The sequence below is a fragment of the Siphateles boraxobius genome, unplaced genomic scaffold (assembly GCF_051911475.1).
Source record: "Siphateles boraxobius isolate OS27281-9 unplaced genomic scaffold, OSU_SipBor_1 35, whole genome shotgun sequence".
Lineage (NCBI taxonomy): Eukaryota > Metazoa > Chordata > Actinopteri > Cypriniformes > Leuciscidae > Siphateles > Siphateles boraxobius.
This window is the reverse complement of record NW_027508975.1, coordinates 14,186,885-14,306,158: the sequence shown is the minus strand read 5'-3', so window position 1 is coordinate 14,306,158 and position 119,274 is coordinate 14,186,885. Positions and strand designations below refer to the sequence as shown.

The 119,274-nt window shown below is 38.6% G+C and overlaps 3 protein-coding genes across 4 annotated transcripts; all 3 read right to left on the bottom strand.

The window, feature by feature from the left end:
- Nucleotides 1-11,033: 11,033 nt before the first annotated feature.
- LOC143702646 (XK-related protein 8-like) lies at nt 11,034-16,326 on the bottom strand. Its single transcript, XM_077196697.1, has 3 exons — nt 15,860-16,326; nt 14,121-14,314; nt 11,034-11,952 (listed from the first exon to the last, which is right to left on the bottom strand). Exons 1-3 carry the CDS (start codon nt 16,168-16,170, stop codon nt 11,219-11,221), a joined length of 1,239 nt encoding a protein of 412 aa, XP_077052812.1. The 5' UTR covers nt 16,171-16,326; the 3' UTR covers nt 11,034-11,218.
- A 4,563-nt stretch (nt 16,327-20,889) lies between these two features.
- xkr8.3 (XK related 8, tandem duplicate 3) lies at nt 20,890-28,130 on the bottom strand. The gene is made up of 3 exons (XM_077196472.1): nt 27,529-28,130; nt 23,750-23,937; nt 20,890-21,879 (listed from the first exon to the last, which is right to left on the bottom strand). The coding sequence occupies exons 1-3, from the start codon at nt 27,864-27,866 to the stop codon at nt 21,095-21,097; spliced, it is 1,311 nt and encodes a 436-aa protein (XP_077052587.1). The 5' UTR covers nt 27,867-28,130; the 3' UTR covers nt 20,890-21,094.
- A 5,418-nt stretch (nt 28,131-33,548) lies between these two features.
- ptp4a3a (protein tyrosine phosphatase 4A3a) lies at nt 33,549-103,593 on the bottom strand. Of its 2 annotated transcripts, none has more exons than XM_077196489.1 (6): nt 103,474-103,593; nt 42,899-43,387; nt 42,328-42,420; nt 37,438-37,568; nt 34,952-35,026; nt 33,549-34,577 (listed from the first exon to the last, which is right to left on the bottom strand). In XM_077196489.1, the coding sequence occupies exons 2-6, from the start codon at nt 43,001-43,003 to the stop codon at nt 34,460-34,462; spliced, it is 522 nt and encodes a 173-aa protein (XP_077052604.1). In that variant the 5' UTR covers nt 43,004-43,387; nt 103,474-103,593; the 3' UTR covers nt 33,549-34,459. The 2 variants fall into 2 exon arrangements, with proteins under 2 accessions (XP_077052604.1, XP_077052605.1); XM_077196490.1 differs by lacking the exon at nt 103,474-103,593 and adding an exon at nt 43,976-44,120.
- Between the last annotated feature and the right edge of the window lie 15,681 nt (nt 103,594-119,274).

Here is a 119,274-nt window from a genome sequence, read left to right as displayed (position 1 = left end):
AATGATCATACATGACATTCTTTTTTACCAAGAAGCAACCGTCTAGATCTGTAATGTTATTTTCCTTATGAGTTTGTCTTAACATTATTGTCTTAACAAAATTATATTGTTAGGGTGTTCTGAGTGGTTTACAGTGTGTTTCTAGTTCTGGGTGGTTTACAGTGCTTTTTTTAAGTTGTTATGAGTTGTTTACAGTGTGTTTCTAGGGTGTCCTGTGTGGTTTACAGTGCTTACATAAGTAACAGTGACCCTTGCCTCAGATAACACCACTAATAATAAAAAGGCACATGCTTACTTTACAGAGAGTTAAAGGGATACCAGAAGTTCCAGCCATAATTTTAATTATTTTAACCACTGCATAAGATTCAAGCCTACAGTAGCTGGAAAATGTCATTATCAGCTGTGCTTCCCATCAAGCTTAATTGGTAAACAAAGTATGTTGTCAAGCAACCTAATAGGCAGTGCAAGGCAATAGTTACTCAGAAACAACAAACAGTAAATAAACAGATAAAGATGCACAATAGAAGACACTGAATGAATACTAGTCTGGCTGAGTTAGACCAAACATTCAATGCAGACCTTTCAAAAAGACCCTGAACAGAACTGTGACAATATAATAACCCATGATGTATTAGATGGCATTCCACATGGCATGACAAGAGGACACATGTTTGAAAGACCTAACCAATATCTAATCCACCAGGTTTGTGATGCCATGCATATGACATCCAATTCTAATGAAACTGCAACCACCAACACCAAGTAGCCCGAAGGAACTTACAGTAGGGGATATTCACTATTGGGAAATGTTACGATACTATTCTATTCTACATCAAGTGAAAATAAATAAATAAATAAATAAAACACTTCAATTAGGGTCTGTTTTGTTGTTTTGTCCTTTTTGGCGCTTGTCATCCCACCCATCATCTTTTGTGTTCAATGGAAGAAACAAAAAAGTAATGCGGATGTGGAAAGTCATGAGGGTGAGTAAATGATGACAGTCATTTTTGCATGATCATTCCTTTTAAGAATCAACGAGTAGGCCTATGGTTTCATTTTCAGTTTATTTTTCTACAGTAGTCTTGTTGCCAAACTAATAAATACATAAATAAATATACGACAAAATGTAAAAAGAAAAATATATAGCCTAAATATGTAAATAAATATACAAAGAAATAAAAAATAAATGCGTATTTATACTTTTATTCCATATTTATTTTTTCATTTATTTATTCATACATTTATTTTTTCCACTTTTATTTATGTATACACATATTTATGTCTACATTTATTTCCAAATTTATTTATTTATACATTTATTTCTTTTCACATGTCTTTATTACTACATTTATTTGTCTGCATGGTAATGAAGGGGTTGTGTTTAAACTCATAGCAATCAAGCTAAGAGTGGCAGTGGTGAACTAAACAAGAGGTTTTTGGACATCCATCGCGTCACATGGGGAATGAATGACTTAGAGATGGGCAATATTGCCAAAATCTTATATAATTTAATATCACCCTAACTGTATATTGGGTGACCATGCCTTATCCTGGACCCGGCCATAAGAAATCTTCTGGTTGGGATTTTTAAAATGTCTTGCCACACATGAACAGAGACTGCTTCTTCATCAGATCCGATAACAGACACTTTGACGTGAAAGTGTGCGAAATTATCCAATATTAAATTATGTTTTATTAAAAAATGTTCGGGGGGAGCACGTTCAAATGATCTACCCAATCAGCATTAGAGGAGGTCAATAAATACGTAGCCGATTCACCTGTATTTTCTTCTACAGTTTTTTTCTGCATCTGGCCCCGCCCTACATTCCCATTCTCCAACCTGTCCAAAAATCGAGCTCTTTTCAACCTGTCCGATGAAGAATCTTTCGTTCTAAAGGAATCTTTGCCACAATCCTCTGACCTAAGGCGCAATTTTCCTCCGCCTAACACCGCCGCCGATCCCTCGACGTTATCTCGCGGGTGTCAGCCCAAACAAACTGGTCCCCACACAAACCGAGGCCTACGCGGGCGAAACATCCGCGAGAGAAATGGCCAAACCTGTTAACATGGGAGCCGAAATAAAAACGGACACGCCACGCAGCTGAGACGCTTACGCCACGCAGCCAGTGTGTCATGGGCCTAAGGCCTTTCAAGTACCAAGCTTGCGTCTCGCGTCACGTGAAGGAACGGGCCTTCCTCTAGCATCGGGCCGGCGCAGCAGGCCCTCAGTAAGCCAGTCCCGGACCGGTCAGCATCCACTCTTCATCCCCGTCATTTCAAACCTGTAAGAACACAGCTCAAATCCCTCTCGTTTCCTGTCCCTGGTTCATTTTCGCAACGCTTTCAGTCGCTAAACCACGAGGACAGTTTATGCTATCTGGATACTCAATTTTGATAAGGGGAATACACGTTTTTAATTGTTTTTGCACAAGGGATTTGCCGTTCTAAACTAACGTGCTGCTTCCTTGTAGCTTAAACATACTCACATTAGCTTGCAAACAGTAGCTTGCACATACGTTCCTGATCGCATGCACAGTCACTGTCCTGTGATTTATCAACAAAATCGCCTTCAAATCTGAAAGTTATAGCATATTTCGGTTTTGAAGTATTTTAATCCCACTTCCCTATTGGTAAAGAGACGCCACAAAGACTGGTAGGATCAATTCTTACACGCAATAGTTCTCACTAATGCATTCAAATACTGTAGATGTAATCTTGCCGTTTCACTTCATCTGTATCTGATTTAGAGTGAACAGAAAATGACATGTAATGACCCATAGACAGATAACTGATGAAAATCAACTGTTATCTTGAAGGTTCCTAGAATTGAGTAATTTTTCCATGTCGGTATAAGTATGGAAAAAAGAAACCTAAAATCAAGACGAATAAAAGGGAAAAAGGTAAATGAATTTATCATAAACTGTCTTTTCATGACAAAAGTTTAGTGATCCTTTAGTGGTTGTCGTACACAATTGAATAAATTCAAGTTGCTAATTTTTACTATGCAAAGCTCTGTCTTTTACCATAAGTGAGTCTCTTTTGTACACTGAATGCGCGTGTGCCACTCAAACCAGCGACAGATAAAGGAACAAACGGTAGGCTACTTTGTTTGATCATCCAACATCAAACAACAATTACAGTATCAAACCGATGTGTCAGAGGTGAATATACGCAGGTTATAAAGCTTCTCGTCATGCAAGCGCATGTTATCACTTAGAGAAAAACAATGAAAAAAACAAACAAAACTGAGAAAAACAATGAAACAAACAAAACAGAGAAAATATGAACATTTAGAAAAATGTCTAATAATATTTCATTACATTTATGTAGCGCTTTTCTCTGCACTCAAAGCGCTTAATAATCGATCTCTCAGCCCCGCATGGTTTCCGCTGAGCTTGGGATTCCAATCGCCCAGGATAAAACCACGGGTCCAGCCACGTACATTGAATTCTTGTCAGGTCCAGGGGCAGAACTCAAACGCAGACCAGAGTTTCAGTTCAATTAATGGTGAATTTATTGAACAAGTGCAAACAGAGATGTGAACTGAGCAGTAATGTTCTGGTAGGGAAGATGGTTTGTGGTACTGGTGAAAGATCTGAGTCCGAGTTTCAGGCTGAAACTTCTATGATCAAGACAGGGGAAAAAAACAAGTTAGCTCTCAATTCCTCAAAAAACAAACAAAGTGCAGTGCAAAACGAAGGCTGGCATGTACTCGTACTGCTTGATACAATGATCCGGCAGGGACTGAAAAGTTGATCTGGCTTTTATAAGAGAGTGGATTGCCCGATGAGGAACAGGTGTGCTTGATTGACGTGATGAGCCTCAGGTGACTAGACAGGAGCACTGGAGACCACCCCCACTAGCAATCTCAGAGCAGAAAGAAAGCCAGAATCTCGACCGGGGATTCGTGACAATTCTGGGCATTAACTGGGATAGTTAATATCCAGGCCTCACTGCACAAGGAAAAATCTATATGAAATTTCTGGTCTCATCCACCTTCCTAGACAGTTCTAAATGTGAACTGCTATCTTTGCTCAGCCACTTAAACTTCACAATGTGCATAATCCTGCAAAGCTGCCCTATCATCTCACATCTCCTCTCCCTTGCGTCTTTGATCCATGCGCTACAAGACTAGCATCGGGCCGCAGCAGCAGGCCTTCATAAGAAAAGTCTTAATTATCATTTCAAGAAGTCTTAAATTGAAATTTAATTGAAAAAACGGGAATTGCCATATGGTTTAATGTGATTATTACACTTCAAAAGGTAATGATTTAATTAAATTTGATTGGTGCACGTTTGCATGATGCTGTTGCACGTTCTACTTGCTAGTGGTTTCAGAGCAGTTCGCAATCAACGAAAACCACAGATTAATGCCAAGCTATTAGTGATTGCTAATGATCTGCTGTTGCTGAATTATGAGTTTATGGTGTTCATATCATTGATATATACATATCTATGGTTTATATCCTGCAAACGCTCCACCTTTTATAGAAATTCTTTGTTCTAAGTCGTCCAGCTGCATAAGCACCAGTAACTGTCAGAGATTGAATTAGCATTTCCATTCAGCCCATCAGCTGTCGTAAACAACTGCAAAAATCAACCCATATTTTTACACAGCAAGGTCGCAGTGTTGGGTGGATCGAAAAGAAGGGAAATGAAAAGAAGCAAATGTGCATTCTGAAAACCTAAACATCTATTTTAAATATAATCATTAATAATTTTCTCATCCCTTTTCTTAAAAACTGCTTTAAAGCTGAAATGTGACGTTTATCATTTTATAAAACTTTTTGTTTTTCACTTTATCATGACATTTCACAGTTTAATATGTTACCGTAGACATTGCCCTACCCCGCACATACATTATTCATTATATTTATGCAAGTCTTAAAAAAGGTCTTAAAAGCCTTTACATTTGATTTTCTAAACCCTGCAGATACACGGTACATGGTGGTGCTGTTACTTAGTTGAGTAGTAGTTCTCTGCCTTGCCTTGTTCCTCATATTTGGTTGATATCTAATCAAGAATATTGAAATGAAGTTCATGACAGCCTCATGTGTGCTGCCTGATTGAACTGACAGTGGTTCAGTTGTGGAATAACTGGTTTACTGTTCCAGCATGCTAGCTTGAAAACCGAATTATATTATACCAAGTCCAGTTGTATCTTTAAATTATGCATATTATATATAATATATCATTAATTTTAATGTCAACATTGCTGTTTTTTAGGTCCGCTGAGCCCAGTGAAGAGAGACCTACTCCTCAGGCTTCGCTCAGAGATTGAGACCGTTACAGATGCCTGGCGGTGCACTGCCCTCAAATCTCTCTTGCTCGTACAGTCAAGGTACTCACTAAATCTGCATCTAGGGCTGGGCAAAAAAAAAAAAAAAACATTTCAAATAATTATTTATGTTAATTTTTTTTTATAAATGATGAATCACAACATTTATTTCCATCAAGAGGTGCATACATTTTTGGTCAAGGTCTTGTATTGACAACGTAAAAGTCAAGCACTACTCCAACACAACCCAAAGACTTTCAATGAATTTAAGGTCTGGACTCAGAGGTGCCAATTCATGTGTGACAATGATTCGTCTTTCTCTCTCTCAACCATTCTTTCACAATTTGATCCTGATGAGTCTTGACATTGTCATCCTGAATTATGGCCATGATGTGTCTTCTTACATGATTGTTTAAGAAATGGAAACCTACACAGTATACACACTCCATCAATTAAGGCTAGAAGAACTGTTACCAAACATATAACATCCTAGAAACATATTAATCACTGCAACAATGATCCAATCATAGACTCTTAAGCATGTATCTATTTAAATTCAATTCAATTCAATTCAAATTTATTTGTATAGCGCTTTTCACAATACTTATTGTTTCAAAGCAACTTTACAGAATGTGCATTTCAGAAATGTACATAGAAAAAAAATACAGTTAGTTAATCATGTAGTAATTTAGGGCATAACATATCGCCGGCGTTGAGTCGTCTCTTCACAGGCGTCGAGTCGTCTCTTCACAGGCGTTTAGTCATCTTATCGCAGGTGTTGGGGCATCTGAGGTCTCCGTGAGAGGCTGGATACAAACCGGAGCTGACGAACGCTATTTACCTCGGGACTAGCGTCCCGAGATAACAGCAGAAAAGCAGATGGGAGATAATTAGCATAGCTGCTGTTCATAATATTAATGCATTCGATCTGATTCAACAGTGGTATAAAAGGTAAGCATTATGTGAATGCTTGGCTACAGAGATGCGTCTTTAATCTAGTTTTAAACTGGGACAGCGAGTCTGAGCCTCGAACAATATCAGGGAAGGCTGTTCCAGAGTTTAGGAGGTAAATGCGAGAACGCCCTCCCTCCTTTAGTGGACTTAGATATCCTAGGAATGACCAGAAGCCTCGAATTTAGTGATCTTAAAGAACGCGATGGATTGTAGGGCGATAGAAGGTCCATTAAATACACAGGAGCTAAACCATTTAGGGCTTTATACGTCAGTAATAGTACTTTGTAATTGATACGGAACTTAATAGGTAACCAGTGTAGAGATGATAAAATAGGTCTTATATGATCATATTTTCTTGACCTATTAAGAACTCTAGCAGCTGCATTTTGCACTAACTGTAGCTTGTTTATTGAGGATGCAGGACAGCAAGCTAATAAAGCATTACAGTAATCTAGTCTCGAGGTCATGAATGCATGAACTAACTTTTCTGCATCAGAAACAGATAGCATGTTACGTAGCTTAGCAATGTTTCTAAGGTGGAAAAAGGCTGTTCTTGTAACATATGAAATATGATTTTCGAAAGACAAGTTGCGGTCTAGTATAACACCCAGGTCTTTTACTGTAGTGGATAAAGTAACAGGACATCCTTCTATATTAAAGTTGTATTGTACAAAGTTTTGTGGGTAGTTTTTTGGACCAATAAGTAATACCTCCGTTTTATCTGAATTTAATAGCAGGAAATTACACGTCATCCAGCATTTTATATCTTTGAGACACTCTGTAAATTTAGATGAGTTAGTGTTTTCATCTGGTCGTGATGAAATATATAATTGAGTGTCATCAGCATAACAGTGGAAATTAATTCCATGTTTTCTTCTAATATTACCAAGTGGCAGCATATATATTGAGAATAGCAGAGGGCCTAACACCGATCCTTGCGGCACTCCATAGTCTACTGACGTTATCTTCGATTTTTTCCCATTTAAACAGACAAAATGATAACGGTCTGATAAGTACGATCTAAACCAGCTTAATGCCTGTCCCTGAACACCAGTGTAGTTTTGTAGTCGATCCAAGAGTATTTTATGATCTATAGTGTCGAACGCAGCGCTAAGATCGAGTAGAACTAGTATTGAGATGCAGCCTTGGTCAGAAGCTAAAAGTAAATCATTTGTAATTTTAACTAGCGCAGTTTCTGTGCTATGATGCGGTCTGAATCCTGACTGAAAATTGTCATAGATATCATTTTCTTGCAAGAAAGAGCACAATTGAGCAGACACAACTTTTTCTAGTATTTTAGACATAAATGGAAGATTTGAAATGGGTCTGTAATTTGCTAGGTTATTTGGATCTAATTGCGGTTTCTTAATGAGAGGTTTTATTACTGCCAGTTTGAATATTTTTGGAACATGACCTAAATATAAAGACAAGTTAATAATATTGAGAAGAGGCTCTTCCACTACAAGTAACACTTCTTTCAGTAGTTTAGTGGGTATTGGATCTAATAAACATGTTGTTGGTTTAGATGCAATGATAAGTTTATTTAACTCTTCCTGTCCTATATTTGTAAAGCGGTGTAGTTGTTCTTGAGGGGCGATAATTGAGGCTGAATCATAAGACACCATAAAAGATTGTACATTTACAATTGTGTTTTTGATGCTTTCTATTTTCTCATTGAAGAAATTCATAAAATCATTACTACTATACTGTAACGGAATATTTTGCTCTGGTGATGTTTGTTTATTTGTTACTCTAGCTACGGTGTTGAATAAAAACCTAAATCCAAACAGTGATTTTTTTTTTTTTTTTGGCTGTGCAGTGTTTATTCATTGATTTGAAATGAGAAACACATTGATAATCGAATAGAATTGAATTGAGATCTTGTGAATTGGAATTAAATTCAATCAGGACATATGTACCGATACCCAACCCAACTGCATCTGTCTCTGTTCTCATAGCATGCATGATTTACAGGAAATCATCAGATCCGCCTCTAGGCATTAAACACTGTGTGTGCAGGTCTAGAGTAACATGCTAAACAGGTTTCTCAGTGCGGCTCCATCGGCTTAAATGTAGTGTACAGACTAAAATTTGCTAGTTGTTTTGGTGTTTGTTCACAGGGGCAGATGTATGAATATTCTTGTCACCACCACTCAGCTAGTTCCTGCTTTAGCTAAAGTGCTTCTCTATGGCCTGGGTGATGTTTTTCCCACCGAGAACATCTACAGTGCCATTAAAATAGGTAACCAAATTTTAAATTAATGTCATTCCAATATAGGATTGCAAAGGGGCTGGTAATTTCCAGAAACTTTCTAAAAGGTTCAGGAAATTTCCAAAAGTTCCTGGAACAAAAAATTCCTTGAACCTTTTAAAAACTATTCTGGAAAGTTTCTGGAAACTTTGAAACCCTAATCCAAAGCCAGATGGTCCAGACTTGCAGAACACAAGAGGATAATGTTAAAGAATAATAAAGAACGTTCAAACTGTTTTTTTTTTCTATACAGTGATCAATCAAGCTCCAAAAATATAAACTAAACTACAACCGTATAGACCTTAAGCTGTCAAAAGCTGTAAAAATAAACCTTTTGTTAACTCGCGCTCGGTCGGCCCAAAGTCCGGCATCCGACCAGCACGGAAGGTCTCTGCGTGTTACTGTCTTTTCTCATGGCAAAGAATTTTTGGTTAAATGCAATACATTTTCTCATATGTATTAACTCATTACTTCATCTGACTCCATAAATGAAAAATTAAATGTGAGCGAATGTTTGACTGACATTATTTACATTAGAGTTAAAATGAATAAAGTCAGTTAGAATAATCAAATGTAACAATTTATTATGTCAGGTAAATGTATCATAACAATTTCATAATCAGTTCAAAGATAATCAATACAAAACTTCAAATGCTCTTGAATAAAGAAGAGAAATGTTAACCCGACATTTAAGAAATACATGAAGCTGAGAGTTTGGTAACTCTGGGGCTAATCTGAGATACTGAAAAGGCTCTGATCTTTTTGCTGCATTCCATTATATTGCCAGAACTCATTTCAAGTTCACAGTGGGAAATCACTGTCCCAGACTTATTGGGGCAGATGTTGATTTACATTGAACCAGGCGCGAAGCCCCGGATGTTTTTTTATAGCCCCAGATCTAAAAAAAAATAATTTATTGATAATTATTATTATTTTTTAATAATTTTGTATTTACTTTAAAAAATTGACCAGGTCTTTTAATCTATCCTTCGGAATCATGTATTAAAGATGATTAAAATGCGTTCAAGCAGATCAAAGTTACTATGGTTACTATTGAACCATTTGCCAACATTGTAAATTTACATTGAGTTAACACCTTCTGACCATTTGTCTGTAAGACACACCCTTCTGTGTGCAAGATATTTCTAACTTTATTACCTTTTGGTTTATTTCTTTGGGAATGAGACATTTACCAGTTGCACTGAGACATTTCAAGTGATACCAAACATGTATTAAACTGTATGATAATAGTTCACGTTAAAACCATATATATTTTGGATGAATTTCATATGATTTCAGCATGAGGGAAAATAAGTGGGGGTAGAATGGGTGTCCAAGGTAAAAGATGTAGATTAGAATGAAGAAAAAAGAGTAGGCAAAAAGTACCCGGATAGACCTATTACTTCTACTACTACTAGAGATTCTGAAGTGTGTTTACGATGAACACTTTTTACTATTTACCCATGAGGCCACAGGAGAGAATTTAAGAATGTCAGTGAAGTGACTGACGCTGGTAGATCACATGAAAATGACAACAGGGCGAATAGTACGTCCAGATAACATTGTATATTCATTGTATATAGAACATACTTTTTAACGGTCGTGAAGTAATTACTTCATCAAAATTAGTACCTACTCGAGAGTATGCGATTTCAGACGCAACCCATATTTAAGTATATGCTTATGTTAAATAACGCTATCATCAATATTAAACAGCATATAAATCAAAACTGCCTAATGTTACTGAATGAAATGTTGACCCAAGACCTATAAGACTGTTAAGGTTTGGGGGTGTTGATGGACTCGATCGACCCAATCTGTGTTTTAATCATCGTTCTTAATACCGTCCAGACGTAGTCTTTGACGAAAATGCGATTTTCTCAGCTTTTTTGCTTAATGTTGCATTTTTATGTAACTTAACCAAATTCTAGTGTTGATAAAAAAGGAATGCATAAAGCTAGAATAAAACAGGCTTTGTTTGTTTGTTTAAAAGCAGAGGTTCTGTTTTTTTGTTATATGGCATATTCAGATATTCATATACAACAAAACATTCTGTGAGCCATGAAACTTGTGAAAAGGTTAAAAAATGGGGGTGGTGGTGGCTGGCAACTTTTTTCAAAAACTCTGGTGGGGAAAGAGTTAAAAAGAGTATTTATTACCTGTATACTTTAAAAGAGCAATGTAATGCTTTTGGACACTTAATTGCATGTTAGTTGCAATTAAATGTAAATGTATTATTGTTTAACTTTATATTAAATGCAGTTATCTGAACTTATAGGGTGCTTTTTGACCCACTTATTCATTGGCCACTTTTCCACTTCACTTCTGGCAGAACTGCTCCTCTGGAAGGTTCTCTGAACCACAGCTGCTGTTTTTATTTATTTTATTTTTTTACCATACATTTCAGATTTTTTGGTTTATAGTTTGCTCTCCAGTAGTCATCCAGAATCCGTTCAGTTTACCCGTCTTGCTCTAATAAACGTTTATGATTTGATCACATCTACATTTTAAAAGCTAAAATCATGTTGCATTCAGGAATGGGTCAAAAAAGGAAATCTAATATCCATTCTTTATTATTCATTCAACAAAAAAACTTCTGAAAGATTAAATAGCCTAAAAGGTTTATCAATTATTTTTTTTTACAAAACATGGTATTCTGTGTATAAATACTTTTGTTATAAATAAAAGTTAAATTAAGCTTCAATAATTTAGTCATAGAAAAGTTGAACCAAGTACTAGTAGAAATTAGCAGCCATATTCCTGCCCCTCTTCAGAACACCAGTGACAGGTTGAGCAAGAGTTGCAGCCACAGCTCCAGATGAAGATACCAGGGAGTCTGTCACCATGTCACCATAAAATGCTGCAGATTGTCTTATCTTCTGTTGCTCAATGGGTTTAGCTATTTTCTTTTCATCACAGTTAGGATGAAACCATTTGTAGTATATAATTTTCAATAGAATTCCAGCAATGTACAAAACTAGTAGTGTCGGGATCGCTATGTATGGATTTAAGGAGCGCCAACAGCCTGTATACTCAAACACCTTCCAGCACCAGAAGCCCAGCAGCATCATTGTGTCCAACCCCATGACACCATAATAGAGAATAGTCTTTAATTTCATGCTTCCTGTTGATACGTTAAACCAGCTGAAGTACCAGATGAGTCCAACAGTAGCTCTGTAGAGCCATTCCCAACCAGGACTTTCCATGTGATCTGTTTTTTGGCTCCAGACCCCTAAAACCAGCAGCATCCACAAAGACAGGAAGTGGGCTATGATGTAGCATGGCAATACACTGCAAAAGAGTGCCAGAGCAGTTACACGGGGAATGATCAGCAACAAGTTCCACAGAAAGTAGATGCCAGTGGAGATCCAGCTCATCTTGCGTTTTTCTTCAAGAAAGGAACGCATGCAGCGGTGGTACATGGCTACGGTAAAGGCTATTGCAGCAGCTGATGAGAGGATTTTTAAACCTGAAATGAAAAACCATTACATATTATTAAACAATATCACACAAGTAGTGTTCTTCTGAATATGCAAGTGATGCATATAATCACAGCCATGCTGATGCTGAGACACTGAGAAACACACATTGGCACTGCTGAATGAATCGATGTTTGGAATTGAATGTTTTTTATTTGCATATAATTGATCAGTGCAGAGACATAGGTCCTGTCCCAAATGGCACCCTAGGCACTCGCGGTCTTCCGACGAGTCACACTTTCGTGACGTAAAGCCGCTTTGACTGTCGGGAAGAAGTCTGCTGCAGAGCTCGCATCAGTGCAGATGCATTCAAAAGTGCGCATCCAGGGCGCATATCGACTGCAAAAGGGGTGCTTGCAAGCACCCTTCTGAAACCTAAAATGACAAATGGGATACCCTACAGTCTCATGGAGTTAAAGGACGATTCCGGCCAAAAATGAACCCAGGGGTAATTAACACATGGGTACCGAGTCGACCGTTCTCTGGGATGCGTTTTCATGATAATCGAATGTACCAATTTTATCTTTAGTTTTACCACAGATGAGTTTATAACGCTAGTATATAGGGCATAGAATAAGTAAAAATAAAAATCGCTAGTTAATACCGCTAAACAAGGCTCAAAATAGCCCCACACTAACACGGTAGCATAATTAGGGTCTCTACCTGCAAACCGAAGCATTGAGAAATTTGTAAGTGTACAGAGAGATTAATAAGGAGATACTTTATAAAGACAGTACACTTCGCGTATACAAGCAGGAGCCATCTTTGGAAAACAGCCTCAACTAGTCGAACCAAAAACGCCATGCTATGTGAGCTGAACTGTGACTATCGACCAGCACGTAGCACGGCGTTTGTGGTTCGACTAGTCGAGGCGGTTTTCCAAAGATGGCTCCTGCCTATGTACGCGAGTGGATTTTTACTTTTACTTATTCTATGCCCTATATACTAGTGTTATAAGCTCATCTGTGGTAAAACTGGGTACATTCGATTATCATGAAAACGCATCCCAGAGAATGGTCTACTCAGTACACATGTGTTATTTATTTCTGGCCGGAATTGTCCTTTAACGGACACGTGCACGCAGCATCAGCCATTGTAAGTCTACAAGAATGAAAGTTCTTATGAAGTGTGCCATTTGGGACAGGGCCAGAGCACATAAAATATGCTTAACATGCTTGACACAAGAACCAATAAAGTTTGTTCTCAAAGTTCTTCAAATTTAAAGTCACCATTAAATCAAAATTGACAATTAAATTTTTTTTTATGGAATATTGCAATGTTTTCTGTAAATGATTTATACGGCACATTATTATTATTACCATTTTTTTAAAAAATCATGTGCCCTCACAATCTTTAATAAAAAAACAACAACAACCTGTCACTCACAAAAGATGCAATGGACAATGATCCAACAATCTAATCAATACCCAATGGACAGTATCAAGTCCCGCCCTACATTTTTTGTAGGCCGTTTTACTCAGATGCATCAAAGTAGAGAAGAAAAGACTATCACAATTTCCGTTTCATGGTACTTTAAAGGTACTTTTTGCTTTTTTTAAATTTGTTTTTGGTGCTTGATAGCATCAATTACAATCCACTTTCTTTATATAAAAAAGAGTTAAAGATTTTAGATAAATATCTTCTTTGCTAAAGATATTTCTCCTTTTGTGTTCCATGTAAATAGAAAAATCTGAACGATGAGGGTATGTAGGCTTAATGACAGAATTTTCCTTTTTGGGTTAATTTTTACAATAAAGTCTTTAATGGAAGTTGCAATCGTATTTGATTCCCTATTTTGACATATTAGGGTGAAATGGCTTCTCGTGCAAGAAAAAAAAAATAGGGCGGGACTTTATTGGATCATTGGATCGTTGTGGTTTGCTATTGCTGTGATCCCATGTGATTGACAGGCTGTCCCACCCTTGAGCCAGTAAACGCGTCATCAGAGAAGAGGTGTCACTGCAAGAAGGAGGAAGTGATTTTGATTCAAGATTATGAGCATCATTATATATATATATATGGATAAATCGTTCATAATAAATACTGAAATTCTGCAAATTTGACTTCATAGTGACTTTAAGGCGTTCAGAGACATAAGAACTATTATCTGAAATCTGAAAGTAATAAAGATTCAAAGTGTTCTTGATTTGAGACAGACCTGTAATAAGCTCCAGCTCTCCTCTCTGTAAGGTTCTACACATCATAAGTATGAGTTGTGGGGCACTTTCAGAAAATGCCTCAAATAGACGAAGCATCTGAAGGTCATGGTTCAGGTACACAGCCACCCCTTCTATGAAACTATTAGCTTTTTGGTGAAAACGCGTTGTGGAAATCTCTATCACCCCAGCATACCTGTGAACACAAGGTACATGCATTTACTTAAGCAACACTTAATACAACAAAACTTTACAACCCTAATGAAAAAGAAGTTTATTCAAGTGTGCTATTAGTATACTTCTTTTAAACTAAAAATAAAGTATTCTTTAAGTCTACTTTTTTATGTACCTCTTAGAAATACTTAAAATTGGACTTAAGTATACTTGACTTGTCCTGACAGAGAGGTTTAAGTATATTTGGCCTGTACTTGTACTCAATCTTCTGATCGAAATATATTTAAAATTATAATTAAGAAATATATTTTGACTTGTATATAATTTTATATCATATATAGCCTATATATAATATAATATATAATTTGACTATTGACTTGTAGTTGTGTTTACTCTTTTGATAGAGTAGCCTAATCTCTTCACATAGTTTTACACACTTAAAACTTACATTGTTTAAAAAATATTGATTTATAAAGAAAACAGATCTGAGTATCTGAATTTGTTTGTAGGCTTTGAATTTACTTCAAATCTACGTCACTTTTTCCCCACCACTGACTGAATTTTCCAAGTAGGTATAACCAACCATAGATAGTAAAAGGGTATAACTGCAGACCGGAGTTTGCACTGGACTGGATTGTTGGGAAAAAATCGCGCATGTGCTTATCTGCCAACGAGAAGAAGCCACGCTCTATTTTCAAGTTCCCATCCCCATTTGGAGATCTACAGGTTGCAGTTAGACCCTTCTCGAACTGTAAGGCTATCCATGTTTTTCACTGTTATATGGTAGGGGGCAACTGTAAAACAATGCGATCATCAAACATTTAACAGCATAGCCTATAAATCAAAACTGCCTAAAGTTACCGATCTACTCCATCTGTGTTTTGATCATCGTTCTGAATCCGATCTGGAGTCTTTGACAAAAGCTTTTTGTTTAAAATGTTCCTTTTTTCAATTAAACTAAATAAAAAAGGATGCATTATGCTAGATTAAATGTTTTTTTAGTTACGACTGTCAATAATTCACAATCCACCAATAATAATTAACTTACTGAGCATAAAACTACTAAACTAGTTAGTATACTTTTATAAACTACAATATTTGATACAGGTATTTGACTACTTGTGTAAAACACTTAAAATATACTTAAAAGTATAATTTTATACACTCAAAAGTGGTCCAATTTAGTCACAAGTAGTACTGAAACATTACACTTACAAGTTTAATAGCCTACATTGATATTAGTACGTATACTTACTAAGTATACTTAATAAATTGAGCTTGAAGTACAGTTATTTTTCGTAAAAAAGACAGAAAAAATTATAATAAAATCAATAATTACATACAAATATGTATTGTATAGTCCTACTTAAATTGCATTTAATATACATTTTTAACTATAATGCATTTTCATTTAATTGCAATTAACATGCAGTGAACTGTCTAAAAACATTACATTCAGTTCACACTTAAGTATTTTAAACTCTTTTTAAATGTATGCTAAAGTGTAGGCTACTTTCCCCCCCACACGACTATTCAAGGAAAATTGAGAATCAAATCTATCACAGACCTGAGGTAGACTCCAAGCTGAAAGAAGTGGAGGGGTTTGATCAGTAAATGCCCGTTAGCAAATTCCTCCACCTTAGTATCAAGCTTAGTCTCCAGGGAATCTGAGTACCAGAGCCAGCTGAACACCTGTAACAATACTGAAGAGCCCACCAGCAGAAAAATCATCACCCCCATATACACATAGGCCTCATCCTGATAAAATGACACAACAGTCCAAATGTCCAGCACTATATCCAGCAGGAAAAGTAACAATCCCACCAATGTAAACAGATATTCCAATAAAGAGTACTTGAAAGGGAAGCTTTCCTCCATGATTGATCCAGTGTGAGAAACCTTTACAGCATGACAAAGTAAATACAACTACCTAATTTTTACATGGATATATATACCCTATCGTTAAAAAACATCTAAAAGAGAAAGTAAACTTTACACGCAGACATAAACCCCTCCCATGTCATGGTTTTGAATGATTAGTCATGTGTGAGATAGTGAGTGAAGTCACTTAAGCATGTGACCAGACTCACACACAATTGTGGTAAAAAGTGGGAAGGTATAAAAACCTGTGAACTAAGCATAGCTGTCAACATCGAACTTTGAAAATAAGGGAGATTTCCCGGAATCCATTCCCAAAATAGGGGATTTTTTTACACGATTCTTACCCACAAACTTTAAAAAAGCACTAATCATTAGGCTAACAGTCTAAAGAGTTTATAACTACATATAGGATTACATGTGGAGAGAGAGAGAAAGAGACAGTGTGTGTGTGTGTGTGTGTGTGTGTGTGTGTGTGTGTGTGTGTGTGTGTGTGTGTGTGTGTGTGTGTGTGTGTGTGTGTGTGTGTGTGTGTGAGATACAGAAAGAGACAGTGTGTGTGCGGGTGTCTGTGTGTTAGGGGTGTGACCGTAACCGTGAGACCGACGGTTATAGTTGAACACCTTCATTAGAACTCTATAACCGCCAAAACCGTGTTATTAAAATGTGTTTTACAAACATTTTTTTTTGAGGGAGAGAATGTTTAAATACTAATATCAGCTTACGAGGGAAACGGAGGCGGTGCTAGTGGTGCTTCGGAAGTTCGGAGGCTGCAGCAGGAGATGATTCGGGAGAGGTCTGTGCCCCTTTACCGATCAGAGCCACGCTGACACGGAGTTAGGGTTAATCTTTGTTTATACCATGGTTTATACTCGACGCGTCCGCACGAGCGCGAAGGTGCGCGCGGCAAAAATGACAAGTTGGGTGCGCAAAACCGGCAAGACCCCCATTTCGCTTTGCTGTGTGCACGGCTTTTTTTGTAACAGCGCGCCGCATCCGAGGATGAACGACTTCAAGCCGAATCTGCCCGAGCTTGTACGTCTCACACAATCAGAGCGTAAAAATACGGGATATTTTACGGGAAAATACTAAAACGGGAAGACAGCGGGAAAAGAGGTAAAATACGTGAGAAACCCGGAAAAAACGGGAGGGTTGACAAGTGTTATGGTGACTTTGAAGACATAAATAAAATCATATTAATAATATTTAATTAATTAACAGTCATTTTAATAAAACATTAACAATAGAATTTGTAAGTTTGTATTTTAGCTTTGAAATGCAACTAATCCATGAAGTTCCTGCTGATATAGGCTATTTCAAGACCTGGGGCCGTATTCACAAAGAATTTTATTTTACCACTATGAGTAGGCTACTCCTAAATCACACTAAAATATTTTAGTTAGGAGTTTTCTCTTAAAAGTTATTCACCACGCCTTTCAGACCTACTCTTAGTGAGGAAAAATGACAACTCCTAAACTAAGAGTGAGTCTTCGTTGCTATGGATGACGTCAATTCTCATGCACGAGTTTCCTCGCAATGATCACGGTGATTGGTTGTTAGATGACAGGGCCATCATGCGGAACATAACACAGACGCAACAAATCATGGAATTACGACATCTAAATACATGTCTGTGTCCTACACAAAATAATAATAGTAATGTCATCGAAATGCATATATAATGACATGTTTGTGAAGGCCCCAGTGAAGTGTAATTCTAAAAGGCAGAGAGAGAGAGAGAAAAGTGGTGAATTAAATTAAATTAAATTAAGGTAGCCTAATACCGTAATGAAACCGCCACTTGCCTAATAATGAAAAACGACACTTGCCTTAACACTTGCTTGGTTAATTGACATCCTATTAGTATGGAAGCTTGTTTCCTCCACTGAATAAAAATAAATAAAAATAATTGCGACTTTTTATCTCACAATTGCGAGATATGAAGTCAGCATTGTGAGAAATAAAGTCGCAATTGTGAGATAAAAAGTCGCAATTACCTTTTTTATTTTTCATTCTGTGGCGGAAACAAGCGTCCATAGCCTAAATAGACTAGGCCCAGGCCCTACTTCAAGCAAGGAAATGTTGCTCCTATTGAAGTAATGTAGCCTAATGTAAGACGGTGGATTATGAGCTCGCCAAAACGGAAAAGAAAGCCCAACTGGACGCAGGAATAGTTACTGCTGCTGGCACAGTTGGTGCTGAAAAAATAAATAAATAAATAAATAAATAAATAAATAAATAAAAGGGAAATTCGACACTGGGATATCAAGTAAAACTAAGCGTGAGACATGGGAGAGGATTGGTTTGCAGATCAATGCAGCATTCCCGCTTGTGTCGCGGACCCCGGACGACTGCGAGAGGCGGTAGTATGCGCTACAATCCTTTGTGAATAGGTCTTAGTGAGTTAGGAGTCCTCTCGACTTCTTTTAAGCTGTCCCAGACTTAGGTGCTACTTTTAGGGCTAAAATGCTTCGTGAATTACTCTTAGTGAAAAAAATTAGGAGTCCTAAAGTTAGGAGTGACACGCCCATTATTTTTAGGAGTTGCTCCTAAATTCCCCAGTTATGAGCTACTTTTAGCCTTAAAATTCTTTGTGAATACGGCCCCAGATGTCCATTGCGATGGACATTGTACTTAAAAAATATATATTGTGTTCTGCAACTCACCGTTGTCACTTAATATTAGCCTATTAAGCTTATAATAGGTGCAAGTTGATTAGGCTACCATGAACATAAATCTTCATATAACAGTAAAAAGGGGGCTTCCTCCTTCTGTCTAGTTAATTTGCCATGCCTGTCTTTTGTGATGCCTGAAGCTCATCCAGATTAATTTAGGGGTCATATCTTCATTGATTGGTTGTTCAGGGACCAATCAGTGACCAGTCATTACTGATATTATAAAAACATAAAATTGTATTTGTTAAAAAAAAAAAAAAATCATGTGATGTCCATTCCAATAACTGTAGGGTCTTGAAAAGTTTAATATTTGTGTGTGTGTTAAGAGGTGTTTTAATTTTTTATGATTTATTAATAACTGTTCCTTGCACTCACAACCCCCCTGCCGTTCAATCACAAAAACCTCAATCTGGAAAACCCTGACAGAAATATTTAATCCATGTCATGTTGTTGATAACAATGTTTTCTTTCTTTTAAATTTTTATACCAAAATGGTACAAGATTATCTTATTCAAATCAATGTGAAAAACGAGTAAGGTCAAAAGTAACCTTAAGTAGTCAGATTACCTAAAATGTCTAATGTAATTGATTACGTTACTAACTACAATTTGTATTATGTTATTTGGATTGGAATCAGTAACGGACTACATTTTGAAAGTAATTAATTACTCAGCATTTTCTTTTTTTAACAGTGCATTGCTGGGTCTATTGGGTGGTATGTTGCTAGGGTGTTTTCAGGGGTTTGCAGTGTGCTGCTAAAATGTAAACCGAACAGGCAGTACAAGCTAATAGTAATTCGAAAACAAATGAATAAATACACAACAATGCACAATAACCACACATAAAATACATAGCCTGAATAGTCTGGCTGAGTTTATTTCATACATAGACAATAAATTCAATGGAGACCAGTCAAAAAAAATAATAACAGAACTGAGACATAATACCAACCCATGATATATTGCATTCCGCATGGCATTACAAAGAGAACACGTGTTTGAAAGAGCTAACCAATATCTTAGCTTACAGGTTTGTCACGACAATCCAATTCTATGAAATTACAGCCATAAAAACCAAAAACAGGAACTTACAGTAGGGGATATTCACTATTGGATAATTTTACAATACAACAAGAACTTCTACTGTCAGACATTTGTGCTGACAATAATGAGTAATTTACTGTATTGAAAGATATATTGAAAGTGTAGACCATAATCATTAACAGTGCTGTTCAGATCAGTCCATAGTGAAAAATAAGATATAGGACAAGATATATTGTTACAAAATATAATAAAATGAGACCAATATTAGAAGCTAGCAGGATGCTAGGATGATTTACGTACATTCAGATCCACATCTCTGAGCATTTACAGACAAGGTAAACAATTGTGTTTGGGTTTAGTCTTCAACAAGTACCAACATGCTTTTGTCAAGAAATCCAGAAGGACAGCTAATAGAATGTTGGTGACCACACAGTGGTGGACAACATTGTCTTTAATGGGCAAAATAAAAAATAAAAAAATACTGATAGCTTTCTCAAAATATCTTTTTTCTCTGTGGAAATTAAAGAGTCATTCAGGTTTGGCATGACATGAGGGTGAATAATGATAGAATGAAGAAGAATCAAAGATGGTTTCATTATCTTTTTATTTTAATGTGTGTATATATATATATATATATATATATATATATATATATATACACACACACACAATAGTCTTGCTTCTTAGAGGATTCTTGTTTGATCCCATTGATTGATTCTTAATTATGACAAAAAAAATTACATTAGCATTCTGTAAACACTTGACAATTTCAGAAAACCTCAATAGATAAAAAAACTTATTACGACTGTGCACACATATATACATGTACAAAGGATAGAAATAGTTTTGGCAAGATGACTAAGGATCAGTCTGTGCACATATTTCTATTCTACATCAAAGAAATGAAAGAACATTCACTGAATCAGTAGTTGTGCTTTATGTGAGACCATCTTAAAGTCATGCGGGTGTGGAAAGTCATGAGGGTGAGTAAATGATTTTAGTTTTAGTTTTGGGTGAGCTATTCCTTCAATACAAACAACAAAATGAATGCCTTCATTTCAGTTGTAACGTGATCCAAAAACAATAATTTGTAGGAACACTATGTACAGAAAATTTACAAATATAATAAAAAGTGTAACAGTCAAACAAGCTACATGCCATTCATTTTTACAGTACCAATACATTATTTACTTTATGTTCACTTGCTTAAATTGCAGAGGATGTGTTTGTTGTGTAAAAGTTAGCAGCATGTTGGCTCATCCTCTTGTTAAATCTTTGAAAAGAATCACCATTGGCCTGAACAACGCTGTGTGGCTTCACTCCATCAGAAGCACCATTGGCCTGAACAAAGATGTGTGGCTCCCCTCCATCAGAAGCACCATCGGCCTGAACAAAGATGTGTGGCTCCCCTCCATCTGAATATTTCTCAAAATCCGCTGGCCGCCACAATTTGGGGTGAAAACAGCAATAGTAGAGAACTTTTATCATTAAGCCCAAGACATAACAAAGTGGGATGGAGATAACCAGACTAATGGCGTACGATTGGGTCGTCTCTGCATCGCGGTAAAACCACCATGTGGCCAACAGGATGCCAGTGTCTGTGATGATAAATGTGTGGTAGATGCTACTCCTACTCCTGGTGTGTCCTTCAGCCACATTAAACCAGCTAAAGTACCAGATGAGACCTATGGTGGCCCGGTAGAGCCATTCCCCCCCTATGCTGTCCATGAAATCGGTGCCCTGCCTCCAGGCCCATATCACAAAGCAAGCCCACAAAAACAGGAAGTGAGCACCAATGTAGCAGGGCAACACAGAGGCAAAGAGAGCGACCGCAGCTACACGTGGGCCAATCAGAAAGAGGTTCCAGAAGAAGTAGACCACAGAGGACAACCAACCCTGCTTGTCCTTGTCGGGCAGAAATGAACGAAGCGACCGGTGATAGTCCACCACCATCCAGGCTATAGAAGTAGTGGAGGCGACCACACTCACACCTGTGAAACAGAAACATCAGTGTCTTGTTTTTCCATTTACATCAGTGGTTTTCTACTGCTGGGTCATAGACAGAAAGAAAAATACAATGCGAAATAGATTTAATAAAATCTAACTAATATAATAGCAGTGTATTATTATGAACTAGAATCATTAAAAAGTATTTTAATTAATTGAACTAAACCTGAAATAAAATAAAAATATTAGATGGAAAAACTTTAGCTTAAATTAAATTTACAAATGCTGCCTTGGAAACTAGCTGAAATTAAAATAAGTGAAATTAAATTATTAAATGAAGCTAAATAAAAATATATTTAAAGAAACGACAAAAGCACATCAAAATTACCAAAACCTAAACTAAAATGAAAAACTGAAAATATAAAAAAAAAAGGTTTTTTTTTTTAGTACATAAAAAAATAATAGTGAAATAACACTTGGATAGAAAAATAAATAAGTTTATACATTTTTGGAAGATATGGTTTAACCATCAAGTAATCATTTAAAAAAAATAATAATACACAAGTATACTTTAAAAACATATGTAAACAACATTTTAGATATATATATATATATATATATATATATATATGTATAATATATATGTATATTAAGTTTTAAGTTTTGGGGAGGTGCACAAAATAGAAGTTGACAAGTCAAAATGTGCATTCTGACAAGGTCTAATGAAACGTCAGTGTTTCGGTCAATGATTCTGCACTCCAAAACCATTTCAGCCGAAACATTTTTTCTTTGAACTGATAAAAGTTGTCGAAATTTTAGTGCATCACTAATTAAAATGTTTTTCTAAATAATAATAATAAAATAATCTGTCAAACTATTTAATAATAATGTTTTTTTGTTTCAAGAATTTCATACTTTTATTGAGGCTTTTTTCATTGTGATATTAAAGGGATAGTTCACCCAAAAATGAAAATTATGTCAGTATTTACTCACCCTCATGTTGTTCCAACCCCGTAAGACCTTCGTTCATCTTCGGAACATAAATTAAGATATTTCTGATGAAATCAGAGATCTGGATCACTTCTCCATAGGCTTCTAAGGGATTGACACTTGCCGGCCTCGAAAAGTTATTAAAGACATCGTTAAAATAGTCCAATAGTCAGCTTACGTGTGACGTAGCTCAACGGAATCACACTAAGTGAACTGACTAGAGGCCCACAGAAAAGGAAATGAATAGTTGAAATAAACTCGTTATTTTTGTTTGTTTTTGCGCACAAAAAGTATTCTCGTTGTTTGATAAACTTAAGATTGAGCCACTGTAGTCACTTGGACTATTATAACAATGTCTTTAATAACTTTTCGAGGCCGGCAAGTTTCAATCCCTTAGAGGCCTATGGAGGAGTGATCCAGCTCTCAGATTTAATAAAAAATATCTTAATTCGTGTTCCGAAGATGAACGAAGGTCTTACGCGGTTGGAACAACATGAGGGTGAGTAAATACTGACAGAATTTCCATTTTTGGGATAACAATCCCTTTAAGATGAATATCACTGGGACATTTATTTTATTGTATGCATCCCCAAACCTACATAAATAAGGAAGTTCAGTACTGTATTTAATGTCCATTGTAAAATCATAAACCTGTAGGAAGATCAGACTTCTGCATTTCCTCAATGACGAATGTCATTGCTCAAGTTTCTCAAATCAGACTGGATGAAAATGTCAGCTTCAACTTAGAGGAAATTCTTTTTACCACAAACTGACAAGAAATCGAGGATTATTGTAAATTACAGTATTAACTAATAATGCATGAATCTCATGCGAATGATCATCCCTCGAGCTGATTGGATGTCATAAGTTTTATAGTGAAGTGGTTACAAGCATAATTAAAGCAGAAGCGAAATGGTTACCCACATTGTACCATTCTTGCATGGTTGTTGCGTAGCATGATGTACATCATGAGGGTGAGCTGGGGAGCGCTCTCGCAGAACGTCTCAATGAGACGCAGCATGCTGAGGTCATGGGTCAGATAAACTGCAAACTCAGACCCACACCCCCCTCGCCACCACACACAAAAGCCCTGCCAGATAGCTGATATGTGCCTATTGAAGAAAAAGAGAGTATTTGAACTAAACATTATCAAAGTATGGTTAAAATGGAGATTAACAACTTTTTGTACATGACCTTTTTTTTTGGACCATACAGTAGTATTTTGTCTGACAAGGATCCAGCTGTCTATAATAGCTTGGACTTTTATACTTACTTCCAAAACACATTACAAAACTTTGAACATACAGCATCAACTACATCATTCAAATCCACACATTCTGTCACACTGTCTTAAATGAGATGATCTGTCAGTGTGACATAGAGCAACACAAGTATTATGAAATCAGAGAAAATGTCAACGTGACTCTGTGATCACTTGGTTCTGGACGTGCTATGGTAATAGTTGTTTGTTTGTTTGTTTGTTTTTACACTGTCCATTTTAGTATCATGTTTATATCATATGAAGGTCTATGGATAAATACCTATTCAGTTATCATCATGAGTCATAACATTATCATCTAAATACAGGGATTTGCAAACTAGGGTCCGGGGGCTCAAGGAGTGAAAGGTGTCTATGGAAATGTTTACTGAAAAATCAAAAACTGTAAAAAAAAAAAAAAAAAAAAAAAAAAAAAAAAATTAAGATAAATAAATAAGGCTAAAATAAATAAATAAACAGATTGAATTACAAATTTGATATACATGAATAAAAGTATAGAATAAAATAAACATTGGTATTAATAAATGAATACACAGTACAGTAGGCTACTATAGTGAGTAGAAAACATAAGCAGCTAAATATTTTCCAAATAATACTTTACACATGTATCTCATTTATTTTGCAGTGTTTATACATAAAAAATTCTAACCTAGTTACAAAATGATAACCCTGATCTAATACGTCACTGGATTTTGGTAATGCCACAATGCTTTTTTGTTAGCAGATCAAGATCTAAGGGTTTACATTCAAGAATGCAAATCTTGGGTTTTTCATGTTTTGAATAAAAACCGTATTCAAAGGAAAGAAAGTCAACTCACTGACTAGGTTATATAACAAAAGTTACTATACACCTGTTGCATGCCGTAGTTACGAATCAACTGGGGACCATGTTATCTGGGGAAGCGCGCGTGCATGCAGACAGTTTTACCTGGATTTCCGGCAGATGTTAAACGGTGACAGATTCATCATGCCCTATTTCAAGGATCACCGATTAAAAACGAATGTTTCACCAGTTGTATAAATTGCAATTTCAAAGAGGTTTAACATACTTTGGCGTGGTTTCTGAGCTTGACACTTATGTTAACATGGGCATTAGAATTTTCTTCTCAACATTTGTGCATCACATTTTCTTCAGTGTGTCGTCATGACTTCTAATCACAAATAACAACATGTAGATTAAGTTAAGGTAGCTAGGCTACCTAAAAGAAACATAAATTGCAAAGTCATTTACATGTTTTCAACAAGTTGTATTTATTGATCTGCAAATATCATTTTATACTGGATCTATTACTCTGCTGATTATTTTAAGATATCTTGCTTGTACAACCAGCTCTGATGCCTCTGTATCCTTTTCCCTGGACATAAATTAGTTTATACCATGAACTTGTAACATTTTCAACAGATTTATAAAAAAAAACTAATTTTGAATCTTCTTTCAGAACAATTCTGTATGTAATACTGCATCTTCTTAGAATCATAAAATCATTTAAATTAAGTGAATTTTATAAATGCTTATATAGTAATATTGTATTGTATATTATGCTCAGTAGGAGCATGAACTTGAATGTTGTCGTGTATCTAATGTCTTGTATTGGACATGCAGAGAACACTTTGTCTTCTGTGATTAAAGTCCAGTGAAAAACAATGAGTGGCAACCACAAATTGTATGACTAAAATAAGCAGAACTGATTAATTATTACAAATATAGGCCTACATCACTAAACTCTTAATCATTTGCCCCCTCACATGAATACCATGCCCCTCTCTAAAAAAACAATTAGAATAAGAAATGCTTTGTTTACTTTTTTGCTGACCTCTTCAAAAAAATGTCACAATGGCCTATCAGTTTTATAAATAAAATGTAGGCTAATGGGTGTGGGCCTCTTTTTATGTAATATAAATTTGAATTAAGTCAGTTCTCTTCATTTGACTGGCAATATGAATGTCATTAACATATTCTCTTTACTTGTTATTCATCACATCATGTGCTTTCATTGTTGTTGTTTGCTAACCGTTAGGAACAGATAAAAAGGTCTATAAATTACGTGACATTATTGTTACTGGTGTCATTGTTGTTCGGCCATATACTGCCACAGCAAATTGATGCAATTAAAATTAGACAATCAAAAACTTTGCAGGATAACCAATATCCTGATATAGCTGTTCAAGAAAGGAACACTATTATATAAAGAGAAGATGTGAAAATTTCACAATGAAGGGTAATGGTGTGTTAAATTGGTCTTACTATATAAAGGTAATACAACTGTGACATTTATTTACTAATATAACATGATTACATTAGATGAAGAGCAGGTATGAAGGCCAAACTGGCCAATGGGTAAGAAACTTGAATGCATTGCAAAACAAGTAACTGTTCTTCATTAACATGTAACGTATTCTATAGTTTGTTCTTCCTTCCTTAGATTGAATGTTCAGAATGTGGAAGTTGGGACTCTGTGTGGTCAGACCTTCCAGTTATACAGCATATACATGTCCTGCACATTTGCCTATTTTTTTATTTTTTTTATGGTTGCTTTCATACCTGTTAGCTAATGAATACGTTTGTTGAACATTCCCCTAAATAAATGCTGTGAGTAATTCACTGGATCCTATGATAAGCTGTGGCTTATCAATATTCACCACTCATAGAGAGTTCTGTATGCTTTATGCTTTAACTCATTCCTCAGCAACATTAAAATAAATGAATAAATACTTGACACGTCCCTACCACCACAGTATTGCTGCTCAATTTAAATTAAGTCACAAATTGGCATCATATAACAATAATCTGAAAATACACACGCACTGCAAAGACACAATGTAAATCGCATATTTTATATAATCTACTTACAGTTGTCATCAGATACGAATTTCATTTAAACGAATGTAACAAAATAAAGTGGGCGTGGTCTGTGTGTCGCGAAATTAAAACTTCCCTAAAGGCGTTTGAAACATAAAGCGGAGCAGCGACAGAGAAAACAACAGAGCAATGTGGAAAGCTTTGAAAGCTGCTCAGTGAAAAAATCGCTGTAACGAATCTGTCGTCGTTTAACATCTGCTGGAAATCCAGGTAAAACTATCTGCGTGCACGCGCGCGACACAAGTTAACATGAACCCCAGTTGATCCGTGACACCGTTATCAAGGTAGAAACGATTGCACGTCTACTACACTACACAATCGGAATGTGACAGATTTAGCGATAGAAAAATGCACACATTTTACATATTTTACTTAAAATAAATATAAATAAACATAAAAGCGTGTGCAATGTTTTTATTAATAAGTCCTGAATTTATTTTTAGATGTATTTGTTTTTAATTTAAGTTTAATTTAAAAGACTTGAAATAAATTGAAATGTTGAGCTTCTGAAAAAAAAATCTGCCATGTGTAATACGCTCGTGATTGATGTTTCTGCAGTCTCACCTGATGAAGTAGCCCAGATGACACAAATGCAGGACGAGCAACAATTTGACTCTTTTCGCTTCACCGAAGAGAACGGTGTTCCCAGAGGACGCTTGAGACTCAAAGTCCACCAAATGACGATCATACTGAAGCCAAGACCAGCTAAACAGCTGAACTACGACAGATGACATGAGCATGAAGCCCACCAAGACCCCGAACCACATGAAATCTCCATGTTTGTAGAACTCCTTTGCCACCCACAGATCCGAGCCCACGTCAAACAGAAATGTGCACACGCCGATCACAGTAAAAACTAAATCCAACCAGGAATACGTCGTGGAAAAAGTCGCGCTCTCCATGATGGGATGAGCTTCAAAACAGAAGCAGCTGATTTAAGTTCAGCCACAACATGCATTTAGCCGTGAACCGTTAGCATGTGTATGGCTACAGGCAAAACACACAAAAGTTCCGCACTTTAAGAATTTAATTCTCATTATTCACGTAAACGAGAAATCGGCGAACAAATACGTCTCTTCAGAGCCATTTCTACAGCAGCAGATAGACGATGACATTTTTGAACATATGAAAGTCATCCAAACTTGCACTGGCATAACTTAAGTCACGCCCACGTGACGTCACACTGCAACTTACGTTGTGAAAATTTCATTCCAATGGTAAAATCTTCACATACACATAGATAAAATGTTTTTGCACAGAATTTGGTAGGCTACATTTTAAATAAATTAAATGTATTCAATGCTTGGAAATAATAATCTGTCAATTTGAATTCATGACTTTAATTCAGAAATGGCAAATACACATTTTTTGAAAATGCAATAATAATAATAATTATTATTATTATTATTAAATAGAAGTCTGGATGTAGCAATGATTTAAGTAGTTACGTGAAACTAGTTTCAAATGTTTTAATTTAATGTATTTTTGACCACCAGAGAGCATTGTAGAATATGTTTTAATCCAATCAGCTGCTATAAATCATGTTGTCATGACAAAAAATTGTGCTTGCTGCTGCCCTCTGTTGTTTTCTAAGTAAAAATGACCAATTTTCAATCATAAATTTAAAAGTTTGTTAACCACGGAGGTGTTAAACTGCAACACTTAGGTGAATGTAGGAGGAATGAGTTCTGAATCTTCCTTTTTATGATGTAAAAAGAAAAAAACTTTTTAGAAAAAAGTACCTTTTTGTTGGTTGTACACTTAATAGGTCTCATAATTAACAACAAACTGCAACGCTTGGATGAACATGGAATGCCTGTATTTTTCTTGGGTTGATTTTTAGTTTCAGGTAAGAAAAAAATAGATATTTTTAGGTTATTCAGAGAGAGAACTAATAATTGATAGACATTTTATTTTGTAATTGATATATATAGGCTATATATATATATATTTTTTTTATTTTATTTTTTTTCTTCTGCTGAACACAAGAAGATATTTTGAAAAATGTCGGTAACCAGACAGTTGATGTTAGCCACTAGCATTGACTTCCATAGTAGGAAAAAAAAAACCTCTATGGAAGTAAATGGTGCCCCACATCTACTAACATTCGTCAAAATATCTTCTTTTGTGTTCAGCAGAGGAAAGAAACTCATGCAAGTTTGGAACAACTTGAGGGTGAATAAATTATGACAGAATTTTCATTTTCGGGTGAACTATCTCTGAGGTGTAAGGTTAGGGGTAAGTATTTGTTGTAGCATGCATTGTAGGCAATCAGCACTGTGACTGATGACTAATGAAATCTTTAGAATTGGCTGCAGGGCGGAGTTTGCACTGAACTGGTTTAGGGGAAAAACTCCTCCGGACTCGGAGCGGGTTATGTTCAGAGAACAAACAAGTTGCTATGGTTACTTTCATATCCTGAAAGTTGAAGTTATCCATTTACTTATCTGTGAACTTACCCAGGCATGTCGCATAACCACCAATCCAGGGTTCCCCAAAGAACCTGACAGTTCTTAAAATTACCTTTTTCTTAGTGTGAAGAACATTTTAATAAACCATTTGTGCAATGGAAAGGTTCAATGGATGTTAAAGGACCTTAGATGCCAAAATAAAACCTTTTTTTTAAAGACTGTATGACTTTAAGACCTTTATTTTTCAGGTCACCCATGTAAAAAACAAACCCCCCCCCCAAAAAAACCCCAACAAACACAAACATGGGTAGGAGAACATTTTCTGTGAGATCACTAGGTTTATGGCAAGCCAGTTTAACATTTAATCATTTAAACCTACTAGTCTCTATTTTCATGCTACTAGTACTTATTTTTTAGATACTAGTATCTATTCCATTAAGTACTAGTACTTATTCATTAGCGACTAGTGCTTATTCTTTAAGTAGTGCCTTTTCTTTAAATAATACACTTTTATTAGACAGTCTTTTCAGTAAGACCGTGTCTAAAAAATAGGTACTAGTATCTATTGAATAAGTACTAGTATCTAACAAATAGGCACTATCTAATTTATAGGTACTAGTAACTAATGAATAAGTACTAGTAATAATGAACAAGCACTAGTATCTAATAAAAAAGGACTAGTATCTAAAAAATAAGTACTAGTATCTAAAGAATAAGCACTAGTATCTAAAGAAAAGGTAGTACCTAAAGAATAAGCACTAGTCGCTAAAAACTAAGTACTAGTAACATGAAAGTAGAGACTAGTAGGTTTAAATGATTAAATGTTAAAACGGCTTGCCATACTAGATTACACTATTTCGATGGTCCACTATAGACATTCTACTAACTACAATTCACATTGCAACTACATGTCAACTAACTCTCATTAGACTAGGAGAGTGGTACACTGTTCAGTTAGGTGTTAGGGTTCAGGTTAGAATAACTTGACACGTAGTTGCAAGTTACTTACTGTATAGTGACTCAGGGTGTCTACAGATATAAACAAGTTAAATTTAAGACTTTTTAAGACCTTTTTAATGCCACTTTGAATGAAATTTAAGACCAAACCTGTGATGGAAATTCACATTATATTACATACGTATATGTAATATTTAATGTTTAACCTAAGCAATTGAAGTAATTTAATATTAACTACTTGTTTATTGAACTAAAATCAATGTAACATTTGCAATCGTAAGAATATTCAGCAAAATAGCTCCTGTCATGTTACTTAACTATATCATATGATAAAAATAAAAAAATCGACATTTTTAATTTTTACCTCAGTGTGTTTCTTCTTTGAGTTTTTGTGTGCTGTTATGCACATTAGTTTTGATTTCTCACTTTAAAATCTCTCACAGAGACAGGCAGCCCGAGTCTCAACAGCGCTGCAGAAATACATGCAGGGCTCGACATTAAGCCTTTTCATGTACTTGTCCTTTTGACAATTCACTTGTCCGAGTAAAAAAGTTGCTTTGTCCGGATTTTTTTTGTGTTCATTTATTCTGAAGCAATATTATCATCAGTGTTCAATCAGCTTTGATATTTAAATCGGCATATTGTAATATCTGCACCTTTAAAGGGCAAATTTTAAATTCCTAAATTTGATCGGTAAATTGAATTATTTAGAATAATATGACACTATAGGGCTGTTACCCTAGGTAGGGCTGATCAAATTAAATAATTTACACTGAAAAATTACAATTGCATAAAATAATGGTATGAAATCGATTTAAAGCTCCAGTAGGTCACTTTTGTAAACAAATATTTGTTAAAAATGTCATTATGTCCTGCGAGTAGAATATGAGACAGATAATCTGTGGAAAAAATCAAGCTCCTCTGGCTCCTCCCTGTGGTCCTATTGCCATTTGCAGAAATACACCGCTCCCGGTCAGAAACAACCAATCAGAGCCAGGAGGAATGTCTTAGCAGTGTCAATCACGCTCGTGTACGCGCTGATCACCCCTCTCTTGCACAGCGCGAGCGCGTACCGTCGTTCGTGACTCTCCTGTTCGAACTCGTTCATCCAAATGAACGAATCTTTTTTCGAGTCATTCCGTTCATTCAACGAACGAAATGACTCGAAAAAAGATTTGTTCATTTTGATGAACGAGTTCGAACAGGATCACGAACGTGCATCACAGAACAGAGCAAGGCGAGCATTTGTGCTTATAAAACTTAAAGTTTTGTATTTATTTTTGAAATGACCGATCGTTTCGCTAGATAAGACCCTTATTCATCGTCTGGTATCGTTTAAAGCCCTTTGAAGCTGCACTGAAACTGTCATTTGGTCCTTGAAACGTTTGTGTCCTATTGAAGTCCATTATATGGAGAAAAAGCCTGGAATGTTTTCATCAAAAACCTTCATTTCTTTTCGACTGAAGAAAGAAAGACATGGACATCTTGGATGACATGGGGGTGAGTAAATTATCAGCAAAAGTTTTTTAAAAAAGTGAACTAATCCTTTAACTAGTAGCTATTTATAACTTATAGAAAGAGTGCAACGTTATAAAGTTACATGTATTGCAAAATACATAATGATTTGAGGACCAAGTTTGTAGTCAAAGTATGGGCAGGCCATAGTCAATTTAAAGCATATTGTTGTTGTTTCGTCCCTATTAGTGAATGTTCCATAACTGTTTATAATCCGCCCATCATCGGTGGTCTTGCTTACTAGCCTGCGCGTTCACGGCAGCCTCCGCTGTGGGGGAGGAGCTGTGGAGGGAGGGCTGTAGCGCAGCAGAGAGCAAGGGGGTTGGACCTGTAAGTTGTGCTTGTTCAAATTTTCAGGCTAAGTCAACATTTTCTCAAAACTCCCTACTGCAACTTTACATATACAAATAAGACACAAGAATGATACTACTTTTAAAAATATGTTTTAAACGTAACACTAAACCGCCAGTAGGTGGTGGCAGCTAGGCGACCGAGTGAGTCATTGATTCATTCATTCAAACGATTCGTTCAAATGGCTGATTCATTCAAGAATGAGACAGATGTTTATGAATGGGTCATTGAATCTTTGACTCAACCGATTCGTTCAAAATGCTGAATCATTCAGTAATGAAAACAGGTTGAGTGTTCCTGTGAGATGCGCCGTGGTTCTGCTGTGATTTTTGTTTGGAACTATTTTAGCTGCTGAAATAGAACAAAAACAGCCAATATTGCATCTAAAATGTAAGTGACTTAATTTTAACTGTTTATTGAACTGTTGTAGGAAATCAATGTAACATTTTCAATCGTGATGGTATTCAGGAAAAATAATTGAGTTTGCTTAACATATGTTAAACATATAAAACTTCACATTTAGATTTATTATTGGCAGTAGGCTATGTTGTTAAATTAGTGTGTGTGTGTTGCGCTCATTTGTGTAGATTTCTCCTCGAGATCTGCGTGAGCGTCAACAGCGCAACCTTACCGTCAGTAATGCATTTATTATCCACAATCGATCGCAACTTACAATAAATGTAATAAAATCAGAATCATTCTATCGGTTTAGTCATTCCCTAGTTATTTGTGTTTTTGTTCTCATCAGGCTACTTGTCCTGTCGGGCAAGTAAAGATCTCTTTTACTTTTCCCTTCAACAAGCATTAATGTCGAGTCCTGCATTATCATCATCAATCGCTGTTTATGTAATAAAATCAGAATCATTCTCACGATTCGATGCTTCACTGGTTATTTGACGGACATTTTGTCCGTCAGACTGGAGAAATTCAGACTCCGAAGACTTTGGAGAAAGCGGTAATGTGACCAGAAATATTTAAGACCCATAGAATCTGAATTTAAGACATTTTAATACTTTTTAAGGCCTTTTATTAGGAAAACTTTAAGACATTTTAAGGACCCGCGGCCACCCTGTGACTAGAATCTTAGAGGAGCATCACAATAATGTTAACATATATTAAGTAGACAGTCTACTAGTAGTCTGATGAGAGTTAGTTTGACATGTAGTTGCAAAGTTACTCACAGTTATTAGAATGTCTTAAGTGGACAATAAAAATAAACAGTTACCCATCACTATTTAATCAAGAAGATGAGTCTTTGCCCTGCAGAGGGCAGTATGGTTATATTTTAATGCGCAGTGAACTTGTTACACATTATGAGGTCACCTCATGACAAAACACTCCCAGCCCTTATTCATGATTGCAACAGCCTTTATTTGTATTATGCAGCTGGAGGTGTGTTCTTAAAAAACAGAGAAAAACAACTTTAAACCACTGTCTTGTCTGGTAATTCATTTATAGGGCCGTTTTTACCATCTAATCTCTGTTGAACTGAATAGACACGTATCATAGACAGACCGCTTCCAGGGAGCCCTGAAGTCCTAACACAGTAAAATTACTCCAACAAACAAGGTTTGATTTTAAGCACATAAACACGCAAAAGCATTTTCGCAGTTAAATTCATTGACCTTCGCATGTAGCTTTCAGAAACCTTTAAGTGTCTGGCACTGACCCTAATAGAAATAGCAAAGAGCTGCTTTATGAAACAGAAATATCTTTCACATAAGCCCTTCATTAGTCCACTTTAACCGTTGTTTGCTCATAAAACAAAAGCATCATGGAAAAGGTCACCAGTAAAAAGATTTGTGCTGAAAACTGAAAGTGTTAAAGGAACCGTAGTCATCTAAAAATTGGACTCCTGGCAGGGAAGAGAAGGAAAGCTGTAGAAAGAAAAATTAGTAGAGAGAGTAAGAAAGCACAAATTTCGTCCATGATTCACATTATCACACCGCCTGGCTCTTTAAGACAGTCACAATCATTTGAGGCATGATTAGGGTGTCAGTCCTGGTGCAGGGTCAAAGGTCAGAGGTTGCCTTCACCATATCTCATTAACCTCAGAGATGCGCAGCCTTTCAGACCTCTGAGTCATAAGTCTCGAAAAAGCCATGGCAGTATCCACACCACAATCAAGAGTGAGGAGGATTTTAGGCACCAGCGGGGTTTTCATCCAGACCGAATCGGTTCATATTTTTAAAGCAAATCAGCAAAAGTGCTAAAGTTGTGGCCCAGTCCATCAGGTTCAGAACAATAGGGTGAGGGTGCAGTCACATGATGCAGCACTTGTTCTTGAAAATGTGCGGGTGCTTATAGCGCAGTCTCTGTTTGGGCCGATATTTCTCTAGATATGTCAACTGCTTGCTGTTTATTGCACCTCTGCGCTTCCTGTGAAAGGCAAAAAACGTCCATCAGCATGTTAATTTACAATTTCATCACGTTGCAATTAAATTACTTCTTTCAAGAAAGACGTCAGATAAAAACGGCTTGCAAACTCATGTTTCACTCCAGCCCACATTGGACTGAAAATAGCATTGAAAATACAAGGAACAGTACCTGAGGGAGCGGAGCTTAAAAAAGGATCAATTGCGAATCTTTTGCGTATTGAAATCTTTAAGCTTGGCCTTGCTATCAAAAGGCACTCTGGCAAGCCTAGCAACTAAGAACTAGTTTTTATGATCCACTTGTATGTATACAGCAGTTGACGTCAAGAGCTCAAAGTCTGTTGTCCTTGAAAGAAGTCAAGAGAGAGATGTACGTACTGTCTGATGAACTGGATGGCATCTTCATACTTCATCCCACTTTCAATCAGTGCCACAGCCACAAGTACTGGAGCTCTAAAGAAAAAAAACACATTGAGAGAGATGGGACATTGATTACTTTTTTTGTTTTTCAATGTTTACTTTAATACTGCAGAACTTCAAGGACTGAATTCTAAATTTGTATCTTTGTTCTATTGTTTTTATTTGTTATTTGTCAATCACTTGTAATTTGCTAAGTTTTTTTGTGCTTTATTTTATTACTGACATTTCACTTGAATAATTTCTTGAAAACAACAAAACCTGCATTGTTTCACAGGTAGTAGATTTGACTACTGAAATGTTGGTGTCGTAACCACTCTAACACACACACACACACACACACACACACACACACACACACACACACACACACACACACACACACACACACACACACACACACACACACACACACACACACACACACACACACACACAACTTTATTGGCTCATTAGAGCAGCTCAATTGTTACATGAGCTGTTTCTCAGATATAAATGACTGTAACTGTACAGTGCAATGCCACATTAAATGCAGTGGAAAAGAGGCAGTATACGAAGTTAATTCATCATGCATTAATTAATGTTTCACAATACTCGAAGTCAAGATTCAGGCAGAAAAACCAACTTTCAGAAAAGGTGAGTGGTGGAAAACAACGGTTAATGCTGTTGCTAGGTGTTCTGGATGGTTGCTAGGTGTACCTAATGGCCCAAGTCATATGCAAAGACCAGGGGGGGGGGGTTCTTTTTATATCACTCGGGTCCCCTCTTTAATGTCTATGCGATCTTTCCACTCTCTTTATCGCCTGGCAAGCAGAAAATGTTAAATCTGATCTCTTTCAAAAGTAACAGCACACCTCTCCTTAACAAGCGTCAACTGGGGTATCATTCATGCCTGCAGGGACAGCAAAGAAAAGTTTAATACTTAACCCTCAATGCTTCACTTTCAAACATACACTGTACAGTAAAGACAATTAAATCTTACGCCATAAACCCCAGTTCTAAACAGTGTTGCCATCTGAAAATAAACGAGTCAGGCCAAAAAAACATTGGCACTCTTTCAAGATTCGAGGCCGATTCCCTTTGGAAGTGGATGAAGTGCGTCAGAGATGGATTTTTACCGCCCAAACGACGAGAGCAGCGAGGCCAGACTACCTCCTCCGCCTCTTAACATCTCTTGCTGCTTTATACACGTCGTTTTGGGTGTTTTGTTGCACTGTACATGTACCAATAGAGAGCATAAATACATCATCTGTAGGAGATACTTATGAGACAAAATACTGTTCAATATTTATAATTGCAATAGTTTCATGGTAACAACAATATTGCACAACATAATGCACTATGTACCTATAGTACACATATGTACCCATTAAACTTCTATGGTCAAAAATAGGGAGTTCCCATTCATGAACAAAATTCATCCAAAAGGTAACTGGGAGCATCATGTATAGCTAAAAAATCCCAGTCATGTGGGATAGACTGTCTGGCATAAAGGTCATGGACGGAGCACACGTTTGAGGAGGACAGTAATAACAAATGGATAAAAAGCAACTTCCTGTTTTGTCTTCGGCCCTAACCCCAATGCCTCTTAAAACAGAGAGGGACTGCAGCAGAGTCAGTGCACTTTGGGGACTGTTGACTTTGGCGGAGCACTCTGTCCACTTTAAAGCCTCCGAAGAGGTACCTCTCGCTCGCTATATACATAGTATATTTCAGTCCATTGGGGACTATCAACTTCATCTAGAGCAAATAGAGGAGACATGTCTCCTGGGAGACCAGAGGTGCATAATGTTCTATAGGGCACACAGTACACATTCCTTTCCAGATTAAGGTCTAGAACAGGGCACACAAGGTGAGCTCACTTATGGGACTCCAGACGAGAAATGAACCCATTTGCCCCCAGAGTTCCCAGGCCTGAACAGAACCCAGCTAGTCAGGAAGTTAAAGTTTCATGAAGCCTCATTGCAGAAACATACACTTACGGCTCGTCCAAACGCAAAATTAAGCAGGCAGATGAGAGCGAACAGTGCTGAAGTGGTCTTTCGTGACATTTGAATTCCCTGCTTTAATTCGATCTCATGCGTAATAAATACAGTGCAGTGATTGGGTTAAAAGAGTTCATTCTAATGAATAATGTAGAGAAATGCTCAGAAACTGCTGACGTACTTTCTTATTGACCAGCCACAGCAGCCAATCACCAGTGATAAAATTATACTCACTTTTCTTGACAGTGATTCAACCTTGCTTTTTAAACCGGAAGAACGAAATAGCTCAGAATAACAAAAAATGGCTTTTCACTTCATAATAAACATAACGAGTGCTATTGTTGTTTTCAGTAACGTCTAACCTGTACATATATGTAAAAAATGTGTTTTAGGGTTTCATGACCCTTTAAAGATATGTTTAAATCTTTATTCGATTCTCTATCTGTAAGGACATTTACTGACCTTCCTAAACCGGCCACGCAGTGCACAGCCACGCAGCAACCGGGGTCATCTATGAAGCGTCTCTTCAGGAGACTCAACCAGTCCTCCACAACCTTAGTGGGAGGAGGAGCGCCATCATCAAACGGCCAGTCCTAAGGAGAGAAGAACAAGCTATTCCTTAACATGAGCACACAATATGTCTATTCACACTGAAAAACAAGCTTTGACTTTGAAACAATCCATTACTTCGGACTTAACGTGATAAACTATGTTCAAATGTGTTGCATCTAACTGTTGCTTTTAGTCATGTTGCCTCAAGTTGCTGATAATGAATAACATCCACTATATATATATATATATATATATATATATATATAGTACAAACACTTCTAAAGCAAAATATTTTCCAAAAAGAACTTCAAAATTAAAGTTCTGAAACACTTTGTGGTTGTCCAACGGAAGTATTTCGTTCAAAGTTCATGTGATGAACTATACCTGTGGTTACTGCGAGTGGACATCCGTGTGAATTACAAAAACGGTTCAGAAAGGGAAGCCAATTCTGAGAAGAGCTAGTGCAGAATTTGTTTACAGATTCCACCAGTTTTGCATTTAATGCCAATTGCCAATACTTATTATTTTTTTTTAAATGTGACTTAAGTGTCCAAATAATGGTTGGGGCCACTGCATCAGTTTTCTGCTGGCTTTTGCTAAATGTTTCTACACTTGGTTTATTTGTGAAAGGGGGTTATCCAAATGGTGAAGGTGCTGGGGGAGGTTAGACCTGCAACAGTACTGGGTTAGTGAGGATCATTCGGAAATAAACATCCACGGGTGCATATTCCATACAAAGACGTAACTGGCTGCTGAAGTAATTTAGTCACAACTGTTTTTCTGAAACCATAGGAGCTTTGACGCACATCAGTTGTTCAAGGAAAGTTGGTTCAACAATATAGAACTATTGCTAATGATGTCTTCACACAGGTGGAGTAATAACTTCTGCTAATTAATCGGTTTAAGATCAGATTAATGTCAGATTAGTTTAATGTCAGATTATTGCTGTCCGAGGATTACTTTGCTTTTTTGTTCTCCGTTGTTTTGTTGTATTTCCAGATGTTTGACTCAATCATGGGTTCCTTCTTATTTCAAAGGTATTAAAGCACATTCGAGACTTCAAAAATTGTGGTTTCGTGATCTTGACAAACCAAGAAGAGTGAAATCTGCATACAGTATTTTTAAGTTTGTGAGACTGTCGGTGCAGATAGCCTTGTGGGCAGCACGCCGACATATAGCGCAGTTGCGCTTCGGGGGACCCAAGTTCGAGTCCCAGCTCGCGAACCTTTCCCAATACCGTCCCCTTCTCTCTCCCACTTCGCTTCCTGTATATCATAATTAAGACAAAAACGCCAAAAATAAATCTTAAAAAAACGTTTGTGACTCTATTAGTGCCATAGTTCACTCCGACTTGCCAAAAAAAGTAGTGAGAAATTAAGATTAACAAAGACACAACATGAAATACAATCCATGTACCTTATTCTCTGAGGTGAATATATCCATCCAACAATATGCATTCACATCTCTCAACTGTCATTCTGACTGTCATCAGACAAAAAGATATTCAGATCGGGTTATATTTAACTCATGAAAGTACACTGATACTTTTTGGGGATTTCTTTGTGGAAAGTGAACTGTGGAGTCTCAACAATGCACACCAACGGCCAACGGCTTGACCAACGGCCAAGGTCAGGATTTTCGTAAAAAAATAGGCCAACATTAAATTTCAGTTTGTTTTTCACAAAACCTTATTGTATACCCCCAGAACACATGTAATATACAAAATGTGTCACATGGTATCATTCTGTGATACTTTTGCATCTTTTTTAAAAAAGCACGCTGGTCGCTATTCACTTCTATTATATGGAGGAGCACAAACGGGAATTTTGTGAAAATTAACCTTTTGTGGTCCAAAAAAGAAAGAAGGGCGTACGGCATTAGAACAACACCAGGGTGAGTAAATGATGACTATTTTCGTTTTAGGGTGAACTACCCCTTTAGGGTGAACTACCCCTTTAAGTCCACCTGTTGTTCGAACAAAAATAAGTGCTTCTAACTACAAGTCGAGGGCCATAGTTTTTTAACTCCACAACATTGTGATGATGTTTGCAAATGTTCATTTGAACAATATTATAGGAAACACCAAATTGTTTGGAATGTTGGAATATGTGAACATAGTTGGCTAGCAATGTTTTTGGTAAACCAATTCCAGAACAAAACAATACAGAGTCTGAGATCACTGTTAAACACATGTATGAAGCCAAGGAGCCTCCTATCAACTGAGATTGTTGGGTTTTTGGGACTTGTACAATATGGTTTGAGATTTTCAGAGACCGCAATAAACCCTTCAACCTACTAACAAATGTGTAAGTTCAGGGATTGATATAAATATTAGTGATGCCACTAAAGTGGTGATGTACTGTCATCTATCAATCGCTGCTACTGTTCAGGTGGTTTGTAAAAGTGGTGCGTGCTTATATGTCATTAAGGCAAAGCACGAGGCCCGAGAGGCATGTGGAACACGACATAAATTTAGCATACGTGTGTATCTTTTCCTGTGCTCTTGTGACCTCAAGGTGAGAGGTGAATCACAATCTTGCTTCACAGAAGATCCTGAAAATCCCACCCCTCCTCTTCCGTTTTCCCGCCTAAACCACCGGTGGGGGGCTTTGATGTGGTTCAGCTGCTGAGGGACGTGGCTCACTTAGACCAGCAAACTAACTGGCATGTCTTCACAGGCGCAGATGCCCACACAAACACGTACTCATGTGATCCAGAGAGGCTTGGCAGGGCAGGCCTTAATTATAAAGAGCTTTCTCACACTGCAGACACATAAGTCGACATTCAGATGCCTCAAAATATCGCTTATCACATGGGACCGGCGAGTGATATGCAGTCACACAACAGCCCCAGGGACAGGACGCTCAACACTAGCAGGTGCGAGTCTTTTCAAATAAACAAGTCAGACCAGCAAGGCCTTTAGGAGGCTGGCTTTACAAAAAAAAGGCTTTGAAGCATGAATGACGCGCGACAACGCTTCCTCTACTTCCCTCCAGCCCATCCTATTGATTTCCTGAGCAAACACACCTCAGAAACCTTTCGGGAGCGGATGGAAGGCCACTGACGTAATGCAGGTTGGGTAAACAGTCGTGGCCTACTTTGGGAATCCAGAATTAGGTAGCGGGGTCACTTGCTCAAGCCTGCAGTCTCGCAGATCTCTTTACAGTTGTTCTGAGTGGGAAGGGTGCGGAATGGCACGTGTGTGCCTCCTGGGAGGACACAGTTTACTCCCTTGTTGCAGGTGTTCACACAAATACATGAGGCGAACAACACAGTTGATTGTTCCCACTGGGGTTTCGCGCTTTGCAAAGTTTCTCAGCAACTTGTGCTGCGGACATAAACAACAAACATACGTCTTAGACTGTGTATGACACCAACGCAAGCCACTAATGTCCAATGCGTCACATGTAGCAGTCTTTTGAATGCGCCTTGAAACAGAAGTCTTATTCAATGCAGGTGATCAACCTCTTTTGAAGGACAAATTTAAAAAACTTCATATTTGAGTGAATTTTCAGCTAATGTCTGCGGAAAGAAAGGTGTATCCAGCAGCCAGCATGTCCTTTATATTCACAGAAGTCAGAAAAAACAAGACTTATACAACAGTTAGCCTTCAGCTATCTTTTCTTTACAGTTTTGCTCTGAGAAAGTCAAGAAGAAAAAGTATAAAAGAAAGGTTGGGTGGTGGGGGAAGGTGGGCGGGGACCGATCGGAGGCCACACGGAGAGACCAGGCTCTGCCGCTACCATAGCAACAGTGAAACGTTGACGTCGGTAATAAGAAACACGTGTGGCTGCTTGGAAGAGAACATTCTCTATAATGAATTTAGTGTGTGTGTGTGTGTTAGAGAGAGCGAGAGCGAACGAGTATACGAGGGTCAAGGGGGTCTGTGGGGAGCTGTTTCACTTTTCACTTCTAACGCAGAACACTTTCAATAACTGCCTACGTGCACCAGAAGCTCTTACCTCTCCATTGTTTTCACCATCTGGCCCTTTAAATGTGAAGTAAACTATTTATTTACACAGCTCTAGAATAGTTGTTTCTGATTGGGTGATGGTTGCATTCTGGGGTCAAATATTTTTGTATATTGACCACTAAAACTGTATATCCGAATATTGTCCTGGATAATCCATTTTCTAAATAGCAGTCCTAGTTTCATGTCACTCTGCTTTTTTTTTTTTTCATATGATAAAATGATTTCAAATCGAACCAATATTTTATGTCCATTTATGGACTATCTGGTAAGTAGAGATGCATACTGAAAAAATGGCTTCTTCGTGAATTTATATTTACTCTTTTGTTTATGGTTTTCCATTTAATCTAAAAATCCTTGAAACAAAACAAATTTACTTGAGAAGCAACACTGCATACGATTTAAAGACTTCACATTTTGCATAATCTTTTTTGTGTATTTCGTCTTAGAGGCAGATTTTTCTTTTCTTGTTTTAACTTAAAATGTTTTCCAGTGCAATATAACAAAATATACTTGCATTTAAGATTCTTTAACAGGAATGTCAACAAGTCTTAATGTCTTACGCAGTTTCTCTTCTCAAGTAAATGTATCTTGTTTTAAGGATTTTTAGATATTATAACAGGAAAATTAAGAGAAAAATACTTAAGAACACTTTTGCTGTGCATTAAGAGAGATATCCTATAGTCAGACGGTCAACATCGTAAAATAAACCCCTTTAGGATGACACAAGACCCTTCATGTCGGGGTTCTGATCACACTGTTGTGTTTTTTTTGTAATGTCCAGCTGATCGTACATTATGACTTACAAGGGAATTAAGATGTGAACTTACCACGACAGTTATTCCATCCTTCTCCAGTGGAGATTTGTCGTAGGTTATCTCACAAACTCTGACCACCGTTGTGGCACCATACTTCTTAAGATCCTAAAGAGTGATGGGAATAGAAATACAGATGATAAAAAAACTCAATTCAGTAAAAGAAAAAGCTAAAAAAAAGAATCACCATTTTTCTGACATAATTTTTCCACATTAAAATTACAAACAATCATTTTAATGGCGTGAGAGGTAAGGTAAGCTGTCCATGAACACGCTCTGTTCCTCATCCCTGCCATGTGACGGAGCACTGGGATGGGTTTCCATGGAAACGGAGGCTTTGTGGATGTGCTGTTATCATTAGAGCCTCTATGGTTCATGCACACTTTCCCAGCAAGATAAGAATGAGTGGACCATGTGACGATGGAGTTGTCTTAAGATAGACCATGTGAGCCGAAACGGGACGTGTTGCTAAAATGAGTACGTGTTCAAGCGAGGGATAAAAGTAGAAGCAGAGGGTGGGAGGAAACAGACGACAAATACACGCAGAGAGGGGACACACGGGGTAAGACGGTGTACAAATGCTCACCTCTATGAAGCTGCTCAGAGTGGAGTTTGTTGGGTTGTGTGTGATCAAGAACCTCATGTTCTTGTAGCACACCTCCACAGGCGCCGGCCGGTTCATCCGAGCCATTGTGCTTCCTCCAACTCAGTGTCCAAACAGTTCACAAGCAAATTCACCAAAAGGATGCTCTTCACCGTTTTGTTCAGCCTATTATCTTTCTTTGTGAATAAAACACTGCAAAACTCTTCGATGTTCAAAGTTCCCAATATCTTGTATTCCCTCTCTAATGGCTTGCCCTAGCCAGAGAGGTAAGATCACCCCATTAGATTTGAGAGGAGTTTCAGGTTGCAGGACCACAAGTATTAGAGGGAAGAGCGTCTCAGTGGATCCAGAAATCAGTGAAAAGAGCGCAACACATTCTCCCCGGGTTCAGACGTGTAGATGTTGAGCGTGGCAGTAGTCTCCAGTCCTCTGCAAGAACGCCATGGACAAAGTCACTACTGAAGGACAGAGCTGTTGGAAAGAGAAGCGGAAAAAGAGATAAGTGAGTTTTCTTCTGTGACATAACCTAACACGAAGGACCAGGGCAGTCCGTTGAAGACAAACATGACGCACACATGACAACGCAGCTCGCGTTAACTGTGAGTGTGTGACCGGAGATTTAATACAGTGTCCCCGAACCCACCCACACACAATCCCACTCACACACATGCACTCAAAACATTGCGCAACAGAGAGGCTGATAGGGACTTGAGGTTTTACAGAAAGCAGATAATAAGAGTAAATACTTTTCCCAGGCTTTTTCCTTTTTTCCCCCAGACTTTTTTTTAGGTAGAAAACTTTTTTGTTTACATTATTCCTTTTTTGAAAAAGTGCTAATGCATTTAATAAATGCACTGCCTCTTTAAATGTTACATACATTTTTTATCTTAGTTAGCAAAATTTTGTTACAAGCAATCACTCTAATTAGCATTGAAAACAAATTGTAGAGCAGTGAAAGATTTTCACTGAAGAACAAATTTAAGGTATCGTACTCTACAGTGCCATTCACAAAAATCACATCTGAATGCAGCATTTCAGATCAAAAAGTCTGTTACTTACCTGCGCTATGGCTCTTAATAATATTTTTTGCGTTATTTATTACAATTCAAACTGGTCAGACGCACAGGCAAACTGTGAGAGATTCTGATCTATGAATGCTGCTCTCTTGCGCTCTACAGTTTTACCGAGTCTGCAGGGACTTACACGAGTGTCTTCAAGCAGTGGCATCTACAGCAGTTAAAGGTACAGAGACAAGTTTTCAGATTTGGCCGAAACTGGTTTGGAGTGCCGATATCACTGACTGTTCAGACTAAAGCGGAAAAACTTTGTTTCTAACACCTACTTGTCACAGAGAAGAAAACAATTCAAACTAAATTTACATTATTTCTAAAAGGCATTTACCATCAAATCCTTAAATATTTAATATTTATTTTTAAACATTTGTTTACACTAACACAGTTTTACATTTTAGCCTAGACTGACGCATACCAGCCTAGAAAAGATATCTAGATTACGATTGAAAATATTCTGATTCTTAGTATATAAAGCTGTGTTGTTTTGCACTTTAATCTATTTAAAACATTAGTTTACGTCATACATTTTAAGTGTATCACTTCACTTTATTGAATTTAAATGTTGGTTATTAAAAAAAAATGTTTAACTTACCATTAAAAGGACAATATTGAATGCATATTTATCTTTTAAATAAATTCAGATTTGTGATAGTACTATGAAATGAAAATACTGTCACATGGCTACTTGTTGTCACTGGAAAAAATTGTGAAGACTGAATGTTTCTTATGTGTTGTGTGTGTGTGTGTGTGTGTGTGTGTGTGTGTGTGTGTGTGTGTGTGTGTGTGTGTGTGTGTGTTGATTTTGGCATTAAGCAGTATTCAATATTAAGCAGTATCAATAGCCAACTTTTTTTAACGTTTACTTAAAGGTGCTCTAAGCGATGTAGGGTGACGTCACTTCTTGTTGACTTTCGAAGTATTGTCAAACAAAACCCTCCTTCCTCATCCACCCACTAACCCCACCCCCAAATCCTTCTTGTTGGTTATTGGCTGGAACAGTTTCTTATGTTTCGTGGTGCGGGTTAGCTCAGTTTGTTTTTTGTTGCCGTTTTTGGAGCCTGGGGTGTCTGCAGAGACCGCGTTTTTTGTGTTCAGGGGACAGGCAGCTAGCGGATAGTGAGGAGATGTTTGCTGTATGTAAGAAAAAATGTTTTTGACCTAAAAAACAAGTGACATTGCTTAGAGTACCTTTAACATTTATTTAAAAGTACAATGGCAAAATTTCAATAAAAAAATAAATGAATAATTAATATAGTAAAAGATAGGTATCTGAGTTTTGTGCTCCTGCATTGTTGAGTAAATGCTTTAAAATCAGGCACATAAAGACTTAATTTGGAAAGTTGTATTAGGCCTATAATTGCAATCCAAATTTCTGTTTACGGCTGGTAATTAATTAAAACTTTAATTCTAAGGCTTAACCTAATTTGACATTTCCTCTCCTGAAAATAAACATACTTTTTCTAAACTTAATGCAATTTATATATATATCATAATATCATAATATAATAATTGTATATCAATAATTGTATATCATAATTTAATAATGAAATGATAAAATTATAACTATACATTTAAACAATAATAAAATGTATACATTCATTCAATTAAATAAATATTTTAATACAAATGTTTATTTAGTTTGTAAAATGTCACTGTCATTATTTCTTGCTTTTAAAAATGTAATTTCATAAAATAAAATATGCTGATATACTTTGACTGGTTGGTGTTGCCACGCCAGCTTCCTGGTCTATTTTAATTACGAGTAACAAATGACCTATATTAGGTTTTTAAAAATTTTCTTTAGAAGAAAACTCTAAAATGAATTCAGGTTTGACTGTAAAATTTCTTCTAAACTGTGTGCGTGGTTTAGAGACTCTGTACATGAGGAGATCAACAGTGGATCTTCATTTGATATCAAGAACTTTGTGTGTGTGTGTGTGTGTGTGTGTGTGTGTGTGTGTGTGTGTGTGTGTGTGTGTGTGTGTGTGTGTGTGTGTGTGTGTGTGATTTTGGAATGTCCTATTCAGCATCATGTATATATGCTCTGATCCCAGTGAGTATTGAAAATAAAGACAACTTTTACCCACAGTAGGGTTGATTTCATACAGTTTGTTGTTGCTTGTACACTGATTCCATTTATTTTCCCATTTAAAATTAAAGTTTGGTTTCCTGGGATTCCACAGTGTCCAGGTACCCAACAAAAATTGATAAAGTTCTGGGTTTCTAGTTCCGACCACATGGAAAGGATTTCTCTGAGCTGAATATAAATCTACATCTGTGTGAAGCAATGAGCTATGAACCTCACACTGTTGAACAAAGATCAGCATGTAAAACAAACAGAGAGAAGAATACTCCTGACACCAAGTCCACCGGGGGTCCGACCCTGAGGTACTGTACTCGTTTACTCCATGCAAAGCAAGGTTAATTGGGTGGTTCTGAGCTATGTCAATAGCACGCAGGGGTCACACACATCAGAACCGATACACACAGAGAGAATTGTGAAGATCAGTAAACAATTGCTGTCGAGGTAACAGCACCACCAGCATTTACTAGTAAACCCGCAGAAGTACCATTAACTTCAGCTCTGAGGGTAACCATGACAGTGTTGTGCTTGTCTTCACAGACCAATTACCAGCCCTTGTCCCTTAAGACTGCAAATACTGGTTACATATTTGTGCTGACAATTTAAAGTGCTGCTGTGGACGTCTGGGACCTTTGTGTAGTGGCACTAACAAATAATCTATGGCAAAACAGGATGGGGAAGAAAGGAGAAAGAAACTACACTTAAGTTTGACAGCAACAGAGGAAATTGTCGAGGATGAAAGGCCCCTAAAAAGGCGACATTGGTTGGAAATAGATCAGGGACAAACTGGGCCTCTTTGCACGTGATCCTCGGTCACGTTGTTGACCCATAAGAAACGAAACACAAAACAACTATTTAGATATTCATTTCTCCACACAAACAAGTCATGATTCTTCATATGTTACCCAAACTGGCCCCTCAGAAGCTTCTCGGGCTTGAGTTACTATATTGAGTCAGAATGCACACAGGCTAATTTCTAGCTACAGGCAAAACAAGTGAAAAATGTAAATTTTGTTCGATCTTGAGGTTTTCACAACAATTTGTTGATTAAGCCCTCGTCTATCGATCCCAATGCTCCAAATAGTGATTAAGCATCTAAAAGCATCTTTATTTGTGCATTTTCTGAGAGGTGAACCTTTCTTTTGTCCATGAACAATGCTGTTTTTCTCTGCTTGCTTCTCGCGCTTCCTCTCAGCACAAGTTTGGTATCATTGTAAAGCGCAGTATTCCAACTTTGTGAATATTCATAGCAAATTCTCGATGGCATGAGTATGAACCAATGAAATATAATTTTCAAACTCATGCTGATGTATGTAAACAAAACGATCCTACTCGCACTGACTGAAAGAGCTGAAGCGAAGCGTGCGCACAAAGACGCCTCAGACAGCGCGCAATCCTGATATACACATACAAACATTATCTGTTATGCCTTAAATAAACGTTTGGTTGGAAAATCATCAGTGCGGTACATTAGGTCTATATATATATATATATATATACATATATATATACGCTGGGTGTTACATTTTTTTTAAATAAATAAATAAATGTTAATCAAACAATTGTGTTATCATGGGGGGAAAAAAGTTGAATATATATTTTTCCTATATTTGGTTTTGACTTTGTGTGTGGTATGGTTTAAAGTTATGGTTGCTTGCTAGGTGATTTTGCATTGGAACCTTCAGAAAAGTATAAATAGATTTTTTTCAAAATTTACTTTGCTGACCTTCAAAAAGGTGTAGCTCAGTATATTTTTTTTCTGATAATTTTGAAGGTTTTTTAATAGAGAATGTGAAAATAACAACTCATTTTTGAAAATTTGCTTATTGCGACTCATTTTGCCAGCACGGGTCACAAATTCAGTCACAGAGTTTATGGACAGCGGCCAAAAAATGGGCTCTTCTGAATGTCTGGCTGTAGACATGGGGACACCCATTGAAAAAGCGACATGGTGAATGACGTCAACTCAGGTGTATCTTTATACTATTGTATTTATTTATGCTACTGCTTCTAATGTGTTTATTCATTCTTGTTTTATTACTGACTATTACAACAAATGACCTCATAAAAACACAAATACATCGAGTAAACAAACGTTTTGGTGAGATAATTGTAATTTCTTTTTAAAAATATGTATAAAAACGATATTTGATATTGAGTATCGTGTACTTTAGTTAATCAGTACCGGGTATTATAGATTTTGGTATTGTGACATCCCTAGTATAGTGTATAGTGTGCTATTGGATATGGGTAACTTATAAAAGAAGATTTAAGCTGGTCATCGGATATAGTCAACAAATTGCAATTAACCATTAAGACCTCCAGTGTAAATGCGGCCAAAGAGCCAAAGCCTAAGGTCTGAATCTTTAGACATGCAAGCCAGGCTAATAGTATCTCACAAACAACTCTGAGTGATGATCAGAGCGACTGGCCCATGTGCTGCATGTCACCTGCATGTTAAAAATAGGCCCGGCAGCTGTTTTCTGATGCATTTAGCCTGACTGGACTGGATATGAGATAACAGCAGTAAGGGGTTTGTTTCCAACTCAGTCTAGCTTAGTGAACTTTGTTTGAGAGACCAATCTCTATCCTGAGCGATGGAAAATCTGTAATTAATTATGGATTCATTGGGCTGTTGAACTGGAAAAAACGGAATCATAAAGTTGTTATGGTGGAAAGTACAAGATGAAGTTATCCAGGAAACATGAGATGAGATCAGAACAAAAACGCACAAGCTGACTTATTGAAATGTCCATTAGCTATCGCTGTGCTACTGCAATTGGTATCAAGAATTGTGAAATTTCCCTGGAATTGGCATTAACTACTGAAATGGGGTTGTGACAGATCCTATGATATTCAGTGATGTGAAAACGAGGACAGAATCACATAATCCAGTCTTAAAATTGAGTTTACATCACTGAATGTCAAAGAATTTGAAAAAAAATTGATGAATAATTCAAAAGTAGCGCTGTATACATAATATCTTACTACCTGCCAAAATAAAAGTTCGGATTTACTTTTAAAATAATGACAGAAATATATTGCTATTGTACAATAAAATGTAATAATAACAATAATAATAATAATACATTTTTAATACATTAACACTGTTAAAAGCTGCAGCCCGTAACTTTTTTGGGTTAAAAATTATCCAAAATATATTTGAGCAAGTACATAACAAGTCAGTGTTCAAAACTATCTGCTTGCCTTACCTCGATTCAGAACTGTAATCTTGTAATAACGTTTTTAATTTCAGTGGTACAGGTGGATTTCCACGGAAAATTCGAGTCATTACCTCAAATCTGTACACATAAAGAAGGGGTCTCGGCTAGTAGGCTATAATGCGTGCAAGGATGTTGGAGGTGGAGATTTATAGCATTTTCTCACAGAACTTGATACAATTAAACATCAATTTGATGGCGGATCCAGAAAGGTTCAAACGACAATCACCAGTGACAACTGGAGATTCACCTGTTGTAAAATGCAAAAGACTTCGGAGTGGCTACAGAAAAACAGATTGCAACAGGGCCCATGCGAAAACAAGGATAAATATCGGAAGGGCATTAAATGTAGTCACGCGATGCTTGATGTTATTAACATAAAAAATTTGAAAACAAAGTATAATTTGCATGGTTTGACGTGATATGTTAAGCGATCGTTAAGATTTAATCAACGCGATTTACTGCAATGCTTTTTTACCCTTAGTTGGTCAGAACAAAAGTGGATGTGACTTACTTGTTCAGATGACATTTTACGGTGAAAATTCTTATGTTGGTCATACTTGCAAAAAGTAGAATCTGTGATTCCAAATGAAAGTATCCACACCGCAAGGTGACTGACAGCCGCACATTCTCCTCAAAACATTGGATTCATTCGCGCTGTGCCGTCCCGAGGCACAACCCACGTAAAGTTGATCATTCTGAGAATAACTGCAATTGCAGATTTCAAACAGAGATGGCGAAGAGATGACAAAGAGGAAAAACTACGGACTGCAGCTTTAAGGAATATCACAAAAAAAGCTACATGGTGGTATAACTTCAAAAGCCCGATACGTAGAGATAAACAAATGAGATTTGGAGAAGACATTGTGTACTTTTGTTGCAGCAGGTGATGGGCCCTTAGGGGCAAATCTGCGCCTCTATGTCTATGTACACACAACTATGTGCTTCCCACAGGGATAGTGCAGTTGATCTCCAATAATCTCAGAAGCATGGATCACCATGGCAGGAATTTGTGCAGCTACGTGGGAGTCATGTTACACGAGTCTATTTCATAATTATCAATACTTTAGCAAAAACTAATGCTATAACTTAATGTATGAAAAAGGTCCTTAAAATAATTACATAAGCAGTGTTGGGCAGTAACGCGTTACTAGTAACGCATTACTGTAACGCAGTTACTTTTGACAGTAACTCATACTGTAACGCATTACTTTTTAAATAAATTAACTCCGTTACCGTTACCATATGGTGCGTTGTCCGTTACTTTTTTAAATTAATTAATTTTGGCTGAAGTGTAGCCTACAGCCTAACCTGTTTGCAGCAGCGACGCATTGTAGGATTGGTGGTAGGGTTGCTTGCCACCCGTCCCTTAAAATACGCAATTGTCCCGTATTTACAAGTAAAATGATGCGTCCCGTATCAAATCAATAAGGGGAGCGATTTGTCCCGTATTTTACATAAGGCCCACACATAGCCTAGTTGGATAAAAACATAAGGATTTACTATACTAATAGCAAATAGCCTATAAAGAAATCAATTTCACAATAATGTTAAATTATGATTAGAATCAAATGAATTTTGTCCATTTTCTAAGCTTAGAAAATGCACATTTATACGGGCTGAATTTTATAGGCCTAAAATATTTAGTAATTCTGTGAATTACACTGCGCAAACCAAAGTAATACTACCCAACGGATGAAGAAGGGTTGGCTCTCAGTCTCCACAGAACAAAATATTTATTTTATTTTATTTTTAGTGTTCGCATTTATGAGGAAGAAACAATGTTACGGACGTGACAGTTCTCCGTACGTGAGTGCTCTGAAAGCGGCACTAAAATATGCTTTAAAACTTTCACAGAGACATCAAACAGAAAGCACAAAACCTTTCTTTAAAGTGAATTTCGTTTTGTAATAATTGTTTCTTAATTTCAATCAATGTTTCATCAACCAATTGCCTGGATTTACTAAATAAGAAGTATAGCAGACGATAGATCTCATCTAAACGTCTCATAAATGAACCGAAGCTCGGCGTATAAGGTAACCTACTTGCCTCACAGACATGTCTACTTTTAAACAGAACAATTCAAAACGAAAGAAAACAGACTACAGACTGCTCTCTGCTTATGTAATCCGTATGAAATGTGCATTTCTCTCTGGCGCGTCTACTGCGAAGATCGCGAGTCAGCATAGCGAGTCACCTCAGAAATCCTTGTGATATATTCAGTTTGTGCTGGTCTGACTTAAATAAAATAGTGTTTAAAAATTACTTCCTGTTTAAGTCAGTTTTGTGTTTGTGTAGACCAGGGGTCTCCAACCTTTTTTCATTTGAGAGCTACTTTTTAAAAAAAGATAGTGGCCGAGAGCTACTCACGTAATACAATACTTTAATCTCTTAAATAATGTCTCATAACTCTCATATTAACAACTATCTAAACTGTTTTAGACCTAAAAGAGTTTTTGTAGGCCCATATATGTCACCCTTAAATGTCAGAGAAAAGAACAGAATCAGAGATACATTTTTTTAAAGAAAATTGTACTTTGCATATTATACTGTAAAAACAAAACTTAATTATAGTTAATTTTATAGTGCATCTTAACTAGAGATGAAATGGCATGGAAATTTCATTTCATGATTATAGTGACCAAAATGATCACGGTTATCACAGAATCCTATTCAAAAAGTACTAATACTAGCCTACACAATAAAATCAATTCATCTGCATTTGCATTTATGCATTTGGCAGACGCTTTTATCCAAAGTGACGTACATTGCATTTCAAGGTACACATTCACATTCCTATCAGTTCTTGCTTTCCCTGGGAATCGAACCCATGACCTTGGCGTTGCAAGCGCCAGCGCTCTACTGTGTGAGCTACAGGTTTTATGTCGAAAACTAGCAAATAACAAATATAATTAGCATTAATATGCACTTTTTGTTGTTATTAAAACTGCATTAAGCCACAAAAGTGATACTGTTTCCCAAGCAGCTTTCTGTGTGCGCACTTCAAGACGAAGTGGGGCACGAACAAGCAAAGTGAACTTTGAGCCTCGGGTTCGTGCCTAAATGGTTATATACACAGAAATATGCCAAAATCCCTGGCTTGGTGAGTATTCGCTTAAAAACATTGGATATGTCTTTAGTGAACATTAACAGTTGTGAAATAAGTTGCATATGTATGCAAATTATTTCGCGTCCAGCCGTGCACGAGCGCAAGACCTCACAACACCCGCCCCTGTCAGTGATTGGTTGGAACACTTTATTTTGGTTTTGAGTGGTGGTTGTACCCATTTGTTTTTGTTTGCAGATCTCTGAGCCTAGGCTGCCTACAGAGACGCGGTTTTTGGACGGCATGCTTATGGGGCGGGCAGCTAGCGGATCGTTAGGAAAGATTAGACATTTATTTTTGGGCCTGAAATCACTGATACAACCTTTAACGCAGACTGTCAGGACGAGCCTTCATGCAAAATGGAAATGCTCAAGTGAATTTGTAAGGTTATAACCGTAAAACAAAAGTTTTGTGCTGAGGAAACATATCACACATTAAATGGCACACGCATCTGTCAAAGCGCCTGACAGGGGAAGCCATGTTTAACATTACACTAATGCATTAGCTTGAAGCTTAAAATAATGAATTATCATGTTTTGGGCAGCTTGGATCACGTACCTTTCCAGCAGCAGCTCACTTTGTTTACTCCACTATTTTTAGATGCCTTTTTGTCCATAGAAATGTGTTATCCGGTGCTGTAATTTGAGGCGAATAGCGGATGTTTTATGTGCACAGTCGGCAGACGCGACTAATCCATAATGACATTCGTTGTCGATGATTTTCATTATCGATTATTATCGATTAGTTGTTGCAGCCCTAGTCACAAGCTCTTTTAAATATTTATAAAACCCACATACAGGTGTAAAGGATAACCAATAGCATTGATTTTTTATAATAAAATAAAAATGACAAAATATAGAGATGAGGTTTCCGCCTGACAGCGACAATATATCCTTATTTGTAACATTTATTTATTTATTTATTGGCATTTTATAATTTCCTGACAACCTTTCACGGCACATTAATGTGCTGCAGCAGTGGTTGGGAAACACTGGACTAGATGTGTTCTAAGTTTATTGCTCTCTTTTAAACTGCAAGACAACTTTTTTAAACAGACTATGATAACAGGTGTATGAGTGTTAATGTACTGACATGGTCATGCTGTCCTCTTGCTGACTAGTGTTCATTGCACACTAAAGTGAGTGCGAGTGTGAGTGTGAGTGTGTGTGTGTGTGTGTGTGTGTGTGTGTGTGTGTGTGTGTGTGTGTGTGTGTGTTCATTGATACTTGCGAGACAGGATGAGGGATTTCCTGTGTTGTGATCTCCTTCCCTGCTCTGGTAAATTTTGGCAATCCTGATCTTTCAGAGTTCTGTGAGAATTTGGATTCCTGCATTCAGACAGACCTCCAGACCAGACCACTGGTGGTCTCCTAGGGGTTTACAGGAAGGCCAAATTGTCCATCTTCTTGTGAAAGATGATCCCAGAGGATTGTGAAGTTTTCGAAGTGAAATTATGTTGATTCGAATTTGGTTGATTCGTGTAATAAAAAGTTATCTTTGAAACTGGTAATCAAATGTATGTGAAAACTTGTAGTCAAATGACAAAACTCTTTTACAACAAAACATTGAATTTTTTTTCTTTTTGTCAAAGTGCTGCACAACAGAAGTTTACTGTATAAAGGGTTAGATTAAAAAACTTTAGATTAATTAGCTGCGCAGTAATTGGTAGCCTTATCCGTCTAAATGAATTATAAATAAACATAAAAAACTACCTGGCTGTTTGCAGTATATTAAATCGTTTTTACCTAATTAATTTGCACTGAAATGACACACTCTGTCGGCTCTGACAGCATTGCATCACGTGCACCTGCGCAATATCATAGTACTATTTTCGGAAAATTAGGCTATGTCAACTAGTGATATCAGCACAAGAACTGTTGAGGAATATGCAACATAATTTAGACAATTGTTTTTGTCATATGTTATAATAACTGACAGACACTATAATTTCAGCCACTCTGTGCATGTCCTCGCACAGGGCGAGACTGAAGTTCAGCTTCGCGGCTGACACACGAATTCTCTAACAGACAAGCCATGTCCACTTTAATAAAAAAAGTCGACAATTCCTTCTGTGATATTATTTTTGCGTTTGGATGATAGAGGCAGCTTAACATCCAGCGTGTAGGCTGGTGTATCTAGGGGATTGCTAACGTCGTTGCGGGCAGGTTATAAAACGAATATTAGACTAAAACATTGAAATATGCCAATACTGATATGTTCATATAGCCTACTCAAAACAGACGGGGCAATCTAACTTACTGTTTTTAGGTGATATGCCATGTTTGTAGTCGAGCTGTGATATGCAAACTGTTGCTTGCAAACTTTGCATTTTACTTTTTTTCCGTTATCTATTTTTGTAAAATGCTGCCACACTGCCGATGTCTTTGACATGGTAAAGGAGGACTGACTATAAATTAAACGCTCGCAATTAAATAAATATTCAGCAAACCACCAGACCAAGGCCTTCTAGTACTTTCTTCAATCTGTCTCCAGTGGGTTGGGCTAATCCAAAAAAAGTGAAAACAAGGAGGGTGTTCTGAAGACAGACAGTTACCTGTGAAACAGGGGCGCTCTGTCAACACCCCCATTAGCAATTAGTGCTTTCCACATGATGAAATTAACATGGCAAAAAATCGACCAATCAGAATTTTGGTCGAGCCAGAAAGTATCGACCAATAAATCGACTAGTCGACTGAGAGATTACAGCCCTAGTGAAAATTGTGAATCTTGTTGAATGTGCCCTAATTATTGACGATTCTATTGCACGGAACGTGAAAATAGAGACACCAGCCACCATAGTCAAATGTTTGCCGGGAGCCAGAGAGCCTGACATCAAAGCAAATTTAAAAGTGCTGGCTAATGCTAATCGTAAATTCTCTAAGATTATTATTCACGTAGGCACTAATGATGTGCGAATTCGCCAGTCGGAGATAATGTTAACGGAATTAAGTTAACATTAAAGAGGTGTCTGAACTCGCAAGTACGATGTCAGGCACTGTAATTTGCTTTGGCCCCCTTCCTGTTCGCCGGAGTGATGAGATACTTAGTAGACTGTCCTCACTCAATGGCTGGCTGTCTAAGTGGTGTCCACAAAATAATATAGAATTCATAGACAATTGGAAAATTTTTTGGGGCAAACCTGACCCGTTGAAAAGAGATGGTATTCATCCCTCCTGGGATGGTGATGCTCTTCTCTCTAGTAATATGGCACATATTGCAAACATGAATTGGGGCTCAGGTCAGGAAGCAGACGGACTGGGTAAATCGACCGTCTGCTAGCTGTCTCACGTCACAGAGGTCAGATAAATCCCATCACATATGACTCTTTCACCTAGATATCATCATATAGAGACAGTGTCTGTTCCCCAAATTCCACGAATTAGGAAATACAACAAACTTCCAAATAATACAGATGAACAAATGATAAAGCTCAGGTTGCTGAATATTCGATCCCTTACTTCAAAAGCACTTATTGTTAATGATGTGATTACAGATTATAAATTAGATGTGCTTTGTTTGACAGAAACCTGGCTAAAACCAGACGATTACTTTTAACGAGTCCACCCCCCAAGATTACTGCTATAAACATGAGCCTTGTCTGAAAGGCAAAGCGGGAGGTGTTGATTTAATTTATAGTAATATCTTCAGAATTACTGAGAAGTCTTGTTTTAAATATAATTATTTTAAAGTGTTGGTGCATAATGTAACACTATCTAGTGTAAATGATAAATCATGTTTGAGATATGTGCTGGCTACTGTGTACAGGCCACTAGGGCACCATACAGACTTTATCAAGAATTTGCTGATTTTCTAACAGAGTTAGTACTGGCTGCAGATAAAGTCCTAATTGTTGGTGATTTTAATATACATGTAGATTACGAAAAAGATGAATTGGGATTGGCATTTAAAGACATTCTGAACTCTATTGGAGTTAGACAACACGTGTCAGGACCTACTCATTCTCATTATCATACTATAGATCTAATATTATCACATGGAATCAATTTTGATGCTGCTGAAATTCTACAGCAGAACGATGACATCTCAGATCATTATCTAGTAGCCAAGGTTGCAAAGCCGACTCAGTGTTACAAATTAGACCTATCACTTCTGCCAAGTAAAGATTGCTTTATTAATAATATTCCTGACCAGTTTCATTTCCTCAGCATCCCAGATAGCTTAGAAGCACTCGATATTGCGACAGAAACTTTTGACTCTCTCTTTTCCAGCACTTTAGACACAGTTGCTCCTTTGCGCATTAAGAAGATTAAAGAAAATAGTACAACGCCATGGTACAACGAGCACACTCGGGCCCTTAAGAGAGCAGCCAGAAAAATGGAGCACAACTGGAAGAAATCAAAACTAGCGTTTTTTCGCATTTCATGGAAAGATAACACGATTGCGTACAGAGAGGCCTTAAAAACTGCTAGATCTGCTTATTTTTCAACCCTATTATAAGAAAATAAACAAAATCCCCTAGGTATTTATTTTGAAACAGTGGCTAAATTAGCGAAAAATAAAGCTTCCACAGGCGTTTCCAAGCAGCACAGCAGTAATGACTTTATGTAACTAACTTTTTTAATCACAAGATTAATAATATCAGGGAGAAAATTATAACTATGCAACCGTCTTCTACATTATAGCATCAGTCAGTGCATTGTAGTCTCCTTGAGGAAAGAATTTATTCATTCATTGCAATAGGAGAGGAAGAATTTTCTAAACTTGTTAAATCATCTAAATCAACAATATGTTAGACACTACACTGACTAAGCTATTGAAAGAGATGCTTCCAGAGGTCATAGATCCTTTTCTTAATGTCATTAATTAATCTTTGTCATTAGGATAAATACCAAAAACTTTTAAGCTGGCTATGATTAAACCGCTTGTTAAAAAAAACAAAACTTGATCCTACAGAATTAGTCAATTACAGGCCGATCTCGAAACTACCTGTTCTGCCAAAAATACTAGAAAAGGCAGTACCTCACAACTATGTTTCTTTTTAGAAAGAAATGGTATCTGCGAGGATTTTCAGTCAGGATCGTGGTTGTATCTCTCTATTAGTGTTAGCCTACTCGATCTTAGTGCTGCATTTGAAACTATTGACCACAACATTCTTTTAAATAAACTCGAAAATTATGTTGGCATTAGTGGAAATGCATGAGCATGGTTTAAATCATACTTATCTGACCGTTATCATTTTGTAGCAGTAAATGAAGAGAGGTCTTATTGATCAAATGTTCAGTATGGCGTACCACAAGGCTCAGTGCTAGGACCGTTGCTGTTCACTCTGTACATGCTACCCTTAGGAGTTATCATTAGGAAGCATGGCATTCGTTTTCACTGTTATACTGTGTATATCATTATACTGATGATACTCAGCTCTATATTTCTTCACACCCTGACAAAACTTACCAATTCACAAAATGAACGGAATGCATAGCTGATATAAAAAACTGGATGACTACTAATTTCCTACAACTTAATTCTGAAAAACAGAGATTCTAATTATTGAACGATACACTTCCTCACGTAATAACCTAGAATTCTGTCTAACACTTGATGGCTGCTCTGTCAAGTCTTCGTCGTTGTAAGCCTTGAGAAATTAGAAAATGCCAGTCTGGTTGAGGAACGACTACTCTCAAGAAGACAAATGACGTTTCTCAAAATTAACATTTGACTCTCTCTCTCTCTCTCTCTCTCTCTCTCTCTCTCTCTCTCTCTCTCTCTCTCTCTCTCTCTCTCTCTCTCTCTCTCGAGAAACTAGCATCCCCGAGTCAATCACGTCCCCCATGTTGTCTCTCTCTCACGCTGAGATCACCAGATATTCACCCAAAAATGGATATGGTTTAATGTGAATAATTATCATACAGTATTATACATGTTTGATATCATTTGAAATATCTCGTGTGACTGGTACAAATGTCTCATTCCCAAAGAAGTAAACCAAAAGGTAATAAAGTTTTTTAAGAGTTTAGTGATAACTTGCACACAGAGGAATGTGTGTCTTCCAGGCAAATGGAATTCTGCTCCGAAAAGGTATAAACTCTGAATTCAAATTCCCATTGTTACCAAATGTTTCCATGTGAAAGTGTCTGTCTATAAAGGAAAGCAACGAGAGGCTCAGGGCATTTGTAGCTCAAATTAGCCCGTGATGTGGACTGTGGGCAAGACACTTAGCATCATGTATTTTCTAATGTCAGGTTCAAATCTTTTCTCTTTATTTCATTTAGCCAATTACCTCTGTTTAGTGACCAAAACTGACGAGTAGGGCTGGGTATCGATTCAGATGTTCCAATTCGATTCGATTTCGATTCGCAAGCTCTCAAATCGATTCGATTCTCGATTTGATTTCGATTCTCGATTCCATTTTCAATTCTCGATTCGATTCAACTCAATGAAAATAGATTTAATACAAATACTATATTAATAAAAAAGAACAGTGAACATAAGTTTACAAGTGGAAAGTACTAGAAGAAATTAAGAGCCACAAACCTGTATGTTAAACTTTTTATTTTATTTTGATGCGAGATGAAATATTCGAAATCTTTGGTTGTGTGCTCAGCTGTGGGGGTGTTGGAACCTGCACGTCTGGGTGATGTCTCGTCAAATGGTTCCGCAGATTTGTAGTATTACTACAGCATTTCACCTCAGCATTACAAATCACGCATATGGCTTTGTTCTTGTACACCACACTATCGTCGTGGTCTTGCTTGCGAAATCTAAAATGGTTCCATACATCTGACTTTTTATGTGAAGGTGGCATTAACGTCGGCATCGCACCTGAAACCGGGCATTTTAAGCACCGAATGAATGAATGAATGAATGACAGGCTCGCCTCTCGCTCCTCTGTAACATCACGCAAGGCAAATAAGAGGGTGACATCTAGTGGAGAAGAGTAGTAATTAGATTAACGTTAATCTTCAATGTTTCCGGAAATGAATATGGAAAAAATCGATTCGTGGCCTTTGAGAATCGATTATGAATTGACCACATTTTAAAAAACAGTTAATAGAAAAATCTTTTTTTTTTGCCCAGCCCTACTGACGAGCTTGTGATCGTGAGACCCGTATTAACCAGAATGCGTGAGGACCTCAAAGCGACATAGCTTCCTAATATGAACGGGTAAAATATAAGTATAGAGTTAAATAGAACAATCAAATGTTTTGCTAAACTATTACATAATTGACCAATAACCAATTGGCAATATAGTCTAAATTCGAGGTCTTTATAAAATGAAGTCAGATAAAAGCTTGAATGGAATTAAATTTTACTTTGGTTAGGAACCTGGTTGTGCTCTTTGATACCAATCTTTCATTTGAAAGTCACGTGTCTAGTATCTGTAATACTGCATTTTTCCATCTTAAAAATATATCTAAATTACATCATATGCTCTCAATGACAAACGCGGAACAATTAGTTAATACGTTGATTACATCAAGGCTAGATTATTGTAATGCTATTATGGGTGTTAGTTTATTAATAAATAAACTACAGCTGGTCCAAAACGCAGCAGCTAGAGTACTTAACATAACCAGGAAGTATGACCATTTCAGCCTGGTTATGTCAACACTGCATTCGCTCCCTATTAAATTAATTATTAATTTTAAAATATTGTTAATTACTTACAAAGCACTAAATGGTTTAGCTCCCCAGTACTTGAGGGAGCTGTTAACGCATTATAGTCCTTCACGTCTATTCCGATCTCAAAATTCCGGCCATTTGATAATACCTAGAATATTAAAATCGACTGCTGGCGGTAGATCCTTTTCCTAGTTAGCACCAAAACTTTGGAACAGTCTTCCTAACATTGTCCGGGAAGCAGACACACTATGTCAGTTCAAATCTAGACTAAAAACACATCTCTTTGACCTAGCATACACATAACACATTATAGACATCTATAATACAATGTTAGGCTGCATAGATTAGGTCAGCCGGAACTGGGAACACTTCCCATAGATCCTGATGTACTTATTACATCATAAGAAGGATGGCGTCTACGCTAATATTAGTCTCTCTGTTTATCCCGAGGTTTACTGCAGTCCGCCGTATCCAGATCTGATGAAGGACCTGTGCCTGAACACGACGACAACGCAGTCCTGAAGTGTCAACTAGTCGCTCCCCTGTGAACGAACTCCTTCCCTTCACCTCTGTACAGATAAAACGCTGTCGGGATAATTCCGGTTCACGTGGCTACGAGGAAGTGATAATTCTTTATTCTAAATTTTTAAGGCCAGACAAGTAGTTTGTTGAGGGTTGGTTTGTAAGGAAGGACTACACGTCTGCGCACATATATATTCAACGCACATACTGTACCTATAGACTAAACACGTGATGCGCATGTGCACTCCATCTGCGTTTTCGCAGGTTTGTTTTTGAGGTTTGCGCAGAGATAACCTTTTTTTTTAATTTTCAAGGCTTGCACCTTGGAATCTATTTCAGGGTTTGCGTTCTCGAGCCACCAGACACTATTTTGTGCGGATGAGCGGGCCGGAGCGTGTTGAGTGTTTTCTGTTAGAACAGTGTCGTGTTAGCATGTTAACCTAGTTAATAACTGATGATCTTTGCAACGGAAATGAATCAATCAATCAAAACTAACTTTAACTGGACAATAACTTTATTCTAAAGTTCTTATAAATTTATACATTTATTTATACAATAACTTTATTGTAGAGCTGCTGTAAAGCCAAAACAATCTCTGTTACTGTAATTGCCTATTATCACTGTAAACCTTCTTTTAAACAATATATATTGTTAATAGCGCCATATAAAAATGAAGGTGACGACTATTCTTAACAACAATATATTTTAAGTATCATAAAATTAAGAGTTAAGAAAGTATCATGAATTGACAACTTTTTATTTATTGGCAAGCAACATGTGCAACATATTCTATTCCCTCTCTTAGAGGTGATTAGGAACAACTTGGAGCTTAACAAATACAGCATTCCTGTGAAACAAATCCACAAAAAAACAAGTCTTTATCAACAGAATGTAGTCAAATGTAAAACAACATTGCTTTTTAGTTGATTTAGTAGGATTAATCGATATTTATTTATGCTGTGAAGACTATGCATTGAGTTATTTTTTTTATTATCTTTGTCTTTTCTTGTTTGATTAACATTACTTACACAGACAAGCAAGAATATTAGGCTGATGTCACATTAGATGTCACCTAATCATTAGAAAAAATATATAAAAATTTCTACCAAATTTGAATCAACCAAATTCGAATCAACATAATTTCACTTCAAAAACTTCACTATCCTCTGGGATCTTCTCTCACAAGAAGGTGGACAATTTGGCCTTCCTGTAAACCCCTAGGAGACCACCAGTGGTCTGGTCTGGAGGTCTGTCTGAATGCAGGAATCCAATTCTCATAGAACTCTGAAAGATCAGGATTGCCGTAATTTGCCAGAGCAGGGAAGGAGATCACAACACAGGAAATCCCTCATCCTGCCTCGCAAGTATCAATGAAACAAATACACACACACTCTTTAGTGTACAATGAACACTAGTCAGCAAGAGGACAGCATGACCATGTCAGTACATTAAAACTCATACAACTGCATTATCATAGTCTCAAAGTTGTCTAGCAGTTTAAAAGAGATCAAAAAACTCAAAACACATCTAGTCCAGTGTTTCCCAACCACTGTGCCGCAGCACACTAATGAGGTTGTCAAATGACAAAAAATAAATAAATACTACATATAAGGCTATATCGTCGCTGTCAGGCGGAAACCTCATCTCTTTTACAATTAACTTATAACCTGTAAGTTGATGAAAACATAAAGCTGACACTGTCTCAGATGCGGCTGTTCCAGTGGCAGACAAAACAAACATCTCGGTCAATCACAGGTCAAAAACCTCAGAAGTCCATTTGACCTTGATTTTCATTAAATGATCATTTCATTTTAACGATATGCATGACCATATAGAAATCCACAATACCAAATTTGATGATACAGTGTTTAATTATTTAAAAAACACAAGATTTCTGCCTGTTTGCCTTGGGTGTTTTACTTATCAAAACTGTGCTGTAGCAAGAGGTTGGGAAACACTGATCTAGTCAAAGATATTTTGGATGCTGATTTTTTTCATGGGACATTCCCTGTGTCTGCAGCTGTGTGTTTTCAAACAACACACAAACCTTATGCTGATGTCAGAGGGTTTCCTGTCTGAGAACTGCAGCTGGACCGTCAGTATTGTAAAAAAAAAAAAGAAGACGACAAAGACAGGGGATGAAACACTTGTGACTACCAACATGACACAAAGACTCAAAACGCTAAATAAAATTATCCGGAAACAATTTTGGCATTGCCCTACAAATTGTCACACTGAATATCCTGTTTGACTTGGTAATACATCACATTACAGATGTAAAATGGGCTGCGATTGCCATTTCATGTTGACTTTAAAGCTGTAACTTTTGGTGCTCTAGCAGTTAATAAACAGAACTGCATGCGTCTTGCGGAAGAACATTGTAGCCAGAGCTACTTCTCTCTGTTTATGTCTATGACGAGTCACGCAGGTACTGGGTTACTCCGCAGGGGTACGACACGTACCAGTCTAAGATAGTCTGAATTAGGGATGGGCATTCGATTAAATTTTCTTAGTCGATCGTCTGGTGAATTAACGATCGACTACCGACTAATCATTAATATTTTTATATTCAAATTCATTATTTATTGAACTTTTTATAAATTAAAAATGCAATGAAAATACAAAAATACAGCGTGTTTTTCCTCGATGAGATCTTTATTACAAGATGATCAACTTGTGGCAGTTAAACTGGACATTCGGTTAGGCTAAACTTAGGGATGTCCCGATACCACTTTTTCACTTCCGATACCGCAGCTTTGGCTATTTGCGATACCGATATTAATCCGATATTTTTATTTTATTCTTGAACTAATACTAGGCCTAATAAAATATATGGAAGCACTTTGCTCATTTAGCAACCTAAAAACATCTCACTCAAATGGAGAACAAATACTTCTCCAGTATATAGTTCACAACAACAGTTGATTATGAAAGACTGCCACCCTTTATTCAAACACTATAAAAAACAAAAACAAAAAAAATACAGGCAGGCAGGCTACTTCAGTAGGCTATTTAAAGCTACCAACAGGTTTAAAGTTAATCATTTAGAAGCTTTAAAATTACCCATTGATCCATGTACTTTTACGTCCATTCGTTTTTCCTTTTTAACCCGTAAAACGAAAAATTAACGGTTGTTGTATTTTTAAAACGCAAAGTTGAACACCAAAATTTAAATCTGAACTGTATGCACACCAAAAGCTGAGCAAAAAAAATAAATATTGACGTAAGTTATATATAAATAAGTTATTTTCTGTATGACCAAAATTGATAGAGTATTTTAAGTTGTTTCCACTGTTGAAAGGAAAACGGAAGTGTTCGTGCCCGCGCTCCGTGCAAGGGGGTAATCCATCAGCCGGAAGTTGAAGCCTCGCGGGAGCCGCCATTGTAGCAGAACTTCACCTGCTGTTAGCATTCCATGACTCCCATTCATTTTGGCGTCACTTTGACAGCGAATAACTTTACATCTGAGGCGTCCAAAGACTTCATTTGTCCATTATATATTTCTAAATAAACACGACAATGTATAAAAGGCTCCATTACTTTGTATCTTACGTTATGGCCCCATAGAAGCCGTTTTTGTTAAAAACAGGCTAACGATTGCGTCATAACCACGCGACTTTTTGTCGCACAATAGAGACATTGCCGTATAGACAGGAGGAGAAGCTCGCAGGCAATCGGGGGGACGTCCCGTCAAGGGAGAAGCCCATAGATAATGAGTCCATAAAAGCAACGGGACAAAATATTTCAACAACGTTTTTGGGGAATTGGAAATAATTCGGTATGTGGCAAGTGAATACATATGAAGTGATTAACGTTGGCAATTTTCACGCATAGCTACTAGAAGATTTACGTCTGTCAGACATGTTGCTCACGTCATCAAGCTTAGTTTGAGTCGGTTTGAGTCTGCGCGTCAGGAACGGAAGTGCTAAAAAATCGCTAAAAATGGGCTTCAACTGTCTCAACTGAGTTCCAATGAGATGGCTCTGTCCACTTCTTATACTGTCTATGGCTCCGTGCCATGCAGTGCGCGCTCCACACTCTGCTCAAACCCTTGCTTGGAAATGCTTCAAAATCCTGTGTAGCATACAGTTTACAGCCTACGGTTGGAAGGATCTGAAGTGCCGGTGTTTCGGCTACAAAAACCCGCAGAACTGATCCGAAACCAGCCCAATTTTTATCCACCCGCCCAAACACATTTTTTGCCCACAAAATAGATTGCAAAACCGCCCAGTATGCGCCGCTTAATTGGATGTCGCAGTCGCAGCAAGGGAAATGCTATATTCAAGCATGGTTGGATAGGTATCGGATCATATTTTTTCTCCCCTCCGATCTCCGATCTAGCGTTCTGGGCCAGTATTGGCACGATACCGATGCTGTGGATCGGATCGGGACATCCCTAGCTAAACTTGAAGATATATGCGCTGTAGTGCTCTAAAGCAGTGGTTTTCAAACTTTTTCAAGAAGGACCCTTTTTTTGTTTTTGACGCGACCCATAGGCTTGTGCGCAGAAAAAAATCAGCTCAGCAATTTTTTTAACCACTTTTGATGATGCATGTGCACATGCTGATCCTTGACGCAATTGCGACGCAATTGCAACGCAAAGTCGATTCTGAACTAATTTGATCAAGCTATAGGCCTACAATACATACAGGAATTTTAACCAATTAATAGCCTATCGTTTGCTGCATGCTTAAAAATACACAAAACATAGTCCACAACAAACTCTTTAAATGTAATATTCAAAACAGAACAAGAATTTAAAAAAATAATAACTCTAAACAAGCCAAAACGAAATAATTTAAAGCGAAAGTAAAAGTAAGGGGCATTATGCTCACGTAACTCTCTCATTAGAATCAAAATGTTTCAACATTCGGGAATCGCAATGTATTTGATGGTAAACTATTCTTTATTATAGGCTTTGTACAGTGCTTGAAGTTGGAAAAAAAGGTGCCGGTACTCTCTTTCATTGGCAAATTATGACATTTGAGATTTCTACAGTGAAAAACAAAACTTATAACAAAACTTATTGTTATTTATTAACAACATAAATGTATTAAAACAAGTCTTGTGTGTGCGCACGTGCGTGCGAAAACGGAACTCCTCCAAGTCTGCAAATCCAAAAATACATTTAGATTACTACATTTTATTTAAATAAATGCATTTATGGTGAGATTTTTATATTTTCATGTCAATCTGTGTTTTGACCACGAACCATGAGCTGTCACTTTAATTCACCGCGTGCACCACAGCAAAAATAGACTCTGAACGATCACTCCACTGCTGTATACGCACAGCACCAGGAGCGCATTGACGGACCGCATGTGCGTGCAGTGTGAAAGCTCGACCTGTTAACATGGGTGCGAAAAAATACGCACTGCATACACACTGCAAACGAAGTATATCAACGGGCGTCACACTGGCGCTTTTTCTGTCAGTGGCCGAGTACCGGCTACATGCGAGAAGTAGCGGTACGCAAGAAAAAGTGCAGTACGCTTAAGAGTAAAATGTAGAAGTGCCGGTACTGTGTACCGGCGAGTACTGCCCCACTTCGACCACTGGCTTTGTAGCAACTTCACTCACGTTGCAATATCGACAGAAAAAAATCATCCTTTTCACATGCGCAAAAATGTGCATGGGAACATCACAGTTGAGCGGTGCTTACGCTGAATGGTACGAATTGTAGCCTACTACTGCTATTTAAACAGAGCAGTATGATTTTTATATTAGTTAGGATTAGTTTTATAGTTATGATATTTTATTATTTTAAAACACAACATTGTGCTTTTGTCGAACTGTAAACTCTTGTCAAACTTAACCTACAACTGTCACCCAACCAAAATCACACACAGTTTAAAAGGAAACATATTTATAATTCAAATGAGAATAAAGTTAGTGTTAATTACAATTTTAAGGAAAACAAATATATTGATCTGAAATTGGGTGTTGCTGCCAATGGAGCGAACGAGAGTGTGTTGCGGAAGCCGCAAAGAACGACGAGTGTTTGTGTGTTGCTGCCGATGGAGCGAACGTGTGAACGAGTGCGTGTTTTGCAAATTATGCAAATTAACACATATTTGCAAAAAGAAAAGTGAAATATGTTCTGCAATAATATTGGCATGTTATACAATTCATCATCATATATAAGATGGTAAACAGAACGAAATAATGTACAAAACTGATATTCTCGCCAATGTGTCCGTCTGGCTGAGCAGATATAGATGCAATTAGATAGTCATTCAGATAGATAGATAATTAGAGAGATGTATTATTTGTCCACTGGGGAAAGTTGTTTTCATAGTAAAAATTAATTTTTTTAAGTGTCGGTGTCCCCTTTCCCCCACCCGTGGCAGACACATTCTGGCGATGGAGCGCTAGACGCTTTTTTGCCTCGACTTTGATGTCCGACCATTTCTTTTTTATTTCGGCCACAGTCCGAGGTTGTGAGGCTACAGCATTTACGGTGTCTGCATCCTTTTGCCACTCAAGTGCCTTTTTGGCATTAGTAATGCCCACACTGTGCCCTCCAAACAAAATTTTTCTCCTCTTTTCCACCTCACCAACGACAACTTCTACTTCACATTGAGTGAAGTTACGTTTTTTTGATTTCCTCTCTGTGTTTGCCATGATTTCGCAATCGATGAATATTAACTTGTGGGTTCACAGACTATTTATGGGCAACTATGGGCGTGACATGAAGCCGCAAAAGCTGCACTACATTTAGAATTGATTTTGATTTATTAAGGGAAAAATGCGTAGGATGTGCGTGCACACGGTTTTATAAATCCGAATATTTCAGTGCGTATGCACGTCCTATGTTTCATCCGTACGCCACTTCTGACGCAAATCCTACGCAAAGTTTTATAAATGAGGCCCCTGGCCCTAAGCCGGTTCGCAGGACGAGAGGGCTACACGCATGTCAGGAGAATCATTCAGTTTGTTTCGTCTTCATTTTGGTCAGGTGGCATGTGGATTATTTATTTTGCATGAATTTGAATGTTTTTTTAGTGTACTTCTAATCAAAGCTATTATTATTAATATTATTAGAAAACTGAATTTTTATTTTATTTTATTTAAATCACTGGCGACCCACTTTTTAATTCCCAGGGTTTGAAAACCACTACTCTAAAGCAACGGAACCTGCAGCTGTGAGTTGGCGTTCTTAAACAGAGACCCTCGTTTGTTCCAAAAATAATAAATAATAAAAAAAAATCATGCTACACAATAACTTAACTAAAAACATAATAATACTTAGTTTTGAGTTACATTTTGACAAAACCTGTCGGAGTCGAGAAAGAGGGTGAGAGAGATTGCCAGAAGCCATATCACCCTGTAGCCCAAGACTGGTTGCCCACTGATGCTAAGCAGGTTTGAGCCTGGTTAGTACCTGGATGGGAGACCTCCTGGGAAAACCAGGTTGCTGCTGGAAGAGGTGTTAGTGAGGCCAGCAGGGGGTGCTCACCCTATGGTCTGTGTGGGTCCTAACGCCCCAGTATAGAGATGGGGACACTATATTGTCAAAAAGCACCGTCCTTCGGATGAGAAGTTAAACCGAGGTCCTGACTCTCTGTGGTCATGAAAAATCCCTGGATGTCCTTCGATAAAAGAGTAGGGATGTAACCCCGGCATCCTGGCCAAATTTGCCCCTTGGCCTCTGTACCATCATGGCCTCTTAATCATCCCCATATACTGATTGGCTTTATCACTGTCTCCTCTCCACCAGTAAGCTGGTGTGTGGTGGGCGTTCTGGCGCAATATGGCTGCCATCGCATCATCCAGGTAGATGCTGCACATTGGTGGTGGTTGAGGAGATTCCCCCTTCTATGCAAAGCACTTTGAGGTCCCAGAAAAGGAGCTATATAAATGTAAGAAATTATTATTATTATTATTATTATTAGCCTACCTAACAATTAATTAGGCTACTTAACAAATAACGTTTAACAAATCCAATAAAATTATCAGTTCTCAAAAACCTTTGCCCTCAACAAGACTTATGGGCAGCATCTCAATGAACTTGCAGATCCCTTGGGTAATTCTCTCTGCTCGTTGTGCATCGCAGCTCCTCCGTGCTAACGCCGACTTGATGCTAGGTTGAGACTGAGAGCACGATGCACCGCCACTGACATTAACCAGGGTCGGATGCACTTTGTTTAAGTGGTACATCATTTGAGTCGTGGCCGTGCTGAACATGTAACTAAATATTACATCCACACATTAAAGAAACAAAAAATTACTTACGAAAGAATAATATTTTTTACAAACCTACACTTTCTGCACCTTTAAATGCAATGCGGCATGTGAGCTAGACTCTTCCATAATCCTCCATGAAGTAGAGGGGAAAAGAGTCTGGGAAGTCTGTTCAGTTGGCCAAAGCACAACTACTTAATCTCCTTGAAGGAGACTGCTGCATCGCATCACACAAATCATATGGTACAGGTCTTACAATTTAGTACCTGAGTTTGACATTAACATTCAATTATGTTTTCACCCCAAATTTATTTCAGTAGATATAAATGTCTAATCACGAAACAGAATAAACTGATTGTGGAACATTTTATTGTCAGTTAGGGGAAAATTGTAAGTCTGATGAAAAGTTCAGGAAGAGACAGATGATTTTAGGTCTCGTTCATGTCTGTAGCACAAATGTTTATGTGGTATCAAACACAACTAAGGTCCAAATATGTTTCCCAAACACACTGCACATAAAACTGGGATAGGATAATGCATTTTGCCATTTAAAATGTTCACTTCAACTTAAAACATGGGCCTCACATTTTACATTATTGTATGGGATTAAATTCCGCCCAACACCTATTTTAAATCTTTAATCTCGTAGCATGATGTGAATAGTTTCCTGACTGAACACCAGACGTTTTGCCACTTTTAACAGCCTGGCATGGGGGAATGAGTTTTCCCTCTTTTCCCACCCCATCTTCTCGTGATTAAATCCCAGTCTTGCGTCACAGCAGGATCAGGCAGCTACCCATGGCCCTCCACTGGATTAATTAAAAGCATTTCTATTATAACCACTTCATGGGATGAGAACAATAATCCACTGTAAAAGAGCAATACAACATTGTGAGGTAGATCTGTGCAGAGTGATTGCTTTCACCAGTGTTTCAAGTTAATGGATGTAAGTCAATAAAAAAAAAACACTGGTTATGTTCACCGTTGCATAACTTCCTGTTGAGATCACAAGCTTTTTAAATAATGTGCGAATATATATCACCAATTAAAGGTGATTTCAGTTGGCATTTTGTATTCTATATTAATTGCATGTTACATTGTAGTTTTAACGTGTCTTATGTAGCCTGACCTTTGATTATCTGACTTGCAAAAAATCAACAATTAACCACTGTTGTCTTTTATAATTTTGACTTTTTATTTTTGCTTTTGATTTGTTGAGATTCAGCGCTCAGGGCTCCAGAGTGCAACCAAAGGGTCGCATTTTGCAAACCTTTTTCCTGCCGGTGCAACTAGATTTTGTTAGACCACGACACCCAACTGATAAGAGCAACCATTTCTGTTGCATTTGAGAAACATCATAAGGCAAACGAAATGAAAGCGGAATGAAACCGTGCTTCTTGTTTGAGCCGTGCAGAGTGGGCCGTTTATTAGCTCGGAGCAATATTAGACATTAGCATCCAAATTCGGCGAAGAATTCTCTGTTACCATAGATACTGTATCAGATCAAACAGCACTGACGTGGAAACCAAGAGAAACATTGTGCCATGAACGAACAAGTTATAGAAGGCTCTACAGTTCACAAATCACTAACATTCACCATGGATTTAATGTAGTGACGTTACCTGTAACCATGGTATTGTGGCAGAAATAGTCGAATGTTTTTACATTATTCATTTCAGGGTTCATGCTAACTTTCGAGGGTGAATTTCAACAGACTTTTTAAAGTACTTCACACTTTTCCAGCATTTCAAAGCTCTAAATATTACCTATCCAATTTTAATGTTGTTTTTAATGTGATGATTTGTAAAACTAAAAGTTTAAAGATGAAGGAAAACTAACACTTTGTGGCAAACAAATACTTTTATTTAAAAAAAAAGACAAAATCCCCACTAAAACCAGTAGATGGCGGCAGAGGAGCCCTCATTGGCTTATTAGCCCGTGTTTCCTCCACACCTCTCTTCACACTGGTACATTTCCCACAGCATTTAGCCTAAGCAGGGTTGAATAACTCCACTGCTTAAGAAACCCACTCTGAATCCAACACTTTTAGAAAACAACAGACCGGTATGCCTTCTTCCATTAATTTTATTCATTCTCTACCTTTCTTACACAGAACAACCTCCTAGAAAATAACCAGTCTGGCTTCAAGAGTGACCACTCAACTGAGACTACGCTGCTCTCAGTTACTGAAGCCTTGAGACTGACGAGAGCAGCTTCCAAATCATCAGTACTCATCTTGCTGGATCTGTCTGCTGCTTTTGACAGTTAAACACCAGATCCTCCTGTCAACACTCATGACAAAGGGCATCTTAGGAACTGCACTCCAGGGGTTCAGGTCTTACCACTCAGGTAGGCGAGGTCCTTCAGGGTGTCGTGGAGGGGTGAAGTGCCTAAGTTGCAACATCTTGCTACTGGGGTACCTCAGGTCGCAGTGCTTGGACCAGTACTCTTCTCCATCTACATGTCATCACTAGTATCTGTTAGGGATGGGCATTCGATTGAATTTTCTTAGTTGATCGTCGGGAGAATTAACGATCGACTATCGATTAATCATTAATATTTTTATATTCAAATTCATTATTTATTTAACTTTTTATAAATTAAAAATCAATGAAAATACAAAAATACAGCTTGTTTTTCCTCGATTAGATCTTTATTACAAGATGATCAACTTGTGGCAGTAAAACTGGACGTTCGGTTAGGCTAAACATCGAAAGCAACGGAACCTGCAGCTGCGAGTTGGCGTTCTTAAACAGAGACCTTCGTTCCAAAATAATAAATAATACAAAAAATCTTAAAAACTTAACCAAAAACATAATAATACTTAGATCTGACAGGTTTTGTCAAAATGTAACTCAAAACTATCCAAGAACGGAGTCGAGAAAGAGGGTGAGAGAGATTAGCCTACCTACTGTAACAATCAATTAGGCTAGGCTACTTAACAAAGCCTCATAAAAAATAACTAGTAACTCACATACAACTTCTACACCAGTCTACTGATTTTTGTTGAGAAAGATAAGCATGTTGATGACATAATCTGGGGTCAGACGTCAAGCCTCGTTTACACTTTCGCCTGGCTCTGCAGCGCGAGTCTCCGCAGACTGCGCGCACACCTCCCCAAACAGACGAGGCGTTTATACTTGACGCGCTCGCCTGTGAAACACCGAATACCGCAATGACGTCATTTTTGACGCACTCACCTTCGCGCTCGTGCGAACGCGTCGAGTGTAAACAAGGTTTCAGTCCAGCTGCTGAAAACACCCGCTCTGAGGGGACTGACGTTGCCTGAATGCACAGGTACCTCCGCGCTTACTTGACCAGCCCGGGGAACACGTTCACTTTCCACTCACACTACGCAACGCAGCAGCATTAGTTTAATAATAATCGATAACAAATTAATGTGATCGACGAAATTCTTAATGATCAATAATCGATCATCGATTAATCATGCCCATCCCAAGTATCTGTCATTCGGAAACATGGATTTTCCTATCACTGCTATGCTGACGACACACAACTCCACCTCTCATTCCAGCCGGAAGATCCGACGGTAGCTGCTCGCATTGCAGCCTGCCTGACAGACATTTCTGGCTGGATGAAGGACCACGATCTTCAACTCAACCTTGCAAAGATGGAACTGCGTGTGTTCTCGGCCAACCCAACACTTACAACGTCTCCATTCAACTAAGTTTGTCATAACTTCCAGGACATCTTGGTGCTGTGATTGATGAACAGTTGAACTTCACAGACCATATTGCTACAACAGCCCAGTCCTGCAGATTTGCCTTATAACATTAGGTAGATTAGACCCTTCATATGCTACACAACTCTTTGTCCAAGCTCTTCTCAGCTTTTCTCCAGACTGGACTATTGTAATGCTCTCTTGGCAGGCCGTCCATCATGCACTGTCAAGCCCCTGAAAGTGATCCAGAATGCGGCAACAATAGGGGTATTGACGAGCCAATGAGAACGCATGTCACACCTCGCTTCATCGGTTCGCACTGGCTGCCAATCACACCATATTTAAGGCACTGATGTTTGCCTACAATACAACTACTGCACCACTATAACTAAACTCACAACTTATGTCCCATCCAGAAGCTTGCATTCTGCAAGTGAACGGCACCTTGTGGTGCCATCCCAAAGAGGCACAAAAATACTCTCATGGACCTTTTCCTTGTCTGTTCCCTGCTGGTGAAATGATCTGCCTAACTCAATCTGAGCAGCTATGCTAAAGTGTTTTGTGAACAATTGACCCATTAATATTAGCACTTACTTGTTCTATTCTATTCTGTTTCTCTATTTATTTATTTTTTTTCTTCAAAAAACCTTGCTATGTGCACTTAGCTAGACTAACTGGGACTTGACTTGCTATGTACTGTTGCCCTCTTGCTGATTTTATTGCTTCTATTGTTCTCATTTGTAAGTCACTTTGGACAAAAGCGTCTGGTAAATGATTAAATGTAAATGATAAACTATTAATTAACTCCATCTCATCATCCTAACAAGCCTGAACCAGAGGAGCCTCTCGAGACATCTGTACAATGACGCATTTGGTGTGAGTCAGAGGCTGTCATGAGAACTGTCATCTTGGATACTGAATCAAATGTATGGAACAATGCCTTCTGGAAGACAACAGTTTGATATCTGATGTATGTTGGCTAAATATAACACTTAGTACACCTCAGTCCATAACCAATGAACTGAGCTTAATTAAAATTTTGACACCTACTGACCACTAGTGACAGGCTGCAAAAGAGAGTCAATCCCCCATGTTAAAATGCCAACTTTACTTTGTGTTTACAGCCTAGAGCAAAAAGTGGTTTTGGTCTATATAGCTAATTTTGCCCTTCATGACAACTGTGAGGGGGATGAATTTTTTTTAATACTTCATCCTTTTAAATTATATTAAGCCTTGAAGTTCTGCGTGGCCACTTGAGTGACAGGTGGATTGCCGCTGCTGTCACTACTAGCCGTTTGTCTGCTATCTGTTAGCGTCATGTTACCTCAGCTAATCCCGCCTCTTTGCCCATTTTCTGTTATCCGGGAGTGATGCGCGGTGACATGCTACCAAGATGACGACAGCCGGCTCCGCCCCCTTTGGGCTTCAAAAATGCTCTTCAGAAATCTACGGGTGACGTCACGGACACTACATCCATATTTTTTACAGTCTATGGTCATACTACATGACCGTTGGTCTTCTGCCGTCAGTCTGAGACTATGAATAAAGGAGTCAGCCTGAAGACATTTTGAATGTCTACCAAGCTATTGGTTTATTTATAGTTGCTGCACTGGTGGACAGTTATTTAATAAATAATACACTAAACTTTTTTCTGTATGTTTTACAAAGTTAGGAAAAACCGTTCAAGTCAAGCCTGATGCCTTTCACAAAAAATCAATCACAGTCTCTTACTCACAGTGAGGAAAACAGATACAGTGTATTAGTTAATTCAGCACGGTTGTTTATATTTTTATTTTAGAATCGGATCGGTACTCAGTATCGGCCAATACTGAATCCCAGGTATCGGAATCGTTATTGGAGGCAAAAAAAGGTGGATCGTACCACCCCTACTTAAAATTACATACGTAATTACATTTCAAAAAAGATTTAAGATTTTCAAGTTGGTAAACAAATTAATGAATAAGAAAAAAAAGTAGATCAAGAATCGTTTTTGAATCGGATCGTGACTCCTAGAATCGGATCGGATCGTGAGGTGCCTAAAAATTCCCACCCCAAGTGTGTATTTTTGTCGTCTATTCTCTGCTATTTGCGTCAACCTAAAACGGACTTATTGTAACTTTTTAAAGTATTAAAATCATTCTGTTATCGCAAGCAATTGTGATATAAATATCGATACATTGATAACTTAAATATACCCTGCAGCCCTAGTTAGCAATGGTAATGAAATCTAAATAAAATACTTAGGCCTACTGGCTGGTTAAATTACATAGTTATAGAAAATCACACCGGTGTTATTTATTAAAATGGCAATAAAAAGTGTGTTTTTGTTTAAACACACATGTTTGTTTGTAAGCCAATTTCTGGGGAAGAGGATCATGTGGGAAACACTGACAAGTGCTACAAGTCACAAAGAGGTCTATTTCTCTGTGCGGACAGAACACAATTAAGGAAGGCAAGGAGTTGTCAGAGCAACACTAAACACTTCTAACACAAGTAAGAGCACATCAGTAGGAGCTCTGGAGCGTATGGCTTAATAACTCCCCTGGTGTGAAAAACGAAACCAAAGTTATGTTTACTTGGCAACAGCTGAAATGTTGTTGGCAGCTGCATGTTTGAGAGTTTACAGTTTAAGATGTTTGTCACGTAAAGGACGTGGGAGGTTCTTACAATAGTCTAAGAAGAAACTGGATTGGTTTAGTGCACATCTTCACACAGATTACACACAGACAATAAAAAACAGGGCTGCATGAGGAGTCAAAAAATGATAATGAGATTTGAACTGCAATATGATATTATTAAACAATGAATGAATCATCTAATAACTCATATTTCTGCTTTTCTTTAGGTCCTGGTGCTGCAACACTGAAGCCCTAACACAGGGTTCCTCAAATCCGATCCTGGAGGGCCATTGACCTACAGAGTTTAGTTCCAAACCTAATCAAACACACTGGAGCAAGCTAATCAGGGTCTTCAGAGTTACTAGATAATTTCAGTAAAAGGGGTGGTTGATTATGATTTCACTTTTCTAACTTTAGTTTTTGTGTTATGTTGCTGTTTGAGCATAAACAACAGCTGCAAAGTTACAACGCTCAAAGTCCAAAGCAAAGGGAGATATTTTATTTTACAGAAATTAATTTTTAAGGACTACAACAAATGCCAAACTGACTGAAAGTAACATCAGTGTTATGGATTAGTGACATCACAAACCCTGAAATTTTGACGCGGCCCAATAATAGACAGCACAGCGCCCCGAATTTGCCAGTTGAGGGCCGATCTCGATCACGCGACACTGTTTCTAGGAGATCCAGTGAAGAAATCCATTGACTTCGCCCCAGAATTAATAACATCATCGCTGCGAGATCCAGTGAGAAACACTCCGATTCGGCGCAGAGTTCTCAGTTATAAACCATAGATATCAGATCAAACAGTGTGACATGGAAACCAGGAGAAACGCTTATAGAAGGCTTTCAGTTCACAAATCAGCAACATTCACCATTGATTTATGCTAATGTAGTAACTGTAACCAGTACTATGGTATTGTGACAGAAATAGTCAAACGCTTACAAGTACTACACATCTTTTTCCAGCACTTCAAAACTATAATATCATATATAAATGTAATTTTTAATGTGATGACCAACACATTTTTTGTTCATCCTTCAAAGATTGTCCTAAAAACTAAAAATGTTAAGATGTAGTGTAAGGAACCTAGCTATATGAAATATTAATAATCAATAATAACTTGTTATGATTAATTATGAATATTTGGGTCAGTTAATTGGATTAACTTGACATGGCTAAATTAATATTACAATCAATTAATCAGTTCGTCCAACGAACTCTTTTGATTATTAATTTTTTCTAAGAAAAGGGTATCTTCCCTGGCCACAGAAGAATAATTATTTCTTAGCATGTACAGCTTTGAGCATGTAGCAAGAACAAACCGTAAAGGGACTTCGTATTGCAAGCGAATCAGAACCAAATACATAAAGTGCATAAGTTTTATTAACTAAATCATAAACATAAATAAACTAAAACCACATATATACAGAAATACAGAAATAGGTTAGTGATAGGATTAAATTGGAAACTGGAAAAAGGGACTATGAGAAAAACCATCAGAATTTCATTTTCACATTTCATTGAATTGAATGCTTGCATTTGTAGTGGGAACAATTCTTGAAGTTGTTGAAAATTTAAGTCGTTGATGATTCCGGCTGTGTCAAGTGGAAGTTGGTTGAGAGTTCTCTTTCTCCAGGAACGCATGGCTGGTTTGTTCAAGGCCTGAGGCCCTGTTGAGGCCACGCCGAGCACCCAGGAGAAGTGAGGAAGTCGGAAAGGTGGGTGATTGGAGTCGTTGTTGGTTGGAGGCTTTGTTCCAAAACGCCTGAGATTGTCCTTGGTTCTTTGTGAGAGAGTCTTCTCTCTCTGGCCTAAGCCCATATCTGGTTGGATCGAGGCCTGCTGGGCCCTGGGGTCCCCGTGGAGGGGGAGGGGGTTCCCCAGTATCAGCAGAACAGTGTTGCGGCTGGATGAAAGAACTAAGAGAGGGAGGTCACATGTGGAATGTCTCTAATAAAGGCTTGAAAGGATCCACCCCCAAGGGTTGAACTCGACCAATAAGATCGGAGACATGTCTGAGAGGGAAAAGTGGCTCTTAGTTGATTTACGAGTCTTTGTCTCAAGCATGGTTATACCTTCATTAATGCTCAGATAGCTATAACACATCCACACTGCATTCTAGAAGAAGGTGATGTAGATCAAAATGTGAGTCATTAAATGAGGATTAATTAGGTAGGAGGCATGATACAGGTGAGGTTACATTGATCGTTAGTTGGTGGTATATCAGGGTACATACCATACATCATAGTCACAATAGTCATCACAGTTTTATGCATGTTCATTTATAGATCAGTTAGTCTATGATTAATGCAGCAACGTCTGTTTTAAAGAGGGTTTCTGTGTTCCCATTTGTATCTCTCTCTTGTGCATGTGGCCACATTCCTCAGAGGTGGTAAAAACCCCTTATCATGCCCTGTAACATGACACTGTTTCTGCCCTTGTGTTCGTTCATTTGGGCTGTTAGTTTTGGAGTTTCATAAACCTTTGTATATAATGAATAATTAGTGTGTGTCTGAGTGGTCCATACCCTTCAGTAGGAAAACTCTTATTTAAACACTTATTTAAAAATAAAAATGAATTACCATTGTAAACAGTAGGATGCTTATTGGCCATTTTCACTCCCTAATATAAATTTTCACTCGCTTTGCTTTTTATTTGCCTAAATTAAATTTACCCTAAATTAAAGCAACACTAAGTAAGATTTTTTTACCTTAAAATAATGTTTCCAAAATCGTTTCAGTGGTTCATCAAGTTGTCACATGGTGAAATGCACTTATGCCACAGCTTTGCGGTCGTTTATCTGATATATCCATGCTATGTAAGATTGCCAGATCGGGTCGCGTTTCTGTAGTTCTAATGAGACATAAGAAAACTACTAATTTGACTTTCTTTACGACAAGCTTTACAATTGCTACAATTGCTCGTTTGTGATGTCGCAATACATCATACTTTCATAAAAACATGCAGCATACTCTACCTTGTCTGTGGCCATTGTTAAGTCCAAAGCCGGTGCTGGATGAACAGAGAGCATGTGCGTGTGCGTGCGACAGTAGGCTGCGTTAGGCTAAATTATTTACGACAGCGGTAATGGACAATTCCGCTTCCAACCTGTAGGGCCACCGCAGAGGAAAAGATACTTGGTGTTGCTTTAAGCTCAGTGCTTTATTGTCAGCCCCAATGCTAGCAGATAATATGTGTAGTAGAACTCAGTGTCTCCGGTACGTGGCCCTTAGATGTTAGTCTGGAGCCCTGTGAACTTAAAATAAAACTGCACATTATAATCACGTTAAGTCTATTAAAGAATTTGTCCGTATTACAGTTATTTTGGGGGAATTTGAATAATTGCACTGCAAGCTGATTTAAGGTGTGCCCCTAAATTTTCTGCTTGCGCTCCTAAAAATTTCAGTCAGGGGCTACAGCGCTCCTAGTAAAAAAAGTTAGTCTGGAGCCCTGAGAAGGCTACAGTTTAGAGGAGTGCACGTTCAACGGGGAAAGCATGAAGCTTACTTGACAACAACAGTTCATATATCAATATCGTAACGAATATAATGTATAGTTATCTGCATCTTTCTGTGTCTTATGTATAACTACTTGTTAAACACGCATTCAGCATGACACGCAAGCGGTTGCCGTGGTAATGAACAACCTGTTTGTTAAAGCGAAGGTATAATTCTGTAGGCCTATCTGAGGAAAAAATACTAAATATGCAGCGCGAGTTATATATTTCTAACTCCAAACAATTGGCCACTGAACCAGCGGATAAAATCTTTGATTCGACACGTGATTACAACTTGACACTCAAATTGACCGATCGCATTTTACTGATGCAAAAGTGCACGCGCACTGAGAGGGAGCGCGGTGTGTTAGTGTTCACCGGGCTATGGTAAAATAATGACATGGTTACAAGGTGTGTATAATTTAAACTACTTAGTCAACTCTAACAGTAGCTGCTGTTCGGTTTTCATACTGCTGCTCTCCTTCTAGTCACTTCTAAACTTGATGGACTTGACACTTCTGAACTTCTCTTGATTAAACCTCAAGGTGACGGGTTGCCAGATATCACAAAAAGAGCAAAACAAGCTGCTTAAAAACACAGTATAATAAGCAGACATGGCAAAAATGTACCGGGGAACACATTTAAACATAAGTAGTATTACTAATATCCTACCTACAAAATTAAAAGTAACTAATTTATTATAAATAGAATAGTTCAATATAAAATATTCAGATTTTATAAACTAATTTATGAAGTAAAGCAATAACACGAGATTCAGCAACACTTTATTTAAAGTTTAATTGTAAAGTTAAAAATTGTAAAAGATGTATTTAATATCAATCAGTTGGGGCAGTTCATCTAAAAGTTTATGAGTGTGTTTTGTTTACTATATTTAGCTATCAAAAAATTTACCATATAAAAGAAAAAGAAAACAAGGTGAAGTACTTTTCATTTCTAAAATGTGGTTTTTTTTATTATACAAAGCCCTTTTAGTCGATTTTTCGAGAATAACTACATATAAATAACTATATCGTGAAATATATTGTTACCGTGAAATAAAATTAGTCATACTGTGAAACAGAATTTTGGTCATACCGCCCACCCCTAGACTAGAAAATAGTTAACTCCAGATCAGCTACATAAATTCATCAACTAACCAACTTGGTTTGAAAATAAAAGGCAGAACAGTTTCTGACCTTTCAGAGCGTGTCTGCGTGAAGTAATCGAAGCTGCTAACACACAAGCTGTTGTAGCTTCGCCCTCTTCTTGAAAGGGAGCAGCAGCTCATTTGCATTTAAATGGACACACACAAAACTACACGTTTTTTTTCACCCTCAAAAAGGGACAATTTGAACATGCTATAAAAATTACATGTGGGGTATTTTGAGCTAAAACACATACACACTCTGAGGACATCAGAGACTTAAATATAAGTTAAGAGACTTAACTTATTATACAGTTGTTGTCAGATTTCACTGGTGATTTAAAGGGCACCTATTATGCAAAATTCACTTTTACATGGTGTTTGAACATAAATGTGTGTTGGCAGTGTGTGAGCAAAACCACGCTAGAATGATAAAAATCCACGCAGTGGTTTTTTTTACAATCTCCATAAATCATAAGCACTGTCGCAGAACGAGCTGTTCTAAGATTCGGCTCAATGTGATGTAGAATTGAGCAAGCCCCACCGACGGTTTGATTGACACTGTGGTTTTGGCATAGACCCCGCCCTCGGTGATCTGTACACCAGCCTCCATTGTCTCAACGACAGCTGGTGTTCTGACGATTTGGGCTGCCTTGTCGAAAATGTCTCCTAAGAAACATAAGTGTTCTGTTGTGGGATGTAATAATGTACATAGTAGTTTTCACTTCCTTCCGACATCAGAGCCACTGAAAACGCAGTGGATGGATTTTATTTACGGAGAAAAGGCGCCACTTAAACTTACAAAATACGTTAGTTTGCGCGAATCATTTTCTGACTGACTGTTTTGTGAACGAGGGTCAATTCAAAGCAGGTCTTGCTTCAAAGTTAATCCTCAAGTGTGGATTGTTGCCTACTGTTCGCGATCCAACGTCACCTCCTGTAGAAGTAAGTGTACTTTATGATTTTAGAGCAAATAGTCATTTCAGTCGATGTCAGCCAATTCAACAACAAATGCGTCTAAAGTTGTTGTCGTCGTCGTAGGATGTCTGTGTATATAATTCAAACCTTGTTTGTATAGTGTGTAACCACACGTTTATAAATATATATTTTTTAAAGATATTGTATTAAAAACTGTGCATGTTTTCTGTAAAGACAAGACATAAAAATTGCTATGTTTATACAAAGGCCAGCACATCGACACGAAGCTGTAGAACGAGGGATATTAGCGTGCAGACAGAAACATCACATAAATGTATTTCGTCTGTACGTAGCAAACGTTATCACAGTATTTTTGTTTGTAGTTTCAAAAAATTGCGCCAGCGTTATCACAGTTTGTGTGTGTCTGTGTGTGTGTTGCACATCCATATTTGCAAAGGGGGCGCGATTACAACTCTATAAGTACATAAGTTACCAAATAACCATTCCGAGACGTCCTGGTCCATTCTCATTTGTGTTTCTTCTGCCGGACTCTCTTCATCATCTGGGTCTGATTCCGGTTCAAACATGTACGGCTGAATGCCATACAAAACAGCGGATCTGTCATTCTCAACCATTCTGCTTCTACCGACTGTTTATTGCCATAGGTATGCAAGTTACGCCCTCATCCAAAGGCAAGGCGGGGATATGCAGCTCATTTACATTTAAGGTGGTACACACCAAAACAGCTCTTTTTAAAACAGGCCCCAAAAATGACATTTTCAAATGGTTATAATAAATTAACTGTGGGGTATTTTGTGCTGAAACTTCACAAATACATTCTGGGGACACCCGAGACCAATATAACATCTTGTAAAAAGGGGCATAATAGGTGCCCTTTAATCGTGGTGAACAGCTTTGGAGAATTTAATGTTTCCCCATTCAATGAAAAAGGAGCTCTACTTGCATGACTGAAAGAGCCTGATTTGAGGAACCCTGCCCTAAAATGTGGTCATTTATTAGGGATGTGCAAGACTAGTCGACTAAACGGTACAGCTGCTACTAGTCGACACTGGAAACAATAGTCGATTACATGGAAAAAAATACACAAGATTTTATTTTCAATTTCAGAAAAAAAAAGCGAATAGTAGCCTAAAGAACTTCTCAGGTTACGACTGTAACCCTAGTTCCCTGAGAAGGGAATGAGACGCTGCGTCGATGACACTTTGGGAACGCCCCTGTGTGATTGCGTCTGAAGCACTTGTGCCAACTAGTCCAATGGCAAGAGTGAGCGTCACATAGCGGGTTACGTCATGACCAGGAAAGGATAAAAGCACACCCGGTCTGTCTGACCGGCGTTAGCTTCAATTTAGCCGAAGCAAGTCGCTCACAGGAATGCAGGGAGTGTGGCGAAGTGACGCAGCGTCTCGTTCCCTTCTCAGGGAACTAGGGTTACGGTCGTAACCTGAGACCTTCCCTTTCGAGGGAACTTGTGCTGCGTCGATGACTCTTTGGGAATGAGAATGCCCGAACGCCATACGAACCAGAGCCTGTCTGTGTGAATACTAAGAGCACAACTAAGACAAGGGCACCTGTGAATCTGTAGTGCTCAGGTCAAAGTTGTAAAACCTTACGAATGTGAGTGGAGAGGACCAGCCTTCCGCATACCACATCCTGCAGGGATACATGCTTATATAATTAGCGTATGGATAGTGTCATGGTGACTCATTCATAGGGCTGTCGCGATAACCGCAATATTGCAGTACCGCGCTACTGACAGGCCAACCGCAGAGGAATGCAAGTAACCGCAGCAACCGCGAACCGCGTTTTCTTTTTTCATAAGGCCACCCTTCGTAGTTCGTACCATGTGTATTGAATGTTAAATAAGTTAATAATGATAACAAGACTGTTTATCATGGTGATTTGTACAGAGGATTCGTGGATTTGGACTTAAGCTTAAACAGACAGTGAATGTGTTCGACTGAGCGCGTGCGATTACCTGCGTCTGTCTTTGAAGTCAAGTCATGTATATTCGTGAAAAGGTTGCCGTTTCCAAGGAAAGCGAAATATTTGTCGTAGGCTATCATCCTTTTAACGTGTAAGGGTATTTACCATGAATGGCATCAGCGCTGGTCAGCATTACACAGCGCGAGGAAGCTGTGGGGGGAAAGCAGCGAGTCACGCATTGAATCAATGCCATTGTCTCTTAAGTGAAGCATTGCTTCAGCTTTGACCAAAAGTGAAGCATTGCTGGCCAGCTGAGCCTTGAAAATTCGAGCTCAAAGTTAAAAAATAATTAACACCTTGTTTCATTACATCTATCACTTAAGGAATCAGCTTTTTTGAACGTTTTTGTTGAATGAACGGTTTAATTACTCACTCAAAGACAGTCCGTTGGCAAAACAACTGCGCGCTGAGTGACAGTCTTTCAATGCGCAGAGACGCTGTTTAGATTCAGTTACATTGTTTTTGTGTATGCTGACCACATCATAACACGTATTTATATAGCAACAAATAAATATAAATAAATAAATGGCGGTAAAACCGCATATCGCGCTACTGAGCCACTCAAAATTACCGCAAGGGAAATTCCTTCACCGCGACAGCCCTACTCATTCATTCCAACATGCAAAAACCTTTTAACCCCTGACTGACGCCCGGTAACTCACAAGTATCGTGCCAGAGGGTCTGGGTCCAAATTGCCCATTGACACCTTTATCGCATGAGAGTGTTTACACAAACATCAATAAACCAGAATGCGTGAGCTTCAAACGAATTCCTATCGCCCCCAACACTCCTCTTCCCGGCGAGAAAGAATTCCGGGGTGAAGATGCAACAACGCATACACACACCCAAACTTTCTTTTAGTGAAACCTAAAATATGTGTAATTCTGAAAAGTATACGATATATTCATGTATGCCTTTGTGTTTCTGCTTTTGTACCAAGCCTAGTTATGATTCTCTAGATGTGTTAGGTAAACTCTAAATGCCTATATTCATGCATATGAATGTAACTTCGTATTCCTGTTCTTCTTACATATCTTTCTTGATACCGTTTTAATCCTCTCGGTTTGCCTAAGCTAAATATATATATGAGGTTACGTTAAAAAGTATTTTACTATGTTTTAGGATCTTGGAAGTGAAATGACCAAACTGATTACGGCCTCATAAACCATGCAAATTAGGCTGTTAGAAGAAACAAAGAAATCTTCTCCCGCGAAAGATTGCTGAATGTCATTGGTCAGGTCACTCCGAAAGAGGAGTGGACTGTCTTCCTTAAAGGATTTTGACGCTGGAGCATCTGTGCTTTTTGTCTTGTCTTCTTGGTTCTCTCTTTTTTACTTTTGTTTTACTTTTCGTTTTGCGTTTATCTCAGTCTTTTATTTTCACTCTTGCTTGCTTTTCGTGTTTGGTATAAGTCTGGTGCTACAAGGGAAATTAACTCTTCCTTATAGCTTTCAAGAAAACATACTTCCAGTACCGTAATTCCTCAAATAAAGACCGGGGCCTTTATTTACCAGAACTGCAGAAGGTAACAGGCTTTCTTTTGAAGCAGGCTTTTGTTAGAGGCAGGCCTTTATTTCTAATTCCATCTTTTTGATAAATAATAGGATTTGGCCGATGGACAATGCAATCATCTATTGCGATGGCTGACAGACATCACTATGTTGAGATGGCATCGCGATCTGGCTAAACCGACCGTCTGCTAGCGGCCTTGCGTCACCAAGGTCAGATAAATCCCATCACATAGAGGCTCTTTCACCTAGATATCATCTTATAGAGACTGTGTCTGTTCCCCGAATTTGGAAATACAAAAAACTTCCAAACCTATCTATTTAATCTAAGGTTAAAAATGTATTTGATGGTCAACAAATAAAAAACAGATATAATACAGATGAGCAAACGATAAAGCTTGGGTTGCTGAAAATTCGATCCCTTACTTCAAAAGCACTTATTGTTAATGATATAATTTCAGATTATAACCTAGAGGTGCTGTGTTCGACAGAAACCTGGCTAAAACTAAACGATTACTTTACTTTAAATGAGTCCACCCCGCAAGATTAATGTTATAAACATGAACCTCGTCCGAAAGGCAAAGGAGGAGGTGTTGCTGTAATTTAGGGATGGGACTGTCTGAAAATTTCATATCACGATTATAGTGACCAAAATTATCGTGATTATCAATATTATCACGGTTTTGTTAAAACAAGATGAAAGTGTTAAAAAAGAACTGATGCTCACACTGAAAACATTTCAACAAGTTTTATATTTGAGAATCGACAAACAACAAATAAAACAAGCAGCTCTATGCACTTTTTAAAGCAAGATTCTATTCTGTGGCATTTCCTTCCTTATAGTGACCGTCGTCAATAGCAACATATTATAACACAGCGCACATCCATGCATCACAACGGACTCGCGCTCTCATTTCATTCAAATACAACTTGTCATCTTGCGTCTCTGTTTTTGATTGTATTGAAAATTAAATCAGGGTTGATTTATTGTGTACAGAATTTGATAATATTGTTGTGATCATCTTGTCTGGACGAGTTTTGTAAGCTGTACAAAATGGATTTAACAGCCAAGAATAGGCTAGAGACATTCATCTCTATTCAATTTGTCTCTTTAATTATGTGGTAAAAAAAAAATCGGTGTTATAAGTGTACAATGAATATACATTATTACCTCTTAAATGTCACTCTTAATAGTCTTGTTTGAACTTGTTTGTTCGTCTTTGGCTCAAAGCCACTTGCTGCAAACTTTTCTTCGCGGAAGCTTCAAGTTTATTTCAAGTGAGTGAGATAAAATATTTTAACTCAAAAAAACATTTTGTGCCCAATTATTTCCCAGACGTAGTTTTAGTATTGAGATCAAAGTTAACTTGCCTTGCGTTCGCTACAACAGTGGATGATGGTCACACAGGACGATTAGGCAGATTTGAAGTGTTTACCAGCAACTTTTTTGTGCATGTTCTACAGACAGAGTGACCATCCTCGATTAAGTTTCCCTCAGGATTTTTGTAAATGCCAAAATATGACCACACCTCAGATTTGGTCCTCTTAAAAGGCTGAAAAATCTCCCGAACACGGTCACTGCCTTCAGCCATTCCTTCTCGAATAAAAAAAAAAACCCAACATTGCGCGCTGCACGCCTGCGTCAAACTGTTGCTGGCTGGACAGGATTTATAGTGAGTTATTAAAATCGCGATAATCAAACACGGTTTTAATGATAATTGAATTTTAAACGATATTACTAACCGTCAGTACATTTTATTGTGGTTTATAGTGAAACCGGTAATCGTCCCATCCCTACTGTAATTTATAGTAATATTTTCAAAACCACAAAGAAATCTAGTTTTAAATATACTTCTTTTGAAGTGTTGGTGCTTAATGTAAAAATATATAGTGTAAACGATAAATCACGTTTGAGAATTCTGCTGGCTACTGTATATAGGCCACCAGGGCACCATAAAGACTTTGATCAAAGAATTTGCTGACTTTCTATCAGAATTAGTATTGGCTGCAGATAAAGTACAAATTGTTGGTGATTTTAATATACATGTAGATAATGAAAAAGATGCATTGGGATTGGCATTGGCATTTAAAGACATTGTAAACTCAATTGGATTTAGACAACACGTGTCAGGACCTACTCATTGTCGTAATCATACTCTAGATCTAATATTATCACATGGAATCAATGTGGATGCTGTTGAAATACTGCAGCAGAGCGACGACATCTCAGATCATTATCTAGTCTCATGTAAATTACATTTAGCCGAGGCTGCAAAGCCGACTCCGTGTTATAAATATGTTAGACCTATCACTTCTGCCACGAAAGATTGCTTTATCAATAATCTTCCTGATCAGTTTCATCATCTCAGCATCCCAGATAGCTTAGAAGAACTCGATATTGCAACAGAAACTTTTAACTCTCTCTTTTCCAGCACTTTAGACGAAGTTGCTCCACTGCGCTTAAAGGTATTGTAGGTAGAAATCCCCAAAAATACTTTTTTCCAAATTTGTTTAAACTGTCTTTATATATCAATGCATAATTAAAATGTAAGTACTCTAGAAAAGAAATTATAAAAATCGAGTTTCTGTAGTTCTCTCAGGACTGTAATAAACACAGCTCATTATTCTATTCGGGACGAAAGAAATGATTGGCTGGGGCGACTGTCACTCTCCCTCGCTACCATGGATACCACCTCTGCTGATGATACAGGAGCAGCCCAAATGCGCGCACCCATTTGAAGAGGCACGGAAGCTAGTAATAACAATTATGGCAGAGAACGAACAGTCAAAATTCTCAGTAACGTTACCTGCATAGGCTATAGCGGGAGCCAAGTCAAACAAGTAAAAAAAAGGGAGACAGTATTTGAAAAGGCTATGAACAAAAAGTCTTTGGATAAATAAATAAATCATACGAGAGTCAATATCGGCGTGGCTTTCCAGCGGTGGCGACAACTGAGTGATCTCAAGGGGCTGAAAAGTGACTCCATGATGGCTTTATTTCTGCTGGACAGATAATCTTGCTGTTTTCATTTTGATGGCATTTATTTTTTCATGAAGCATGTATCACTAGCACACGTAGCTACCTAATATAGCTACCTAACGTTACGTAGCATAACAAACGGTACTGGCTTAGCTATGACAGTGTAACTTTGGTGTCGACTGGTATAACGTTACTGTTAGTGAGCCAGGGTTGAGACGATAAATAAGCTATAGGCCTATCTACAGTTGAAAGCTGTTTTGTTTAATTTCGCCAAATCTAACTTTAGGTTAAAAAGTTTAGGGGATCTATTTTTATACCTAGCTTTACCCTCTGCCTAAACTTTGTTCCTATTTTCAACGTGAACTCTACCTGCTCCGTTTTTTCACGTTTGGTTTGTTGTTATATGCTCTACATATGTTTACCTATGTCTTTATGTTGTATCTTTATGTGCTATACAATATATGTTGTGTGTGTGTGTTATATTATCTTGGGTCTGCAATGCAGTTGTGAGAAGGTGTTTGAGACGTGTATGTTACTCAGTTTATCTGTAAACAATCTTATGTTATGAATCTTACAAATTCACCTTCATCACAGTGTAACTGATAGTAACGGCAAACGTGTATCAATGAAGCTATTTATAGCTTTGCCTTATATTGAGTTTGATTCCGTTACGAGCTAGTAAAATATTTTAAACTTTGCGAGCTTGATAGTGAGTACTAACAGCCATGTTAATTGTTTATATTCATACTGCTAAAGTTATTTATTTTATTACTTGTGATTCTGACATGATGTCACTACATCTGGTAAAGCTGGTAGAGAGTCGCAGCCGACTCTTCCAGCTGAGCGAACGGCCGGGATCGCGCGTTTATTTGTTTTTGGGGCGTGGCTTTGGAAGGAGCCGAGAAGGGAGGGGGTGGGAGTTAATGGAATAATGAGCTATGTTTATTGCAGTCCTGAGAGGACTACAGACACTCAATTTTTATAAGTTCTTTTCCAGAGTATTTACATTTTAATTATGCATTGATATATAAAGACAGTTTAAAGAAATTTGGACGAAAAGTATTTTTTTGGATTTCTACCTACAATACCTTTAAAGAAGATTAAAGAAAATAGTCCAACGCCGTGGTACAACGAGCACACTCGGGCACTTAAGAGAACAGCCAGAAAAATGGAGCGCAACTGGAAGAAAACAAAACTAGAGGTATTTCGGATTAGATGGAAGGAGTGCTCGATTGCTTACAGAGAGGCTTTAAAAGCTACTAGATCTGCTTATTTTTCAACCCTATTAGAAGAAAATAAACATAATCCTAGCTATTTATTTGAAAAAGTGGCTAAACTAACGAAAAAGAAAGCTTCAAGCCCAGAAGTTTCCAAGAAACACAGCAGTAATGACTTTATGAACTTCTTCACTTATAAGATCGATAATATCAGGGACAAAATTATAACTATGCAACCGTCTACTACAGTATCGCATCAGGGAGTGCATTGTAGTCTCCCTGAGGAAAAATGTTATTCATTTGTTGCTATAGGAGAAGAAGAATTTTGCAAAATCGTTAACTCATCTAAATCGACAACTTGTATGTTAGACCCCATACCGACTAAACTATTGAAAGAGATGCTTCCGGAGGTCATAGATCCTCTTCTCAATATCATTAATTCGTCTTTGTCTCTAGGATACGTACCAAAACCCTTTAAGCTGGCTATGATTAAACCGCTTGCTAAAAAAACGCAACTTGATCCTACGGAATTAGTCAATTACAGGCCGATCTCGAATTTGCCTTTTCTGTCAAAGATATTAGAAAAGGCAGTATCATCACAACTGTGTTCCTTTCTTGAAGGAAATGCTATCTGCGAGGATTTTCAGTCCGGATTTAGACCGTACCATAGTACTGAGACAGCTCTCAATAAAGTCACAAATGATTTGCTCTTATCATCCGATCGTAGTTGTATCTCTCTATTAGTGTTACTTGATCTTAGTGCTGCATTTGACACCATTGACCACAACATTCTATTAAATAGACTAGAAACCTATGTTGGCATTAGTGGAATTGCACTAGCATGGTTTAAATCATACTTATCTGACCGTTATCAGTTTGTAGCAGTAAATGAAGAGATATCTTATCGGTCAAAAGTTCAGTATGGCGTACCACAAGGCTCAGTACTAGGACCGCTGCTGTTCACTCTGTACATGCTACCGTTAGGAGATATTATTAGGAAACATGGAATTAGTTGTCAGTGTTATGCTGATGATACTCAGCTCTATATTTCCTCAAAACCTAACGAAACTTACCAATTCACAAAATTAACGGAATGCATAGCTGATATAAAAAATTGGATGACTAGCAATTTCCTTCTACTAAATTCTGAAAAAACAGAGATTCTAATTATTGGACAAAAAACTTCCACACGTAATAACCTAGAATACTGTTTAACACTTGATGGCTGCTCTGTCAAGTCTTCGTCGTCAGTTAGGAACCTGGGTGTGCTCTTTGATACCAATCTCTCATTTGAAAGTCACGTGTCTAGTATCTGTAAAAGCGCATTTTCCATCTTAAAAATATATCTAAATTACGTCATATGCTCTCATTGACAAATGCAGAACAATTAGTTCATGCGTTCATGACCTCAAGGCTAGACTATTGTAATGCTCTACTGGGTGGTTGCCCTGCACGTTTAATAAACAAACTACAGCTGGTCCAAAACGCAGCTGCTAGAGTTCTTACCAGAACCAGGAAGTATGCCCATATTAGCCCGGTTCTGTCAACACTGCATTGGCTCCATATTAAACAATGTATACATTTTAAAATATTGCTGATTACTTACAAAGCACTAAATGGTTTAGCTCCGCAGTACTTGAGCGAGCTCTTAACCCATTATAGTCCTTCACGTCTATTGCGATCTCAAAATTCTGGCCAGTTGATAATACCTAGAATTTCAAAATCAACTGCTGGCGGTAGATCCTTTTCCTACTTGGCACCAAAACTTTGGAACAATCTTCCTAACACTGTCCGGGAAGCAGACACAGTCTGTCAGTTAAAATCTAGACTAAAAACACATCTCTTTGACAACACATTATAGATTGCTATAGTTCAATGTTAGGCTGCATAGTTTAGATCAGCCGGAACCGGGAACACTTCCCATAAATCCTGATGTACTTTGTACATCATAAGAAGGATGGTGTCTACGCTAATATTAGTCTCTATGTTTATCCCGAGGTTTACCGCAGTCCGCCGGATCCAGGCCATATCCAGATCTGATGAAGGACCATCACATGGACACGACGACAACGCATCCCTGAAGTGCCAGCCTCATCAACACTGTGAAGGCCTCATGGACACCTCAACAAACTCATCTCCATACCGGCGTGATGACTCCGACCCTAACCAGAATGAACTGGATAAATATTGTGAAAGTTCTGATCCAATCTGACTTCTGACCTATTATGCCGCCTAAATCATAATCATACACTGTTCGTTTGTTGGCCAAAGGAGGACTGGCCCCCCGACTGAGCCTAGGTTCTCCCAAGGTTTTTTTCTCCATTCTGTCACCTGATGGAGTTTTGGTTCCTTGCCACTGTCGCCTTTTTTTTTTTCGCCTTCATTCGCCATTGGCTTTTGGCTTGCTTAGTTGGGGACATTTAACATTTAATTTTTAATTTAACAATACTATTACAACTATACTTTCCTGTTATCTCTGTGAAGCTGCTTTGAAACAATTTGTATTGTAAAAGAACTATATAAATAAAGTAGGGATGCACCGATATGAACATTTTGGCCGATACCGATAATTCTTTACATTTGAAAGCCGATAACCGATATATTGGCCGATAAATCTAAATTAAAATTTTTATATACTTTGATAGCCTGTATACATAAACAAAAGGCTCACTATTAAAAGCCTTGTCTCAAACACTTTTAACATAAATCAAACATATACAATACAGTATAGCCTAGTTTGAACCAGTGTAAGATTCCTTAACTTTTAAAATTAATTTTACACTCCTATGGGCAACTTTCTTTATTAAAAAAATGGTAACACTTTATAATAAGGTTTAATTTTGTTAGCATTAGTTAGCATGAACCAACAATTTTATAAGACATTTTTAAGAAAGTTGTACCTGTTAACATTAGTCAATGCACTGTGAACTAACATGAACACACACATTTTATTAACTACTATAACAAAGGCTATTGCTCTCTGTTAGTTAATGCATTAACAAATGAGACCTTATTGTAAAGTGTTATCAAAAAATCTATTGCCTAACAAAAAATAAAATACCTAAATAATGCAAACAAGTCATTGGATAACATTGGGCTGCATATAAAGAAACAAAATGGATCAATAAAATGGAATCGCCTCTGCACGGACAATAAGGAAATTATTTTTTATCAAACCATATCATTGATGAAAATAATACGAGAACAAAATAATGGTAGTTATTAATTATAACACAATGTTTTTGAAAAAAATAGACATTTTTAATATTACAGTGATATTAAACATCTTTAATAGCTTAGTTGTTTCAAATGACATTGCTGTGTGAGCTGCGCGCGCTGAAGTTGAAGAGAACGAACGTTAAACCGAATCGCTTTGCTAGAAGGTTAATCAACTCAACGGTTGCTGAAGAATGCAAACCCAAAGAATTTACAAATTTATTACAATAGTGAATACAATTATAATTATATGACAGTCCCAATCATAGCTTTTAATGTTTTGCATTGTTGTTTAATCTGATGCTGAAGAGAACGAGCACCGGGAAACTGAAGAACTTTTCTAGCAGGTTGTTTAAATCCACGAAACGCATCATATGTGAGATTAATCAGATATTTATTTTACATCAACTTTATATTACGACTTATCTGCAAAAAATGACGTGAATGCCTAATCGAACTTGTGCTGGTCATAATGTTGTAGTAGGCTAATCCCTGTTCTGGACGCGCTATTCCCACAACAACGCGCTGAAACGGCAACTAAACCCAGAGAATTCACAACGTTTTATTACAATAGTGTTCTCATTATAATGGCATGTATATGACAGTCCCAATTATAGTTATAAATGTGCATTGCTGTTTGAGCTGCGCGCACGCTAAATAGGCTATAAAGATGATCACCGGTAGCCTACAATGAAGCGCAACTGCATCGTTCATTAACTCAACCAAACGCATCCTATATTAGATTAATCAGATATATATACACAAAATAAACATATTACAACTTACAATGGCACAGAATGCTGCGAATGCTCAAGAGAACTCGACTGTGCTTGTCATGAAGGCTTAACTCCATAGATGCGCTCTTTCCACCACAGCGCGCTCGTCGCGCTGAAACACTGGCGAACAAGAATTCACAACATTCTTTTACAGGCGTGTTTTTATTATAATGTTATGAAGCCTATGTGACAGATTTGTGCTGCACACGTTGCATGGAACTGTATCTTCCTTTTCGAAGTGAATCCAATCATTCAGAACCATCATGGCGAACAGCGGCATCTCTCAACTGAAGTAAATAAACTATTATCTATCGGCTTTGATATATCGGCCAAATTTTCTTATCGGATCGATAACGATAACATCAAAAAAGACCATTTATCGGCCGATATCGATATGTGGTCGATATATCGTGCATCCCTAAAATAAAGTAGGGGTGCGCCGATCCGATACTCAGTATCGGTATTGCTCCGATGCCATCAATATTTGCCGGATCGGGTATCGCCAGACGAGACCATCCAAATCCGATCCGATATTGTATAGCCTACGTATGTTATTGTTATACAACACAAAAGGCACGAAAACATTATAAAGCACTATAATGTTTTCGTGTACTGTATTCCAAGATTTCTGAAGCCATTACATATAGTTTAATGTGAGGTACAGATTTAAATCGTTAAATTAATCTTCACCTAAGTGCTTCCCTCCGCTGCGGCTGTCAGTCATTCTCAGCACTCAAACAGCGCGTCGCGCTCGGGTAAAACAGTCAACACGATGAAACTCTCTCCAAGATGAGTCAATGCTCCTATTATTATACTGTAGATATGTAGATAAAGGTCTATGGTTTGCATAAAAGGACTTTAACGTTCTGGAGTTTCACATGTTACTTTCAACCGGGTGTCTGTTAGATCACAACACAACTCCTCAGTGATCACAACACTGGAGTAGAGAGCGATATAATTGCTCTTCACACGCACATTAACTGAAATTTAAAACTGTTAAAAGGCTCAAACTAATGAATAAATAAAGAAATATATGTATATCTTACTTTTGTGCTTTGAACTTTTCAATGCGAGGCGCTGCGCACCGTGACTCCATGTTGCTTCGAGCGCATCATTCTGCGCACGGGATGCGCATAAGGTTTCGTTTCACTCTGAATTGGAGCCTTTCATATTACAATACTTTTGCGCAATGGCAGTTTATTGATAGCCTTAGTTGTTCTGTCCAATCTATGTATCATATGTTGCTGCTTCATTAAAAAGTTGCGCTTAAAATTTTAAAATAAATGTATTTTAATTAAATAGTATATATTTTCTCTGTATTGTTTTACAAAGTAAGGAAAATAATGTTTAAGTCAAGCTTTGATGCCTTTAACAAAAGAATAATCCCAGTCTCTTCCCCACAGTGAGGCATACAGATACAGTTTATTAGGTAATTTGGCACTGTTTTTTTAATTATTATTTTAGTATTGGATCGGATCGGTATCGGCCAATACTGAGTCCCAGGTATCGGAATCGGTATCGGAGGCAAAAAAAGCGGATCGTGCCACCCCTAAAATAAAGGTGACTTGAGTATATGAAAGCCACTTAATAGATTACCTATCAACACTAAATTTTCCCCGGCCTCAATTTAAGACCGGCATTTATTTGTCTGTGTTGACCCCGCCCCCGACCACTATCAAACAGATCAGGCGGGGTGCAGTTAATTCTGTGTAAAGGATATTCTAAAAATTGATATAGCCCATCTGTATATGTATTCATAATAGATTACTGGGCTGCACAATTAATCGAATTTCTAATTGCGATTACGATTACAGATGCCACGATTACGTAATCGTTCAAAGCCGCGATTACAAATGAAAATCCACTCTGCATGTGTGTTAGAGCATAATTATGTTATGAGAGGCGAATCATGACTACTTCAGAAAACCCAGCACAATATGACATACCGGCAGTGACGTAAGTGTACGCTGAAATAAAAAGTCTTTCACCTCAGAAAAAATGACTTTACTGTCCTGTCAGCCGTTATACTGTGCTTGTAGCGCACACTCTTCAATAGCACGCGCAAATGCGGCAGCGCGCGCTGTGTATCGCTTCACTGTATAAAGTGCAAAAGAAACTACGAGCATGCAATGTCGTTACAATGTAAATTAGTAAGTCACGAAATAAAAGTAAAATACCAATAAATCACGTTTTAGCTAAGAAGGATTTGCATGCAGGTATGATTTTCATTCTATTCACCAGGAGATGTTTCATTAACAGTTCTTGTTAGTATTGTGTATTTACCATGGTAACTGTCATTTCCATAACCCAAAAATGCCACTTTATTTTCACTTTGTGTTATTTTTTATATTATTAAATGACTGTGGTGGCTCAAATCAACATTGTATTATTTGACTGCTATTTAATTGCTTTAGCATAGTCCTAATGTTTTTCGAGTCTTTACTATGAGTCATACAATTTATGTGTATGTTAAGTAAAGGGGGACAGTACTTGTGTGTGTTAACAATATTTCTGTAAACATGTATTATAATATGCCTATATATATTCAATGTAAATTGTGATAATCGTAAATAATAATCGCAATTACAATTTCAAGGGAATAATCGGCAATTATGATTTTCGTTAGAGCTGGGTATTGTTAGGAATTTCACAATTCGATTCGATTTCGATTCTTGAGGCTTCGATTCGATTCAATATTGATTTATTAGCTTCGATATCGATTCAATAATTAGTAAATACACAAGTAATAAGTACCTGAGTTTATTTTTAAATAATGTGTACAGTATTACCAATGTTTAAGAACAAATTGACCCCAGCATGTTTCCTGTCATGGTTTATTTAGCAGAACAAACTGTACAAGATTGTTCATGTGTTGAATACAAACCACAACTGTAACAAACAGGTTCTTTATTAACACACCTCTAAAGTGCATGTAACTGTAATAGAAAGAATATTTCTTTCTTCCTATACATTGAAGTTATAAAAGAAATGTAAATAGAAACACAAAATGTGCATTCTCATATAAAAAAAGCGCTTTGTGAGGCACACGCGGTTTGGAGCTCGCGAGCTCTAGATTTCGGGAGATTTGAACTAATTTGCGTACATCAGGGAGCCGCTATCAATATTCGGGAGACTCCCAGAGACTTATTGTTGTTCTTATTATCATTTAGGGGGGCTTAGGAACATTTTGGGGTAGCTTCAGCCCCCCTAAAATACCCTAACGACGTCCCTGTTTGGTGGTGCAGGCTTGAACGGAGTGCAGCTACTGTCCGTCATCTTGCTGTTTTGGTAAAGCGCGTCTTGTACAACGCTGAACACTCTCACTAGACTGTTGCCCACAGCGCCGCCACTGGCCGGTGGCTGAATCGATTCATAGGATTTGATGAATCGATATTTAATTGAGAAACAAATAATTGCAATGCATTGATGAATCAATATTTTTACCCATCCCTAATAATCGTGCAGCTCTAATTGATTATAATTTGTTGTGGTTAATTATCTATATATAGATACAGATACATGGACTATATATTCCCTTTTTGGGTGATTTAAAATTGTAGGTAATAACTCATAACCCGTATGATCAGTTATTGATTATGAATTATTAATTATTGATTATACATTCCCTCACCTGAGCTGAGACCCTACAAAGTCTTCTAAGCCGCCAAACTCCTGTCCTGGTCTACAAGCACCACGGAGTAAACATGCACCAAAGGTCCCCTCAGGAGGAATCCTTTGGTCCTGAACAGTGTTGGGAGTAACGCGTTACAAAAGTAATGCATTACAGTAACGTATTACTTTTTGCTGTAATGCAGTAGTGTATGGCATTACTAATCAATTTTCAGTAATATTACTGGTATATACTTACTTGGTACATGTTCAGTAACGCTTGCGTTACAACACATTTTTAGCCTAAAATGTAATTGTTCATGTTATGTTTAGCCTATATGTTAATTTCTATGGACTAAAATCACTGATGATGAGGGTTGGTCCTCCAATTGCACTTTATACTTCCCGAGAAAGCATAAGCTATGTTCATCAGGCGCACTTTGTGCATGACAGTTTTGTGTTATGAGCCTCTTGAATTCAAAAATAATGGCAACAATAAGAAAAGAACAAATGTGCATCTTGTCATGGCATTAGTTACATACAGTTCTGTTGTGTCAAATATGAATAGACCCAAGCTATTCCCAGATATTGCCAGATAATCACTTTACCTCTACCATACTTTTAACAAACTTCATTTGCATCTTCATTGATTCTGTCTGTCATCCTTTCTTGCATTGTCTTGCCAATTTGCAAATTTGCACTTTGCCAATTATATGTTATATTAGGGCTGGGCGATATGGAGCAAAAAATATATCTCGATATATTTTGCTATATCTCGATATACGATATATATCTCGATATCTTTACAGGAAAAATAACCCAACAAAAACTAATGCAAAAACAAATATGCCAAATACCACAGTCTTTTTTTTTTATTGGAGTGCAAAGAGGTAGGCAGTTCATGTAGTCCAAAGTGCTTCTGCGACATTTAAAAAAAAAAAATCCCTGTATACAAAAATAATAATTGTATACAAATTAATTGCTGTATACAAAAATAATTGCCACCTGTCCCTTTTTACCGGGATTGTCATACTTTTTAATAACATGTGCCAGGAAATGTATCGTTTTCGAAAGGCTGTGTGAATGTTCAAACCATGGTTCAAACCGTGTAGCGTGCGCACGGCAGATAGGGAGAGAGCACCGTGTAGCGCGTGCACGCCAGAGAGGGACAGAGAGCGAGAGACCTTGCGTGTGTTTGCTAGTGTGCGTGTGTGCCTCAAGAAGTGCATGTAAGACAGCATTTAAGACGATCTTTTTAGACGAGTTCTGTAGCCTCCGGGCTAGTTGCGGGCGCCGCCATGTTGAATGAGACAACACGCGAGGGGAGGGGGAACAAAAGCAAGGAGGCGGGGCGAGCACAGCGCAGAGAAGAAAAAGCGGCGAAATCAGAATTAAATATAAACAGTATATCGATATATACGATATGTCAAAATCCATATCGTGTTTAAAAAATATCTCGATATATTTTAAATATCGAGATATCGCCCACCCCTATGTTATATTGTTAGTAGCCTGGATAGCCTACAGTCATATGCTACATCATATCGTCTTCTACTGGATGTAAAATGCTCTGTAGTACATTTAGTCATTTTAGGATATTAAGTTCTACTTCTGTAGTTATTTTGGTGAAAATAACTCAAAAGTAACACAGGAGTGTAACGCATTACAATTCCGAAACAGTAATATTGTAACAGTAACACGTAATCTGTTAGGGGTCGACCGATTATCGGCGCCGATATTGAGCATTTTTATGGTTATCGGTATCGGCCATTTTCAAAACCGATTTGCCGATAAAATAATTTAATTTTGAAATGCGCTATATTTGGCTCTGACGCAGCCACCTCTGTTGGAACTCACCACTCTGTAGACTACACCAATGCAATGTCCCGCACATCTGATTTGTTGGGAGTCACGAGTCCGGCCAATCAAATCAATGCGGAAAGCTGAAGGCACTGAAAGTTTAGCACTCACACCGACAGCACTCGCTGACTGGAACTGCTGCACTTATCACGCATCAGTTGTCTTGTCTCTCAAAGTTAAGGCAGCAGCAGACTTTGCTGAAGTAGCAATACATTACTCCACTGAAGTTGCAAAACACCTATATAATATAGGTCAATATAATAGGTCCTGTAATGTCCGCGATGCAGAAAACACGGACCGAATCGCGGAATCCAGTTATAAAAACGGAATTTACTGTATAAAGCAAAATGTCACGGAATTTGTCAACTTCTTGATGAATTAATAAAAAGCAGGTCAGTACAAATCAAATCGAATTTCAAACCGCAAAAAGACTATTTAAATATGAATCCTGCATGTCTCTAAATGAATGGTGCAGACGCGTGATTTCATTTACCACACACACACACACACACACACACACACACACACACTGGAGCACGCATGACGCTTGCGCTGTTTTCAGCCTCAGCCGCATCATTATGAGGACATGATTGCATAAACATCATCTCCAGAGCCGCTTAGTCACTTCATGAGCTTTTTAAAGCTTCAACTGAGAAAAGTTATCGTGACGTCATATCATAAACGCACAGAAACTCAAAGATCTCCACGGCAAACCGTCAAAATAAAAGTTCGTTTTTTCATAGGGCCCTAAACATTTAATTTTTGTTAAACTGTAAATAAATTTAATAAGTTTGATGATTTAAATGAATAAGAAATGCTTTTTGATTACTAAAATTTAATTTAACCATTAGAGTCTTTAAGTTTTACAGAATGCTGCTGGGTGCTCACTGCACATTTTTTTTTTTAGTTATTATTAATAATAATAATAATAATAATGTTATTATTAACAGTTCTCAGATTTAAAGATATGTTTAAAATAATTTAAAGAAAGTTTGTCAAAACTCTTTGTTATTCTAAATTTTGACATTAACTTACATTTTTACACCAGACATAGGCAATATATCAGTTTTAAAATATCGGTCATCTGTCTACTTGATCTGTAATAATCGGTATCGGCATCGGCCCTAAAAATCAAATATCGGTCGACCCCTATAATCTATAATGTATTACAGTTTGGAAGTAACTTCCACAAGTTGGCGGGGGTTGGCAGAAATAGTGACGGACAACAATAAATAAGACAGACAGTATTTACACAGTGCGCTTGCTTAGGCACAGAAACTAATTCTGGTCAGACCGGATGTGCTTTTATCCTTTCCTGGTCGTGACGTCACCTGTCTGTGACGCTCACTCTCGCCATTGGACTAGTTGACACAAGTGCTTCAGACGCAATCACGCAGGGGCGTTCCCAAAGCGTCATCGACACAGCACGAGTTCCCTCAAAATGGAACTCTCAAGCTTACTGAAGACAAATAAACAGTGATAAAGAAAGACCAAAGAAAACCAACTACAATAGAACAAAGACACAAATGAAATAGACCTACCTGAAAAACCTCAAGCAATAGAAAAATCCTACAACATAAAATGTATAATTAAATGTATAAAAAATGTATGCATGGTATTTACTGTGTAAATTAAATACAGCCTACATTTATTCTTATTAAAATTACAAAAGTGATTCAGTCAAGAGCAGTGAGAGATTTTCTCTATTTTTGTTGTTTAATCAACATTAATAATGACACCAGGTTAATTTGGATGCTACCACTTTAAGACCGACTACACGGATCCATTATACTCGTGCGTTGTTCTTTCTCAACTGCTTACGTTTACTTAAGACATGACTTCACTTTGACACACAGGTAGCCTCTTGCATTTAACCGTTCAAGCCCAATTAGGCACAAAAAGCACTGAGTTCAGTTTTCACACGCTCTATGAGCAACGGCTTTATGTCGCATGTCTCACGCAGAGAGCACGCACATACTGAAATTAGTTGTCTTTCGCAGCTTACTGCTACTGCGCAGCACAGCAACATCACATTACGTGGTAGAGACGGTAGTCAAAAATCTTTACAGGTTGACAATTTTTTACCGGTTAATCGTGTCTACCGTGTATCGCCCACCCCTATTTCCTGAATGATATTTTCCATGACATGTTCGTTGAAACTGTTTAAGGAATGTTAGGAGAAATCAAGATTCACTTCCAATTAAGCACAACATTTCATAACTGTTTTTTTTCTGGATGGGCAGATGACCATTAATTCACATTAAGCTCCCAATGGAATTCTATCATTTGACATGATGAATAAAGTTCCAGACGGCTGGAGAGTGTTTTTGATTGATTTGCGTGATGTTAGGCCTATTTGTTTGAGTGAAATTGGATGTACCCACAGTTCAATACATCTGTGTGTGCTGCGCTCATGTGCACCTGCAAGAATACTTGCATCACTGAACTCAGAGAGATTTCGCACACAACTGAACAGCAGACAAACCACCTGGACCACCAAACCCACTTCAGCTTTGAGTCAGAAACTAAACCTGAGAAAAACAGTGAAAACCTTTATAATCATAGTCATTTTAAGAGTCTTGTGCCTAAGCAAATATGTTCTTGTGCACAAGAATGCATGCATGCAATGACAATATGTTTCTAGTCTGTCCAATTTAAGCTAATAAACGCATGGAATTTAAAAATATATATATTATATAACATTTATGTTCCAGAGTAACATCTGGAACATAAATTAGTAGGTGTGGGAATCTCTAGGCACCTCACGATTCGATTACGATTCAGAGGGCTGCGATGCGATGCTAAAACGATTATCGATGCATCCTTTTTTGTGACTACTTGGTACTTTTAAAGCAACGTATAAATACTGACCCATAAAGAATTTACTTCCAACACTTCCTATATAAATGTCATTAAAAAAACAAATGAAAGTGATTTGGCGGGTCAAATGTAGGTTACATTTGCCAGCATGTCCCAACATTGCAAAGAACCAACAGGAAAATAAATGTGTGCCTGTACTAGCAGCATACGTGTAGTGAATGAATACGAACATATTCTGAATCTCTAACATTAAATAATATACTTCTAACCAACATCCTCCTGTTATGTGCAATGAGCAATATAATCCTTCAAACGAAAAAACATGTTGCTGTAGCAAAATCACAAAACAGCTTTCGTTCAAAAATATAGAATTATGTACCAGCAGCTCTCATACAAAAATAATGCCTGTGGACACATATTCTGAATAATAAGAAACATAAAGCCACTCTTATACACAACTAAATAATAAAGATTTATGACTTTAAATTTTTGCTTTGTACCACAATCAAAAACAGCTTATAAGTAAATGAACATCTGCAGAGAGCACAGTCAAATTGTAACTTCTTGTGACTGGCATTGCACTGATACACACTGTGACTGTGGAGGGCAGAACAGTAAACCTACGTAAGGTACGTATAACAGACCGGTTTACAGCATATTGATGTGAAATCTAAACAATACAGAAAACAGCTTTCATAAAAAAAAAAACCAAATAAGTCGCATTGAAATTGCCAATTATACGTTAGCTTTTAACAAAGAGGGTGCCGTTTTAATTTCGTGCTCAGCCATCATGCGTATCTGTTATGCCACAGACTGTCCGGGCACTGAACATCCGCACTTCAGAGTTCCGCCTTTTGCGTTACGTCAATGTTACGTTATTAGAAAAAAGACAACAAAAAAACATTTAGAAAATCGATTTTTGACATTTGCAAATCGATTCAGAATTGTCCACATCGCTATGCATCTAAGAATCGATTTTTCCCCCACCCCTATAAATTATCCTAAATCACCTGCGCTGCGGCTAAGTGCAAGTTGGCATGCACCCTGGCACACTGTGTGTGGCCAACAACTGTTTATCAAACAGAAAATTGCATGACCCATATCCGGTTTGGGGTTAAGTGCTGGCTGATGCTTGGCACATACTTCAAAGCTGGAGATAGGAGCATGTTTATTCATTTTCATTCAGCAGGGGCTGGTAACTATCAAAGTCCTAAACCTAGAGAGAATACACCACAATTTTCGGATATGATTAGGCTAAAGAGCTCTGTGACCCCTACCATTGACAAACACAACCTCTGGCGCTTAAGGAAGGAGCTCCATGTGATTTTTCTTTCATGTAAGATGTTAGTGCCTGGTCATAGTCATCCAGCTGGGCAGATGAAATCTAGCCTATATTTCCCTGTCATCCTACAACCTCGGGATCAATTTTTATAGACCACAGCTCAGGGCAAGTAAAATTCCCAAGGAATTGAACAAAAGAGGAGCTCCATATAGCTAAAACCGCACTGTAAAAAAAAGAGCAGTCACTGACATCTTAAGGAATCCTGTACGTCACTGAGAGTGCAGAAACAGCTCTTTCTGGCACACGGACTGAAGGTCATGTGGAAGTATTTATTTGAGGATCGGGACCCTCTTGGGGAAAGCTCTGCAGAATTCTTGGTCCTGAGAATTTGCTGGTCTTTCTCTTACCACATAAGAAGTCCAATGAAAAACAATGTGCAAAGCAGACACAAATACCACAAGCATAAATGTGATGCATTTCTGATCAAAACAGCTGACTGGCTCCACTAAAACATTTTCTTCTGCAGAAAATAGCTTTGCCTCCAGTCTTTAAGCAGACATTAGTTGAAACATGTGAGAGAGGGCAGAACGAATTAAAAACAACTCTACAAAGGCCATTTGTAATTGCAACACTAGCCTATAGCAAACAAAGTTGACAACAAATAGGCCTACCTAAAATGAAAATTTAACCAAAATGCAACCATAGCAGTCAGATGTGTAAGATAACTTAAAAAGTCATCTATGTGAATTGTCAGTCTGAATTATGAACCTGTTGGGTTGATGTCTAACTTTCTGCTATTAATCAAGACAGGTCTACGGAACACAAACACAATGGCAATGCATACCACTAAAATGTCATCACTCAATAATAGAAGAAATTACCTTGTTCAGCATCCCTCTAAAGCCAAAAGACTTATGTAACTGCCACAAAATCCTGACAAAAATATGAATCTGTGATGTGGGTGTCCTGGCTGAATTAGCCTACTCCGGTTTCTAACCAGATGCTGATAGTATGGAAGACATGTTTACTCTCCTATTGTCAATAATGCTAAAATTCCTAAGGGTTCTTATCGGGGGGTTAGACCAATTTTTTCAATCTTATTTAGTTCCATTTCACCCCCCAGAGAAGTAGCCTACTTCATAGCTTTCAATTTGGAGCTTTAACGACACAGATACGTGGACAGAAAAATGACAAGATGTCGCCCTAAACCGTTGAAACTGGCTTATAGACTGACACTACAAAATAATTCAACCTCATTGTAAAACGAAAATCGTGTATAGTCTTTGTTATTTTACTAAAATCCTGTAACATTTAGTTTATGCTGGTCCCCCCGGAGTCCCGGACATTTGTCTCGACATATCCCACAAAACAGCATGTTAAGCACATTAACACAGCTTTTTATGCAAATTTTTCTTTACAGCTACTATAATTCAGGAAAAATAACCGAAAACCACACTGATAACTCTGCCAACCATGATTTCCGACAGAAAGCCGGTATTTGGGCAACACCCTCCTCAGCCACACAATCCCCTTAAATGCTCATCATACGGCGCTCTGGTCGCTCATCAAGTCTATTTTCACCAGTCAGTTTTTAACATCTAATAAGCATTTATTAAGATAAATTGCGAAAGAGTGTGCCTTCATTCTACTTACCGAAAGGTTCCAGCAAATAATCTACAATGTCTGAGAGTGACTCAAGCCTCGCCATGCGATCGTAGTGATGTCCGATTCGCGAGCCAATCGTTCTGTTCGAAGTTCTATCTCGTGAATCAGACGAACCGATTCGCAAAACCAAAATGGTTTAACCAGATCAGTTTGCCGGAGTTCTTTAAAGCATTGATAACTTTTGATTCATCAAATGAATGGACAAATCAGTGTGACTAAAACTTGATAACCTAGTGTTAAAGAAAACATGTTTTGTAAATTTGGACGAAAACAGCTACTTAATGTGTGGCGTTTTATGCTTTCATTTGCTTGGACAAAATCCAGACATGTCTAGACTCTAGACAATAATGTTTTTTTTTCATTTGAGACATAAAATACCTAAGTGAGTTTTCAAATTTGAGTTGGCTGTCAGCCTGTCATGTGCACTAGTATTAATAGCCTACAATTTTATATAAAAAAATTGTTATGTGTGGCTATACTATAAATAGTGCAAATTAAAAAAAAACAATAATTATAATTAATAATTATTAGGATATCACGTGTTATTTAGATTGTTGTTATAGTCTATCTAATTGTTAGGCTACTAACAATTGTTAGGCTAAAACACATGTTCCAAATTACCTTAATGGTAAACTGTGAATGTTGCACAATTAGTTTCAACACAATATAGTTGGCCTAAATTACATCATATGCTAATCAACAATTTGATTTAAAAAAAAACATTTTTAATAACATGTGGAACATTCAAAATACAACTTGTGGGGATTCCCTTTCCCAAACATGCATCAGTGTTCTCAGTGAATCTTGAATCGGTGGTTGAATATGACTTATTAAAATGATGTGTTCAAAGGAATCGATTCTGTAAAATGAATTGAACTACCTAGCACGTTCTCGATTATTTGGTCCTCCCACACTCTCCATTGATTCTGCGTCACGGCCAGCGAAATGACGACAGCGCCAGATTAAAATCCAAAACGAGATTTAAAATCTTTATGAGTCCATGTTTGTTTGGAATTTTTAAATATTCATGCATTTATTAAATAGCCGTGCTAGTGGTTTTACAGGATGTTTTATCTAAATGTCTGAATTAAGAAAACTGACCTTATTTCTGTTGGTGAATATGGTCGAAATTAAATTTAATACATGATTAACCCTTAACCCTTTATTAGCCTTTAAAGTAGTCTATGTGTTGATAGCCTATAATGGAATGTTAGGAATGCGAAGTTTTGATCCAGATTAAATCAAATATGTGGCTGTGATTATGATTCAAAACTTGTAGTCCTTAATACCACCTTGAGTTATATTTTTAGTATAGGCTATATGGACCCCATTATTATTTCACGAGTTCACACTTACATCAATTAAACAGAGTAAAGATTACACTCTAAAAAATGCTGGGTTGTTTCAACCCAAATTTGGGTCAAATATGGACAACCCCAACCATTGGGTTCAATTTTTTAATTACATTTAATGTTTGGGTTTGTCCATATTTGACCCAAATTTGGGTTAAACAACCCTGCATTTGTTAGTGTGTGGAGGTAAGTTTGCTGTATATATACACCTCTTAACTCGTTGATTGGGTTGATTAACAGAGTGTGCTCCACTCCTGTCTAATTAGGTTTGATTATCTGAATGTGCTCCACATGTGTTTAGTTTAATTATCTGAACGTGCTCCTCCCGAACTTTGTTAATAAAACATAATTTATTTATTCAGATAATATGATCAATATACATTTTATAGCCTAGTCATTTATTGGTTTAAATAATAGCCTAGGTTTATTAAAACAAGCACCTAATTATTTAATAAAATGTGTATTTGTATGTTATTGGTAGGCTATATTTGGGAATTTTTACATTTATTCTCAGTGTTCAAACTTAGGCTACAGTGTTGTATAGGCCTATGTTACAATATGAAACATCTACAGCTAATACAGCTGTGATGTCCGCCCACGTGTTAACACATCCATCAATTAGCCAACAAAAGAGATATTATGGGCATTCCTCATTAATAATGAGGAATGCCCATCTAATTCACATAGGCCGTCAAACTCCACGACAGACACTCGTCATCACTATTCACTAGAGCTCACTTGTTCTCAGAGATGCAACCAGAGCGCAGACATGGTGGTCAGAAGAAAAAATACACGTAGGCCTTGGCCTACTCCAAACAGAAAATTACGTAGGCTGCCTGGGCTTGATCACTTATATCATTCAAAACGCACCTGAGAAACGATTAAGGTTTTACGAGCTTCGAGTTTAAATTTTTTAAATATAGCGATCACTAACCACATTGTTCCAGAGCTAAATTCGGTATTGGTTGAATGTATAGGCCGCACTGTTGTGCAGAGACAACCGTCTCAGATAGCACACGTACATCACGGAGACGTCCATTTGATGTGCGTGTTTACATCTGGAAGATGTATTTTTTAGAGTGTTTGCTCATCTGCAATAGGACGTTTCCTGTCAGATGTCAAATAGATCTTTAGAAAATGTCTTTAAGATGTAATGATTTAGAATGTATGTTAAACTGACATCTTAAAGATGTCTATCAGATGTTAGTAAACAGCAGATGCTTTCCAGATGAAGTGATCTTTTACAGACATCTTGCAGACGTACGTGTGCTATCTAACAGGGTAGTAAAAATAAACGCTCATGAGATAGGGAGACCAATATAATTTCTTATATTGGTCGTGGTGGTGCCGGTTTAAAAGGTTGGGTCACTCGAGGTTGTGCGTTAGCTACTTAGCTGAACATTTCACACTGTCAGTAAAACTGCATGTAGGCCTAATTTGGCGGCTTGCTGCTTTAATAGAGGGGATAATATAACGTTTCGGTTTTATTGTAGGCCTAGTCTACTTCTCGGCTTTAATTAGCCTAAGGATGTTTGTCCATTCGTATTTGCAGGTGCCTATAAATCCAGAGTTCCCAAATGCAAAGCGCAACTTTTGGAAAGTGAATGATAATAAAATCACCCGAAAGATACTGCGACGACACTTCCGTGGTTTGTGTGACGTTTTTCCTGACCTTTATGGAAACATGGAAATTCCCTCTAAGAATGCGACTGAAAACAGGGCTAACCACAAACGTCCTGAGGCAATAAATAAATTTACCAGCCCGTTTTCCATTTAGTCACTTTTGCAGCGGGAAAGCAGCGCCTCCGCAAGGCACAAACCTGTATTTTGTGCACGAACTTAGAAAACAATGTTCTCCTTATATAGAACCTTTTTTGCATAATTTTTTTTTTAAACGGTGTCATTTACCCTATTGGTTTTCTTGCCAGCCTACTAAACTGTCTCTGTTTCAAGTTACAGCACAACTGGGCTTTTACACTCGCCTGAACATAGCTAAACAGACCTGTATCATGCAGTTTTCTGTTTTACAAGACAAATGTATTGTAAAGTATATAAATGTTATTTAAACGTTCTACCAAATATATATTCGGATTAAGCAAAGAAAAACATTTATTGTATTATCTGTTCATTTGTTTTATATTTTAAATGCAGTTATCATTTAAAGAGGTTGTGAACAAGTCAGTTAAATGGACTCATTGCCACTGTGTGACTGTCACGTGTGAATTCATGTCTCATGACAAAAAATGTGTATGTTGGTAATTCACATTTGAATTAAATTGGTTTACTTCTTTGTTAGCTAATAAGCTTTTATTGCTCTGTGATTACAAAGCAACTTTTGGTCTACATTATTATTTCTCCTTGTAAAAAAACTTGAGATTCAGAAAGGTGCTATATCTAGAACGGGAACAGGGCTGGGTGATACATAGCCTACTGTAACCATACTAAACCACTCAAAGGAATAGGCTACTCCACCGTTTTTTTTTTTTTAAATTGCGGTTATTCACCGTCTCCCTTACATTTATAGGTGGGCAAATGCATTTTTGTCTCAGTGCATGCATTGTCTTAGTCTAGGGTGGCCATTTCCATAACACCAAAAAGGAGTACAAAGGAGGTGCTGAGGACTTTAGCTCTCTCGCTCTCTGCCGCGCGCTGCGTGGTTTGGAGCACATACAGTATGTTCTGTCTCGCATTCGTGGCTCTAGATTCCAGAAGATTTGAAGTAATTTACGGGCATCAGGGAGCCGCTATCAATATGCAGGATTTTTATAGTTAAATTTTTTTTAAAACAATTCAGCGCAACTCCAAAAAGGAGGACAGATGAGTGTCCGGCTTGAGGCTGCGCCGGACTCCGGACATGGGGGCTTAAAATCCGGACTGTCCGGCCAAAATCCGGACGTATGGCCACCCTATCCTGGCAGCGCCGCCGTTAGCTTAGTTTAGCATAATGAATGTAATTCTTTGTTGCCGGATAGCATGTCGCGAGTAAAAGTGATCCAAAAAAACAACAGCGAATTACTTCTTGTGGCCTGCTTATTCACAACTAGTACAAATAGCACTGCAGATTAAGACTAGGTGATTTCCTAAGCAGATATTGACTTGGGACTATACCAAGCCCTGCTACTTGGGCGCAGAGATATCACGCAACACCTGGGTCCTCATTTATAACCATTGCGTACAAACAAAACAGGCCCTGAAAAGGGGTACGCCACTTCCAGTCCACAAGTTGTGATTTATAATAAAAACAAACTTGACGGGAAAATTTGCGCCATCTGCACGCTAACTCTGACCCAAGCGTACGGACATTTTGGAGATGGAGCAGTTTGGCGACACCGATGGTGAGCTGCAGTTACATGTCTTTTTGTTCACTTTTAGACCGAAAATCTAAAAAAATGATATATATACAGAAAGATAATACAAATATAATTTCACTCACCAAACGTAAGACGAGCCGACGTGTTATCTGGTGTGCCCGAGCTTCGTTTACAGTCTGAGGGAGACGCACGCTCGAAACAAAACAATCTTTGCAAACATGTCTAAGGATTTCGACACAGGGGAAGACTTGCATTTTTTTTAACCAGACATTTATTTGAAACCGAATACACAGACGCACCAGATAACACGTCAGCAGCGTCTTACGTCAGCAGCGTCACTGGCCTCGTGAACGCAGATTGACAACAGAACCGGAAGAGAATACAATGCTGAATAAAGTCATCGTTTTTGTTATTTTTTGTAACAAAATGTATTTTCGATGCTTCAAAAAATTCTAACTAACCCCCTGAGGTCACGTGGACTACTTTGATGATGTCTTTATTGCCTCTCTGGACAAGGACAGTATACCGTACATAGATTTTCAATGGAGGGACAGAAAACTCTCGGACTAAATCTAAAATATCTTAAACTGTGTTCCGAAGATGAACGGAGGTCTTACGGGATAGGAACGACATGAGGGTGAGTCATTAATGACATTGACTGTTCTCGAGCGCCATTTGTGGCTGACTCTGACGGAGATGAAGGACGCGGATAAGGCCCCGTTTCTTGACGCGCCTATCTCCACCAGCGGGCTGTTTGGACCGGCGGTTAAAGGTTTCGCCGAACGCTTCACTGAGGCCCAGAATGCTTCACAAGCTATGCGCCATTTCCTGCCTAAACGCTCCAGCTCATCGCAGAGCAGACAGAGGCCGCCACAGCCGCAGCGGGCTAGAGCAGCCCCCACCGCCTCTCAGCCCACACCTCAGACTGACGCTCTACGCCGCTCGCGCTCCCACAACCGCAAGTCGCCTCCTGAGCGACGGGGTCCTCGGCCCAAGATTGTGCTGAACCCTGAGCCTCGAAAGCCTTCCTAGCCACAGGAATGAGAAGAGAGAGTGCGTGTCTCGCAAAAGCCGGACCACTCCTCTCTGCAAAATCTCAAACATTACCCAGTCCCCTTACAGGCGGCTGGAAATGTCCATACAGCAGTCAATGGGCCAGTAACAGAGCTCGCTCACCTGCAAACAAACGCCGTTTTTACGGCGACACACAGAATTAATAAATTAATAGAAAAGGGCGCTGTGGAAACTGTTCCCCCCTCTATGAGCAGGGCAGGTTTTTACAGCCGCTATTTTCTCGTCCCGAAAAAGGATGGCGGTCTCCGCCCCATCCTAGATCTCAGACACCTGAACAAAGCACTAATGAATCGCTCGTTCAGAATGTTAACAACCAATCATATTCTCGCGCAAGTACGCCCAGGAGATTGGTTTCTCTCAGTGGATCTGAAAGATGCTTACTTTCACATTCCAATAGCGCCTCATCACAGGCCTTTTCTGAGATTTGCTTTCGAGGGACAGTCTTACCAGTACACAGTACTTCCGTTTGGCCTGTCCGAAATGTATGGATGCAGCACTTTCCCCCTTGAGGCGAAGGGGAGTGCGAATACTGAATTATCTCGACGATTGGCTGGTCCTAGCACAATCAGAGAGTCAGTTAATAACACACAGATCTTGGATTATCAGCCATCTAGAATGCCCGGGTCTAAGAATCAATTTTGCAAAAAGTATACTATCTCCCAGCCAGAAGATTTCTTTCCTGGGAATAGTTCTAGACTCGATGCAAATGACAGCTCGTCTCTCATCAGAGCCCGATGTGACGCGCCCCGTCAAGCGGTTTCAGAGGATGATAGGTCTCACGGCCTCAGCATCGGCCGTACTCCAGCTAGGATTGTTGCATATGCGTCCTCTCCAACGCTGGCTCAAGAGCCGCGTCCCTGCTCAACCGCGGCTGTATAAAAGCCCTGACGCACTGGAAAGCCGCCGACTGGTACCAGTCAGGCGTGAGTCTGGGTGTGAACACAAGGAGAAAGATGATCACAACAGATGCCTCCAAAATAGGTTGGGGGGCCCTTTATGAGGGCAGGCCTGTCTCCGGCTTTTGGTCAAACCCGGAGAAGCGCCTACACATAAACTGTCTGGAGATGAAAGCGGTTGCTTTGGCTCTCAGAGCCCTGCTTCCACATCTAAAAAACGAACACGTCCTTGTCCGAACGGACAACATGACGGTAGTGTCGTACATAAATCGCCAGGGTTCCACTGAGGCCAGACCTCCTCAGTCAGGCCAGCGGGATGATATTTCATCCCCGCCCGGATCTGTGGGCCCTTCATGCATGGCCCCTCAACGGGTTCCCAGGAACCTCACGAGCGGAGCGCTAAAAACCATCGCTGAGGTGTGGGCGCCCTCCACGAGACGCTTATATGCCCAGAAATGGAAAGTGTTCAGTGACTGGTGTAACGCCGAGGGCCTGAACCCTGAAACATGCGAGATTACGAAAGTACTCGTTTTTCTACAAGGGCTTCTGGAGGCGGGCCGCACCCCCTCCACGCTCAAAGTATATGTGGCGGCCATCGCAGCGTCACACGACCCTGTGATGGAACGTCCATTGGGAAGAAATGACCTAATTATTCGTTTCCTAAGGGGCGCTAGGAGGATGAACCCTTCACGCCCCCCCTCAGTGCCGATCTGGGACCTAGCTACTGTCCTAGACGCTCTTAAAGGAGGCCCCCGAACCACTCCGAACCGTGCACCTTAAGCAGCTCTCGCTCAAAACTGCGCTCTTGCTGGCACTCGCCTCGGTCAAGAGAGTGGGCGACCTGCACGCGCTTTCGGCAAGCGCTGGCTGGATGGAATTCGGACCTAACGACTGCAGGGTCGTCCTTAGGCCAAAACATGGGTATATTCCTAAAGTGCTCACCACTCCCTTCAGAGGACAGGTTATCTCCCTAACTGCGCTATCGTCTCCAGCAGACGAACACGACGCTAATCTACTCTGCCCCGAAGTTCAGCACACACTGCGTTTTGCATGGTGTTCCCATAGCGTAAGCTACTTACGCAATAGGAGAGACCTCTCGAAAGGGAACGACCCGGTTACTAACGTAACCTCGGTTCCCTGAGAGGAGGGAACTAGTATTGCGTAAGCTGCCATGCTTGTGCTTGGTTAGTTCGCTTCAGTCGTTTTAACCTAAAGAACTCTCATGACGGGGCGCCCAATATATAGCTCTTGGCCACGCCCATCTTGGCGGGCTCTGACGCGCGCGGGCGCGAGGCGCGCTAATTGGTCGCGCATTCAGAGTCGCCCCGTCATTGGTTCGAGCAAGTTGCCGCAGCACAGCCAATGACCGAGCTACTTCGCTCATTGCTGTCTGCTGTGCAGCTGCAATGCGTTTTACATAAAGACTTCAATATTCTCGAGAAAAGGAGTTTTCCCATAGCGTAAGCTACTTACGCAATAGGAGAGACCTCCTCTGAGGGAACCGAGGTTACGTTAGTAACCGAGTCGTTTTCTGTCAACTGAAATTTCTTAGTAAAGATATTTCGTCAGTGTTTTATCAGCAGAAAAATTAAAAAAAACATTAAATTACAGTACAACCCACTGAAGAGATGTCCGCTTTCATTACCCTTAAAAATCAAAGATGGCGCTGCTGCGAATAAAGTCTTGTGTCCTGGGTTCAATTTCTGATTTAGTGCAAACTTTTATTGAATGTTGTTGTCTTTTAAAATATTTTATTTTAAAAGCAATGAGCCAGCCTGATGGTGTTCTTGCCATCGTTTTTGTATCGTCATTATGTGTCTTGTTTTGCTTTGCCTTGTTTTAATGCTGTATCACTAAGTTTACAGTGTTTTTTCCCTTTAAAAAAAAATACATATATATATATATTTTTTTATATGTATATATATATATATATATATATATATATATATATATTTGTCTTTTTGTTTTTTTTGTTAACTTTAAAAAAAAAGATTCTCAGAATGTACAAGTGAACTTTATGTTAAATCATGCTTTAATAAAAAGACGTTGGATAAAAAAGCAATGAGCCAATTTTCTTTTAGGCTTCTTGATTTTTTTTTTAAGCAAAAAAACAAAAAAAAACAAAAAATCAGAAACATGTAGGCTATTAGCCTACAATAGGCTATTGTTTTTATTTGGTTTTAATTATAGCCAAACTGTGTGTTTTCCCTTCAAATTTTCAGGTGCCTATAAATCCGCAGTTCCCAAATGCAAAGAGCAACTTTGCGAAAGTGGTTGATACAATCAATCACGTCTGCTGTCTATCTTTGCACCCCACACTGACATAGAAAACACTAGTTTATTAATAAACAATTCAAATGTTTCATGCATAATCATTACTTTTTAGGTTCTTTGTGGTAAGCTTTATTTCAGGTGTTGCTCGATCCCCGTTTTGAAAGTAAACATCTTTATATATATTATGTCTTATAATATACATTATAATATGTCTTATAATATATATAACCCCACAGGGTGGTGTTGTTACACCAATTTGACGCTGGGAGAATGAAGGGACATGTTTTTAAATTGACCAAATTAAGTTTGTTGATGTATCTTTCAACTCTATGGCAGGCAGGGTGGACATATAATCAGGGCTCTCAAGTTTTATCAAAAGTTTAGAGTGAGATTTAGGGAAGGAGCCACCCAAATATTTGCAGCAGCGGTCCCTCGACCCAACCAAATTCGCTTCAATTTTGCCTATTCTTCATAATTGACCAGCACAAATGGAAATTATAACAATTGTTAAATCTGATAAAAAGACAAATTCATCCGAATAAAATAAATAGTTATATTTAAAAAATACAAATTTATTGAAAAATAAAAATAAATTTGACCCCAAACAAGCCAACTGAACATCAGTGCTCAATGTACATAACATTGTGTCATAACAACTTGCCCTGAGCATGTATGTCAAGACCCAAAACCGTCACCTTTACAGGGGTCATCTGATGCCCATTTTCCACAAGTTGGTATGATTCTTTTGGGTCTTCATGTAAAGTTTGTAACATACTTTGGTTAAAATTTCTCAATGGTTGTGTAAAACAACACCCTTTTTACCTCTTCAAAAACAGCTCTGTTCACAGTGACCCGTTTCGGTGCATGTCTCTTTAAATGATAATGAGCAACAACTTTTTGGCTTTTTGAGGATTAAAAAAAAGTGAATGGATTTTTTTCATTGCATGGTGATTGTTTCCACACACTGCAAAGACACATTTATTTGCAAATACCATATAAAAGTGTATTTTGCATCCGATGACCCCTTTAAAAGCAGTTGGAGAGTTTTTGAATGCATCAAAAATAATTTAGCACGAATTTGGCTATAGGCCTACTCCTCAACATCAGCTCTCACTGTCTTTGATCACAGGCAAGAGATATCGTCATCGAATCGTAAAATCAAAATGCAAAAAAAAAATTAATAAATGAAGATGTCCGCAAACTGCATTCATCAGATCGTGCTCTTTCAACTTCCACTCCGTGTGTGCGCGTGTTGTCTAGTAACGAACGTGCTTGCAGCGGGACCACGTAATTTACCCGGAAACAACTAATTCTAATTTCTGATTGGCTGGTAGCTAGCATTTAACTCGGTATAACTCGAGACAGATGCTATGAACTCGGTAGAGAACTTAGCTACGTTTGCCTGCGTCTCGTCCATTAATTGTACAGCGGGACAAGTTCCCTTACTCCTCAGCGTGAGAAATACAAGGTGCGAGCGTGTGAACGGGTTGAAATGCGTGTCTTGAGACTTGAGAGCCCTGTATAATTACTTAACATGTTTAATCTGAGTGATTTCTTAAGTTATTCACGACTGCCGGCTGTGTACGGACGTTGTTTTGTGATGCTATTTTGTTTAAGATACGTTGACGACACTTCCATGGTTCGTGTGACGTTATTGCTGACCTTTATGGAAACATAGAATTCCTTTTAAGAATGCAACGGAAAACAGGGGAACCTGCAAACGTCCTCTCAAACAAGCCTATAGTCAAGTACACCTGGCTGCCAAAATAAATGTACCAGCCCGTTTTCCATTGAGTCACTTTTGCAGTGGGAAAGCAGCGCCTCCGCGAGGCACAGACCTGTAGGCTACTTTGTGCAACCACTAACTTAGAAAACGTGTATCCGAGCAAACGGAGACCATGGTTTGGCATGCAAGAGGAAGACACGGAACTGGCCTAATTAAACTGTGTATGCCAATTTCAATGAATCGTATTCTCACTTTTGTTTTTCTTCTTACAGTTTGGGCCAAATGAATGATGGATCCAGTCCCTCTAGTGGACCCTCAAAGAGAATGCGCTCAATTTCTGAAAGTTTTAGACATTTCACTTCAAATGCTGTGAGATGTGCCTACATGTAAAACTGCACATAATATGGAGCTAATAATATGACAAAATGATCTGAATTTGAATTGTGTAAATTTGAATTATTTGCAAGTGTAATCTAACAAAATTGAATTTTAGATGGTAGTTTAAATAGTTCTGAATTTGATTTTTTTTAAACGAATATTGAAGATTTGAAATTTAACAAATTTAAACGTTTTTATGGCTGAATTTTATAGACATGTATTTTCAAACAGCTAGTTTTTTGTTCTGAATTCTTATACTGCAAATATTCAGTTTAAAAAAATTCAGATTCAAGTTTTCAAGATGAAGAAATTCGGAACTTCAAATTCAGTTTTCTAAAATTCAATCTCAAAAATTCAAACTCAAAAATTCAGATCTTACAGAAAGTAGGTCACAGGTCATCCTAAGGGAAGAGTAGATGATCTCAGAAAAATCGAACAGAGCATTTTGGCCAATATATTCGCCTGCCTCTCGTCCTTACACAAGGTGTTTTTGAACAAAATCGTATCCCCAGTCAATGGAAGCCAGAACGCAACGCCCAATATGTCAATATTCACCATTTAATGAACGCGTTTCAACCTGCTTACAGCTACTAGATACTCCGACTGATGCATGATCAAATAGACATGCATTCCGCGTCATCTTGTCTTATTCGCTCTTTTTGCCCGTGATGGAGCGCGTCTCGTGGCTCTTACTAAGCGTCACCAGCCACAAGATCTCTCACTGTTTTCATCTACCAGACACTCGGATTGATACACGAAAACACATCTTATCTATTATTTTATTTGCTCTTTTTGCCCGTGACGGAACGCGTCTCATGGCTCGTCGCGTCAGCCACTAGCGTCGCACCTGCCACAAGATCTTTCACTGTTTTCATCTACCAGACACTCGGATTGATACACAAAAACACACAAACAGTGCAATCCTGCTCTTTTACCCTTTTGTCATTGTATCTTATTATTTTATTCGCTCTTTTTGCCCTTGATAGAGCGCGTCTCGTGACTCTTACTAAGCGTCACACCAGCCACAATCTCTCACTGTTTTCATCTACCAGACACTCGGATTGATACATGAGAGCACACAAACAGTACAATCCTGCTCTTATTTACCTATTTGACATCTTATCTTATTTTTTATTAGCTCCTTTGTCTCGTAATATGGAGCGCTGTCCCACTCTTGAGCCAGCGTTGGAGAGGGCGCATATGCAACAATCCTAGCTGGAGTACGGCCGATGCTGAGGCCATGAGACCGAGCATCCTCTGAAACCGCTTGACGGGGGCGCGCGCACCCGCCCTGAATGATGTTGCAAGGCGCCGGATGGTGAGCGCGCGCTCTGATGAGAGACGCGCTGTCATTTGCATCGAGTCTAGAACTATTCCCAGGAAAGAAATCCTCTGGCTCGGAGATAGTATGCTTTTTGCAAAATTGATTCTTAGACCCAGGCATTCTAAATGGCTGATAATCCAAGATCTGTGTGTTATTAACTGACTCTCTGATTGTGCTAGGACCAGCCAATCGTCGAGATAATTCAGTATTCGCACTCCCCTTCGTCTCAAGGGGGAAAGTGCTGCGTCCATACATTTCGTGAATGTACGGGGAGCCAGGGACAGGCCGAACGGAAGTACTGTGTACTGGTAAGACTGTCCCTCGAAAGCGAATCTCAGAAACGGGCTGTGATGAGGCGCAATTGGAATGTGAAAGTAAGCATCTTTCAGATCCACTGAGAGAAACCAATCTCCTGGGCGTACTTGCGCGAGGATATGCTTGGTTGTTAACATTCTGAACGAGCGAATCATTAGTGCTTTGTTCAGGTGTCTGAGATCTAGGATGGGGCGGAGACCACCATCCGTTTTCGGGACGAGAAAATAGCGGCTGTAAAAACCTGCCTCGCTCATAGAGGGGGGAACAGTTTCCACAGCGCCCTTTTCTATTAGTTTGCGCACCTCGGTGCGTAGAACCTGTGAACACTCCTTTCTCACTTTCGTCTCAACCACAGTCGTAAAACGTGGTGGTCTGCGAGCGAACTGGAGCGAGTATCCGTGCTTTACTATATTCAATACCCATTTCGGCATATCTGGAATGTTTTCCCATGCCGCTGCGTGTACAGATATGGGCTGAATACAGGCTAGGGGCGGGCCGCTGTGACGGAGGGACCCGGCCAGCGAATCGCCTGAGCTCGTAGCTCTCAGAGGCGCGGGCGCGCGCTGAGCAGCTGAGTGAATGGGCGCGTGTGTGCTTACAACAGCGTGCGCTATGTCTGTAAAACTCGCAGCCTGAGCTGGGGTTGTGTTTGACACTGTAAGGTCAGTGTTTATAAGTGGGGGTGCATAAACAGTGGTAGGCACACGCGTCACTTTTATAATGTTTCCCGCTTTTACTGGGGATGAATTCATAACTGTGTGAACAGTGCTTGTGTGTAGTGGTGCGTACATGACCGTAGGCACGTGATCTACATTCATGGGGCGCGCAGCCTGAGCTGGGAATGAATTTGGCACTGTTTTGACAGTATCTGGGAATGCACACTTTGTGGACATGTGAACCCTTAGTGACACAGGCAGAAAAAGACTCTTTTTGTGTTTTCTGTGCGTCGCCGTAAAAACGGCGTTTGTTTGCAGGTGAGCGAGCTCTGTTACTGGCCCATTGACTGCTGTATGGACATTTCCAGCCGCCTGTAAGGGGACTGGGTAATGTTTGAGCTTTTGCAGAGAGAGTGGTCCGGCTTTTGCGAGACACGCACTCTCTCTTCTCATTCCTGTGGCTAGGACGGCTTTCGAGGCTCAGGGTTCAGCACAATCTTGGGCCGAGGACCCCGTCGCTCAGGAGGCGGCTTGCGGTTGTGGGAGCGCGAGCGGCGTCGAGCGTCAGCATGAGGCGCGGGCTGAGAGGCGGTGGGAGCTGTTCTAGCCCGCTGCGGCTGTGGCGGTCTCTGTCTGCTCTGCGATGAGCTGGAGCGCTTGGGCAAGAAACGGCGCATAGCTTGTGAAGCGTTCTGGGCCTCAGTGAAGCGTTCGGCGAAACCTTTAACCGCCGGTCCAAACAGCCCGCTGGTGGAGATAGGCGCGTCGACAAACGGCGCCTTATCCGCGTCCTTCATCTCCGTCAGAGTCAGCCACAGATGGCGCTCGAGAACAGTCAAATTAGCCATGGCGCGGCCAATAGACTGGGCGGTGGCCTTCGTGGCTCGCAGAGCTATATCAGTTGCGCTGCGTAGGTCCTTAAAGGCTTCGGGTTCGGGGCCAGACTCGTCCATAGAGCGGAGAAGCTTAGCTTGGAACACTTGAAGTACCGCCATTGAGTGAAGCGCTGATGCAGCTTGGCCGGCGGCGGCGTGGTCGCGACCGGCGAGAGCAGAAGTAGTGCGGCAGGGCTTCGAGGGGTGGGAAGCTTTGGCTTTCCATCCGGTGGTGGAGGGCGGGCAGAGATGATTGGCCACGGCCTCCTCGAGGGGCGGCGTTCCCTCGTAGCCTCTTTCCTTCGCGCCGTCCACAGAGGAGAGCGACAAGGAAAAAGAAGGCTTCAGACGCACAGAGTGGGGGGCTTTCCATGACTTGGTGAGTTCGTCATGAACCTCCGGGAAGAAGGGAGAAGGCCTTTGCCGAGGGAAACCACTCATCCAGTCGGCTTCGGGTTGGTTCTTCGGGAGAAGACCAATCGAGCCCGAGGTCCTCTACGGCCTTCGAGAGGACGCGGATAATCTCCGTATCCATGTTGGAGCCCCCGCTCGTGCTAGCTAGCGTCGACGGGGCGGGGTCGAGAGTGGAGCCCGGCCAGTCGTCCGATGCAGCGTCGATGGACAAGCTGTCATCCATTCCCCCATCGTCCTCGGACGCGCCGAAAGTCACAAGGCCCACCGCTCTGCTAGAGGGTTAGGGTTAGGGTTAGTCCGGCTGGGTGAACTGAACCGGCGGTGGGGAAGGTAAGAGCGGCGGTGAAGCACGCGGAGACTGGCTCGGCGTGACGTCACTGAGCTCCGGTTCAGGAAGCCTCTGTGAGCGGCGCTTTTTCTTAGTGCGCGGCTCAAACAGAGGGGTGGGGGCGATGGGCTCGCTCACGGCGAAAGCGGCGAGGCGAGCCCGCAGTGCGGAGAGACCCAGGTTATCACATTCCGGGGCATCCGCCCTTGGTCAAAGCAGCTTCTGCGTGGTCCCCGCCCAGGCAGCGAGCGCAGATGATGTGACGATCCCCGTCCGGGAGAAGGTCTCTGCACGACGCGCAGGAAGGCATTTGAAACAACGCCTCAGAAAATTCCTCTTTTACAAGTGTCGCGGGGCGAACAGATGTAAAGATACTTGCGTGTGTGGCACGCCGGATGGCTCAGTAGGATGGCGTTCGAAGGCGGCTGAAGGTGCCGACGTCCTCGTATCAATCCCGCTGGTATGCTTTTCGACGGCGGCGAAGGCTTCAATAATCCGGAGGATCCAGCGAAGAAGGTGTTCGCTGAAGGAGATTAAATCTAAAGAACTCTCATGACGGGGCGCCCAATAAATAGCTCTTGGCCACGCCCATCTTGGCGGGCTCTGACGCGCGCGGGCGCGAAGCGCGCTCTTTGGTCGCGCATTCAGAGTCGCCCCGTCATTGGTTCGAGCAAGTTGCCGCAGCACAGCCAATGACCGAGCTTCCTTCGTTCATTGCTGTCAGCTGTGCAGCTGCAATGCGTTTTACATAAAGACTTCAATATTCTCGAGAAAAGGAGTTTTCCCATAGCGTAAGCTACTTACGCAATAGGAGAGACCTCTCGAAAGGGAATCTGATTGACATATTCTGAAGGAGAACGTTTTTG

Bases quoted from the DNA above. Each gene is read 5' to 3' on its own strand.
- LOC143702646 (XM_077196697.1), bottom strand. From the start codon at position 16,170: ATGGAGGAAAGCTTCCCTTTCAAGTACTCTTTATTGGAATATCTGTTT. The intron at 14,315-15,859 runs GTCTGTGATAGA...TTGTGTTCACAG, and splicing joins CAGCTTGGAGTCTACCTCAG to GTATGCTGGGGTGATAGAGA. The intron at 11,953-14,120 runs GTCTGTCTCAAA...TTTTCATTTCAG, and splicing joins AGAGCTGGAGCTTATTACAG to GTTTAAAAATCCTCTCATCA.
- xkr8.3 (XM_077196472.1), bottom strand. From the start codon at position 27,866: ATGGAGAGCGCGACTTTTTCCACGACGTATTCCTGGTTGGATTTAGTT. The intron at 23,938-27,528 runs GTGAGACTGCAG...TTTCTTCAATAG, and splicing joins CATCTGGGCTACTTCATCAG to GCACATATCAGCTATCTGGC. The intron at 21,880-23,749 runs GTGGGTAACCAT...TCTGTTTCACAG, and splicing joins CCATGCAAGAATGGTACAAT to GTGTGAGTGTGGTCGCCTCC.
- ptp4a3a (XM_077196489.1), bottom strand. From the start codon at position 43,003: ATGGCTCGGATGAACCGGCCGGCGCCTGTGGAGGTGTGCTACAAGAAC. The intron at 42,421-42,898 runs GTGAGCATTTGT...ATCACTCTTTAG, and splicing joins CTCTGAGCAGCTTCATAGAG to GATCTTAAGAAGTATGGTGC. The intron at 35,027-37,437 runs GTCAGTAAATGT...TTTTTTCTTTAG, and splicing joins TGCGTGGCCGGTTTAGGAAG to AGCTCCAGTACTTGTGGCTG.